Source organism: Sander vitreus, chromosome 6 (genome assembly GCF_031162955.1).
Source record: "Sander vitreus isolate 19-12246 chromosome 6, sanVit1, whole genome shotgun sequence".
NCBI lineage: Eukaryota > Metazoa > Chordata > Actinopteri > Perciformes > Percidae > Sander > Sander vitreus.
This window is the reverse complement of record NC_135860.1, coordinates 7895276-8038345: the sequence shown is the minus strand read 5'-3', so window position 1 is coordinate 8038345 and position 143070 is coordinate 7895276. Positions and strand designations below refer to the sequence as shown.

Genomic DNA, 143070 nt, shown 5'->3' with positions numbered 1-143070 from the left:
GCTTTGCCGATCCGGCCTTCGTGGTGTATTCATCTGTGGCCTCCTTCTACGTTCCCTTCATCGTAACGTTGCTGGTTTATGCGCAGATCTGCGTGGTGCTGCGCAAGCGTGGCAGGCGCACCGCCCCGCCGCGCAGACACGGCCTGCATACACATGGCGGGGCTGATGTGGGAGAAGGTCATCGACACAGGAAGGTAGAGTCACAAATTTGAATGCCAACTGTGTTTTGATCATTCTTAAGACGTTTATTTTACAGACTGTCTGTATTTTCCCATTTTTCTCTTCCAGCTAATTTTGGCATTACAGTTTTTGCCGATTGCTTACACACTGAAATCAAAAGAATTACACAATTATCAAAACATTACACTCAAGGAGCAAAACATTGGCCCAGTTGTCAAGTTGTCAGCACAATGTCAGCCTCACACTTTTTGCAAAACAATACACACTGATTTGAAAAACACTAAACACACTTGTATTCAATTGACACAGAAGTACATCATGATGTCACTTCCTTGGGCCAATGTTTTGCTCCTTGAGTGTAAGGTTTTGATAATTGTGTAATTCTTTTGATTTCAGTGTGTAGGCAATCGGCAAAAACTGTAACTGCTGTCCTCTTCTACCGTGTATGTGCTCTATTTAGTCTAGAAAAGACCCCGATCAATGCATCGGCATGTTCACTATATTAGCTGATTTAAGTTAATCACAGATGTATTGATATTGGTGTAAATGTTGGCCTAAATGTAACAAAAACTTTTTTTTAACCCTTCAAATATTGATATCGGCATCAACTTCAAAAATCCAGTTTGAGTTGGGCTTTCCATATTTTTATATGCTTCCTCCTTCCCTTTCAGAATAAGTGTACACAACCAGAGGATGTGAAGTTGTGCACCCTGATCCTGAGGCCCGCCACTGCTGGCCCACAGCGCAAGAAAGTGGTGAGTCTCTCAGTAACACAGATGGCCTCTCTCTCTTCACTGTCCCTTTCCTGTCTTTCTTATACAATCTGTTGCCTCTGCAGTAGTTTATATCCACAACATTTCACTTCCGGGATTGCTCCAGTACCGCTGGAAATTCCGCTGGATGTCCCTCATTTCATTTGTCACCTTCCGCTTTCTTTGTGTTGGCATTCTAAACTCCACTGGATTTATGAGGACTATGGTTAATTGCTCCTCAGATCTCTGCAGGATAAATCCAGACAGCTAGCTAGACTATCTGTCTAATCTAGAGTTTTCTGTTGCACGACTAAAACAGCTTTTGAATGTACACATGCTCCACCCAGGCTCCACCAAGTTTCTTCCCGAGGCTATTTTCCAGCGGCACAGTGGCTTGTGATTGGTTTACAAAAAATGCCAATAAACCAGAGCACGTTTTTCTCCCATCCCGGAATGCTGTGTGGACTAGCCAGACCCTCCTCCGCAGCGCTGTGAAGGAAGGTCTGGCAATGCGAGACTACCTCTGCAGTGATGCTCTGCTTGCTCCCTGTTGTCCCATCTTCCATAAATGTCCCCCTTTCTTAACTTTTGTTTCATCTTCACCATCAAACATCCACATCTTTGTTTGTCCCCCAACGCGTACCTCCCTCACCACCCTCCTTCCTCTCTCTCTATGTGTCAGACCCTGGTAAAGGAGGCGATGGTTCACCCTCTCGAAGTGGAGCCGGGTCAGTTCCTGCCGCAGACCGAGCAGAACCTGGCTCCTCCTCCTGCTCCCCAAACCCCCTCCCACTCAGGCCGAGGCAGGATCTCCCTGGCCATCTCAGTTGGACCTGCCCCGGTTCTTCCCTCCACTGTGACACGATCGGCCCTGACGCCTCGTCCCGCCACCCTCGAGGACGGCATGAGGGGCCGTGAGGGATGGAGGGAGCGCAGTGGAGGGAGAGATAAATGGGGGATGACCAAGGAGAGGGTGAGAGGGAGGCTGTCACAGCAGAAGGAGAGGAAGGCGACAAAGATGCTCGCTATTGTGCTCGGTGAGCGGAGGCGGGTAGTTAATAATGAAGTATTTATCTGTAGACCATGTACACTTGTAGCGTGCGTGCGTGTGTGTGTGTGTGTGTGTGTGTGTGTGTGTGTGTGTGTGTGTGTGTGTGGACCTTTTTCACAGCAGACATTTTTGACTTGTCATAGTAGGAAAAGCACAGCTGAAATTGATAACCTTAACGATGGCTCAATTCCATCAAGTGTCCCAGTAAGCTATGTCAGTGAGTCAGCACGCACCATACCAGGGCCTCTCCTAAGTGGAATGCAGCCATCATTAATGGTTTTGAATACACCTTTTCCTACTATGACATGTCAACATGTCTGCCGTGAAAAAGGTCTATTGCAGATACACAGCTCACTACAAACAAACAAACTAGTCTACATGAATACTGTATGTAATTTATGTATGTAATCAGTCACACCAGTCTAATATTATTTGGGGATGTTGCATATTAAGTCATTCTATGCAAATATAATGAATTAACTGCAATTTGTTAAATCCCACCTCATTAACTTTCAAATGTAACGTGATTCCTTTCAATGTCTTTATCTAGATGTAGAGTTCATTATTTTAAGTTTTTATTTAAAAAAAATAAATAATCTGGTTTAGAATCTGATTTTAAAATATCTTTTGATACATAAACACTTCAGTTTTAGAGCGGTTTTTTTTAAATTTTAATTTAATTTAATTTTTAACTCACTTTCTATTACCAGAGGCATTGTGTAAGCTATGCTTATATCAAGAGCATTCAACCTTTTGGCTGAATGAGGACAGACAAGCTAGGTGAAAATCTGTTTAAAATGATCTTGTGGTGGTCTGGTAAATAACTGAAAACAATGAGCCTGTTCTAGATGGAAGGTTTTGAATGCATATTTGAAGAACGTTTTACTTATTTCAGTGAGAGACAAATTGTCAAATCTGTCAAATCATCCGTGGCACCAATTTTTATGCTCTCCATATTGCATGGCTTTTCACTTGATTATATTTTGTTTCTCGCCTACCTCATCTGTTTTGTGATTAATGTGACTGGGCTGCTGTAACACTGTGATTGGAATTGATGATGAAGCTCTAAATGTATCTATTTATGTATTGTTTCAGTAGTTTTATGGTTCTGTGCGAAATACAAATGCAGCAGTTGGCGGGATATTTCATTAGTTATACCCAGGGGCGTCGGACTGGGGGAAAAAGGGGACTGAGTACCCAGGGCCCTCATGTGAGGAGGGCCCAAAAAGATGCTAGAATGAATAGCTGTGGATGTGGGGAGGGACCCATAGAAAATGCCTTTCTACAGGGCCCAGAATGTTGTGCTATGCTCCTGGTTATACCACTGAAGAATTTGTACATGTGGGGCTAAAAACATGCAGGGACTCATCCTCTAATCCAGCGATAATCAACAGGGGGTCCAGGACCCCTAGGGGGTCTCCAGAGTTACTGCAGGGGGGCCACCAAATTATTAATGTTTTGAAAGTTTTTTTTCTAAATTTAAAATGCCTTTGTGAAAAAATAGTGATGATAGGCTAACTGGCTAGATTAAGTTAGTTAGTTAGTTAGTTATATTTTATTTCTGTTATGCCAAACATTTTGGCCCATCCCAAGACACCACAAACATACTTATTTAACAAACGTCTTCCTGTCGCATATACAAATCATTCGGAGAAATACATGAATACAAATATATACATATACACATATATATATATATATATACACACACACACACACACACACACACACACACACACACACACACACACACATTACATACAAACAACAAATCCTCATCTACAGTTCATCTCGATAAATAGCTTTTTTCCTCTTCTCCCAAGCTTTCTCAAGATAATTGGCTAATTTATATGTTTCATATGTGAACAGCCATCTCAGTCTTTGACTGACCAAATCAATCTCTGCTTTTATCTTACGAAACAAAAAATCACGCTGTTCACAATAAAAAGGACTTTTCATTTTCTATATCATTCAAACAACACATGGGACAGATTCGTTTTTCCTCTTCTAAAATAACATTGTCCTGTTTCAACAGTCAGAGGCAAAAAGTAGTCACTAAGGTAGCCATCCACAGATAAAAATTCACTGTGCCACATGTATGTTTAAAATTAGAACATTAATTATAAAATCATGCCAACAGTTATTATTTTAATAGCTTAGTATTCTATGCAATAAAATGGTATGTATAAAGGCTTTAGGCCGCCCTACACGTTATTGTAGGCCCAGTTTGTATGCAACTTAATTCTATACAATTGATTTGTAGTAGGGGGTCCCTGCTCCATCTTTCTTTAAGTTAAGGGGTCCTTGGCTTAAAAAATGTTGAAGACCCCTGGTCTAATCCACTTCCTGTCCCTGTTTCCAAGGTGTGTTCATCATCTGCTGGCTGCCTTTCTTCCTGACCCACGTGCTGAAGGCCCACTGCAGGAGCTGCTGCATCTCGCCCTCACTGTACAGTGCCGTCACCTGGCTGGGATACCTCAACAGTGCTGTCAACCCTGTCATCTACACCACTTTCAACATTGAGTTTCGCAAAGCCTTCATCAAGATCCTGCACTGCTGAGAGCAGGAGAGAGGAGAAGTGTCAACTGTCAAGCCTGTCATTGGTTTGAGATCAGAGGTGAGAGAGAGAGAGAGAGAGAGAGAGAGAGAGGAGAAGTCACTTTTGATACACAGGAACTTGGGGGGGGGGGGGACTGAAATTAAAACATGCTAGATGATCATAAAAAGAGAGTGTGACAAGTAAGAGACAGCTACAAGAACACAAACAAGGCTGGAGATATTTATGGAAAAAATGACATGCACTGCTTTGTGTACATACAGTCTGAAAGAGGAATATATGTGAGGACTGATCTCTCCACAGCATCCAGACTGAAAGACTCCCTGAGACGTGACTGTTTTTCCAAAACGTTTGCTGTTGTGTTTTTCTTGTAATCTTGACAACCGGCATCTCGTTATTTGTTCGCATGTGCTCGTCCTTCTCAGAGGACTGGAACAAGTCAAGGCAAAGAGGAAAAAAAACAAAACAGAACTGTACAAAAGTGTTTTTTGTTTTTGTTTTTTGACTCTCATGCCAAAGGCTTTACCATTTTTCATACTTTTTGAAACGTTACACCAAGGCAGAATTATTGATTTGGCGATTGAGCGCACATTCACAATCAGCTGACAGTGAAAAGAGCTTTCATTTAATTAATTGTGTACATGTTTTGCTTTGTGTGTGTGCGTACATGTAAAATTTGGTCTTGTAAATACTAATTTCACTGGTTTAGAAGAGGAATAGCAAGTATTGTACAAACCATTGATAATAATACATTTAAAAATTTTTATTTTATTGATTTTGTTAACTTTACAAATTGTAAATTGTTTTACAAGGTGCTCACTATCTTAGTAAAACAAAAGGAAATAAGTAGAATAGATTACATAAACATATCTGAAAAATACAAATAAGTGCAATGCATGAATGAAAGCACAACCAGTTGTAAAATACAAGAGATTTACAAATCCTTTCACTCTGCAGTGGCACAGAGGTAGTACAAAAGCAATAAGAGCCCCAATGACTGTGTGACACAGGTATTGCACACGTTTGAGCTGTTGGTATTCAGACAGGATTCAAGTGCACACTGAGGATTTTGGATAAGCCTTGTTAAAAGCCTCCATCCCGTCTATCAATATGATGAAAAATACTGTTTTTAATACTGAGATTGGAGGATGATGTGTTTGTGTTTTTAACCTAGTGCTTCCCAAAAGATTACGGCATGTTGTAATGCATATTTAAATGCGTTAAATGATTATATTTTGCCCTTGAAATATTCTTTTTTCCTTCTTATTGATTACCTTAAAGCTATAGTGCGTAGTTTCTGTCGCCCCCATGAGGAATTCTAAGTAATGACAACAAAATTGTCAAGGCGTCCACATGAAACAAGCCTTCCGTGATCGCGCACCACTCCCACCCCTCCTCCACGTAGTTTCTAGTATCCGAGGAGGACACGGAGGATTGACCGTGATGGACTCTTCAGAAGAGGTCATTATCTTTACTGGAGTTTCTGTGCGCGAAAGTCACCGGATGATACAATCTTCTGGACATAGCCATACTGAGAAATACAGAGAGAGTTGTGTGGAGCTGATCGTCTTGATTAGCTTTGTAGCAACTCATTTGGCAATGGCTTAAATGTAACGGACATTAATTAATATCAAAACGTTGCGCACTAAAGCTTTAAAATTCGCACCTAAAAACACATTCTGCCACTGAACATTGGTAGATGGTAGAAAGTTGGTGGAATTGTTTTGACTCCTTTCATAATTATGTTTATACTGTGATACCAATCAATATTATTAATAGAATTTCAATTAGCCAAAACACAGTCTGTGATCAAAACTAATTCCTTTAAAGTGCTCATATTATGCTTTTTGGCTTTTTCCCTTTCCTTTATTGTGTTATATATATTTTTGTTCACGTTATAGGTTTACAAAGTGAAAAAGCCCAAAGTCCACCCCAAAGGGACTTACCATCTCCAACAGAAAACACTGTTCACAAACTGCTCCAAACAGCTCTATTGTAGTCCAGCCTTTACTTCCGTGACGAACGTGCTTCACTTTGTAACACACGTTATAATGCTCGCCTAGCTGCTAGCGTGGCACGCCCTCATACTCTACTTCTGACTGGCTAGTAGTCCTTACCTAGGTACTGAGCATGTGCGACTCCCAACAAAGATGGAACAGAAGTGAGATGCCTCACTCTGTAGCTAAAACAGAGAGCTCAACACACAGGGTGAAAAGAGGAGCTGCAGCAATGTGCAGTACAACAAAAAGATGGTGTTTTTTGAAAATTAAACCTACCATCCTTCAGACAAGCCCTCAAAACTCATCTCTTCGAACTTGCCTTTTCTTGTTAACAGACTTTCCCAGTTTTTCCCTCATTTTCATTGCCCATCTCTCCTGCTTTGACTGTGCTTGTCCATGCACCTATGTGTTTCCTTTTCTTTTTGTCTGTCATGTAACCTTGTCTACGTACCTTTTCTGTTTAGTCTGTTTTGTTTGGTCTGTTTGTAACCAAAACTGTAAAGCGTCTTTGAGTGTCTAGAAAAGCGCTATAAAAAATAAATGTATTATTATTAAACCACATAAACCTATTCAGCTACAACCTCTAAATACAATTATGAAACTGGAAATGAGCATAATATGAGCACTTTAAAGGAAAAGTTTTTACATTTAGGGAAATATGCTTATTTGTCTTCTTGTCAAGAGTGAAATGAATGGATATAAAGGTTTGGTTGACTGTTTGCGACTGGAAGTTCCCTGACAGTAACACTGGTGTCCACTCAGTAAACCTTGTTGATGTGCCTGTCTGCACAGGATAAAACAAATGCTATTAAATTGCACATGCTGCTGCACCTCGAGGGCTGCTGTGGAGAAGCTGAACTAGAGGCCCTTCTTTCCTTCTTGGACTGATACCGAAGGGAGATGAAGCTGGCAGAGCTGTATGTATCTCAGGAGATCGGATTTATGCGAGTTGCCAGCCAAACGTATTGGAGTAAACAAGAACTCTGACACCAGTGTGGGAGCAAATGGAGCCTGCACGCTTTATTTATTTATTCATTCATTCAGTCAGTGTCATGTACAGATGGAGAAGGTGCAACTCCATGCTCACACTATAAACAACAACAAGCAAGCAATACTCAGTCATTTTTAAAACTTCAGCATAGACATGTTTGTGTAGCTATATTACAGATGTCAGGCACACAAAAAAACATTTAGAATTGGCATAATACAACACCAAAGCACTTCAGGAAACGGTTTAGCAAGGGTGAAAACATCGTGACTGCAAGAAAATAGAAGACTACATTTTACATAGCTAAATAAAACCACAACATTTCACCAAACACATTCACAAAACAGAAAGTGATGACATTTATCAAGAAAAGAGCAGTTTGTACATACTTTTTAGTTGTTTGTGAAATGTTTGGTTGCTGTTATTGTTTTCTTTTGCTCCAGACTAAAATATCTCAAACAGCTATCGGATGGATTGCCATATCATTTTTTTTACGGACATTCATGTTCTCCAGAGGATGAATCCTACTGACCCTGGTCAAACTTTAGTGAGCATGTTATCATGCTGACGATAGCATTTAGCTAAAAGCCTCACAGAGTCAATAGTGTGAGCACTTGTAATATTTTCCACCTTTGTTTCGTAAAATGTAAGTGTTTCTGTCTTGTGTTTTTGAAATTATTTAAGTAAAAATCAGTTCCTGTTTAGTCTGTTACATACAATGTCATATTGTTGTTTTTATTTATTTGTTTTGTGACATTTCACCTTTCTGTTTGTTGTTGTTTGGGGAATGATTCGTTTTTTCGTTTGACTTACTAATTTTATGGGAAGCTTTCAGTTCAGTTATTTGGAAAATGTTGTCAGTTTGTTTAGTAAAATGTGTTTTGCACCATGTTTCCAATGCTGCAGATGCAGTAACATACAGTACCTGCCCACAGGTGATGCAGTCATGTCTCCTCCACCATGTTTGATCTTTAAAGTGAACTCAGCAGTGTTACCTAGAAGATGCTGAGTAACACCACGACTGGGGTTACTTGTTGCGCCCAGCACCTCGCACTGTCTGAGGCAGTAACGTGATAGGACGAACAAAATACCCTGGAGTAGACTGGACACACACACACACACACACACACACACACACACACACACACACACACACACACACACACACACACACAGACTCATACACACAATAGGCCTTTTCAGATTCATATAAAGAGTATGATTATTGGATACATATCTTTCAACTATAAGAAATTCAACTCCTTGACTCTGTGAATGCGTGTCTTTCCATGCTGCCATTATGTTCCTCAGTGCTTGTGAGTGGGAGCAACTCATTCGTGTGGTGTACATTACACTCTGTTGTTAAACTCTGACCCAAGCTCCCAATTATCCCCATGCATATTTCATAGACGCCCAATGAAAAGAGTGCACATATCCGTTACTGAACTGCCTGCTACAGCCTCGCCCTGCTCTGACCAGAGGAGGAAGGTTAAGTTGGAGAGGGAAGAAGAGTAGACTGGAAGGATAAGGAGGGAGATGATGAGATGATTGAGTGGTAACTGAAGAGAGGAGCAGGAGAGTTGTAGAAAATCGCAGAAGAAGAGGTGTGCCATCTGAAGATGAGGGATTCACAGTAATGGAGCACACATCTTGGGACTGAAGATGCACCGGAGCGGGCGGCCTGTCTTCGGTGTCTTGTCAACGACGGTGCAGCAGTGTTGCATTTCTTTTCCCCACTCTGGTACAAAGCTGATTTATTAAATGGAGACACACTCGGAAGAATAATCCCTTGCATACAAATGAAGCGTACAAATCTGTATGCCTGACATTCAGGTGAGAGCGCTTGAAAACATGTTTAGAGTACACTGATGTGATGAGATGTGAAGATGTGATGAGAGTTTACTGTATTGAACAATGTGTACAATCACATATGTCTTTTCTTGCAGTTATAAGTAATCAATGTATAGGTTAAAACAGCTTTAGTAATGTAACTCATAATTCTTACGAGAGTACTTTTTGTGACCTTATTTTACATTTGCTCATGAATTACACGTTTTATTTATTTATTTATTTATTAGTATTTCCTCAAAGCAAGCTTTTTATTTGGATATTAACCGAGGCAGACCTTTAATTTCTTTCTGGAAAATCAGTTTAATTCTGTCTCATCATTTAACCAGGTTAAATTGCCAAGATCCAATCTGACATTTGCTTAAAAAGGAGCAATTCACAAAACTCTTTCTTTGACTAATGCAACATAATAAAATGCACTTTATAAGACCATATATTATGTGGGAATTGTAGCACCTAATGTCTTAAAGTTTTTCATGAGCGCTACCCGCGACTTTACAGGTATGCATTTGCACGTCCAAGCAAGCAGCACCAGCGCTTCTGATGCACAGCAGCCAGTTGTTGCATCAATCTATCCGTCCCTTGAGCAGTGGTCATCAACATCTTCAAGTCCAACTAGTCATGAAGTACTGAGTGTATCGTCTCTGGTCCCTTCTACAGTCCTCACACTCATGCCTCACTATAAACCTCCAGCTAATGGAAATGTATACCCAGAGCTATCATCCTTATATGAAGTAACATCAGAGCCTCAACTTCCAGGAACTTTATCTTCTCCCTCCGGTTCCTCGAAGGCTGAAGATCAAAAAGCCCTGGCTTCAGCACTTCCTTGTAGTGATAATTCCCAGGAAGTTCAGCAGAGGAAACCGTCAGATGGAGGCCCACTGGAGGAGGGATCAGTAGGCCTCATGTTACCCAAAGATCTCCCTGCTGAAGAGCCAGGTATAGTAATAATTAAAGCAGACCTATTAGGCTCATTTCCAGATTCATACTTGTATTTTGTGTATTTACTAGAACATGTTTACATGCTTTAATCTTCAAAAAACACTTATTTCTTTCATACTTTCCATGGCTGCTGCATCTGTATTCACCCTCTGAGAAAAGCCATTCAAAAATAATCAAGAGGGATTACCAACTGGACAAAGTGGGCAACAACTCCAACTAACCCTAACCCTTCCTGAGTTTAGGTCAGGGTTCTTTGTTTTATGACTAAATACCTGCAACACTAATGACATTCCCATCATCCTCAGCTCTTAGCTCAAAGCACTCACTATGCCTAAACAGCCTCACAGAGCTGCTAGCTTGGCTGTAGACCCTTCTCTCCTTATTATTGTTGTTACTTTTACATCATAATAATCTTGTACATCTCTAATACTCAGTTATCTGCGAGTTTCTTTATGTATAGCCAAGTGAAAGCAGCCACATTATTGATCTGCACTCAGCCTTGCACCACTGAAAATTAACCCTGTGAATAAATTATTCAATGTGTATCTTAAAATGAAAATATGTAGCCAAGAGCCCAAATATTCAGAAAGTAAAAGCTGTGAAGTGACTATGTTGCTGATGAAATGAACATTAAACACTCTCAGGTTCTTCATCTGCACAGACAGGCCTTTACTGCTCCCCTTGCTGCTCTTGTCTTTTTAAATGATGACATATTAGGTGTTTTATCCCTTCTAGTCACACAAAAAAACATCAAAGAGTTGGCCCAAAATGTCATCACCTACTATATAATAAAGTCATTATCTGCCTTGCCGGTTCTTCAAAGGTGTTGGAGACACTTCTGCTCCATCTCCTGTCAGAATCAGATTAGTCTGGCTCAACAGATATACATTGGGTAAAGCCTTACATTTGGTGCGTCTCTCATGCACAGGATGTCCCTCCCCTCTCGCTATCTCTGCTGCCAGGGCTTAGCGCCACTCTGGACGGTTGGGATTGGTTCTAAGAAATACAAACAAGACAGAGCGTTTTTTCCCCCTATTCCAAAATAGATAGGCGGTGTAACCAGACAATACTCCATCGCTGTAGAGATCGGTTTGGCAATGCCAGACTAGGATCCTATTGTGTCCCCTTTACTGTAAAAGCTTCATATCTAGTGTCTTACCAGCATTATTTTTCACCTCAAAATGGCCTTTGATACTATTGGTCATGGTATCTTTTAAAGGACTCAGATGACGGATTTCTTACACCACCCTAGATTGGATTGCATCACATCTAAAACAAATAGAAAAAAAGGATTATCTACTGTGAAAATGTTGGTTTATTCTCCGACCAATAATTATCCCCCTCAGGTGTATCATATGTTATTTTAAATTGTGCTTTTTATCAATTCCATCTATCTAATGATCACTACTTTCTAGGTAGATTAGCTTTTGTCAAGGTTGTGGATAGATGGCACAGAATTGTCTTGCAATTTTACTTTTTTTCTTCAAACTCTGCCCTACTCTGACCTGTTTATCTCTTCATGATTTAAAAAGAATTATAAAGATTGAAATGCTTTCATCTCATTTTCTCTCGTTTGTTTTAGCCAATCCACTGTCTCAGCTTTAGGCACAAAGTGGAGGATGAACCCAGCCTGTCAGTGTATCCTCCGTTTTCATGCAAGGAATAGTATTTCCTCAAAGCAAGCTTTTTTATTTGGATATTAACCGAGGCAGACCTTTAATTTCTTTCTGGAAAAATCAGTTTAATTCTGTCTCATCATTTAACCAGGTTAAATTGCCAAAGATCCAATCTGACATTTGCTTAAAAAGGGAGCAATTCACAAAACTCTTTCTTTGACTAATGCAACATAATAAAATGCACTTTATAAGACCATATATTATGTGGGAATTGTAGCACCTAATGTCTTAAAGTTTTTCATGAGCGCTACCTCGCGACTTTACAGGTATGCATTTGCACGCCCAAGCAAGCAGCACCAGCGCTTCTGATGCACAGCAGCCAGTTGTTGCATCAATCCATCCGTCCCCTTGAGCAGTGGTCATCAACATCTTCAAGTCCAACTAGTCATGAAGTACTGAGTGTATCGTCTCTGGTCCCTTCTACAGTCCTCACACTCATGCCTCACTATAAACCTCCAGCCAATGGAAATGTATACCCAGAGCTATCATCCTTATATGAAGTAACATCAGAGCCTCAACTTCCAGGAACTTTATCTTCTCCCTCCGGTTCCTCGAAGGCTGAAGATCAAAAAGCCCTGGCTTCAGCACTTCCTTGTAGTGATAATTCCCAGGAAGTTCAGCAGAGGAAACCGTCAGATGGAGGCCCACTGGAGGAGGGATCAGCAGGCCTCATGTTACCCAAAGATCTCCCTGCTGAAGAGCCAGGTATAGTAATAATTAAAGCAGACCTATTAGGCTCATTTCCAGATTCATACTTGTATTTTGTGTATTTACTAGAACATGTTTACATGCTTTAATCTTCAAAAACACTTATTTCTTTCATACTTTCCATGGCTGCTGCATCTGTATTCACCCTCTGAGAAAAGCCATTCAAAAATAATCAAGAGGGATTACCAACTGGACAAAGTGGGCAACAACTCCAACTAACCCTAACCCTTCCTGAGTTTAGGTCAGGTTCTTTGTTTTATGACTAAATACCTGCAACACTAATGACATTCCCATCATCCTCAGCTCTTAGCTCAAAGCACTCACTATGCCTAAACAGCCTCACAGAGCTGCTAGCTTGGCTGTAGACCCTTCTCTCCTTATTATTGTTGTTACTTTTACATCATAATAATCTTGTACATCTCTAATACTCAGTTATTCATGCGAGTTTCTTTATGTATAGCCAAGTGAAAGCAGCCACATTATTGATCTGCACTCAGCCTTGCACCACTGAAAATTAACCCTGTGAATAAATTATTCAATGTGTATCTTAAAATGAAAATATGTAGCCAAGAGCCCAAATATTCAGAAAGTAAAAGCTGTGAAGTGACTATGTTGCTGATGAAATGAACATTAAACACTCTCAGGTTCTTCATCTGCACAGACAGGCCTTTACTGCTCCCTTGCTGCTCTTGTCTTTTTAAATGATGACATATTAGGTGTTTTATCCCTTCTAGTCACACACAAAAAACATCAAAGAGTTGGCCCAAAATGTCATCACCTACTATATAATAAAGTCATTATCTGCCTTGCCGGTTCTTCAAAGGTGTTGGAGACACTTCTGCTCCATCTCCTGTCAGAATCAGATTAGTCTGGCTCAACAGATATACATTGGGTAAAGCCTTACATTTGGTGCGTCTCATGCACAGGATGTCCCTCCCCTCTCGCTATCTCTGCTGCCAGGCTTAGCGCCACTCTGGACGGTTGGGATTGGTTCTAAGAAATACAAACAAGACAGAGCCGTTTTTTCCCCCTATTCCAAAATAGATAGGCGGTGTAACCAGACAATACTCCATCGCTGTAGAGATCGGTTTGGCAATGCCAGACTAGGATCCTATTGTGTCCCCTTTACTGTAAAAGCTTCATATCTAGTGTCTTACCAGCATTATTTTTCACCTCAAAATGGCCTTTTGATACTATTGGTCATGGTATCTTTTAAAGGACTCAGATGACGGATTTCTTACACCACCCTAGATTGGATTGCATCACATCTAAAACAAATAGAAAAAAAGGATTATCTACTGTGAAAATGTTGGTTTATTCTCCGACCAATAATTATCCCCCTCAGGTGTATCATATGTTATTTTAAATTGTGCTTTTTATCAATTCCATCTATCTAATGATCACTACTTTCTAGGTAGATTAGCTTTTGTCAAGGTTGTGGATAGATGGCACAGAATTGTCTTGCAATTTTACTTTTTTTCTTCAAACTCTGCCCTACTCTGACCTGTTTATCTCTTCATGATTTAAAAAGAATTATAAAGATTGAAATGCTTTCATCTCATTTTCTCTCGTTTGTTTTAGCCAATCCACTGTCTCAGCTTTAGGCACAAAGTGGAGGATGAACCCAGCCTGTCAGTGTATCCTCCGTTTTCATGCAAGGAATAGTATTTGTCACACTTTTTTTTTAGTTTGGTATATATTGTTACAGCATATATACATAGTTTACAATATGTCACAGTCGGCATATGGAGCATCGAACTGATCTAAGTTATACAAGGAAACACACGGCACAGAAGCATGAATTACCTCCCAGAGTTCACGATAAACTCACCTCATAACATTTACCACAACATCACTGTCAGTCCCCCTGCCACTGCAGAATGCTGCCGTGAGGCTTTTATCAAAAACTAGTGAGAGGTTCCACGTTACACCAGCACTCGCCCGCCTCAGGTGCCTGTCAGTCAAGCATAAAATTGGTTTCAACATTTTTTACCTCCAAGGTATTGCATGCACCTCATGCTTTGCCTCACAATTCACTCAGGTCCTCTGAACGGAGCCTTTTGGTGATCATGCTTAAAAGACTGTCGGCCCAAAGACCATTAGGCAGCTTGCATCTAAAGGATAGACTGACCAGCTCAGGCTCATAACTTGCAACATGCCTTTTCTGTCAGTTGTGTTTGAATGTGATATACAAATTATTTTTTGAATGTACAGTGGGGCTCGAAAGTTTGGGCACCCCAGGTAAAAATTTGTATTAATGTGCATAAAGAAGCCAAGAAAAGATAGAAAAATCTCCAAAAGGCATCAAATGACAGATTAGACATTCTTATAATATGTCAAAAAAAGTTAGATTTATTTCCATCATTTACACTTTCAAAATAACAGAAAACAAAAAATGGCGTCTGCAAAAGTTTGGGCACCCTGCAGAGTTTATAGCATGCACCGCCCCCTTTGGAAAGCTGAGACCTGACAGTGTCATGGATTGTTCTCAATCATCGTCTGGAAAGACCAGGTGATGTCAATCTCAAAGGTTTTAAATGCCCAGACTCATCTGACCTTGCCCCAACAATCAGCACCATGGGTTCTTCTAAGCAGTTGTCTAGAAAACTGAAACTGAAAATAGTTGACGCTCACAAAGCAGGAGAAGGCTATAAGAAGATAGCAAAGCATTTTCAGATGCCAATATCCTCTGTTCGGAATGTAATTAAGAAATGGCAGTCATCAGGAACAGTGGAAGTTAAAGCAAGATCTGGAAGACCAAGAAAAAATATCAGACAGAACAGCTCACAGGATTGTGAGAAAAGCAAGTCAAAACCCACGTTTGACTGCACAATCCATCCAGAAAGATCTGGCAGACACTGGAGTTGTGGTACACCATTCCACTATAAAGAGATACTTGAACAAATATGGTCTTCATGGAAGAGTCATCAGAAGAAAACCTCTTCTACGTCCTCACCACAAAAAATCAGCGTTTGAAGTTTGCAAATGAACATATAGACAAGCCTGATGCATTGTGGAAACAAGTTCTGTGGACCGATGAGGTTAAAATAGAACTTTTTTGGCCGGAATGTGCAAAGGCACGTTTGGAGAAGAAAGGGCACAGAATTTAATGAAAAGAACCTCTGTCCAACTGTTAAGCATGGGGGGTGGATCAATCATGCTTTGGGGTTGTATTGCAGCCAGTGGCACAGGGAACATTTCACGAGTAGAAGGAAAAAATGGATTCAATAAAATTTCAGCAAATTTTGGACGCTAACTTGATGCCATCTGTGAAAAAAGCTGAAGTTAAAGAGAGGATGGCTTCTACAAATGGATAATGATCCTAAACACACCTCAAAAGCCACGGTGGATTACATCAAGAGGTGTAAACTGAAGGTTTTGCCATGGCTTTCACAGTCTCCTGACCTCAACATAATTGAAAATCTATGGATAGACCTTAAAAGAGCAGTGCGTGACAGACAGCCCAGAAATCTCAAAGAACTGGAAGACTTTTGTAAGGAAGAATGGGCGAAGATACCTCCAACAAGAATTGAAAGACTCTTGGCTGGCTACAAAAAGCGTTTACAAGCTGTGATACTTGCCAAAGGGGGCAGTACAAGGTATTAACTCTGCAGGGTGCCCAAACTTTTGCAGACGCGATTTTTTGTTTTCTGTTATTTTGAAAGTGTAAATGATGGAAATAAAATCTAACTTTTTTTGACATATTATAAGAATGTCTAATCTGTCATTTGATGCCTTTTGGAGATTTTTCCATCTTTTCTTGGCTCCTTTATGCACATTAATACAAATTTTGCAGCTCCCCTCGGCTTTATGGAGCTTTATTGATTTCTATTGTTTAGCTGTCTGGTCTGTAGATTTACAGTTTTTAGAGAAAAAGCTTTGAAACCCCACTGTACAATAGCACCAAACAGCACACAGTTAGAGACTAGCTGGTGAATATAGTGGAGAATTTAGCAGCTAAAGAGCCAGATATTTCCCTTAAGAGTTGGTAGAGACCAAAAACAGAGCTAAAAGAGAGTAAATATTGGACTAATGTTTGCTAAGTGGCCAAAAGAAATCAGTAATTACACGTTTAAGGTTTAACACAGCTGCGTGTTAGACAGCTTGACAGGCGTAGTGGCTACAATTAATGTTAAAGCTGTAGATCTGGAGCTGTTTGTAAGTACAAACTTAGCCTTGTTGTAACATTAAGTGTTTAATATTGTACTGTAAGTAGTTATCACAAAATATTTACCCAGTAACTGCCAGGTTTAACTGGTATGTAACTAGCTAACTGAGCCAACTGAAAAATGTTAGCCTTGCTAGCTTGCTGACATATGACCGGTGCCATGTTATGTCGTAACCCCATTTGTACAGGTCCTATCCCCTGACCAATCGGCTATCCTAACCGTAACCACTCAAAGGTCAAATGCCTAACCCCAACCAATCGAGCTGCTTCGTAGGGCAGGTCTTGGCGTGGCCATAGTGGGATTCGTAATTTCGCCACCAAAGGGATGTCGGACTAGTGGGCTATAGGACCAAAGGGAATTTTTTCGGGTTATTGAGAGGTCGGAACAATGGAGTGTTGGAGAAATGGGCAGTCCTCCATATGACCCCTGTAGCCTGAAAAGTAAAATAGATTTGTTAATCAACGCAACTGACCCGACACTTGATAAAACTATGTTTAATCTGTTTAAATCCACCTCTTTTTGCTTGATTTTCGTCTATTTCCCTTTCCCAAAGGGCAAAGCTTATAACAGAGGAACTGCAAGGCCAAAATGCATGTATGAAGCTTCATTTGAAACCTAAGTTCTTCTAGTTTCTGAAAATGTGCTTGATTAGCATGTGATTAAAACAGTTCAAACATGGTTCAAAATATGCGACCCGGTGGATGTTAACAGTGCTGATTTAAACTGGGAAAACTACTTAAAATGATATTCTTAAAAATAACAGCATAACTCAAATTATTGGGCTAAATGACCAAATCAGTCAAGTTAGCATACTTTTCAAATGAGTCTAAACTGCATTAATGGTACTAGGTTAACTGTCCATGTGTAAATATTAAAATAAACACTTAATAAATCATATTTTGAGCCCATACATTGCAGTGTTTGTTATGTTACAGCTGGATTTGCGAATGGCTTGCGCAGCCCAGTACTGGGCCTAGAAATTAGGAGGTTAGTCAGGTTCTCTTGAAGCTCAAGGTCTTTATTGTTTAAATATTTATTTATTTGCTTGTTTTTAATCTATTTGCAGATTCACAACCTCAAACCTGTTCATTTCGCGAGCTGCTACTGATTGTGAGCCTTTCTACCATCACCACACTGGTCATCATCTCTGCTCTCTTAGGTAACCTACTGAACCTCATTTCATATGGAATAACGAGAAAACCTAATGGGTTTTACACATTCAATATGCCAGTTAATATGGCCTCTGAAGCTTTTGAATGAATTTAAATAATTCATCAGAAAGAGGAGTCAAAAGGGAATATGGAGAGTATTTTACAGTCTTTGGAACATGTTTTGGGCTCAAAATAATGTGTTGAGGTTAAAATGTGTGACATTATTTATAGAGTCAGCAGTAATTTAAAAAAATGTGGACAGGGAATCTGTATTGGATGTTTCGATCATTTGAATTCTGTGACGACCCTGTAATATTAGTCTTTACTATTCAAGTTAACATGCGTGTGTGTCACTGTTTTTCTTCTCTCTTGAAATCAGTCAAGTTCCTGGTATTCCCCTCTGAGTTAGGTCATTCGTCTCCTCTCTGTGGTGTGATGGGGAACTGCAGTGTCCCAACTCCTTTTCTGTCTAAGAATCCATTGAACCAGACAGAAAACATCACTTCAGGTATAAAAGATATACAGAAATTACACTGATTAAGGGCTGTGGGGATTGTAATATTAATGTCATTCTAATGATCTGCTGATCTATCTTGGACATAAGATTATTACACATCCATCAGCTGTCTGGCAGTTATGGCCATATGTTTAATACCTTGGCCATATCGTAGAAAGGGCATTACGGGAATATTACCATAATCATTCACTATATTAAAGGGGTGCTTTGCCGATTTCAATCCAGCTCTGTTTTCTCTTTGTGTGGGCAGTGTGTTTAGCTGAATGGTGTTTGTTTTCCCTCCGTGGCACCAATGCAGGGAGCTCAGAGCAGCCGAGGTCTGCTGAAATCTCGGATGACCGTGTAACAAAATTCAGCGGACCTCCGTGGCATTGTTCGCATCATCCGGTGGCTCTCAGCAGACCTTGGCTGCTTTTCTCAGCTGAGAGCTCCGTGTGCTGCAGCCACGGAGGGAAGCCACACACTGTTCACATGCACACACTGCCCACACTGCCATGACACAGAGCTGGATGATTTAAATCACCGATTTATCTCTTTAAACTGCTAATATACTTTTACTCAATTCAACTTTGTGTGTATTTTGTCTTTGGCTCTTTTCACTTTGCATACATCTCTTCTTGTTCACCTTCTCACACCCAGATTGCCAAGTTCTGGTCAGTGATGGCCGGCGTATTGTTGGGGGGACGTTTGCGGCCAAGGACAAGTGGGGCTGGCAGGCTAGCATGCACTGGAGAGGGAAACACGTCTGTGGAGGTGCCATCATCTCCCCTCGCTGGGTCATCACTGCAGCTCACTGCTTTGTTGAGTAAGAGGTGGATATGGGGAATGAAAGTAAGAGAGATGGGTCATCAGTTAAGGGAGAAAACATTTAGTTAATTCAGGAAGCTCAATTTCGTTGCAACCAGGTAGTGCTTCACCCTGTCTGCATAGCCACAAGTCCAAGTTAATTCTATGTTCTTATAATCAAGTCAAGATCAGGTAAATTGAGGGCAATTCAATTCTCCAATCAGTGCGCTTTTTGCACCTAGAACAACAGAGTTTGTTTAACAGCACAGATGTAGATCTGGCTGCAGGGGCTCTTTACTGCCTATTTAATTTGGATTTTGGGAAATCATCACACTACCACTACAAATTATAAGAAGAAGAAGCTTATTTCTATAGTTTGTAGCACTGAAGCAAAAATAATTCATTGTTGACCCAAACTGCGTGCAGTGACTGGACAGTAAGCTGTGATTTACTTGCATGTACTGTATTAAGCAGTTATATAAAGTAATTGCAATGACTTCATATATATATATTGTAATATTCATTTTTTTAGACTATTTCTTGGGGCATTTTTAGGCCTTTATTTCCACGGGACAGATGAAGACATGAAAGGGGAGAGAGAGGGAATGACATGCAGCAAAGGGTCCTGCTTCGAGGAGTAAACCTCTATATATGTGCGCCTGCTCTACCAACTGATTATAGTAATATTATTAAAGTAACATCTCCATTGGTAATCATTTTCTCCTTTGCAACACTGTTTAAACACTCCGTTTATACCTGGTACCTTATAGAGCCAATTTGGGCTGGAAACAATGTAATTTTTGAATGTAATGAGATAGATTTTTTAAAGCAGGCTTACAGGCTTAAGCAGTGTGTGCTTGGCAGGCAGAAAGTACGATTAAACAGTTTTTTGGATTCGGCACCTGGACAAGAAAGAGGTATTTGTGTATGTGTTGCACACTAATTTGTAGTGTTGTTTCAAATTATTTATGCCTAAAAACACATACAGTACAAGAGTTGATTTTAGGGATTCTAATGGCTCACTGCAGTTCTAATCTGACAATCAGCAGTTTATTTACATAGAGACTCGACTTCATTAGAGGAAAAACAGCATCACTATTTTTATACAATCTCTTACAGTAAGATAAAGACAAGCATTGAGCCGTTTACACTGGGGCCACTTAACTTGAACTCAGACCACAAATGTCTGTCTCTCACTGCGGTTTCTGCAGAAACAACATGCTTGAAGTGGCTGACTGGCTGGTGGTGGTGGACACAGTCAGCATCGCAGACAGCTCTCTGGGGAAACGTTACAGAGCACTGCAGGTCCTCTACCACCCTCTCTTCAACAGAGACAACAACGACTATGACCTGGGCCTGCTGCGCACCATCACTGACATGAACATGAAGGGTAAGAGGAGGGGGCCCCATCTGTCAGCAGGGCCGGGTAAAACACATCATGTTCCTGGTTACACTTTATAAATAGTGTAGGCTAATTGCCCTTTACATGTACTGTATAGAAACAGATTCCAAAATAGGCCTCATTGGAAAGAAATGATAAGGTCTATGTTTTGAGAAAAAAAGGCAGTTATAAAGCTAACTGATAATACCATTACTGCTGACATCCATCATTTAATTTACTGCATAATGTGGGTACTAACATGCTTACATCATTGTATTTGCCATCAATCAGCAAATCAAAATAAACATTTATTTATCATAGAAATTTGACACATCATCAATTATTTTGATATTTTGGGTATATATATTTTTTTCAGAAATTACCTAGATGCAAAATAAATTTTAATTTCCGTAAACTATCTTTATACAGATACTAGCGTTTGTAGTTTTAAATAAATTTGTCTTTCAAATACATCTGGTTAAATACTGCTGATCTGTGTTGATTATTCATTTCATTGCAACACCATTTCAGTTTTACATGTATATGTATATACAGTTCAACTAGCAATACTTCACAAAGGAAAAATCAAAAAGCCAAAATGTGCTGTAAAAATGTTACACGCTTGTAAGTAAAGCAAGATAAGTGACATTTATACATTGACAGAAACCTAGCTGGAAAACGTTGTGGCCTCATAACCATCATACATGTTATAACATGTATGTCTTTATTGCTTTGCTTAGATTATGTCTGACGATTATGTAGATCTGATAACTGTGTGCTTTGTAGGTGGGGTGCGACCGGTCTGTTTACCCAGTCCAAGCGAGTCCTTTCTTCCTGGAGCGGCCTGTTGGATCACAGGCTGGGGATATATTAATGAAGGAGGTTTGTTACACTGACACAAACTCTCTGATTTTACTGTAATGATTTACTCCTATCATTAAATTATGAGCGTAAAAGCAAGTTCTCAACTGATCGTACATCCTATGGATCTCATGGCTGACCCAAACCCTTTGGGGAACTAAAAAATAATTTGACCCCACCAGCCACCCTTAACAATTTAAGCTGGAACTCATCAAATCATTTCACACTGACCGTCATGTTATTGTCATTGCTTCCCCCCCTTTGAGAAGTTCTGATACAAGGATGCCTGAGAAGAAACATAATTTAAATGATGACACAAATTGAAAAGCAGACTCCTTCCTTGTAATTTATTGGCAGCTATACAAGGCCTGAGGCAGCTGTTTTGTTTATAAGGGGTGCTGTAAGGATTGTTGGCTGCAGTCTGTCTCAGTGATTTTTCACAAATTAAAAGGTTTTTTTTCTCCTTTTTTTACCTCCCTTTGAGTAATACTATACACTCATATCACAATTAGTGCCTTGTCTTTTTTTTTTTACTCATTTCTCTTCTTTCTGCTCTCTGTCAGGCTTTGTGTCAGATAATCTAAGGCAGGCTCAGGTCAAGGTAATAGCTCAACCGGTCTGCTCCCAGCCAAGTGTCTACGGCATATACCTGACTCCTCGAATGATTTGTGCTGGCACCATGGACGGAGGAGTGGACGCCTGCCAGGTATACACACCCGGTGATATAAAATCTCCATATAAACCTGATATAGGTTCATGAACAATATAGACAATAGATGTAACACAAACTTGTATCACTTCAGTCACCATTAAGTGTGCAAACAGTGTTTAAAACTTGTGTGTATAATGTTTGATATATGAGTTGGTCCTGTTTTCAGGGAGACAGTGGTGGACCCCTGGTGTGTGAGACAGCCAGAGGGGACTGGAGGCTGGCAGGGGTGGTGAGCTGGGGAGAGGGCTGTGGACGGCGCAATAAACCAGGCGTCTACAGCCGAGTAACCCAACTGATCCCCTGGGTTATGGGATATATTGAGGTACTGTATAAAGTGATGTTCCTCTCTATCATTATATGAATGTTTCATTAATCATCACAGTCAGTCAAGCTTTGATAAGTGATTTAATAGTTTAGTTATAGCTGTGTCAAATACATGCAGTGCTCTTACATTTTAAATGGAAATGATATCAGCCTGGGAAACGACGATTGGCAAGCTGTGCCCAAAATGTATTGTTGTTATTTTGAACCATGGGCTCGAGAGGGAGAGCAATTTGACTATGTATCGTTCTCCCATAAAGCAGGTTATAGGGATAAAACTGGATTACCTCATAACTTTTGGGACTGTCATAGAAACATAAAGCACTATCTTTTGTGTGCTCGTCCTTCCCAATATCCACTGTTCAACCCAGATTAAATTTGATAAATGTTATACTCAAATGGAGGCAGAAAACAGGTTCCTTAGTAACAAAAAATGGGGATACAAATGAATAAACAGAAGGGACATTATATACCCTTACTGTATTGTCTCACTAAGACATGCTGGATGAGAGCATTAAATGCCATGTGTTATACAGATGGAGGCTACTATTCATGCCTTGCTGGATTTTTTTGTTGGCAGGTGGTACGCAATACATTTATATTTAATACATTTTCCTCATTGAAATATATAAGATAAGATAAGATAGACTTTATTAATCCCACACTGGGTAAATTCCTGTGCTACAGCAGCTCAAAAGAAAAATGTACACACATCACAATAACACAAATACACAATTAATTAGACATAGGAGAAAAAAAATATACATAAACTATAGGAAATGGAAAAATAGAATATAATTAGTTATAATAATAATAGTAATAAAAACCGTATTTACACAATAAACAACCTTATATAAACAGACAGTATATAAACAAAGATATACAGATGAGTAAGGTGCGAATGAATAGAGATGACATATAAAACTATATTTTAGATTGATGCAGGCATTTTCACTTTTCTATATTTTGCCACAGGACAAACCAAAGGAATTGGAGGAGACCACAGCAGCCATGACCGACACCTCACAAGAACCGGAGATTTATGATTACTGACAATAAAGAAGCAAATCACCTTTTTCTGCTTTTTTGTTACATACATTATTCTAATTATATTTTGGTAAAAGGCTTTTACTGGTGTCCCAGTCAGCAGGGGCGGGGCTAAAAGGGGGGCACGGGGTGGCACCCGCCCCCCTGAAATATGATTCTCCCCCCCGGTGCCCCCCCACCAATCCATTGGGCTAGAGTACTGTCAATCTGACAATTGTGATTTCCATTGGATCAGAGTACTGTCTGCTCTGCCAATTTCCCAGCCATTGTCACATGACCAATTAATATTTCCATGAAGACTATCCAAAATTCGGATACCGTGGAACCAGCACTGGGATTATTTTTATTTTAAAAGGCAGACTGAGCCTATGAAAAATGTGTAATGTATTCGGAAATTTAAATTAAAGTCAAATTAATTAGTGATGAATTAATTACTTAAATTAATGATGAATGTTATGTTTTATTTAGAAGAATTACATTGTGTTGTTCTATCCTATCCAATATTTCCTATATTTCTAAGCAGATTTTCAATGCTGTATTCTGATAAAATGACCCCCCCACCCCCAGGCCCCCCCTGACTGATTATTGGTGCCACCCCACTTAGAAAATCCTGGAATCGCCCCTGCAAGTCAGTACATGTATATCTTTGTCACAGTTCTTAATAAAATGTTTAACAGATTTAAGGGGTCCTTATTCAAAATGTCTGTCTATGTCATGTGTTTATAAAATAAACATCAGGCTGTATTTAGGAAGACTTGAAACTAGCGACTTGGCACTTGGGTCCGTGTAACGCTTATCATTTCAATTTTCTAAGCACAAACGGACATTTGGCATTGGCTTCACTTTTCAGCCCCTGAAGATACCGCTTATCGACGACTTCTGATAGCTACATGTCAACAGTCACGTAACCAATATTGAAGCAGCCTTGTTTATGTGGTGTGTGAGTCCGTTTATAAGCGCGCACGGATGAGGATCGTGGAGCCGACAGACAGTAATGATCCATATGATCCATATATGGTCCCATGTAACCATAAACCATAGACTGTATAATGATAACCGCTCTGACCCGTTTAGACATGACTGTTAACCCACATTTGATTTCTCAATAACACAAACACTGGTTATGGCAGTTACAACCGCTGTAAAAGTGTTTCATATTGTGACACAACTATTGTCGCTGGGTTCATCCAAGGTGAGAGTTACGCTTTCAAACGACTAGGCTACTTCACCATAAGCTCGAGGGAAACGCGGCTACATATCGTTACCAGCCGCCGCTTCTTAGGTGCCACAAGACATTGTCACACTTGAGATAATTATCTGGTACTGCAGTCAGGAAATAGCAGGCGAATGTCAATGTGCTCGGTAGTAAGCAGAGCGAAACCAGTTCAACGGGCTCTGGCTCTCACGCTTGTCAGAGCAAACACCGAGGGCTCCAGTTATGCATTAGCCGAGAGCAGGCGCTTCTGTCCCGGTGTAAGTACTAGCATTTACCCGCTACGAGCTACCAGCAGATCGTATTGCTCCAGGATGGCGCTGACCGAAGGACTGCTCTTCAGACAAGTAGGTTCATATTAATACACGTTGTTTTGCTTCGGTTGACTTTATGTTGTCCGTTTTGAAAAATGTTTTTAATGCAATGTTTGTAACTAGCTAGCTATGCTTCTAACTAGCTAAAGTTAGTAGGGAGTGAGCTAGGAGGAGTAACGTTAAGCTAGCGTTAGCTTAATTATCTTGCTGTTAAATTAGCTCAAAGTTGTAATTTATTTAAATTAAGCCAAACTAAGTTATTGGATGGATCTCAGTGGATTGTGGTAAAGTTAGTGTTTAGTTTGCCCTGCCTGTAATAACGTTGCAAACCTGATGACTGTAACGTTATAAGTTACTGTACGTAAACTGTACTGCAACTGTACTGTTTAGCTGTATCATGATGACACTGGACATGAAGGTAACATTATGCGTCTTGTCCAGCCTGATGTAGCATAGATGTTGACAAAACAATCTTAACTCAAGGTCCAATTCATCCGTATCACTGGGTTCTCATCGTAAAAAGTTTGCTATTTTGTTACGGCAACTAGCTAACGGTTAAGCAAACTCAATTAAGCGAGTAAGAGGACCTTGAGTTGAGATTGTCAGAACATTATACATGTTTGCTTGATGCCCTTTATCAAACAACAGCACATTAACAGATCTAAAAGAAACCATCACAATTTGACTAATAATGGTGGACGAAATGCGTACAGGTAAACATGGCTTTTTCAGCTTGAGTTTTTTTTATGTCATTCAATCATTTAGATATCTTGCAATGTGCATACTATTATCACAAATGTACAAATACAATCATATTCTTGGAAAGATCACCAATTCAGATCCAGGCACGCATACATTATTACATTTTTCTTCAAATATCCACAGATCATGAAAGAACAAATCGATTGCTCTTGATTTTGTCCTATTGTGTTTAGTTGTCTAGAGATCCCTGAACAGATTACCTTCTCTTCTCTCTCCTCCTGTCATGTTTTTCCTTTTTTGTTTGTTTAAGGTTTACTCCTAAAGTAGGTATTAACGGTTATAAACACAAAATGTATATTTATCTCTAATACCGTAAACTTTTCAAATACTTCAGAAGCACACATTTTGCATCGAAGAGATGTAGATCAACATCATACTCTGTTCTTTCTTTTTTTCTTTCTTTCTCACTCGCTATCTCACACACGTACAAACACACACTATCAAAAGTACAACGAGAAGGATGTCAAACATTACCACCAATCCAATTTATTGCTGAGTCACTCCTGTGCCCTCACCTATTTTTTTCTTTTCAGCTGTTTGAGTTAGAGAGCAGCACCTACACCTACCTGCTGGGAGACACAGAGACCAAGGAGGCAATCCTTATCGATCCTGTACTGGAAACCATTGAACGGGACCTAAAGCTCATACATGAACTGGGGCTCAATCTAAAAGTGGCAGGTATCCTAACTTCATGTGGCTGGGCTAAGAGATATAGTAGTATTCCATAGATTTAGAAAACTCATCTTTGTCATCGTCCAATACAAACCTCTGTTATTTTTAATTTATGTACATGTCCACCACATATTATCCTATGAACCATAATGTGTAGGTTATGATCATTTGGCCCTTAGCTTCTGCAAAGTAAGGGGGTATTATAGCCCTGGAATAAAGTCACCTATATTCTGGGTGCTTATTCAAAACTTAAGCTAGTTTTTATTAGAATTATTATTAAATTAGCTTGGACTCCTTGATTTGGACAACAGAATTTGTGAACTAGTCCACCAACTTATTTATGGTAATATTGAGTTATTGCCAAACCCTTTGGTGAACCATACTATTTTCTGATAGTAAACACTCATTGCCATGCGGACCACATCACAAGTACTGGGCTGATGAAGAAAAGATTGGTTGGGCTGAAGAGTGCAATCTCCAAATTCAGCGGTGCCTCTGCAGACATCCTCCTGTCAGAGGGAGACAAGATCTACTTTGGAAAACATGTAAGAAGAACATATGACTTATGTCATTGCAGAAAAGTTATCTACACAACCCTCGTTTTAGAAATAACTAAATTGAGGGTTAACTGCAAAGTAGTATTATAAGTCTTGTATCTTGATTTGACTGTTTTTCACCTTAGTAATGGATATGGACACACCCATACATGCTTTTCATTTTGAATCTGCATCAGTGTTCTAGATATTTTATCTTGGATCTGTATCATGTGTTGCTCTGTAAAGAACTGGAACATTACATGCCTTTGTCTCTTCTCCCCTGCAGTATCTGACAGCGAGAGAGACACCGGGACACACTGATGGGTGTATGGTGCTGGTGACAGGGGATCAGAGCATGGCTTTTACTGGGGACGCTCTGCTCATCAGAGGCTGTGGCAGGACAGACTTCCAGCAGGGTAGACACACTCTTTTACTTTTTCCTAATAATCTCATATCAAATGCAGTTGTTTTCCCCTAACACACTGGCTGAAAGAGAAAGCATTTGTTTTTGTAATGCTGCTAGAAGAACACAAGAGGGCAATATTGCATCTGTTTTCTTTTGGAATTGGTCTAATTTTTGCAAAAATGTTTCTAATCCAGGTTGCGCCAAGAAGCTTTATGAGTCAGTCCATCAGAAGATCTTTACTCTGCCAGACCAGTGCCTTGTCTACCCAGCACATGACTACTTAGGTTGGCTGAAAACCCACACATCTGAATGTTTATTTCATATCTCATGGAGTCATTGTGTGAAAACTGGTTATGCAAATAGACAGATTTTAAGCACCAGTATAGTGTAAAAAAGCCATTGCCAGTATATTCCCACCAATACCAACCAATACTGATGTGATACACATGTTCTTACACGAGTGTTTTCACATATGCAAGTGCAAGCAGGTCAAGCTTTTCAGACATGCCTCTCTTAATAATACATCATGATCTTTTACTTCAGTAAAAATAGAAATTCTACAGTTTAAAAAGACTCTGTTACAAATAAAAAAAAAAACTTTCTTACGTAAAAGTACAAAAGTATAAGCATCAAGCGTCACTTAAAGTACCAAAAGTACTTATTATGCAAAAAGGCCCATTTTTAAATTAATATATATTATTGGATTAAATGTATGTATGCATTAATATGTACATCACTTTAATGTTGCAGCTGGTAAAGGTGAGAGTAAAATGTAGTTTAGTAGAAGTATAAAGTAGCATTATATTGAAATGTTCAAGTGCCTTGCCTTGCCTAGAATGACCCTAAAATTGGACTCAAGTAACTTGATACTTTGATTGATTGAAAGTTACTTGAGTCCAATTTTAGGGTTCTTCTACTTTACTTGAACATTTCCGTGTAATGTTACTTTATACTTCTACTAAACTACATTTCACTCTAGTACTTGAGTTAATGTACTTAGTTTCTTCCCACCAGTGCATTATACTGGTTTTATTTATTTTATATTGGATACCTATATAGTGAAAATAGATAAGAAAAATGCCATTCCACAATCTGTTAAATATCCGTAAGAAATTATATTTGATGCACACTGATTTTGATCTGATACAATTGAGTGTGCTAATTTATCAGTGTATTTCTGCCAATAAGTATTTACAGTCTGCCAGCACTATGTGGTTTCTCTGCATTTACCAAATATTCTATTTCCTTCTGATTGATCAGTGGGGTTCAACATCTGGTAAACATTAGGGCCACAGATGACATATTGGGCTTTATCTGTCTTTGTTTATCAGGTCAGACGGTGTCTACGGTTGGTGAGGAACGCAAGTTTAACCCGCGCTTGACCAAGAGCCTGGAAGAGTTTGAGAACATCATGAGTAACCTGAATCTCCCCAAGCCTAAGAAAATAGGTATCAAAATCTATTTTTCTATAGTCTAACCTCCCCCCATTCTCTGTTAGTCAACATAATTCCTGGGCTAAAAAAAACAACTACATTTTCAAGTTTGTAATGCCTCAGTACACACTCACATAGAGATACTTGAAATATCTTGCTTGTCACCATATTTATATTTCTTTATATTTCTTATTCCAGATATTGCAGTGCCTGCAAATCTGGTTTGTGGAGTACACAATGTCTGAATTTCCTGCAAAAGAGAGACTTTTAATCAAATCAACTACATCATAGAATCAGAATCAGCTTTATTGGCCAGGTATGTGTACACACACATAGAGTTTCGTGATTAACATTTACATGTTTGTATCTGAGCAGGATTTACCAAAATGTGCTTACCATTAAGTGCTTTATTGTGTTTATGCATGTAAGATGTAATGTAAGATATATAATTGAATAGCTGTTGCCACCGGCGATAATGTGATAATGCTTAAAATAAAAATGCAATCAGTTCTAGTTTAACCATTAGAAATGAGTGCTTAAGATCTGTACATGAGGAAAAACCACTATTAATAATTGTTTTGTATTTTGATTAAATTTAAATGTGACTTACTCTATTCAGCTGTGTCGTTATGAATTGGGGAGGAAATGTTACGAGAAGGAAAGCTCCAATAGAAATGTTCCAAACAAGGTTTGGTTTAGTATTAATGAATTCTTAACTGGGACAATTGAGTTCTTCCACATGGACTTTCCAGTGATTCTGGACTCTTTTAGCCATGGTCACACACACACACACACACACACACACACACACACACACACACACACCCCCCACTGACTGCTGCCAGCCATGGCCTTTTTGCATAGCAGGAAAATGAAACTGCTATTTGCATTCAGAATTTCTGAGGGCCAAATTTCCATTGACAACGTGCTATGTGTTTGTGTGCTCTCATCTGTTCCTCTAGACATTTCGTAGACTATTGTCTATTGAAATGTGTATCATTCTCTCAGTAAGATATGAAAAAGAGCATCCATGCCAAGTATCAACACATTGAAGTCTGCTCCTGGGTTTCCAGATGTGCTGTACGTGCTGCTCTCAGCCTGCGTTTAATGGCTCATCAGCCAGTAAGACAGGTTTGTCTGGGAGTTTCGGCTTCTGACTCAGCCACATGCCTCTGCCAGAGAAACATGCTAATGTGATAGTATGCTGTATGGTAGTACTGGTCTTATTATGAGCTTTTAAGGGCCAGTATCAAAATGTTACTATTAAATCTAAATATTTATCCTTGCCAGGATTTAAAGGAGCATCTCACTGATTGTACATAGTTTAGTTTCCTCATCTTAGAGAATACCAGTCGCAATGTGAAAACAATTGGAAAACTGGAGGTGTGGAGTATGAACTTAGGATATGGGTGTTAACTAACCATGAATGGGCCTAACAAAAGCTTTGAGTTTCATTATGTGAAATGTAGGTTCCAACAACATCTTCACTCCTACGAGGGACTAAAAGTCAGGATATTGCTGCCTCTGCTGTGTAGATTTTGACCATTATTTTTCTTACAGTCTCATGCAAGTCCCCCACCTTTATAGAAGTGCAGTATAAAATCGCTGGAGTACCCCTTTCACTTTCAGACCATTACAGGAAACTAAAAAAATGTAATTCTTCTGAATGGATTAAGAGTTCTTGGGTTTACCATAAGTGCAACTTGAACAATAGCTTTAATTACATCTTTATTAATACTATTTAAGTACTTATATTCCTAACTTGTATATATTTTAAATATTTGTTCTTGTATTCCTTCCTATTTATTATTTCATGTATATTGTATCCTATTATTTCATGTATATTCTGTATGTGTGCTGTGTGTTTGATATTTTGCTGCTGTAACAGTGTAATTTCCATTTTTGGGATGAACAAAAATCTATCTATAACCTACCATGCATGTTAGAGAGAATATTTCATCACAGCAATGGACTTGAAATGATTATAATAAACAGAGGTGCGCCGATCTGACACGCTGAACCACACTGATATGGTATCAGCCATGATGTGACCAATCCTCATTAGTTACTTTGTCAGTGTCATAAAAGAAGTCACTGTGTCCTCAGTATCAGTTACATTCATTCAATCAGAGTCTTTAGAGCAACAATCTCAAACATCTTGTTACCTTCCATGAAAATTATTCTAATGAGTTTTACACAGTGTGGTAGAGAGATTTAAAATTTGGGAAAAAGAGCGCACTGTTTTCAGGATCGATATTTGTTATCTGCAGATGATGGTATTGGTTTCAGGAGAAAAAAAAGATGGTTGGATTGGTGCTTCCCTATTAATGGAATGCCAATATTCACCTAATAAACAGTACAGTATACAGGTCTGCTGTATTGAAGCCGATCCAGTTCCTTATAGCTGCACTTGTTATTATTTTGGGGGGTCATTACATATATCTTTATATCTTTGATGTTTTGGTTGTGAAATGTCTGCAAGGTTTTAAGGCCCTGACACATAAAGCTGACGGCCAAGAACTTGGACCGATGGCTGACGTTCGCCTTGGCAGACTGATCTCACTAAGTGGCGTATGTATGACACGCCAATTCGTATGCCATTTTTGCGTGTTATGAAGATGCATAATCATTTTTTAGCGTGTTTATTAACGCCGTTTGGTCTCCATTGACCTACATTACATGTGAATTATCGCCGTAGCGAATAGTATGAAAGGAGGGATGTTGGTTGAGGTGGCGGGTGGGTAAAACACAGGACTTACGCCCAGGAGAGCCGGGATCACGTGTGGCGTTTATCAATGGTTTTTTTTTTTTTTTTTTTAAATAAAGCCTTCCCCAATGTTGCTTTTCCTAAACCCAACCGTTTATTGTTTTCCTAAGCGTGGGACGTTGGTCACCGTCGTGTTTTTGTCGTTTTTTTTAGTGTTATTAAAGCCTTTCCCAATGTTCTTTCCCTAAACCCAACTTTTACTCTACACGTGTGTGATGTTCTAGCAATAGCACGGCATGTTCTCGAGATAACACGGCACGTGGCGACACCAAGTGGTGTGTGTGGTTACATCCGCTGTATACAGCATAGACATACGCGTGGATAGCTCAAAACGCGTACAGATAACACGCCATTTGGCTTTAGGAAAGTGCCGCGTATGTTTACACAAAGTCATGATGCCGTGTTGGCCTTGGTGTGTCAGGGCCTTTAAGCTCTTCAAAAAATGTGCAGACACTTTGTTATAAAGAAGAAGACTTGGTAAGAATAAAACATAATGTAGGCTGGATAAAAGTGTGTTGGCTGATCACATGCAAGTTAATAATGTAAACACACACACACACACACACACCATCTACCAGCTGTCTCTGTCAGCACTTGAAATAAACAGCATGATTTAGACAGCCTCTGCCTCACCTAGTGTCCTCGCCGAGAGACACCTGCATTTGTTTTTTGTTTTCAAAACAGGAGGTGTGTGTGACCGTTGTTGCCATCAAGCTGAAGATATGTTGCTTTAGAGACACAGTGGTTTTCATGTTAAATGGTCCTATTCTCTTGATCCTGTTTTGCTGCTGGGAAGCTAAGGTGCCAGCTGTCCTTTCACCCAGACTATGTCACCCATCTGCCAGCCCTCTTTCAGCCTCTCCCTCAGCCCACTTACACTGTGCCACCATGAACCTGCTGCCCATTCTCTCTCACACCGTCCACGTCACTGGGGAGAATCTATTACACTATCAGCTCATTCAGAAAGTGCTGTAAAGAGGCCAGTCAGGGTGATAAAGCCCTCAGAGTGAAGAGCACATTCTGCCCAACAGACCCTAAAGAAAATACTCCTATAGGGACTTGGTATACCTCAATACTTAGCATTGAGTTTAGAGTGGTCTTATACTTGTTGAAAATGTTTTATCTTCTACAATGTCACTAACAAATATAGAGTTTTTGGTTATTTTTAATATCTCGAAGTATCACTAACATTTGAATGGTTGGAATTCACATTGCTCTGGTGCTCAATAGTAAGTTTACAGTGACTGTGTAATACTTTATGGTATTTTAATCTCTACTGGGATCAATATAAGACTGCTGTAGGGACTTACACTGTTACTCATACTGTATGTGTACATACTTTCAGTCATCCAGGTCATGGGATTTCTAATGGTAGTAAGTCACACTGCCTTGATGGTTAAGGGATTTCTAATAGTATATTTTACGATATTTATATTACCACTCTAATATCCTGAACACACTTGTAAGGAGTGTGTAGAATTTGAAAAATTCCAATGTTGGTGCCCCCCAGTGGTAGTATCAAAAACATGCAGAATTGAGCTACAATTATTCAAATCCATAATCTTGTCAATAATGTTAACGAAGTTTTTTTTTTCGTCCAGCATGTTTCCTTGGCTTAGGGTGGCACCTAAATCATGGTTGCAGCTGTCCCGGTGGTCCTGCTCCGCGCCCTGCTATGCCCTGTTACACCCTGCTACGCTCTGCAGTGCCCTGCTATGTCCTGCTGCGTCCTGCTACCCCCTGCTATGCTCTGCAGTGCCCTGCTACGTCCTGCTGCGTCCTGCTATGCTCTGCTACGTCCTGCTATGCCCTGCTATGCTGTGCCCTGCTACGCCCTGTAGTGCCCTGCTATGCCATGAACTACTACAACTACTATTTCTGGTCACTGTTCCATTATCTTTATTGTGACTATTATTGCCACTGTTCATCACACCCCCAACTGGCACCATCAGACACCACCTACCAAAAGCCTGGGTCTGTCTGAGGTTTCTCCCTAAAAGAAAGTTTTTCTCATCACCGAGGTTTCTTCCTAAAATGATTTATTTCTCGCCACTGTCGCACTAAATGCTTGCTCTTGGGGGAATTACTGAAATTGTTGGGTCTTTGTAAATTATAGAGTGTGGTCTCAACCTACTCTATCTGTAAAGTGTCCTGAGATAACTCTTGTTATGATTTGATACTATAAATAAAATGTAATTGAATTGAATAGAGGGTTTGTACTATATTTCTCACTGCAGAGTAAAATGGCAAAATGTGCTGAAAAACAAGGAAAATTCTAAATATTCACTTTGGGGTTATTGTCACAACAAAGAACCCACTGTGGCACCTTCAAGGGGACTGTTAGGGTTTCTCTATAGGGCATTCTGTGCTATTTCTATTAAACATGTTTGGAAAGTACCCAAGTAGCCTACATTTACTCAAGTACTTTTTAAAGTAATTGTACTTTGAGTATGTCCATTCTATTTAGGCTATAGTAGCCTATATTATATACTACCCAGCAGTATACAAAGTAACTCAAAGTATAGCACCACCTTTAACAGCATTAAACAGTAAAAGGATGTCTGCATCAATAATTCTAATAACATATTTGTTCACTGTTGTATTGATATATTGCTGCATTTACTTATGTAAAAGATTGGAGTACTTCCACTAAACCATGTAATATGGGCCTTCTGACTTCACGTGTGGTCACTTTTTTAGCCCAGGATTTGACCAAATGACTTTTGTTCTCTAACAAATGTGAAATATAAAAAATGTTGCAACTGACCCCAAGCCCTTTTTCTCTATTATGACCTTATAAGCTTAATCTCCCACTATATTACTATATTATTAAAACATTCCCAAGGGACCTTGTCATGAAAAGTATGTAAGTGGCCGTTTCACAGTGCACTGGCAATATGCCTGGATGACTCTTTAGTTGAGCCACTCCACAATGAGAAAGCCCTGTCAGTTCCCAGAATAGAAATCCCATTTCGGTACAGGACTTGAACGGGACTCTCACTGTTTGTCTGAGCGCAGACACCCGCAGTGAAGTTTGTTCGAACTAAAAGGGGGATATGGATCTTTTCATGTATGCCTTTGACACATAACACTTTTATTAGTCGGCCCCCGCCTCTGTCGTCGCCCTCCTCCGCTTGCGTTCAGTTCAATCTCACCTGTTGACGCCGCCAGCAGATCAACACCGCCTGTCACTTTTTTCCTGGGAGTGATTGAATCAAACCAGGTGAAGATTAAAGAAAGACAAAAAAACTGAGATAACGTGGCTTTCAGCGCCACAGCAAACGGTCGGTGAGCTCGAGGTAACTGAACACCAGCCTGACTTGAGTGTCTGAAAGTGAAAGCGCTTTAACAGTTTGCTGAAGTGACGTTTCGCTACAGTTTTTTTCCGCGTTTCCTCTCTTTGATTTCGTAAAGGCTTTGCCACAATGTTATGAATTGGAGGACCCACCACGCTCGTCGTTTAGGTTGGAGCACGTTTCCAAGGTAAGAGCTGTTATTTCCTTTAAATCTTGTTCTTTTTTTTAAGGAGAAAAAGTCAGCAGAAAATGCTTCTTACACCTCCAAACAACTTACAAAGCTCGTGCAGCTCCTGTTGTAAATAATACTTTCCACACCAGACAAAATGTTAATGAGGCTACTGTAGGCTATGATATGCCTAATAGCCCTGACAATAATGTGTTCCTAACGTGGGAAAGTTAGTAGTCCCTCTCTTGTCACATCTACTTTTTAATCCCTCTAGTCTGCACCCATAACAAAAAAGGAATTAATACAGCTTCCTGATGTTGAAAGCATTCACAAAGCAAAGCCTTCTTGCATGGATCTAATTATTTGGCTGTGATTGTAAAATAGTTCATTGATTCATACTTCATTGTTTTTTTTTTCCTGCCCTTTGGCCTAAATACAATCCTGACTAGTTAACAGTTTTCATTCCTTATCTGTGAAAATACAGTAACTTTATCTGACCTAAACTGCTGTTTCTCTGTTAAACCTTGTCCCATGACATTAACTCCAGTGTACACAAATTCCCCTTTTGTTTACAATGACCCTGAGGTATCTTGCCTTTTATCCTTCCATCAGCACGCACAGGATAAACAGAGTGGGTGGGAGTGTAGGCTACTGTAGTTTCAGGGAGGGTTGTGTGGAGAGATTGCCTTGGGTTAGGAGGGTTTCACTGTCTGGGCAGTTCTGCCTTTAGTTATTGTCCGTCTCACTCCCTCACTAACACACACATACCTTGTTTTTTAGACTGGCTTTGGACAAATCTGTGTCTGAACCCTGCGTCCTAGGCTGTCATTACTGGAGCACTCTTTTCTTGCATCACAATTCCCAGAGATTTACTCACGCCAAAGGAATCTGTCAGTGCAGTTGAACCAGTACTGATGCAAGGAGTTGCACACAGTATCAGGATAGAGATTTGATAAGTGCCCTAAGAGATTTTACCACAATATAGGCTACCTTAATATCTGCATGTGTTATTTTCATCAATGAGATGTTCTAATGTGAAGGCCTAAAGCCTGCTGGTAGATGTATACAAGGCTTAAAGCAACACTTTTCTGTGATATTCAATGCATTTCAGTAGGGCTGAAACTAATTATGGGTCCTTTTCACAGCAGATATTTTCCCTTGTCATAGTAAGAAAACAACAAGTCTTACTAATAACTTAAGCAATGGCTCTGTTATATTCAAGTCTTCCAGTAAGCATTGAGCCAGTATGCACAATAACAGGACCCTGAAACTGCTTTTCATTATTGATTAATGTAAGCTATTTATCCAACCAAAAGTCCAAAACAAACAAAACTATTTTCAATTATATAAACAGAGGGCAGCAGCAAATCCTCACATTAGAGAAGATGGAATCAACAAATGTTTGGTACTTTTACTTATTTGTGTTACTTTTGATGAATTACTATTCAACTTATAAGTTATCAATAATATTTCAGCTGTACATTGCAGAAGTTACTTTGTGATGAAGCAGTGACATTTTTTTGATGTACTTTTAGCTGGTTTCCTGCATGTCCCAGAGTGCCTTTCATGTTTGTTTTCAGAGAAATGACCTGAACTTGTTTGCATATAGCCTTCAGTGAGAATAAAAATGTTGACAGCTGAAGTGGGACAACTTAGTGCAACATGTGCTAAGGCAGCATTGCATTAGGGTCATTTGAGGCTGTAATCATAGGGATGGATATCGAATCTCAATGTTTAAAAAAAACTTTGACCTACTTTTTTTACTACTTTTGATTTTATTCAAGAAAAGTTCTTGTATGGCTGCCAGTGTTAAGGCACCATTTACCATTTGAAAAAGTTTTTAAATAATAAAAATAGTTTATATCCCGCAAAGCATGCTATTGTAACAAAACTTGGGTTTCATGTTGGCTCTATTTTTAACATTTTCAAACAATGTCCAGGCCATTCTACTTGTGGTGCTGGAGCCGATATATCCCGATGTGTATACTGATGATTGAAATTGATGAAAAATCTTCTGCACATTAATCTGCCATCAGCTCGTCAGCCAATTTTACACAGGAATGTAGAAAAATACACCACAACGGAATGAGCCCAGAAATGCAATGTCCGATCCTCCCATCATTTTTCTTTTCTTTTTTTTTACAGCGCTGAAGTGTCTTTGTTTGTTTTCTTCTTAATAGTCAGCTTATTTTCAGTAAGTAAATTGCTTAATTCAGAATGGTTACGCGTGTGTTGTATTGTATTGTATTTATTTATTTATTTTTCTACCTGTGACACTAAGCTTAACTAGCTGCATCAGTGGTTTTTGTCATATGCGTTGCCACCCAGGTGTCAGGCAGGGTTTGTCCCTTTTTCTCAGTGTCAGCTGGGTGACAGCCAAAACTCGCTCCTCTCACCTGCTTTTCCTGCTCACAAACTTGTACTGTGACGACAGCTTCCTGGTCCTTGGCGCCGAGCCAGCAGGAGCCACATGCAGCAGGTCCAGAGGTCGCTGCTGTGTAGCCCACAGCATTTAATCTGTGAAATGACAGCATGCTCTTTGACCGAATGTAAGAACAGGTCCATAAAATGACAGTTTGTCTGTCTGTTTAAGGAAGCAGAATTAGTACAACATTGAAACAGGTTGACGTACAAATGCACACATAAAGAGGTAGCTGTTGCAGCCATTATGTTTACCCTTTCATGCAATCTAGCAGACACCAAGTAGTGTGCTGCAACACAAAGCACAAGGCTTTCCAACCAAACCAAATTTTTCTAAAATAAGAGGAATACTTTATGTGTTTTGTCTTTGGTTTGAGCCTCTGGACCAGAGCAAGGATCTTGGCAAAAAAGGACCTTCTGTGTCTCCATTTTGACAATAAAAATGGGAAAATTACTTATGCTCTCTGGAAACATTTTGTGCACAATATACTAATGTGATGTCAAGCCTGCTATTGAACAGAGAGTTTTAAAGAATGGAGATTTGGTCTGTTTGATTGAAGCCACAGCCTGTAATTGTGGCCAATAAAAAGAAAATGTGACTTCCTAGTAGTTCACAAGGCTTAATAGCTGGTTTGGTCTTATGCCTTCTGCAGATGAGAGGCTACCACTTACAGTAACTCAAGAAGCAGTTTATCATCTGGATTGTAGATGCCTCTCTGGTCTGTGTCATGTCACTGCAGGCATTGCAGCACTTGTACAGTACAATGCAGTGAATGTATGTTGTGCATGACTGATTTCACAATTTTACTAATCCTCTAAACATAAAACTGACAGACAGGTTAAGTAGAGTTGTAGGCTTTTACTTTTCAGTCTTTTTTATGGTCTGCAACCAGGAGAGCATCTGCTTTTGGCCAGTGCAAGATTTATTCAATTCCAATACGTCGACAAAGCTTAAACGTGGGATCATACATTTAGACTGTGATACCACTAACCTGCACACTGTTGACCACTTGTACTCACTTTATTTGCAAAGTTTCTGTCCTCTGACCTTCGTCAGGTAAAATCCATATAGATGTTGTTTGCCTGTATCACTTTTACAAGACAAAATATCGTAAATAAAGTAGGGATGCTCTGATATCGGGCCGATACGGACTCAAATAGCTGGAGCGGGTATCAGTGACAATGGGGCAGATCTTTTCAATTCTATGTTTATATATTATATACTGGAATTTTAATTCCTGTTTTGACCAATTTGTTGCTACATTGAAAAGGTTGTCACTTGAATTGTTATTCCAGTTAGTTGGAAGATTTATTACCAAGTTGCTGATGCACAAATTATTATTGTAATGATTAATACCAATTTAGTACATTTATATCTATGTATTTATACATTTTGCTTTAGAAAGTTAGAAAAACAATGTTTTTTATTCAAGCCTGATGTTACACATGAAAGAATTATCCCGGTCACCTCCACACAGCTTAATAGTTAAACACTGGTATCGACTCAGTACTCTGCATCGGCCAATACCCAAAGATAAAGTATCGGTATCAGGACTGAAAAAGTCAGATTGGTGCATCCCTAAGATAAAGCGAGTACGGTGTGCAGGATTTAATGGAAAACAATATGTGGCGTTTGAGTTTGTGGTGAAATCAATCTTTCTTGTATTGTGCCAAATTGAAAATGTTGCTTCTGCCCCCAGAGCTCACCTCTCTACTGTTCACACTGCATAATATTATATTCTACAAATTTCTACAAAAATTCCCAGTAATATGCAATAATTTATAAGTTTAGTCATTTGATTTAAGTGAACTGAGAGCGGCTTGACCCCCCCATCTTTACAGGGCAGTTTTGCTCACATGCTCCATGTGTGACATGTTTTCCCTATACTGCCCTGGCATTGAACGCATAGTGACAGACTGTAGTCGGCCTTCACACCCACACCTAGCATGCCACGGTCAGAGCTCTTTTGTCCTGTGTGTTGCTGGTGGAATATAGCTGTTGTTGTCAGTGTTGACTTTATGGTTTTGTGTACACAATGCTTAGCCCCACTTTTCCTTTCAGCCACTCATCAACGAGGGTTCCTGACAGGGTCAGGGTCATTTCAGAGTGCAACTGTGTGTTATTTTCCTCATTTGGGAGCCACAGTATCAGATTAGTCATACTTTATATATGCTTAGGACTAGGTCTTAGTGCTAACGTACTAACTTGTTGCAAAGATGGTAGTACAGTTGTACAGAGGGACACTACAAAACATATTCACATAGAGATGTTCCAATACCATTGTTTTCCTTCCTGATCCTAATCCCGCTGCCTAAACTTACAACCCTACAATATATTGCTTTCCTGCTGAAGAAAAGGTTTCAATATTCTCTCTTTAGAACAAGATATTTTCATATTGGACATATTTTTACCCTTCTGCCTTGTTTTTATGACATGCCAACTGACCTCACTGGCATATGTCACATCGAAAATGATGGTGACATTTTCTCACTAGAACATTTCTTGATAACATTTGGGAGAACAAATGCCGTCATCTTGTTTTTGATCGTGTCATACTTTAATTTATGTACTTCCAGAGTTAATATGTTTAGTTGAGATGGTTATTGAAAAGTCTAATGCCCCTCATGTAGTAACATGGCAGATAATGAAATGTTCTGGATCAAATCCATCAGTGTGTCTGTATGTGACCACTGTCTCTGTAGAAAGTGGGATATCTATCTTTGCTATCCACAAAGTGTTATATTTACTGGATTTAGTCACTTTCTCTTTTTATTGGCTGACTTCCCCCTGGATTGTTTGAGATGAAACACACAGGTGATATGAATGGAGATGCCTTCAGTGGAGCCTCAGAATGAAAGAGAGTTAAAAGACTTTTCTGATTTGAGCCCATGGTGAGACAATATGACAACAGAAGCACTCAACTGTGTTGAACATTCATAACTCTCTCATGCTGGTGTGCGCGTGTGTGTGTGTGTGTGTGTTTGTTTGTGTTTGTTATGGTGAGTCAGCTGTTGCCAGTTATTGCTCCTCTATGGTTGATAATTAGTATTGCAGACTGATACACAAGACAAGAGTCCTGAACTCTTCTAGGTTTCAGTTTGAGAGTTGAGGGTTATGTCTTGTGCTACATCTGGGAAGTCATTACATAACTCATACACATAAATATACTCAGACTCACAAACACACACACTGTTCACTCCCTCTCTGCTATCTTATTCTCTAGAGGCGCTCTCCTACCAGCAATCAAGTCCCAAATATTTTGAGCACAAATCTGTGTTCTGTTCTTTGATCTAACTCTCAGGCTAAACTTTGCCCTCTTTTTTTCTGCTTGTGCTTATTTTTTATCCATAACTAGGGCCGTTCTTTCTCTCTTCTACTGTCTCAATGTCTTGTTTTGTCACAGCATTGTGTTTGTTTAGCCTTTTGTTTGTTGCATTTGACAAACCACTGTGTTAACATGAAACAGGAAAGCATGGACTTTACTCCTGAATCTCTCTCTCTCTCTCTCTCTCTCTCTCTCTCTCTCTCTCTCTCTCTCTCTCTCTCTCTCTCTCTCTCTTGGCTCCACAGTGTTTCTGAGTGGACTTTAGCTGGTGGTCTGATAGCGAATGCTTGCACTGATGTTTGTTTGGATAATAATGCGACTCGGCGGCTCTCTCTGCCTCGTTTTCTTTTACTGGACATCGGAAGGTTGGAGACCACAGTGGAAATTAGGGCTGCACAATATATCGTTTTTTTTTTTTTTATTCGTCATCGTGACTGCCGCAGTAAACAGAGGCTGCGACATATCGCGGAAGACACTCCAAGATTTTTAGTTAGTTGAAAAAAAAATCAATTCAATGTTCAGTTTGTTAAAGAATGTTGGAAATTATTTATTTTCATTTGCTTTCAATTCAACAAGCACTTTATTGTATTTTAGCAGAATACTGAAAGCAGCAGAAATGCAGAACTGAGTCAACTTTAATATCTGTTTATTTATGGAAAGTAATATCGTTATCGCGATATTCAACAATGTTATCTCATATCGCATATTTTCCTCATATCGTGCTGCTCTAGTAGAAATGAATAGTAGCGGGACAAATGATCAATACAGTAATATATAGCAGTATGTTCCACTGATAGTACAGACATGGACCTGTGAACTCTTCTGCTTCTGCCAGTTCAACATTTGACACATGAACATGTTGCTGTGTGTGTCTGTAAACTTTGTTTTAACATTCATCAGTGAAACTTGAAGAACTTAGTTATGCAGTAAATAATAAGCATTAGCTAAGTATTGCTTTTTGTGCAGTTTTTTTTTTTTACTTTAGGATTGTGTTTTCTCTTACAGTGACACTGATATATGATGTATCTTGCAATAAATAGTACAATTATTGTGGAATCATTTGTATTATGATGCCATTGTTACCATGGGCCCTTTACATCTACGTAAGAACAACATGATGACAACACAAACAGGACAACCTGCCAGCAAATATGAAATTACCCCTATGTAAAGAAAAAATACTTCTTTAAAGTGCTCATATTATGCTCATTTTCAGGTTCATACTTGTATTTAGAGGTTGTACCAGAATAGGTTTATGTGGTTTAATTTTCAGAAAACACCTTATATTTGTTGTACTGCACATTGCTGCAGCTCCTCTTTTCACCCTGTGTGTTGAGCTCTCTGTTTTAGCTACAGAGTGAGGCATCTCACTTCTGTACCATCTTTGTTGGGAGTCGCACATGCGCAGTAGCTAGGTAAGGACTACTAGCCAGTCAGAAGTAGAGTATGAGGGCGTGCCATGCTAGCAGCTAGGCGAGCATTATAACGTGTGTTACAAAGTGACGCACGTTCGTCACGGAAGTAAAGGCTGGACTACAATAGAGCAGTTTGTGAACAGTGTTTTCTCTGGACGATGGTAAGTCCCTTTGGGATGGACTTTGGGCTTTTTCACTTTGTAAACCTGTAATGTGCACAAAAAGATATATAACACAATAAAGGAAAGGGAAAAAGCCAAAAAGCACAATATGAGTACTTTAAAATACTGTTATTGAATGGCTGCATGTCTTTTAAAATCATATTTATATTTTTTCTCTTACTGCAAGCATTTGCTGAGCTGTGAAATTGGACTGTAAACTACAGTAGTCCATGCCTAACCTGCTACAGAAAATGCAGCTCTACATTTTTATTCAGTTTAAACAGAACTGCTCCTTTATACTGTAGTCTGGGTATTCTTTTGTGGAAAACTGTAAAACCAGAAATGATGACAAGTGTTAACAATTCTACATGTTGGCCACATCAGGCACTTCTCTTTATATTGTGTTTTAGTGTTTTTCCCATTAAGATATATTTTTTATTTTCCATGGAAGAAGCCACTATTATTTGCTTCCATGTCATTAGACCATGTGTATCAGTATCATTTACTCTTACTGCATAGACCATGGAAAAAAGTCATGGATCATTAAGTAGTTTTTTTTTTCCCCCTTTCATGTCACATCAGTGACATTTATCTTAGGTGATCGCCATGTCAGTCCTGAAAGTGAAAGTGCAATTTCAGTTTTAATATTTCCGTAAACACTTTGTCTTGGTTTGTTTCATCAGTCATAGGAAAACGGAAAACATCAGATAAACTGTTTATTCTTATTGTCCCACCAGACAGGCTATTATGTCATTATGAAGGAAGATATTTCACAATCGTCTCGTGCTAATTCAAGTACAGATTTTTCTTTTCTTCACCTGGACCCAGGTTTATGGATATAAAGTGATCAACCAGTAAACATGATTCTTCACCAGTGATTACAGACTGGTGGAGTTGGAATTACACCCATAGAAATATCCTCATGATGAGTAATATTTATAGTTTTCCTCTGTGAACATTATTGTAAACTATATCCATGGACACCTCTGTAAAGCAGCATGTTGCACATTTGGTGCATCACTAGAAACTGAACTTTGACAATTTACACTCCACTTCCTGCCGTTCTCTTTCCCCTGTCTGTCTGTCTGTCCTTCCTCCCTCTCTCCCTTCCCCTCTCCAGTCTCTCACTTCATGTCAGTGTGCCAGTCGTTGTTTGGAAGCCCTCACTCATATCTCAGCTGTATATTTATCTCTGTGCTTCCACTCCGCCTGCAGCCTAATAAGGTCTGGATACAAGGAGAGAGGGAGGGCACACAGGGCAAGTGAAGATGATGGGAAAAGGTTGGACAATAGGAATCAAAAGTATTTTCCCACAAATTGGTTGTGAATGGTCTGTGCATGTTTTTGTGTAAAGAGAGACCACACAGTAGAGGACTAAAGGGCAAAATATAATAAAGTGACCTGGATAATAAAGGTCTTTAGGTTGACATATTCCCAAATGTTGGGAAGCACTTTGATGTAGAACAGTGTAAACACTATACAATGATATTTGTTTTGGTAAATGCACATGAATGTGACAGACAACAAATAAAACTACAACATAAGAGTACTTCAAAGTCTTTTTTTTTTTTCTTCCCCAATCTCTTTGTTTTTTCCAAGTTAGTGACATTCGCATGAACAAAGTATTGTACATATAGGTGATAACAAAAGGAGCTTTAAACCCATATACTGGACCTTCCACACACCTGTCTTCAGGTCCCTATAGCCCACCCACAAAAAACAAACAAAAACCCAGCACTCATACTCACACACACACACACACACACACACACACACACACACACACACACACACACACACACACACACACACACACACACACACACACACACACCAGGACAGAAGAGACAGAATAGACAAATCCCCCCAAAAAACAAAAAAACATACAAGAAGGGAGGGAGGGGATTAGCTTAGGGCTCATTTACCTGCTTTGCGGGAGAGATTCCGAAGAGGGCAGAGAGGGGGTCAAGGTGTACAGGTTTGTCTAGGACTGTGCTAATTGTACCAAATACTGCAGACCAGAAAGCTGATAACTTGGGACAGAGCAGAAACATGTGCATGTAGTTGGCAGGCGATTGATTACACCTGTTGCACTTATCAGTTCTATCGGGGTATATTCTAGCTAATCTTGCGTTTGTAAGGTGGGCTCTGTGTAGAATCTTGCACTGTATAAGGCTGTGTCTTGCACATATCGAAGAGGAGTGTACACGGTCTAATATCTGTTCCTATTGCTCATCTGCTAAAGTGACACCGAGATCCTGGCTCCAAGTAGTCCTTAGGGCGTCCAAACAGTTTGACTTTATTTTTGAAATGAGATACGAGGCCCCGTTGACTTGAGTTTTGTGATTGGAATTTATCAATCATAGAACCTGGAGGTTGGTTAGGAAAGTTAGGCGATTGAGATCTTAAGTGTTGAATTTGAAAGTAGCGGAACAGATGGCCATTTGCAAGGTCAAACTTTGCTGATAAATCTGAGAAAGAATAGAAACTGCCATCAGCATAGAGGTCGTTGATAGCAGGCCCTTGTTTGACCAGATCTGAAAAGCTGGGTCTGAGCAAGAAGGAAGAAATTAATGGTTATGAAGGACTGGAGCCAAACCTGAAGAAGTATTTAGGCCAAACTGTCTCCTAAACTGATTCCAGACGTTAAGTGTATTTCTCACTATCGGATTCGAAGAAAATTGATTAATTGGAAGTGGCAATTGGGAGTAGACCACCGACCAAAGCAAGAGATGCGAGGAGGAAGTTTCTATATAGGCCCACTGAGGCTGATTGCTCTGTACTTTATTTGTGTTCCAGAATGGAAGTAGACTACTAGTAGACTAGACTACCGCACGCTATCGCCCACATCCTGAACTCTCCCCTCTCTTTCACTATTGCTTCCTCTTGAGTGAGGTGTTTTCTCCATCCGAGACAATTTTCTGGAAGCCGGGGGGGGGATTTCTGTATTTAAAAGTGCTTATGCAGCACCACTCAGTTGTGAAATCCCCTCTGTGAACGGTCACCTGATCCCTGACACGCCTTCAACTGTGCAGCAGATTAGATTTCCACAATATTTAACAAAGTGAGTAGCTCTCATTACCTGCCTCCCCTGTATCTGCCTTTAGAAATGCCCCAACATAACATGGAGAGCCCCATGAGCCCATGGCAGCAGGGGCTACGGCCGCCGTGGATCACCAGATTGACTGGAGGCCAGAGCCCCGCCTCCTCTGGGGCGGAGTCAGATACAGAGAGCAGCAGCACGGAGAGTGAGAGGGTAAGATGAAGCTGTTGATAATGGTGATGCAGTAATCTCTCATGGGGCTCTTTCATGCCAAACAACATGGTGGTGGCCCATGAAATCCTCTGTTGCTGAAAAAAGAAACATCTCGTTCCATGCAGTTAAACCAATCATCATTGTCTACTTTTTTTTTTTTTTACCCCTTTCTGTCAGTCCTGCATTAAAATGCTGGAGATGGGCTCACTGAGGGTTGTGTCGTCACCTTCCATGCTCCGACAGCGAATCACAGAGATCGACCAACAGAAGGAGGAACTGAAGATTGAAGTGAGTGTGTTGGGCGATTGTGGCCCAATCATAGACGGGCACAAAAACATCTAATTGTCTCATCATGTATGGAAAACAACTGATTTATTTTAAATTCAAAAGGTTAATCGATGGAAGGTTGATTGAGAGATTGAGAAGAAATAATTGGCAAATATTTTCAAAATTGATTAAATAGTATTAGAGTCATATTTCAAACCAAAAATGCCAAACATTTGCAGGTTCCAGCTTGTCAAATGCAAGTTGTTAGCATACATGATAGTTCATCAAATACAGTATCTGTGTGATTTGGACAGTTGGTTGGGCAAAACAAGCTGTGTAAAGATCTTATCTTGGGCTCTGAGAAAGTGAGATGTCTTTTTTCAGTTTTTTCAAGGATTAATTGTGAAAATAATCAGGTGAATCAATATGAAATACTTGTAAATTGCAATCTTAGAATGAATTAAAGAATACGCAAGGGTTCTTTTAACTCACTATGACTGCATGGCTGCAACAAATTAACAACCCAGACAGAGAGTTTGATGGTGTCTCTGCTGAAGTCTGCACATTTGTATCTCCAAGACGTCTCCAAACATCGACACAGTCACGGTAAAGGAATGCTTATCTGTGACTAGGTCGAGGTCTGGTCAATATGATTCAGCTCCTGTTCTTTCAGCTGCAGCTGGAGATCGCCCTGCTGCAGGGAGAGCTGCAGACGGAGAAGAGCCAGCTGCACAGACACACACATAAGCTGCAGGCTCTACAGCAGGAGGCCAGACAGAAGAAGAAGCACAGACACACCGACAGACAAAAGGTATCATGTTATACAATTAATATCATTGTTTTTTTTTTATTGTTCACAGACATATGTTGCATTTGTGATTATGTCTTTCTGTTGATTCGTGATCAACAGACTAATAGTGTTGATTGTAACATTTAGAAAGACTTGAAAAAAAGTTGGATTAAGGAGTTTTTACAGGTAGAAACGTGTGGGCTCCGTAATGCTCCTCTAACATCACACAAGTTGTCAAAGATAAGCTGATTCCCATGCAATGATTGTTGGAGTGGAGCTGGTTTAAAGTTCGATCTCAGAACAAACTCTGTAAACATGGTTGAGAAATGGACTTGTTATTGTGTTATTTTCTTCGCTTTTTAAAAGTTAGGTGATGACTGGCTCTTGCTTCACTTTTTGTAACTGTAGGAGCGAGAGAGTCTGGAAGAGGAAAGACGCAGGTTGGAGGAACTGAAGGGGAGGTGTGAGGCGAAGGAGAAACTGATCCCCAGTCAGCCAGCGAGCCAGAGAGAACAGCTAACACTGCAGCTGCAGCAGGCGAGTGGCTGAGCGGCACACAGCCTCTTCATGAATGAAGCAACGGAAAATACATTTTCTGATAACTTGATGATGTTTTAAACACATCCAAAAGTTTAGCTCTTTCTTTTTCAGTTTAACAAAACATCCACAAAACTTACACCCTGTCATGTTAATGTAAATGCAGTTTAACATGTTAGCAAGATTATATGTCCTAATAATCTTAATAGGACCAAGTAACATTCCTATATCACTTTCAACCCGGCACAGGTCTGAACTGAATCAATGTAAAGGCTGCAGCAGCACATTGTAGAGAGAGAGAGAGAGAAATGCATGTCTTGCTGTAAACAGCTTAATCTCTTTTGCGCAGATACAATTTAATTCAATTTAACTATGAAACTGTGTGGAATTAAGTTGTTGAGGAGATTCATCTCACATCAGATGAGTCTATTGGCGCTTACTGCTAGTACCAGCTCAGCTTGGCTCGACTTGAGTTGGCCGCGGTGCCCCGTCCTCCATTTTCCATTGCAGATTTATCAATCTATCTATCTATCTATCTATCGATCTATCAGTATCTAATCTTGTTGAACGTGTTTATTGAAAAAGAAATGAAATAAATGATGTTGTTGGCAGCAATCCAAAAGAAATCTAAAACTGATACTTGGTGCGCTGTTTTGGCTCACGACAGTCTGTGTCTCAGATGCAGGGTGTGTTAGCATCGGTGCTGACTCCTATATAAATGTTGTTTTTGGATTGCACAAAGTGTGATTGTTCAGTACCTGTTCAACCTGATGTGTCAATGTTTCAGACACACACACACACACACACAGTACACAGGATGTGTAGTTTTCTTTGTGAATGTGACGGAACAAAATAGGAGACCTTGTTTTAAAAGCAGCGTTTAATGACAGGTTTAGTGCAGTCCTGCAGCAGGTTGTTACTTTATGTTGTGAAATGCCAGATGTATTAGGAAAGACTTTTTAGACATTGGTTTCACACAAATTGCGTCACAGAGAAAACCTCATGCATGCACACAAACAGAGGACTTAAGTACACACTGCACAAGAACAAGAGGGCAGGTATTTCGGTTTTTACTTTCACCCGCACCTGATTACTGAAGATGTTTTGATAGCCTGGTTGACACCAGACCCTTCTCAGTTGTAACTGAGAGTGGGTCTGGGGAAGCTTCATTCACAGCTCATTTCCAAAGGGGCGTCACCAACGGACGCCGCTCAAATGCCTCTGGGCGCGATTGGATAGTGCTTCAACCAATCACACCAACGATCCGGGTGACGTAGCAGCGACAGCGGTATCAACGGGTTGCTGCGCTTTGGTGGCCGTCATGTTGAATGTAAACAAAAAGCTGCTCGCCGGCGCTGCGCTATCGTCATCGTGTAAAGCCCAGTTGTGATTGATGCCTCGATTTGGAAAAATTGGAAATGGGCTTGAATGGGCTCTTGGCCAGACTGACTTGCAGAGCAAATCTCAAATTTGCCAGAAGTTTGTCAGGGTTTTCCCAGGCTAATGTTTTGACTCTGTTTGAAATTTTTCTTTAGCTTCATTTCAGCATTGAAGCATTGACACCAGTGCTTATACTGACAAAGTATCAAGAAATACAAATCACCACAAGTTGTAATAATCAAAGCTGAATAATCAAAATTCTATCTCTGTACTGATATGCATATTGCTGCACACAAACTCATCTGGCAAAGTAAAACAAAATCTGGAGATTTTCTTTAAATTATTAGCTATCTTAATATGAATATAATATTATAATTTTTGGAAGGCATTAGCTTTGTTGTTACAATATTGGTAGATGAAGGAACCAGCTCCTCAAATGGAGGTGTAGAATATTGGAATAAGTGTTATTTTCATACTAAATTGCCTACCATTGAAAGAACTTTATTGTTTATAAAATGATTTTAGTAGCTGAAGTCTCTCTTTGAGAAAACAATATATTCACAGATTAGTTTGGAAAAAGGTTAAATAACTTAGAACTTGTTACAAGTGTTGCTCATTCAAATCTGAGCACAGTTTATTGCAGTTCATTTTAATTTGTTATCCAGCATTTAAAAAATGAAAACAAAGGCTGTTACAAACTGGTTATATTAGACTAATTGTCTTGAATGCAGGAGAAAGAAATGATGGAAGCGGCAGTTCGGGCCTTTGAGGACTGGGAGTTTCGGGTTCTGGAGCGAGAGAGCGGCATTGACGAGGACGAGAGTGCAGCGGAAGAAGAGAAGGAGGGAGAAAGTGCAGGATACATGGAGAAGGAAATTTCGCGTCAGCAGCATGGGATCAACATTGCCCAGGTAAACAACCAGAGGAACAGGAGGAATTCATCCCAGAATTTCACAGCTGCTCCTGACGTATTATACGGGTTCGCAGCTTATCTGCGTGTCATGTGCTTCATGTCAGTGTTTACCCCCACAGGCTGACATGGGATTAACCTTCACACAGACTGGTGAAGTCAGGCTTGTGCATGGAGCAGGTGGACAAAATAACAGTACACTCCACAATCTAATAGTCCCTTCAAGCTCTACATACATACAGTTTGTAACTTGTTTAAAAGTTATGTGGTGCGTTTGTTTTGAATTATTGTATATATATTGTAAATTGTTCCTGTTATTTTACCGACCCCCTGGATACACATGTACGGAAGAGAATTATGGCCACGTGTGAAAAAATGTATTTGAGTTCTGAGTTTAAAGTCAGAATTCAGAGAAAAAAGTCAGAATTCAGAGAAAAAACTCAGAATCCTGACTTTAAACTCAGAATTTTGAATTTAAGAACTCAAATAAATTTTTTCACATGTGGCCCCAATCCTCTTCTGTACACATGCAATGCTATAAACTATTTTATTCTGTTTGAATTGTAGTGTGAATGTTTACCTCATCTAAAACTCACTTGTGTTCATGTGTTGTGTGAAAGTTTTCTGTTTTTTGAGAAACAACTAATAATATTGTAGCATCAATAATCCGCAGCCACCCATCTCCTCCCATCTGTTATTTGTGACCTAAAGTATATTCACGACTGTGAAAAGTAAGACCATCAGAGCACATGTCTGAAATGGCTTTTTTCTTTTTCCTTTGTGACTTAAGAAAAAAAAGTACCTTTTCTTGCTAAAAGGTTTTGCACCATCCCCGAGTTGTGAGGTTAATCTTCTTCTTTTCAGAGTTAAAATAAGCCAAGGGCAGACCAAAGAGTGAACTTTAGAGCCACAAATCTGAGCTCTTCCTACAATAATCACAGAGTTGTTGGCATTGATCAACAAAACTATAAATCTAGCTTAGATTCTATTTTCGCACTGTAAAAACATCATTATTGGCTTATTTGCCCTGAAAGACTCACTTCCACATAAGAGGGCTTTTTTGGAATTACAGCACCCACCCACACACACACACACACACACACACACACACACACACACACACACACACACACACACACACACACACACACACACACACGCACACACACGTACACACAGTCCATTGTTGTAATTGCAGGTTAAGACTTGCCCTCCTTCTTCTCCCCCACCCCCGTTCAATTGTGACACGAGGATAAACTCTTTACCTCACTCTCGCCAGCGTCACCCTGACACTGTTACATGACTCTGTACAGCAAGCTTAATTACATCAGAGGCCACCATGAGAGAGAAATCAAAAGAGCAAGACAGAAGGAAAACAGAGCAGCAACGACAGTGGAGACGATGGAAAGATAAAACTCATGAGGGAATTTGGAAGATTTTGGAGCAAGGCTACATTGTCATGGCTAAAATCATAATCAGGAATTAGTTTTGTTCAACATTGAGATCATGATTATTTATTTATGTTAAGAATGCAATATATGTACCGCACTTGATTATTTACAGCATCATTTCAAATGTTAAAAATGAAAAGACATATTCTTGACATAAAATTGTGCCTTTCAAAATATAAATAACATACAAAACAATTAAAGATGATAACAACAGAAATTCTATCATATAATGCAACCAAATAAAAAGGATGTATCCAAAGCATTCACCTTAAGCTTAAAACCTGTTTTTGGTGAATGCAGCATTCATGAATAAGGTCTGTGATTAGCCAGACAGTTTTGAATAGAGCGGGCTTGATTGGACGCACCAGAACAGACACTCTAAATGCAGAGGGACAATATAGTACCCAATTATTCTGATTTACTGTGGAAGCCAAGATAATGATTGTCATTGTTAAACAATTCATTGTGCAGCTTTGTGATGGAAAAAGTCAAGAAATAGAACAAACTGAAAGACAGTAAAACTCGTCAGATTCACATGGTAATTTGAAGAGGCCTGGAACATGTTGGCACTTGTGTGATAAATCCTAAATGTATAACTGTAGTGAGGCGCCAACTGTTTGAGACTTTGGTACCTGGGTGTGTACTTTGTTAAGATAGTGATTTATTGAACATGTTTTTTTTTTTAAATATCTAATTAAGTGACTAAGATTTAGAAACATGTGTAGAGACTTTCACATGCTCGTCCCAACAGTCTCTGTGTTGTCGGCTTATATTTACACGGTCAGGTGCTTCTGATTCTGAAATGTTGAGGAAGTGAGAAGATGCACAAGTTGTTTGTTTTGTGGAATATTTCTTTGACGGCATTATCAATCTTTTGCCGTATAAAAAGGACTCAGTCTGCAGCCATGGTAACGGCTTGGTAGAGCTGTACGTAAACACGGTGGTGCTTTGAGCTGAATGCTAACATCGGCATACACGTATAGTGTTCACTATGCTTCCCATCTTAACTTGCAGTGTTGGCATGCTAACATTTGCTAATTAGCACAAAAAACAAAGTACATTGCTGGAGCTGTTCCCCCCGCGACCTGATACCGGATAAGCGGACGGAGATGGATGGATGGACATCTGAGGAAGTACATTTGAGGCTGATAGGAATGTTATTAGTTTTGCAGGTATTTGGTCATAAATCAAAGTATTGGACAAATGAAAAACTTTGACCTGATGATGGCGCAAGATGAAAAGTCAGAAGATCACCAAAAGTTTTTACGATTCATCCTAGGATGGACATGAATGTTTGTACCGAATTCGATGGCAATTCATCCAATAGTTGTCAAGACATTTCACTCAAAATCACATACAGTATGTGAACGTCATGGTGATGCTACAGTGACAGTCAGGGTTCCGAAAGCCAGAGGGATTCATCCTCTGGGGACTATGAATGTTTGTATAAAATGTAATGGCATGGGTTATGAATGCCAAAAAAAGCTTTATTGGCAAACTTTCTATGGTCATTCTTTCGTGTGATGAGTCCAAAAGTCAGTCAAAATCTTTTGAATCATGTATCTAAATTATTTCCAGGTGTTTCTGATAGCAAGTGAGAGCATCTGTAAAATCTTTTAACATGTGATCATTGTTTACATTACGAAATGGGAAGTTCCCAAAAGGTAGTTTTTCCATTCACGTGTCAGGTTCCACAAAAACATATACATACAGACAATAGATTAGATTGTGAAAATAATATTGAATTGTTTCTCAATTAGCTGGAGTATGTAAGCGGAGGAGTGAGAGAAGAAGAGGGGGATTGTGTGAGAGGGATGGTAGTTGACTCAGCTGCAGTGTGACCAAATGACAGCTCATCTCTATACTGTCTGTCTGTCTGTCTGTCTGTCTATCTTTCACTGTGTCACATTTGCTGTCCTAAGGTGCTGATTTAATATCAGTCCATCATTTCTTTTGAGTCACACTCAGCCCCATTGTCACCTGTTCCTCTCGTGCCTCTCATTAACTTGCAAAATGGATGTTTGATTTGCATTGTCTCGAGCTGAGCAGATCAGCTCGGCTCGGAGCCCCACATTTGCTCACACTTGATCAACATGATGTTTACCCAACATTACACCACAACATAATGAAAAGATTTAGTCAACTCGGGCCAGCCAGATGAATCGGATACAGCACATGCCATTTCTTTTGAGGAGAAGAAAGCATATGTCCGTCCACGCTGAAGGGAATTATGTTGTGAATTTTCAGGATCGAGTCCAGCACTTGGAGCGACAGCTGAGGGAGATGGAGAGGGAGAAGGAGAGGGAGCTGAACGCCTTGAGGAAAGAGAGGAGAGATCTGGTCCTCACAAGTCAAACTGTAAGAGGAATTTATGATATTGTGGACTATTGCTGTGACTACTGCTGCTTAATAACAAAGAGCAATATTTAATTCTGGCGGTTCATTCGTCTGTCTTTGATATTTCATTGGAAACAGCATTTTAATTTTGATAAAAGAAGGGAACCAGTACATATTATTGAAGATGGTGACTGTGTAGGAAATTGACTCCTATTGTCTCCCTAGTTTGCCCGTTATTTATTTAAGTGTCCGAATTCTAAGTATAAAATAATTCGATTTTCAAATGCAGTGTTCAGAATTTGCTCTATAGTACACTATATTTCATTTCTGCCATTTTATTTGAATGCCTAAAATCTGAGTTTGAAATGTCCACCATATATTGTCATAAGTGAATGGGCTCGAGGTAGGTTTAGTGTAGTAACTCTAAAGTAAACTAGTTCTGTGTTATATAGAAGTATTGAATGTGTGAAAGAGGGAGTGACAGAGCTAAACATTTCTAAAGGTGTAAATCATCTTATTGGTTGAGTTAGGTAACATTTAAGAACCCCTTTTTAGGAGTGCAGGTTTTCTTTTACCTGTGACCAAGTTATTCTGGTGCAGTTTGGTCACACGGTCGGCTAATTAGCTTTCCTATAACCAGCTGTGTTAAAGCTGCAAATATTGCATTGTTAGAACCTCAGGCTGTGTGAAATTGTTCACTGTTCTGTTTTCCATTTTGTAACGTTGTCCAAATGTCTTGTGGGAATTATTAGACCCACTTGAAAATGTTCACTGTTTACAGAATAAGCCTTTTGAGATTCATTCTGTCATTGTGAATAGGGTCCTGTTTAAAATGTTCACATTGTTTTATAAAAATTTAGTGTACAATTAATTGCCCCTACGCGAGATATACGTATTTACTGTGATGCAATGTGCAGACACAATAAAAAAAGGGTACATCTGTACGCCTCCTGGATGAGAGGAATGACCAACATTTTTGAGCATCAGTTGGCAATTAGTGATTAGTTTATTATTGATTTCAGACTCAGCCTCAGGCTGCTAAGCTTTAAAACACAATGTAACTTTGGACAGCCCACACTGCCATGTGTTATCTGTGATTATTAGGAATTCTTGCTGCTCCAAAGTATGTGATTTACTCAGTCCCTAATTAAACTGAGCTGTGTGCGAGTGCTTGGCCTTTGATCAGACTCATGAAGGCACCGGTTACATGAGGAGGAGACAAGATGTGGAAGAGGAAAAAGCAAATCAGATATGGAAAGGGAGAGGGAGACAGGGAGCGAGAGTGATTGCGAGAGAGAGAGGGAAGGGAAGGAAAGGAAAGGGATAGAGGGAGGAGTAAGCAATGTGAGGGAGGGTGCTGCTTTTGTGAATGTGTGTGGACATGTGAGTGTGTGTGGATGTGTGAGAGGGGAGAGAAGGCAAGCTTGGAGAAGTTCCATATCCTTTCAACAAGCGGTAAGCCAATAAAAAAGCCCTCGAATGAATCTGCGCGTTAAAAATGGTGTTTTTCAGAAAACAATTTTAATTTAAGTTTAATTTATCTGCTCTTCTAAAGGAGAAAATGAGAACAGCGGGAGGGAGGGAAGAAGGGAGTGGCAGTACAGAGGAGGAGAGAGGGACAAGACGGTGTCAGACAACATGACCAAGTGTGTATGACTAAAATATGACCGCGTGCAGGATGGGGTTTACTTCTGACATGTGTAGGGAACTTTAACAGTGAGAGCTTGTTGTGTCTGAGAGAAAATGACTTGTGCATTACTTTCTGATTCAATCTCATTGTTGTAACAAGGGATGGAGAACGCAGAGGTAGAAGGAAACAATACCCAAGGATCAGTAACTCTTGTATAAATCTTCACTGGGCATGTACTGGTGTAGAGTAATGATTGAGACAGATAAGGGTTAAACAGTGGACTGCATGTGGTGACTGAATTGCTCATGTGTTTGTGAGTCAAGCAGGAAGGGAGGGCTAGAGGGAAAGATAGAGAGGCAATGATATTTTTTTTAACTCATTACGATCCCTCTTGGAAGAAGAGTTTTCATTCTCAGTCAGATGTGGTATGTCGAACGCAGCAGCATTCATCTGTTACTGTTTGCCATATTCCCTGCCGCTTCAGTTCATTTAAACTGTCAGTATTTGGGACTTGCAGCCAGTTTTTCATCACGGATACGTTACTGAATTTCAAGTTAACTTTAATCTGGTCCTACAGGTTCTCAAAGAGAAGAAGCCGCTCAACGATTGGTCGAATATCACCGGCTCGGCCCCCTGCATGATGTCACTCTCCCCTCCCCTTCACAAGCCTCCTCAGGTATACATCATGTCGCCATGGATACAGCATGTGTTCACAACTATCAGTAATTTTCCTTGTGGATTGATCTGCCTTTTTCTTTTCTCAACAAAGTTATCAATCCTTCCAAAATGTCAATTTCCCAGAGACCTCTTTAAAATCTTTTGTTTAGTCAGAACAGTCCAAACCTTAAAGATACTCAGTTTAATGTCACAAAGGCCAAGCAAATATTCACATTTTAGAGGCTGTAATCTGTGCATTTTTGGTATTTACAAAAAAGACTTGATCATGATTAATCAATAACCAAAATAATTGCAGGTAAAATTTCTGACAAAAGACCAGTTGTTTTTTCACCTAATTGTTTAAGCTCTGTTTATCACACAGCTCATGCTTACACTGTTTTCTTTTATTTTGTAGGACCCATGCAAAGAATCTACCAGTTTGCCCAGAAGACGGAGCTCACATCGCAGTCGAGGCAATGACAGGCCACTGTCAGCACAGGGTGAGCTATTACCAGTCCTCATTTTTCTGTTTTCTATTGTGGGTCTGATTGCTTAAGCTGAGAGCACCATGATATAGTACAATAAGCACGCTCTCTTTGCGCTCATGTCCTCATTTTGTCCAACTGTTTGTTCAGTTCCCTCCCTTTTAGTCAAATCAAAGGTGTGTCAGTTGAGTAGGCAGGTTCTTATTACGCCGGCAGAAAGCAGGATTTTCCTGTACTGACCGGATGAGCCAGATAACAGCCTATATAGTTATTCTCTTCGATAGTATCTATTTTTCACACACCTACATCTATCTGTCACCAAACATCCCAGCAGCCTGATCTACAAGGTCATGTCAAGTCTTGTCCGGTGTCCTTCTCCTTGCTTTGTCTGTTCCTGAAAGCTGTAACTGTAATTTCTACAGTATATGATTCATTGTCTTGATACACGGCCACCACTTGCGCAAATTCTCTCGCCACATCTTACATAAAGCAATTTGCGCTGACTCATGCATGTTGTTCTCGTGTGTCTTTCTCTATCTCCTTCTTTTCTCAGTGTTGGTGAGGACGCTTCCAGACAGCCAGAGCCCAGAGGCTTTCACTTCCCCCCTCCCCTCCCATAGGCTCAGCAACGGGCACAGAAATGGGACCAGCAACGGCGGTGGGCTGCTCACTCCGTGCAACAGTGCAACAAGTTCCCGCGCTGCCAGGTCAGCTCCTCCACTGCTCGTTTGATGAGCATTTCCTTTAAAGAGAGAAATGAAGAGTGGCTTTTTAATGTGCTTTTAGAAGTTGATATACTTCTTTAGCATTTCAATGAAACGTTAGGGGCATTTTTATAATCCATACCTTTGCTCACAGGAGCGAGAAATCTGGAGTGTGTGAAGGGTTTTATTTCAGAACAACATTTTATATAAGGTGTGATTACCATAAGAGATCATTGCAGTTAATTTAATATTGGGTCTTGTTTTTGTTTTAGTTAAAATTGTTTTTAAAAAAACCTCTATGATATGTGACTGGTCATGGTCCTCGCCCCATCGGATGTCTTTTCAGCAGGATTTACACATTCCCAGATCTTATCTTTGTAAGTAAAATGTTATAATTACACATAAGAATGAGGGCCTAAACTACAAATACAGACCAACCAGAATAATCCTTTTGCATGAAGAATGTTAAGTGCATGAATGAATTATACTATACAATATATATCCACAACTAGCATACGGCAGTAGCAACAGTTAATAATGTATTGTCTTTTGTTAATAGGGGTAAACGGGTGTTATGCACACCAAGAAATACTGTACATTTGTTTGTTCATTTTGACATGAACATTACATTGCAAACAAAGAAATGTGTCTTCTGTCCCAGGCTTTACAAACAAAATCTGCCATAAAAAAGGCTTCCTTCAAAAAACACAACTCAAGTTCTATATAATCCAGAGGAATAGTATACATTTTACAATGAAAGCAATATAAGTTTAGTGCAAATAAAGTGTAAATAAATATCCTTGCAAAAAACGTAAACAAATAAAACAAGTGATGATACGTAAAGCTGTACATGTCTTGCAACATGAACCAGAACGTTAGATTTTAAGTACTGTATAGTTGGCATTACAGTGTCATGTGATACTGTCAAAATATGTTGATATAATATGAGTTTTTGCAGGATTTAATGATCTCGGACACATGCTTTGGTCTCCTTGGAGCAGTGTTAGTTGTCTCATGTTGCTTTGAAAAGTCGCATATCGATAAGCCTCCTCGCTAGCTGACAAATAACTTCTGAATGGGGATTTAACGTAATTCAAACATTTACTTTGTTTTGATATTTTGCCTACATTGTACTTTGTCTGATTAGTAATAGTGTTTACTGTAATACCAGCTTTATTTGGAATTTTGGACAGATCTCATTGGCATGTTTACATCTTAGGAGCCGGATGGCACTCCAATTGCATCAATAGGTTTAATTGCAGTGCTGCTCCTGGTTATGCTTTTTGTTTTTGAAGATGTTACACCCTTCTACACATACCAGGGTTGTTTGTATCTTAGCTTTTAGTGTATTTGGCCGATGAATGTATATATAGCTCCTCTTCCCTTCACAGCCCGTCTCTGTTGGATCTCGTGGAGATCGAGAAGAAACTGAGGGAAGCCAAGGCAGAGAGAGAGAGGCTGCTCAGAGAAAGGGTGAGTCACCTGCCGTGGGAAACACTTGCTGACACCTCTAATCTCCCGCTTAGACACTGCATTAGACACGGCTGTCTGATCCCTGACACCCACTCAGCTCACACATCATGGTCCAAGAAAACAGCTAGCAGATGTGTGGATGTTTGTTATGCATGTTTGTAGCATTGGTAAATGCCAAGACTGAAAAATGTGTAGCTATATGATTGTGAGTTTATGTGGAGTTTAAAACCTTAAAGGGGAACTTCAGTGGTATGTTTCGATGTCAGGTTGCCTTTTTTTGGAAGCACATATCAAGGAATGCGTTGTAAATACAACTCTACAGTATCATCATTGTCTTTCTAAATTGGAGAATTCACATTATTTAGAAGATGGCTAATAATTTTCAATGATACATGTGTGCACCCAGGAAGAGCGACAGCAGTTGTTGTTGGAGGAGAGAAGGCAGAAAGAGCTAAACTCTCCCAAAACAGAACCTCCGGAGCCAGAGACCCCACAAAGGCCAGAGGCAGAACCAAATGAGCAACAAAACACCAGCTCTCCTCCAAACACCCCAGAGGTAAGAATGAAATGACAACCAGAAGGTAGCATTAAAAGCCCTGAAAAACATATTTTTTCAGTCACCTTCTTACTCTGAGCGATGGACAGGTAAAAAGAGAAAAGATAATAACGGATGCAGCAGAAGCAGAGTTATGCAAGTAGCAGCTAATGTAGCCTTGAGCCTCTAGCCTCAAGCAGAAATGAGGAGCGAGCAGCAGAGGTCCATTAAGCTCACTCCTTTTGAACTCCAATTTTCTTTTCATTTTTAAACTTGTAGTCTTCAGACCCAACCAACGCACACTCGAGTGAAATCACCTAAGGCAATTTGTCAGACTTCATGTAGCTCCCTCTGGAGGAACAAGTTAATCAGACGCACATTTACATACAAAAAAACAACTTAATTGTGCCGTTCGGACAATTTAGAAATCTGGTTTTAAACCTCCAAACTTCTACTTGTAACTGCTTTACATCTGATCCGTATTATTCTAATGTATTTATTAAATAATTTTCCAATTCTGAATGTTTTATTGTCTGCATTTCTTGTGATTGTACTTTCTGTGTTGTTCTGTATTTGTCTTTGTAATCTGACGCGATGACATTGAAAATGAGGGTTGCCCCTCAATGATCTCTCGAGGATAAATAAAGGTTGAACATGTACAAGAAAAGCACAACAAATCTTTTCGGACCAAACAGACATGCCCAGTATTATGATCTTATACAATCAATCATCTAATCGCAGAAGGCCCTCCAGCAGCGCAGCCTGCCCCTCTTCCTCGCTCCCAACTTTGACCTCCGAGCCCACGTGGAGTCCCTGGGTCACGGAGTGACCAGCTGCACGGACCTGCGTCTGACGCCTCGACGCTGCGCAGGCTTCCTGACCAAACGAGGGGGGAGGGTGAAAACCTGGAAGAAGAGATGGTTCCTGTTTGACATGGACCACAGACGACTAGCCTACTATACAGGTTAGACTGGCTGGGAGAGTGATGTGTGCTATGCACATACTGGCTGCTTGTTTGCATGAATGAAAGCCTTCTGTGTGTCCCACTAGCTCACTAAAAGGAAGTCAAACATGTTGTAAAAGAATATTCATCAATTAACATAATTTCCCAGCCTTTATTCTCCACTTATTCCTCTGTACATTCATTTGTGTTTCCACCAAAAAATGGTTTGCATTAAAAAAAGTTTTGTCAAATTCAGCAAATATCTATGATTTTTTTCTCCTCTCTTTGCTGCAGACTGTGATGAGAGGAAGCTAAAGGGAGTCATTTACTTCCAGGCCATAGAAGAAGTTTACCTTGACCATCTACGAACAGCTACTTCTGTGAGTTCTCATACACCAACTCACCAACTGACTCTAAATAAATCTATCAAAGGGTCTGTGCCAAATCTCTGGACTTTGAATCTGCATGGGAACAATTTGATAAATGCAGGAAATGGATTTCTGGAGTCTCATATACTGTATGATGCACAGTTTAGCTGAGTCATAAATCCCCAAGATCTATAAAAAATAGTAATTGATTGGTGCCTTTTTTTTTTGCACAATGTGTTTCAGATTCAGCAGATCAGCATGGCCATCAGAAGACATATTGTTAAAGATATTGTTATAACTCCAGGCACTTATTTGGTCGAGGTCACCACTCGTTATTAATCTTTTTAATGTTATGTTAGTTAAAGCACTGTATCAACTGAAACAGAAGAACCTTGGGATCTCGTGTTATTTGGAAATGTACTCCCCATATATATATAGTTTGAGTTGTGTTTTTAATAATTTGAGGTTTCTTCTTCTCCAAATGGGGCGTTAGATTATAGACGTGGCAGATTTGGGATTTAAAGACAGACGATCTCTGTAATTACTGTATTAGAAATCAAAGGCGAGTGTCAGGTGACAGTAGGACTGCTGAGTAAAGCCTTTTTTTTGCTGCTAGCAAGTCTAAGGTCTTGGGAAAAAGTGTCACATAATCATTGGAAAACCTGCCATTTATATTTTCACATCAATCAACATGAATTACATCACCATTTGCCCGCAGGACAATTGCAGTTGTGAAAAGTAATTAGTTCAAAAGTTCAAGGTATCTTACAGGGAAATTGGTTTGCAGACATGATTCATGCATAACACAACAACAGGACATATTTTACAGAGTTGTTCAGCAGGAGGTCAGCATCCAGGTTAAAATACAAGTAAACAATCTCAGCAACCTATGCAAATGAGAAATCTACAGACAACTAGGAAGTACATTTACTGAAGTGCTGTACTATGGACTAAGTTTGAGGTACTTTTACTGAGTATTTCAATGTTATGCTCCTTTCAACTTCTACTCACCTACATTTCAGAGTGCAATATTGTACATTTTACTCCACTACATTTAATAGACAACTATAGTAACTTAAAGAAAAGACATGAGGTTATGAAATAGTATGACTAAACCAATGTTTCACCACAGAGACATTTCCACTCTTTTATCAGATGGTTTCATTGAGGCTTAAAGAGGTAAAAATATCCAATGTTAAAAACAAAGAATTCATTCAAACTAAAGAAACAACAACCTGTTCTTCTGCTTCTGAGAAAAGTCAAGAGCAGTGCTAAAAAGCTTCAAATGAACTATTGTAGCAAAAGATTTGTCTTATCTATCTGATCAAAGTTATGTAATTGTTATAGCTTTTGGGTTTCACCTGGAAGAATGCAAGGTCCTGTCCAAAAGCCTCTTCATCATGACCTATCACATTATCCCTGTGTGTCCCTTCCTTCCAGTCTCCGCGGCCCAGTCTGACGTTCTGCGTGAAGACATACGACCGTCTCTTCTTTCTGGTGGCTACCAATCCAGTATCAATGCGTATTTGGATGGATGTCATCGTCACGGCAACAGACGAGCACAGCCGTTATTGACCTCTTGCATACGTGACTGTGCAACCCTTGAGTAAAGCTCCTGAGTGGCCAATGCAGTGAGTCATTTCCCCCTGTCTGTAGGGCTGGTTTGGCTGAGATCCACCTCAGGGGCTGATTCTGTACCTGGACTCATGAATCTGTGGACAAAGTGCGTGAGATGCAGAGGTGCAGTGGCTCCAGGCACTCAAACACAGCGGAGGAGACTGTTACTTGATGCTTGAGTGGTGGCGGAGGTTCACCGCTGAACCAGCTGCAAACCACGAGCAGCCTAACACAGGAGTCTGTTACTGGGAGGTTTCACTCTTTGAGCCTGACCTCCCCCAGCTGGTCACAGTGCAGCATTACAGGACTGGTACTACACCACAACACACTACAAACAGGGGGTGGACACACTAATAGCAACACCTGCACAATATAATGCAATCCAAAATAACAACCCTGACTGACTGTTCATGATTTGGGCTGTGATCATTTTTTTGTATTTTTTGTTGGATTGTTTTATATTTGTTTTAGGTGTTTCCACTAATTTGTCCATCTCCTGTATCTTTGTTTTGATAAATTACATTTTCATGAATTAAGTTATTATTTGGAAATGTATATGGTTTTGATATGCAAATGAATGAATCCACTATTAAATGTTTATTCATAAAAAGTTTGCTCTAATTTGCCTTTTTTTTGTACTTAAATCTTTATTAAATAATAATAGCAAAAAAAAGTGATTGGGAAATATACTTAAATTTTTTCCATCATAGGCAGTCGTTTTGAGTTTTGTATAATGTCATTTTTTCCAATTTGTTTTCCAGTTGTGCTTCTTGTAGTCCCAAGATGTATTAGTTTAAAAAATATACAAACAATTAAAATTAATTTGTTCTGTGTCGAGGGCCCTATTCTTCTTTGTAATTGCTTCTTAATAGTGTTTTAACAAAATATTTTAATACACTTTCTTTAGAGAAATTACGGTATTTACATACAATTTATAGGGACCTTAATTCCTACGGGAGTATTTGTTTTGGCACTTTACATACCATTTCCCAAAACACTATTATTAGCTCTATTTACTTATTTCCAAAAAACGTGCGCAATCTACAGCAAATGATCAACCCACGATCCAACATACCTGACATTATTTTAAGTATCTTAACACACTTCCTTGTAAGGCAGTGTGCCCATTGCAACACCAGCTGTTGGAATTTTTTTTTGGAAGATTTCTTCCTGCCAGAAAGTTGATGTTTGTTGATCTGTTGTTCACTTGAAAGATTGTGTGGTTTTAATATGATAAAACTGACACCAAATGCAATGTAATTTTGTAGTAAGGTAATATACTGTACATTTATCTGCACCCATGGTAAAGCCTGTGGTCTAATTTCCTGCTCTTTTGAGACGCTAACTGAAAAATCTGTCTGTATTAGACTTTAACCTCTGGCCTTAGACACTTAACTCAAAGTATACAGACATTTCAACTCCTGTCAGTGCTGTTTGAAAGTCAGCTTACAGTGTTGGAACCATGATTGAAACATTTCCTGCTTGGTGCACTTAAGTGCATGTGAAACAAATCCAACCATAGAAACTTGCATAGCTGTTAAACACCAATCTCTTTTTATTATAAGAAGCACCCAGATGATCTTCTTCATAATGTTCATGTTTGCTTACATGTGTCCATTGACTCAACATAGCTCATGAATGTGGTGGTTGAAGAGCGTTCAGAAATCCAGCTTGTTCAAAAACACTACACAGAAAGCCCACTGGCAACTATTCTGGTTAAAGCATTTATACTACAGTATTTATTTTCAATTGATTTGAATTGAATATTAGTACTGCTATACTGTACTATATATCCTCAACTTGACTGTCTATTTTTTTTATTAGAATACTTCTATGCAAATACCATAGTCACATGTTTGTGTGTGTCATTCCTCCTGCAGTATTAACATTCATTTTGTTTCTCAAATAACATATTGTTGTAATTTCCAAAAAAACAAATGTTGTGATGAGACTCTATGAGTGCTGTACTTGTGTGTGGTAACATTTGGCATCTTAGACTGTTTTTTTTAAATGGGCAAATCAACAGCTTGAAATCACATTCATATTTTGTTATAATATTCTGATTAGAGAATATTTTACATTTACACATGTTGTGTGATCCCCTCAGAAAACCACTGAGGAGACTTGCATTACTGAGAGAGAATCAAAACCCTGTTGTGCTGGACGCCACTCCCCGGACAAATCTTTATAGAGCTGAGTGTGCCACCCAGACATGCCACCAGTCATGATTCAGTTGTTGGATTATAACCACTGTGCCTTCAATGCTGGTTAAACCTTTATTTGCTTCTTTATCAATTTCTAAAACATTGAATCAGGTATATCAGATATACGTTATCAAAATATCAAAATCAATTAAGGACTTGTGTATTTAAATCTCAAATATGTTGTATTTTCTCAGAAACAAAGGACATTGTATGCTGAACATTGTTGGCTCTAAGGTAAGACTGAATTTCTAGAAAACTCAACTGATTGCAGGCTGTAAAATGTCTGACTTATCTTGGTAGTTCATGCAGTAGTTTGGCAGAGAAATACATTCTTATTTTTTTTCTCACAGACTCACTTAAGTACATCCACTTAGACGTTTACAGATACTGGTACATTAGTTAAGTCTTTATCATTTGCATCCCTGTATTTCACTTGCTTACTTCTACTCTGGTAAATTTCATCTATTCTATTCACGTTATTCTTCATCTCTACTACATTGTTCTGAGGGTTGTAGCTGTTTGTTACTTCCCAGAATACAATTTTTTGCTAAACATATGCAAAACATTTCATATGGTTATTCATAGTTTACAGAATCAGCGGCTAACGTCTTGATGATCTCTAATTATCAGTAGAGAGAAAAAAAGCACATTACTTCCATCTACAGTAATATAATACTGCACTACATGTAATGCAATAATGAATAATGTTACAAGAACAACCATTCTGTTTTACTCCAAATCATTTAACTAGAATACACGTCTGAATGTTGAATAACATTGAATAACAATAATAAAGTTGTACAATCTTTTACTTTGTAATTTGTGTAAATATAATTTCCTTGATAAAAAACTTGATTTGTCCTCCTATGTTTTCATAACAGTTAACCAGGTAATAAAATCAATAGATTGTGTGTGTGGTGTGTGTGTGTGTGTGTGTGTGTGTGTGTGTGTGTGTGTGTGTGTGTGTGTGTGTGTGTGTGTGTGTGTGTGTGTGTGTGTGTGTGTCCTCTGTAGGCTCAACAACCTCACAGAAAAGAATGACAGGGGCTGTAAAGGTTTTCCTCATATGCGTCCTACTTCAAGGTAGACATTTCCACATTCAAATGCTGTTTGGATGTTTTACAAATTTTAACCATTACTCACAAATATTGCAAAATGAACTTTTAGTGGTTGTCTGCTGTTATTTTTGTATGATTTAGTTTCCCCTTTAAGATTAGATAGAACTTGCTTAATCACGAAGGAAATTCTTGTGCCAGAGATTGCTCAAATATTAACAACATAAGAATAAAAATAATAGAGTGATACATGTAAAGTGGAAAAGGAGTAATGCATACAACAGTCCCTAATAGAATAACAAAAAGGTAAGAATAAAAAAAGTAAACTGAAGTGATATTGGCAATGATTTAGAAAAATAAAAAAGTAATATGATATTTTACTTCTTGTTGGAGTAATTATTTCTGTGGTAATCTTGGCTGATATATATTTTGTTGCTATTGTTTCACCAGGTAGCGTATGCCAACAGTGGGCAGCCTTGATGCCTCAGACAGTCGACGGACTAAGTGGATCTTGTGTGATGGTCCCCTGCACGTTCAGCGTGCTCCCCGCTTGGGATAACCACCTGGATGATTCGTGTAAAGCCATTTGGAAGAGAGGCTGGAGTCGAACGCAGGTGTTTGATTCCAGCCTCACTGGGGAACATGCAAGCTCAAACATCCTGCAAGGAAACCTAACGGGGATCCTGCGTGAGAAGGACTGCACCATCATTTTCAACAACCTGCCATCGGACCATTATGACAGCTATTACTTCAGACTGCAGTGTGACAATGATCTGAAGTTCAACTTTCCAATGGGCGTCCTTATCACCACTCAAAGTTTGTGTTATGTCCTGTTACTCTTACACATGTAATCCTACATCTTTTTGTTACTTCTCGCTATTTTCTCGTTGTTTGTACTCCTCAGATTCCCTGCCCAAACCCACCATAACTCCATCCAGGCTGGAGGTAGAAGAAGGGACTCCAGTGAGGTTGAACTGCACAGCAGTAGCTCCCTGTCCCATTCTCCCTCCAGCACTGACTTGGACACCTAGTATCGGTGACATTGAGGAAAACATAGAAAATAAATTCTTGACCTCTGTGTTAAACTTCACCGCTTCTTACCTCCACAACGGACAGAAGTTCTCGTGCGCCGCTCTCTACAACCGACAAGCTGGCAACAGTGACCTTCTGTATGAAAAAAGTTTGACCCTCCGTGTTCTTTGTGAGTAGGTTTTTCTATGTTTTGTTGTTGTGTTGGGTGTTGTTTCAGATCACAACATATTATGTCATCTCATTTTATATAATGTGATGTTATAACATGTTGACAAGAAATTTTTGTGGATGTTTATCCTCCTTCAGGATAGCTTTTGCCATTATCAGAAAGACAACTATCCCTGTAGGGAATTCCTGCAGAGTATTTGGATCAAAATGTATTTATTAATAACTTAACAACTGCAGACTTGATTGCTTATTAAAAAGTAGTTGGCAACCTAACCCATTATTAATCACTCACTAACATTTATAACTGCTGACAGCAGATTTTTCACAATCTGGCAACCCAGAAGTTGTTCTTAGTAAGGCTTACTACTGATTCATGAAGCCTTAATAAATGCTTTATTAGCATTCATTTCCCTGACTGTTTCTCTTACACTGACTGTGACTATAAATCATACATTATTACAAAGTGGTTAGCATGTTCCTTAATAGGTTGTGTTATATTGGCATGGCATGTCTTAAAGGGATAGTTTGACATTGCAGAAAGGTGGATAAGAAGATCGATCTCATATTTGTCCATCAGATATAAAGCTACAACCAATAACCAATTAGCTTAGCAAAGCATAGCTTAGCATAAAGCTGGGAAACAGTTTTTTTTTTTTTTTTTTTTGGACAGAGCCAGGCTAGCTGTTTCCCTGTTTACAGTGTTTATGCTATACGATGCTGGCTCTAGCTTAAGATTTAGCATGAATATATCAATTTATGGATTATTTAATATGAAGCTACAGCCAGCAGATAGTTAGCTTAGCTTAGCACAAAGACTGACCACCGGGGTAAAAAGCTAGCTTGGCTCTGTAGCAAGATCTGCCTACCAGCATCTCTAAATGTCACTAGATTTTCAAAATTCTCTTCCAGATCCTCCAAATAACACATCAGTCAGCTATTCTGGTCCTGTAAAAGAGGGCGGCTGGGTGACTCTGACCTGCAATGCCAACGCAAATCCAGCTGTGGACAGTTACACCTGGTACAAAGTGGATGGAGATCAGGTGACAGCAGTGGGTTCGAAAAACCGACTTTCAACTACGGTCTCAGAAGTGGACAGTAGATTTTACTGCAAAGTCAGTAATGGATATGGAACCCAGAACTCATCCATCACTCAGATAGATGTACACTGTAAGTCTGAGTGAAACAGACACACAGATGACAAATATTTACTAGCAACATCAACTCAAACCATACTTGTGTATTTCTTTTCAGTTCCTCCCAAGGAAACCACAGTAATCATCGACCCTAATGGTCCAATACTGGAGGGCAGCTCTGTTTCTCTGCTCTGTAAGAGCCGTGCCAACCCACCTGTGACCAACTACACCTGGTACAAAGACGACAAAGAGGTTATGGAGCTTGGATCAAGCTTGGTTATGATCGGTGTCGACCCTAGCCACAGTGGTGAATACCACTGTGCAGCAAAAAGTGAGCTGGGAGAGGAAGTTTCAGCGCAGATTCAGCTGGACATTCAGTGTAAGTTCATTTTCCACAGTAAAGACTCTGATTTACACTGACAACAAACAACCCAACTGTATGTTTCCAGTTTGTATGCTGAATATGGCTTTACTGTATATCCAGCTGTGGTCACCCAAACAGGATCTGAAGCCAAGACTCAGTCACAGGGCAACACCACAGTGTCTGGACTGTGCACAGTAACGCATTGTCGTGTTGCGTGACAACCTCAAAATCCTTTCTATGTCAGTGGTCCATCATGACTGATCTCTGTTGTACGTTCACATGTGTGCCAGTGTGTTAATTATTCTGTAGATGTTTTGTTTGGTTTCTGTCTTTATTAAGACTTTTCCAATCACAGAAAGTGATGAGGTTGTCTCAGTTTACTGAAAAGGCAACTCAAAAGTTTAACTTATATAGAACATGAAAGTAATTATAATCCTTCATAGTATCTACTGTATGCACAAACCTGTAGTTTTCTCTGCATACTTGCTAATTTACATACCTTATTTTTTTCCTACTTTAAACTGTAATGTACTGTAGCCTCCATAAATCATTTACCACTAGTATATTTAATCATATCACATGATATTCATCAGCAAAAACAGTTGTTCCGGAATTATAGATGTTTTTAAATTTTCATTATTTCTGAGCGCTTCAGGGCCTTCTTATCCGTCTTGGCTTATACGTTATTTTGTGACCTTAGAATAGAAATTGCGCTGTAGTTGTTGAGATGTGATGTGCGAATATCTGGTGGGTTTTGTTATATTGTACTCCAACCCCTCTTTATTTTGTAAGGTATCACAATGTGTGACTGATACCAACTTAAAGTACCAAATCAAACCGTGAAGTTAAAAAATCTCTACAGCCAGAAAACCTGCCCTGAATCAACCTAAAAATCATTTGTTGGGAAAATTCATTGTACATTCCCAACAAATAAGCAATAACCTTGGACCACGATTAACAGAAACACTATATCTTTCAGATCCCCCTCAGAACACAACCGTGTCAGTTGACCCTTCTAGTCCGATGCTGGACGGCAGCTCTATCACTCTGACCTGCTCAAGCATTGCCAATCCAGCCGTGATAAACGTCACCTGGTTCAGAGTGGCTGGAGGACAAAAGGAGGTGATGGGCTCTGAGAAAGACTTCACCTTCAATGTGACCAAACTCTCAGAGGATCAGTATTACTGTGAGGCTCTGAATGTCCACGGAGCTGAATACTCTGAGCCTGCCAGTATTGATGTCACATGTGAGATATTTTTTTTTTATATTAATTGTAAGCCTTTATTTTTCCCAACAAGTTTGATCAAGAATGTACTCTGTCTCAGTTGCTCCAGAGATCCTTCCTTCTTCCCGCTGCATCAAGATTTTATCCCTGATCCGATGTTCCTGCGACAGCCAGGGGAACCCGCGTCCCTACCTGCTTTGGGAATTGGCCGGGGAACCTGTCAATCACTCTGCTGCCATCCCGATCAGGGAAGTTCCCCTGGGGAGCGTGAGCATGAGGAGCCTCATCACCCTGTACCATTTGGATGATGACATGCCCTCTGTAGTCTGCCTCAGCATGAACTCGTTGGGCTCTGATAGTTTTGCATTCAACGTGTCCTCAAGCGAAACTCAGCTAGGTAGAGGTATCTGCAGAATGCTGCATTTTTATTTGGCTTTTCTTTTGCATAATCTGCCTCTCTCTGGTTTTTCTGACTAATATGGTTTGTGGGGACTTTTCAGGCCTCCACGCTTTGTCTCTTTTGATTGGCTCTGCAGTAGGCGCACTAGGGATGCTGCTGGTGTGTGTCCCGCTGCTGCTTTTCTTTTGCAGGTGAGAAACATGAAAACACAGCTGACATGACAGCAGCTAACACACTGTACTGTTGACAGGACATTTTGGGAACTGGTTTTCAAAGCAAGACAGAAACACATTCTGAGGTTGTTGTCTAAGGTGTGACTTGGATGGTGACCAGGCTGGCAGTCAGTTTCAGTGGGCAACGATGGCTGCCCCAAAACATTGCTAAATATGACCATGAAAAAATAATGAATTACTGTACATATAAAAATTGCTTTTCTGTGTTGGTTATAGGAAAAGGAAAGGCAGTCTTACACCCAACAAGGGATTGGTGGACTCTTCTGACTTTTTAGTTACTAATGGGGTGAGTTTATGTCCTTGCACACGTCTATGAATTAAAAATAAAATTCATAATATAGTGTCATAAAAATGTTTTTTAAAAACTCATAGTATAGTATAGTAAAATGTAAAAAAAATGACATAGTATGTCTTAAAAATGTAAAAAAGTCATAATATAGTATGTCATGAAAATGTCTAAAAAGACATAATATAGTATGTCATAAAAATTCGAGAAACAGTCATAGTATAGTTAGAGTTATAGTATAGTCCGTGGAAAAAAAGTCATAGTATCATATGTTGAAACAATAAAAAAAAAGTCATAGTATAGTATGTTGAATTTAAAAAAAAATATCACAGCGTATGTCGAAAAAAGTTTTTAAAAAGTCATAGTATAGTATGTCGAAAAAGTAAAAAACATTATAGTAAAGTAGGTGGGAAAAAAAGTAAGTCTGTTATAGTCCGATATAGTTTGTCAGAAAAAAAATGCCAAAACATCATATAGTATGTCATAAAAATGTTTTAAAAAAGCACAATATAGTATGTCTTAAAAAAAATAGAGAAAACGTCATAGTAATGTCATGAAAATTTCAAAAAAGACATTGTATAATATACCATTAAAATGTTTAAAAAATTGCCATAGAATAGTATGTCATAAAAATGTTGAAAAAGTTGTCAGAAAAAAGTCATAGTATAGTATGTTGAAAAAAAGTCATAGTATAGTATGTCGAAAAAGTTAAAAAAAGTTATAGTATATTATGTCGAAATAAAAGACATATGTTGAAAAAAAGTCATAAAAATGCCAGTATAATGGGTTGAAATAAAATGTCGAAAAAAAAGTCATAGTATGTCGACAAAAGTAAAAAAGTCATAGTATAGTATGTCGAAAAAGTTTTAAAAGTTATAGTATAGTATGTCGAAAAAAGTCAGTATAATAGCCTTAATGTGTAACAAGAAATACTATCTCTTCTCCATGACTAAAGCAAATCTTTTGTTTTCCTGTAGACCCACTCTTCCAAAGTGGATGTGATTTACGCCAATAAAACCATTCTGGAAGAGGAAAGAGAAGTTAAGGAAGACTATCTTAACTACGCCAATGTGGACTTTGCTAAACTCCAGGCCAAATCAGAGCTTGTTGAAGGGGAGATCAGAGGCCTGGACTCCAAGACGACCGAGTATACTAAGATCTGTCTGCACTCCAGAGGAAGCAATGGAGAGGACACTCATGGTCTCATAGGACAATGAAAAGGTTATGGTTTAACTTTGGAGGAAATTAAACAGGATTTTGGGCTTCTAACGGCTACAGGACATTACCATATCCCACTTCAGTTTTCCACACTCAGCTGAACTCAAAAATTCTGCAGCAGTGGAGAAAGAAAGTGCAGCTCTCAATATTTGTCACTGTAACATGTCCTTGTGTCTCTTTACTGAAAAGTGCATTTCAAAACAAAATCCCAATAAAAATGATTTTGAATACATATACTAGGTACTTACACCACAATAGACCATAACAGTAAACGTTAAACTATGTGGTTCACTATTATAGATAAATACTGTCACACTTATATTTAATATTTCAATGCTAACGTTTCTCTTACACTTTTGTCAATTTTATTGTTTGAAACCTTTGTTCATAGGGCAAGAAACAGTTACACAGTTTGTCACACATTTTTATTGATCATTTTGTATTTGTTTTTTGTTAAAATGCATACATATTTGTAATTGTTAAAAAACAAAACAAAGAAAGACATTCTTATCATCTTATACAAGAATTGAAATTAAGCATTGCACATATGGCACATTGTACTATTCACAAATGTCAAGGTAATGTCAATACATTTTACAAATATGTACATTTGCCCACGAATACTTTCCTTAACAAAATTAGTTTTTCTTTATGTGTTAGGTGGCATGGGTTTGGTCACTTTTCTCCCTTCTGTTTAGTACTTGTTACTGCACACTCTGAAAAGCATAGGCACTAAGGAAAAATAAATGTTAACATTGAAATGAACAATACAGCGATGAAACCCCTATTGAACAATTGGCTGTACCTATAAGAGTAAGAGTATCTAAACTCAGATTTTGACCTCAGAGTACTGTGTCACCTCTTCATCAGAGCTGCTGGACTCTCTGCCGGCTCTCTGAAGTCCAGGCTTTGCCTTGAAGCTCACCTGTGAATAATTGATCTCCATTTCATCCTCACTGGTGTCTGTGTCATAGTTCAATGCATTTTGAGATTTGGCTGTGGGTACTGTGCTGACGTTCTCGTAGTCATTCAGCCTTTCATCATTCTAGGAGGATAACAGGGATGGTCAGATAAAGTGTGTCATTACTTCTGACAGTATCTAGATTTCATGCACAGAGAAATTCATATTAACAGATAGTTGGTACTTGTGCGGACTTGAAGATTATGTTTTCCCTGATTAAATTATTTGTTACAGGTAAATTATTTCTGAAGAGGAAACGTCCTCTTTGCTATTGTATTGTCAGCACACAGATGTACTATACAAAACATACTTATTTTCTATGTTTTAGTAGTAGCTTTACTGTAACCACAAACACGATATAGATCATCCACTAAAGTTATTTAGACAAACAAAATTGCCTTTAATGCTATAAAGTAATAAACTGAAAATTACACATCTAAAAAAACAAATCTTGTTTATAGGTTTCTGACCTTTTTAAGTGGCTTTAGCTTGGACACCATAGAATACTCATCTTCCGCTTTTGTAGGATTGTGCCTAGGAAATAAATAACATATACCATCATAAATTTCCCATGTAATAAAACCTTTCTTGTTATTATATACAGTAACATCACAAAACATATATTCTCACTTTTGCGTATTTCCAAAGTGTAAAGAAGCGTAGTTGAGAGAATCATCCTGTGTGTGTCCACCTTGCTGTCTGATTGGCTTTTGTGCAGAAGGACCCTGAGCAGATGCAGACAGAAGACATCAGTGAATATATAGTAGCAACTGAATCAGGTTATTCATGCCTTTAAATGGAAACTGTAGGCCATCTGGTCATTCATTGCTCCACAATAGTGACTACTGAATGATTACTGTTCTGCCAAACAGTGAGGACAGAGCTACAGCACAGTGGGCAAAGCAAAAGCTTGATCATCGAAAGACACATCCGCCTGTTTAAAGAGGAGCTACACAAATGACTGAAGCCAACGCAGATGTTTGCATAGTGGTTTTGCGAACACTAATGTGTTAAACTGAAATTGTATGGATGCCATAAAAAATGTCATAATATAGTCTGACAGAAAAAGTCATAATATAATAGGTCGAAAAAGGTTATAGTATAGCATGTCGAAAAAAGTGTGAAAAAGGTTATAGTACAGAATGTGGAAAAAAGTTGAAAAATGTCATAGTATATAATATGTCGACATAAGTTAAAAAGTCCATCCATCCATCCATCTTCGTCCTCTTATGCGGTATCGAGGCGCGGGGGGGAGCAGCTCCAGCAGGGGACCCCAAACTTCCCACTTCAGTGTCAAAAAAACTTATAGTATAGTATGTGTTTATATAGTATAGTATAGTATGGAAAAAAGTTAAAAAGTCATAGTATAGTATGTCGAAAAAACGTTTTAAGAACGTCAAAGTATAGTATATCGAAAAAAAGGCATAGCATAGTATGTTGAAAAAATGTTTAAAAAGTCCTAGTATAGTATGTTGAAAAAAAGTTTAAAAAGTCTAGTATAGTATGTTGAAAAAAAGTTTAAAAAGCCTGAGTATAGTATGTTGAAAAAAAGTGGATGAAAAAATGTCATAGTATAGTATGTCGAATAAAAAGCTAAAAGGTCATAGTTTGTATTTTATGTTGAAAAAGTGTCTAAAAAAAGTCTTGGGATAGTATGTTGAAAAAAGTAAAAAAAAAAGTTGTAGTATATTATGTCGCAAAAAAGTAAAACAAAAAGTCAGAGTATAGGGTGTCGAAAAAAGTTTTAAAAAAAAGTCAGAGTATAGTATGTTGAAAAAAAGTTTAAAAAGTCATAGTACAGTATGTCGAAAAAAAGTTAAAAAGTCATAGTAAAAGTGTGTCGAAAAAAAATTTAAAAGTCATAGTAAAAGTGTGTCGAAAAAAAGTCATGTCAACTGTCTTGGACATGTTTGGATATCAAGACATTTTTGGATACCAACACATTTTTGTTGAAAAAACTTTTTAAAAAGTCATATATAGTATGTCAAAAAAAATGGTTTGAAATAAAGTCATAGTATGTCGAAAAAGTGTTGAGATAGTCATAGTATTATGTTTTCGAAAAAAGTTTAAAAAAAAGTCATAGTATAGTATGTCGAAAAAAGTTTAAAAAAGTCTTGGTATAGTATGTCAAAAAAAAAAAGCATAGTATATAGTATTTTCAAAAAAAGTAAAACATAGTCTTAGTAAAGTAGGTCGAAAAAGTGTCGAAAAAAAGTCATAGTATAGTATGTAGAAATAAAGTCTAAAAAGTCATAGTATATATAGTATTTTGAAAAAGTGTCTAAAAATAGCATGTCGAATAAAAGTCATCTCGTCAAGTTTTAAAACGTCTCGGTATAGTATGTTGAAAAAAGTTTAAAAATGCATTTTATAGTATGTCGAAAAAAAATAAACAGTCATAGTGTAGTAATCATAGTATAGTATGTTGAAAAAAAGTCTAAAAGTCATAGTATAGTATGTTGAAAAAGTGTTGAAAAGAAGTCACAGTATACTATGTCGAAAAAGTTTAAAGATTCATAGTGTAGTATGTCGAAAAAAGTCTAAAAAGTCATATTATATATAGTATGTTGAAAAAGTGTCAAAAATGTCATTAGTATGTCGAAAAAAGTAAAAAAAAGTCATAGTGTAGTAATAGTATGTCAAAAAAAAATGGAAAAAAGTCAGTACTTCAAAAAAAAACTAAGTCATAGTATAGTATGTTAAAAAAGTCCAAAAAGTTATAGTATAGTAGGCGTATTTCCAAATAAAAGTCATAGTATAGTTTGTCAGAAAAGCTTAAAAAAAGTTATAGAATAGTATGTTGAAAAAAGTAAAGTAGTCATAGTATAGAATGTCGAAAAGAGTAAAAAAGTCATAGTATAGTATGTCGATAAAAGTTTTAAAGTCAGTATAATATGTCTAAAACAGTAAAAAAAAAGTCATAGTATGTCATTGAAGTAAAAAAGTCATAGTATAGTATGTTGAAAAAAAATTGTTGGAAAAAAGTCATAGTATAGTACAGTATGTTGAAAAAAGTTAAAAAGTCATAGAACAATATGTCAGAAAAAAATTATAGTATAGTATGTCAAGAAAAGTTTTTAAAAAAGTAATTATATAGTATGTCAAAAAAGTAACAAAAAGAAGTCTACTTTAGTATGTCGAAAAAAGTTTTAAAAAGTTATATTACGGTACACTGTAGTATATTATAAAAAATTGTCAAAAAAGTCATAGTGTAGTATGTCGAAAAAAGTAAACAAAAAGTCATAGTATAGAATGTTGAAAACTGTGAAAACTGTAAAAAAAAAAAAGTCATAGTATAATATATTGGGAAGAAAATGCATGACCCACTTGTTTTCCGGAGGGTAGATTCACAGTACAGTAAACACTGTTGATTAGGGCTGTGGATGTAGGGCTGTGGAATGACAATGACAACAAGAACAAAAACATGCATACTCAGTGACTGACTATAGTAAATGACAAGACTCATTGTGCCATTCGTGTCTGAAGGATCTTAAATGGATGCTTTGACTCCAGCATGAGGAGCAGCATCCAGCTCTCTGTCCTACAGAGTGTGCCTTGTCCTGGGTGGGGACAGTGTGTGTGGCTGCTGTCTTACGTGCTGTCTGGACGAGGCTGGCATCGTTGGTCATTTGGATGGCACGGCTGGTCTGACAAGAGGTCATCTCTGCTCCTGAAAGGTCCTGCCATACCGGGGTCGTTCATCCGATTTCTCCTCCTGGCGACATTCCACCGAGCCTGAATTGGTTTACACACACATACACACACACACATGAAAGAGTCATTTTTGTCTAAATATGTTCAATAAAGAAGCAGAAAGAGTTGCACAAAGGAGTCATCACCAGAAAACCCAAACCGGTCGCTGTGTTCATAGTTCCTTGTTGAATTGATTTCTTCCTCCTCCATCTGAAAACATAATAGGGACATAACAGTGGTTATGCATGCCAATTAAACACGCCAAATGGTATGTGAAATGTATTTGTTTTACTTTACCTGTAGACAGTGGTAATCAAAATGATTATGAACAGGATAATTAAAAAAAGCAAGATGTACAGGACCTTCATCAATGTCCCTGTGGTTAAAAGAGACAGAACATCAGTATATAGACACAAATGTGTAAACAAGGAAGGAGGAAAAGTGAGGAAAAGTGTTTTGGCAATTCTGATTGCACAATACCTCTAACATGTTTCCCTTTCGAAATCAAATGAAAGCAAACAAGGCCTTGAAATCCACTCACGGTCAAACAGATGTACTGGGTCAGACTTTCTTTGATTTATTTCATTTTTTGCAATGCAGTAGTAGCTTCCCGGCTCGTTTGAATACACTGTGTAGGTCTGATAGTCGGACACTTTTTCATCCCCTTCCTCAGCCTTTATCTTGTACCATGAATATTGTGTGACTGGGGGATAGCTGTGACTGCTGCAGCTCAGCTTGACAAATCTCGTTCCGTCAGGCTGCTGCTGCTCTGCTGCTCTCGTGATACTGGTGTGTTTTGGAGCATCTAAGCAGGGACATTTGAAATAAAGTAAAGCAAGACAAAATTATTTGCTTGACATCTTAGTGTTCAAAGATCATACAGGAATGACAGCAGAAATGAACATATACTTAAAAGCCACAGTGTGTAGAATTTTAAGTTTTCCTTTTGGCATCCCCCAGTGGTCGTTTTATAAAAGACACTGTGGCACAGCAATGCACTGCTCACACCCTTGCCCACAATATGCCACAAGAACAACTGAAAGATGCTATAATCATATTAAAATTCTACACAGTGACTTCAGATATTTAAATTTGTTCTAAATTATGGGCAGAAATGTGATTCAGACATTTCTATCATGCTTCTGTATAAGGGATTTGTCGACCAACAGTTATTGTCTACATCACATTTAAAGGTACCCTTGGAAGTTTTTGACATCAACTAGCACTGAAACAACGTTTTTGCAATGCACATTCCTGACAGGTTACAAGTTACTTTAGTTATTGACAGTTAGTAAGAGTAACGCACCATGAAATAAAGCATTTCATCAAATTTAAATTGTTCCAAAAACCAACTTTGCAAATGACGAAGGATTCAACATTCAATGCGTTGACTTGTGGATACACAAGCGTTTTGGTGAGAAACAAAACACAGTTTTATGCAAGAATACCTCACTGCTCTCGGACAACCCAATCTGTATTTACAATATTTACAATAATCTGTAATGTATTATCTCCTAGTTAATGTGTACACCACCCTGAGTGCATCAGTCTACTCACACTTGACTTTGACCTCAGCCTTCTGTGAGTTTCCAGTTCCAATAACATTACTGGCTGCACAGCTGTACAGTCCGCTGTCAGAAGGACTGACCGACTTCAAAATGAAAGTCAGGCCATTCCGGACGATTTTACTCTTCCCATCAATCATCTTCATCCAGGTGACGGAGGTCACTGGTGGGTGGGACTGGGCACTGCAACGTAACGTCAACGACTTGTTTTCATTCACAACGAAAGCAGGCTCAGCTTTTACAGTCACGTCTTTGGGACGATCTGCATTTATCAAAAAGAGAAGAGTCAGATCTAAACATAGTGAGTTATAATACAATATATATGTATTAAACTGTTGTGAATAATAATATCATTGCATACATTTAAATTTAGAGGAGGGCCATTCCAGGTAAGTCTTTGTCTATATAGGTGGTGGACTTTATAAACATGAGAACAACTTAACATGCACACCTGGAAATATAATACATTCCAAAGCACAATTGCCTTACAGATGGGAGAAAAGCTGATTTAAATGATCATCTTTGAGGCCATAGTTTGTGGTGGTGGTGCATTATATCTCAAGGTGTTGTCAAAACAAAAAATAAACATGTACAACTTAAAGTTATGACAGGTTTATTTAATGTATTATATTTTACTCCGTGGTGGATGAATGATAGCGATTGAAGTAAAAGTAGAATACTACACAATATAAATGAACCATTCTAAGTAAGTAAGTCATGTATTCGTAATTTTAGGCAGAACAATAGTTTTAGCAGGAAAATACACTTCAAAGTCAAAATAATTAAAATTATAAGTATTCAGTAGGTGTTATATTACTGTGTCATTACTACGGATGCATTACTTTGTAAGCGGTACCATATTTTATTGTCTAATGTGTAGTTTGAACTACTTTATTACTTTATACTGTTCAGTAGTTTATCTATAATACTGCATCATATTTTTTGAAGTTGTTTTGTATGCAAAAATCTAGCTCTTCAAAGTAACTAGTAAGTTAGTAACAATATTGTGTGTCAAATAAATGTAGTGGAATTGAAGTATAAAGTGGCAGAAAATGGAAGTAAAGCACAAGTACCTCAAAACTGTACTTTAACTAAACTATTGTACCAAGAACTAGACAGGTAATCAAAATGATTTCATAATAAATAAGATCTACTTTTTGGAAAGTTTTGGTTCTGATGATTTGTTTGAAAAGTCAATGCACTGCTGAATCACTCACATTTAACCACCAGTGTTTTTGGTTTGCTTGTCTTTGAACCTTCGCTGTTTGTGGCGATGCAGGTGTAAACTCCTGCGTGAGCTGAAGTTACATTGAATTCGTGGTGAAGAGTGTTATAAGGCCAATGTTGAGTGAAAAGCAATTCTGAGGACTGAGGTTTGGATTCGGAAGTCCTTGTCAATTTGAGCTTTGACAGTGGGAAGCTTTCAACAGTGCAGTTGATGGTGATGAGCTGATCTTCCCTGAACTCAGTATCCATAGTCAGCATGGGTTCAGTTGGAGGATCTGTAGTTTGTGAGAGGAAGCATCTGTGTGATTTTCAGGAGAATTCATTCATTTTCCAACATGTTGCATGATAATTCAGGAGCAGTCTATGAATAGGAAGTCAACTTCTGTCCTGAAAGCTTAAACACTTTCACTCTCACACTCTCACGTATGTCTGATGAATACAGGGCTACAACCAGCAGCATGTTAGCTTAGCATAAATCAGATGGAAACTGCTAGCCTGGCTCTGTCCAAAGGTAGCTTAGTTTGCCAACTAGCATCTCTAAACCTCATTAATTTACACATTATATCTCATTTGTTTAATCCGTATAGAAACTGAAGTCTAAAAATGACAAGTTAACATTTTGCATGTGGTTTTGTGTTAGACTATTTCTTGGCTGGGAGCAATAACTTGCGTGGCAACTATACTTGCTGTAAAAAAGCAAATTGATGTCTCTTTCCACTTCCGTTTTTGTATGGATTAAACAAATAAGATACGTCTTCATTTGTGAGTTTTAGTTAAAAAATTAGTAACTGTTGGACAGAGCCAGGCTACCTCTTTCCAGTCATATGCTAGGCTAAGCTTATCGGCTGCTGGCTCCAGCCTCATATTTACTGTACAGATATGAGAATTGATTCCATATTTTCATCCAACTAGCAAATGATTTACCTTTGAACGACATGAATAAATCAGAGTCAATCAGATGTAAATAATGATTTTTGTAATACTCAAACTTGATGTAAAAGTTGAGAGGAACTTAAATATCACAGAACATTTTCAGCATACCACAATTACTTACAGAGTACTTCTATGCACACCGGCTCACTATTGTGTCCTGTATTGATCTTGTTGGTTGCGTTGCACATGTAACATGCTTCATCGGCTCTCTCTACTCTTTCCAAATGTATCATTTTTTCTTTAGAATTCTTGGACCTCCACTTTGAGGAGTCAGTCGGTTTCTTCATGTTGTAACGGTACCAAGAGTAACTCAACGGGGCAGGGTTGGCGTCAGTGAAACAAGAAAATGTAAGGAAGCTATCAACTTTCACTTTTTTATCAACATTACGGATGGTTGTGTTCCACGGGCCATCTGTAAGGAAGAAATAAATAAATATTATTAATATGCTTTCAATGTTAATGCAGTCTATGGATTTTATGGATTTCATCAACTTAGAGCCATCATCAAGGAGCTTACATTCAACTGTAATTAGAAGTGACGCTGATGTTCCAGTACCCACAGTGTTTGTGGCACTACATGTGTACGAGCCCCTGTCCTTAGGCTGGATTCTTTCAACAACATATTGGTGTGTTTGTTTCTGATGAACAGCTTTCCCATCTTTAAACCAAGAGTAGGTGCTAGGTGGTGGGTTGCTTCTCATCACGTTACATGTCAAAGTCATTTTTTCCCCTTCTATAACTACAGAAGCAGAGGAATTCACCTCAACTTCGGGCCGATCTGAAACAGAAGATATTATTTCTTTAAGCTGATTAACAATTACTATCCACTAAGAATGCTATAGTATGTATATTAAATGAAAACAGATTGTTTAAAATCTTACAAAGGTTTTTGTTTTGCTAATACCATAGCAAAATGTAAAAACGTACAGCAGTATTACAGGATTTAACTACAGAGAATCACAAACACACCAAATTAAAGAATTCAAGTAAAAACATAGGAATTACTCACACTGAACTTCAATAGTGACTATGTTTGATGGTGTTGTCCCATGTTTGTTTTTAGCTTTACAATGGTATTCTCCATCCTGTGACTCCGTAATTGATGTGATCATCCATTCTGCCCCTGTTTCCACTACAGCCTCTTGTTTATTTTTAAACCAGGTAAAGGTGGGGGCAGGACTTCCTTTAGTGGAGCAAGTGAGAGTTACAGATTGTCCTTCCTCAACATTTTGAGTGCTTATTTCAGCCAAGGTGTTTTTGGGAGCATCTGTGTCAACAAATTAAATAAAGTCGGGGGATATCAGTCAACTCACAGCAATAGATGGATTATTTACAGCAAACAATTATGCATACTGTATCTGATTATAGTCCCATTTTATTTAAAGTGGAACCTTAAGTGATTTAACAAATAGCCAAAGTATGAGTTTAGCAAAAGTAATCTACATGAATATAGGCTAGATGAGTATAATTTAATACAACAGACAACAGAAGTGTAGTTAACACATTAAAGTGTTATTTTTCAATGAAACATAAGGTTACACTAATGTACATCACCACTTGCTACAGCATAGAAGCAAGCTCAAGACCAGGAGAGACTAAACCAACCCCCTATTTATTTTTCTTTCCCTAAGTTATGTCAATGTCATTTTATTTATCTATTTTTGTTTTCTTTTTCTTTTTGTCTCGTTGTTATTGTTTTGTCTGTTTGTTTTAACATTGTTGTTTCTTCTTGGTTTGTTGATTAGTTTTCTGGAATTACCTGATAAGTTGCCTGTAAAAGACACTTCTATGTGGAAAACCTTTTTTTATTTCAATCTGTGTTGTTGACCGCATACATTAGAGGCATATAGTTTGAGTTATAAACAGAGAAAAAATACTAACGTGCAATTCTCAACTGATCAACATCAAAATATATAGGCCTATTTCTACCGCTGTGATAATACATCTTACTGATGTCAAAAGATTAAAGGTACAGCTAGTTTCCTAGTTTTAGCTGTTTTATACCTATAAATCAATTGGGGGGGGTGTTAAGGGTTAATTTGGTTCAGGTGCAACCCTTAATTTACATTTGGATTACAGATTGTTTGATTTCATATCAGTAGTAGGCTAAATATGACCCCTTTAAGACACAACATCAACGTTATGAACTTACATTCAACAGTTACACTGATATTTTTAATCAAATATTTGTCTTCATTATCTTGTGTTTTGCACGAAAACTCCTTCCCATCGTCATTCCAGTTGACTGTCAGAGTGACGGTGGTGATGTTCGGTTTTTCATTGTTCCTTTGTTGAGGCGTTGGGGACAGTTGTCTCAAACCTCCAATTTGTAGCTTTGAAGTACATGAACTTGAAGTGGAGCATGTGAGTGTTATCATGCCAGATTCGATAACAGTTGCTGGTTTCTCAAAAGTGATCGGGCATGGATTTTCTGCAAATGTGAAAATGAGATGATTTTAAGAAAAATAAAATGAATATACTGAATACCCAGTGATAGTAAATTAGTAATAATATTGTATCAGTAACACAGTATGTCACACATATTTTCAATATATATTAATTCTTACTTTTTCTACCTTAAACATGCCTGTATGAATATAGTAGGCTACTACTAACTGTGATAATATGAAAGACTTAGCTAGTCCTTGACAAATGTATTATGGGTATGATCATAACCCTACAACTTTTTCTCAAATAATTCTTAAAATGTGTTATAATAATCATGTTGAATTTTAATTCAACCAATCTGATCATTTCTGCCCCCAGACGAGCTTATCTCTTAATGTTTGCCTAACTAATTTTATTGGTATATATTTTATGAAAATATCTTTTAGCACTCTTGATTTATGTACTTACCTGTAACTTTGAGCTCCACTTTTTCAGTAAACCATTTATTTGGTCCTTTTCCTACAAATCTGAAAGCATAGTCTCCATTGTCAGTTTTGTTTAGGTTGCAGATTAAAATACTGCACAGCTCTGGTGGAGATTGAGGACGATTGTTCCAACTTGAAGCTAGAGAGCCGGTATATTTAACTCTATCTGCAAAGTCTGAACTGACAGGCCGCATTGTTTCATTTGAGCTGTAAATGACAGTGCCAGTGAAAAAATTATTAGACCAAATTGGATTCTTTATCCAAAACCAGTATGCATCCTCAACTTTAACATTATTTGGGAGTGTGACAGTGCATTCCATTTCAATGCAGGACCCTTCTGTGGCTGTCAGGAGACGCTTGTTTAGTGTGAAGAAGGCTTTGGCACAAGAAAAATCTGTGGTGGTGAAAATACAGATGTAAAAGTCAGGTAATATATGTGACTTTAATGCAAATGTTGTTAAAAGCAAACATTGTTATCATAGTGGAATATGAAAATTCCTACTTTTTATTAGGGCCAGAAATACCAACCACCCGACTGCCAGAGCATTCATTTTGGCACTAAAGCTTGATATCTGAAACAAAGAGATGAATGAAATGTGTGTGTTCAATATTGGATGTCATATAATATTCTTTTTATTTACTATAAACTAGCTTTGTCAGTAGGAAGGCTTTTATGTATTTTATTCAATGCAAATGCAGGTACAAAATTTGCAGGTACAAAATTTGAGTTGTTTGAGTAGTCTGCTTTTTCTTTCTCACTTCAAGATTGTTGGGAATTCTCCAGCATTGCACAATATATCTTTTCTGAAAGAAATAGCAGTAACTTAGTGTTTCAGTAGAAAAAGATTGAAAGAAAAAGACTAAGACAAAATGTTGAGATTAAATGTTTTGTTGCAGTGTAGTTGTAATTATTGTGTCTTGATACAGCAGAGCCCAAACATTACATTTTTAGGCTTCCAATTACAGGTTTAGTTTCTATTTCCTTACAGTACCTAAAATATGACGTGGAGGTCATTGTCTCCATCAACTTTTTGTTTAAATCACTTTGCTCTGCTTGTCATTCAAAGAAGACCGATAATACACCACACAGAATATTTAGAGTGCAAATATTACAGTGCCTTTAGTTTTTAGATTTGATCATTTATCCCCGCAAAATGTATACATAATATTGTCAAAAATAATAGCGTTTTTAAAAGCTCAATATACAGCGTATACTTCACTTACAAATGCCACTGTATACTTATTTAGAAACCTAAAATTTCTCTAGACACTAGAACATAGAACATAACTAGTACATTGTACCTCGTCAATGATTGACACAGAACCTTCACGGACAGAGATTACTTTTTCAGTTAAATTAGGCAGTCAAATAGACGGACTTTTTAAGACTGAAAGATTTCAAAAAAAATAAGCTTGTTCTTACCTCAGAAGATTCACTTACAGCAGTCCATAGCACACACAATCCTTCATTAAGTAAGAGTAAGATTTCAGTTCAACTAAAATCTTGTAAAATTTGCATGGCCAATGATGCAAGCCAGAGAACATAATCTTTGCTTGTACTGATGAAGGTGATACGATTTTCTCCTTCAACTTGCTCACTACAGTACGCATGCAACATTCCTCTCACTTCCTCTATTCAATGCTTTTGTTCATAGTGAACGACTCTGTTCTGGGTTTTTTTTTCACGGGCACTGAGCAGCTTAGAGTATTTGACATCTGTTTGCAGAATGTATGCTTACACAGTATTTACATGGTCTTGGCTAGTACTTCTAGCTCATTAAAAAGTGTGAACACGTATCAAAAGATTTCTGAAGTATTGTATAAATAGTGTTTCTTATATCCCAAAACGTAAAGGTAAATAACACATAAACAGGAAACCTTACACAAAGAAAAAAACATTTGATTTTACTTCCCCTCCCCAAGAGCAACAGCCACTATCTTCTCAGCATCAGCTGCCATTTCATCCATGGCGCCATTTAATGCTTGCAGCATGGCAGAGAAAGAGCGGCTGGCAGAACGGGCATGAACAGGCATCGCCATCTCCACCAGTTTAGATGAAACCGTGGCCAAGTCTTTTTCTGCTGCTGCCAGCCGCTTTTTCACTTCACCTTTAGTAACCTCCATTGACAATACACAAGTCCGCAGCCCTTTAAGTCTTGTTGGTTCCACGCCCCGCTGTCGGGCCAGTCGCTCGACCGAATCATCGTCCAGGCACAGAGATAATTGTGCTTTGGTTAGAATCCGCACTGCGACACTTGAGTCCACCATTGAGGCCACAAAGGGAACAGGAATAGCCGACACCCCACCAGATAGCGAGGCAGCTGCCCACACTAGTGCTTTGAATGCTTCCTTTTTCTGAGTGACCAGGGTGGAGGTAAGTGTTGGGAGAGCCAAGAGAAGGGCGTGGGCTCGGATCTCTGGAAGGTCTCCTCCCATGTCCTCCAACAGGCCAGGGAAGTCAAAATTCTCCAGGGTGGAGGGTCTCACCAGGTAGACTTTAGGCAGTGTCACACCCTGAGATGTCAGCACTTCCAGACTGGCTTTCCTCTTTTCTTCTAGGCTTTTTTCTGTGTCTTTAGCTGAAGCTAAGAGAATAAAGTACACTGTTTGCCGCTGCTGTGACCGGGCCTCCAAGAACACGTCCACACTGTTGGGTTGGGGCGTTTGTGTGAATGTCATTAAGACAGCATTATAGCGGGGGAATTTAACTCTGTCCATGTATCCCTCGGGTTCAAATGGAGAGGCGGATGGGACAGGTGGCAGATCCCACAGGCGAAAGTCAGGGTGTTTAGGGTTTGGGTAAACTGCCAATTCCTCTGGGGCAACAGATGATGGGGACGGAGCTGCTCCGTCATCCCCAGGACCGAGGCCACGGAGGGAGTTTATAAAGGCAAATTTTTCATCCCCACGGCCCCCCATCACAGCTAAGTTGATCCTGCTGATCAGGAGATCTTCCACTGCATCCTTGACATCTGATAACTTATTGAGCTCTATGGACTCTTTGAGGGTCTCTAGGAGGTTCAGGCTTCTGAAAACATCAGCCATTTCTGTAAAAAGATAAAGATTGCAATACTTTATTATAGCAAAAGGCCAAAAAGACCATATAAATACTAGAGGATTAATGAAGGACAACGCATTAAAACCAATCTACTTTATCATACTGGAAAGTGTAACAATAGACATGATGGCGCATGAACGCATTAATAAAAACAAACAAAATTGTAATTGTACAAGTAAACTTGTAACATAATCCGAGAAGAAACCCAAAATCAAATCATATATTTGGTGTCAAGAAACCTGCTCATTCACCACTCGTGTACATCATGTTTGAACCTGAGCTGAAGGTTTAAGTGGTCCATTTTAAACCAATCAAATATAGATTTTCTGGCAAGGCAATGTTTCAATTCAACAAAATCCTGCACACACTCACCTACAGATCTGGAAGAGAAGCAGCCCTGTGGTTGAAATATGTGTTCCAAGTTGTCAAACGTTGCTTCTTCTGCAGCTCTGAATGACCAGCAGCGTCAGGTTGATCTATTTAAAGTGTCTGTGTCTGTCTAGCTAGTGGAACATCTAATCCTGTTAGCTCAGTCTTAATCCAAAATCACTTTAAGCACATTCATGCACACCGTGTGTGTATGTAAAGCTATTTTCTTTCATGCATACCCTGTACTTTCATGCACAAGCACATACATAAAGATGCAAACACGTTTAAATAAAGAGATGAAAACAAAAAAATACATTTATTTTTACAGCTTACATTATTCTCATTAAACAGCAAATATTCACTAATAACTTGTTATCCAAGAAAGGATTACAAAAACTCATGTCCCTCTACACTTTCAATGGTCAAGAACTCAAATACATAAGTATTTTTACTTTACTTTTATCTTTGATTTGACTATAAACTCTGTGTGTGAATTAAAGGACAGACCACCTATTTTGTAATTTAGGTATGAACACTTGTTGGGTAATGTTGATACACAGAACCTGCAAAGAGCTTGTTTATTGAATGTGGGTATATCCCTTCTTTAATGTTGATACACACAAAATCAGAAATATGCCTATATGTTTCATTTTCTTTTCCTTTATTAAATGTGTATTATGAATTTTCAGTTTCCCCACATATGCCTTGTAAAAGCATTAATAAAGAGAAACAATGTAGTAATAATAAAGTTGAGGGATGAGTGTGGGCTAGGGATCTCATCGCTGCTTTTTGCAGATGATGTGGTCCTGATGGCATCATCGGCCTGTGACCTTCAGCACTCACTGGATCGGTTCGCAGCCGAGTGTGAAGCGGCTGGGATGAGGATCAGCACCTCTAAATCGGAGGCCATGGTTCTCAGCAGGAAACCGATGGAGTGCCTTCTCCAGGTAGGGAATGAGTCCTTACCCCAAGTGAAGGAGTTCAAGTACCTTGGGGTATTGTTCGCGAGTGAGGGGACAATGGAGCGGGAGATTGGTCGGAAAATCGGCGCAGCGAGTGCGGTATTACATTCAATTTATCGCACCGTTGTGACGAAAAGAGAGCTGAGCCAGAAGGCAAAGCTACCGGATAAGCGGACGAAGATGGATGGATGGGATGAGTGTATACTGTACAGTATGTGACTATAAGAGCCAAGCTGCAGAGTCTTGCTTTCTTTTCTTTTAAAGAGGAACCCATTATGCAAAACGCCCAACACCTTGTTTCAGATGCTATTTTAGGCTCACATCCTCTCACACAATGATTTCCTGTTTTTGTGACAGCACTGTGAATGTGCATGTGAATGTGCTGTGAATGTTTTTTACACCAATATACATGAGTTTATTTTAAATGCAAAAGTAATTGTTAGATTTGTTGGTCTTGTCTTGCTGATAGTAACTAAGTCAAAGGTGTCAAGAAAGTAGTAATGCTTATATATATATACACACATACACACACACACACACATATATATACTCTCAGCTACAAACTGTTTTAACTGCTCAAATAAATGCTCAAATAAAAAATAAATGCTTTATACAAAATACATGTAAAAAAGGTATTTCCTTCACTCAACACCCATTCATATTATCATATTATTTCACTCTCTCAACTGTAACTGTAACAGCTGACTGCAGTGACTTCCTGAGATTGCCAGGCAACCAGCTGGCTGCACAGAGTTACACCACAGTACAGTAGACAGTTGTCTGGAAACAACAAATTGTACTTTTCACATTTCTGTTTTCATTTGTGAGTTTTAAATTGTGAGCTTTTGTACACGTAATATGTATTTATATGTCATCTGATGTTGTCTTTTGAATGACTGCCACTCTTGAATAAAGAAGAATAAAAATGATCGTTTCTATACTAATACCACCTTTTATAAACTGCTGTGCAGTGGTCAGCGCTGCTATGCAGAACTGACTCACCATATAACTTGTACTTGATTATGACAGTTACAAGATGTCTTCAATCATTTGAGGTGTACCACATGCTTAGTTTGGCTTTTAAAAAAATCACAGTGCAATTGCAGGAAAATAATACACAGCAAGAAGCCATTTCATCAGAGCAAATTACATTAGTAACTTTGTCCTCAAACAACTAAGCAACACGATCCTCAAATCTGACTCATTATATCCTTCACATTTGAATACAATGCCACGTCCTCACCTTCCTTATCTTCTGGTACACATTGTTTTGTCTCTTCATCCTCCCTAATCATTTCCTCTTCACCCTCTTCCTCTTTTGTCTCCTCTGCTTCTTCTTTCATTTTCTTTGATTCTTTAATGTCAGCATACTCTGTCTCTGTGGTCCCTTGTGCCATCTGTGCCTCTGCTGGGGTCTTTATTTTAATCTGGGAGAAATCAATCTTGGAGTACTCCACATCTGATTTGTCCGCCACCACAGCTCCGCCCGCTTCAGCTGCCACTTGGTCGATGGCCTGATAATCTTCCACTGCTTGACCAACATCTATCTGTCAGGAGCAACACAGAAATGGTAGAAGTCGTTTTTCAGCTTCTACAACACCAACAAATTGGCAATCCTCAAAAGAATATGAAGAAGAACATGAAGAAGCTACTGACACTACTTGATTCTACTAGGTGTCACATGCATGATTCATGCATGAAAAAGCATGAATTCATTCATGTAGTACTTAATGAACTATCAGTAATGTACAAGGATTAACAGTATCTAATACATGACTTGCAGGAACAATACATTCATTAATTCATCAATTAAGGTATTTAAAATCATGATTTCTGATTTATTAATGATGTGCATGTTGTCTTCATAGATAAATCTGTAGTTAAAGTGACAGGCTAAAGAAACTGAATTGTAGTGTTGTAATTATGATAAACTAAACATAACTTACTAATGGTGGCATATGCAGCAATCATCTTTGTGACCCCTCAAATAAATAAAAAATGTCAAGACATTTCTGGTTTTCAGACACTTAGAATTGAGTAATAATTAATAAATATCCTATTTGGGGGAACATTGTTCTCAGGAATTACTGTTATACATTTAATTTTATGCCTCCATTCATCATATCTTATTTATCAATGTTAAAGATGGAACCAGGTCAGCACTTTATTTGAAGGGCCACAAACATGATGAAGTAATGAAGAAGTAATGTTTAGTTAACAATGATTACAACATCACGATTCTTTAGAATATATGTACACTGCTGTGACTGGTCAGTGTTTTTTTAAGAAGACATGAACATCAATAATAAATCCAAAATCCTGATGATTCAAATACCTTAATTGATGCATTAACGTATTGTTCCTGCATTTAGTCATGCATGAGATACTATTTATCCTTCTACATTACTGATAGTTCATGAAGTACTACATTAATGAATTCATGCACAAAGTCATGCATGAATTCATGATAATTCATATACCATTATAGTAAAGTGTTACCCAAAATACAGTATATAACCAACTGTGAATATAAATACCAGAGGATCCCCGTTAAATGTCATCATCTCCAGAGTCTCAGCCATATTTCCATAGACCCTCTGTTTTCTTCTGAGGAGAAACGTTTTAAAAGAGCACAAACATTAACATACAAATAATGTGCAAAGCTTATTAATGCCTCATTAGAACAAACGTTAAAAGACCATTCCAGTAGTTTAGCATGTTTTGGCCTGCCTGCTTCAATAACAATTATTTCCCATTGTGTTGTGGTTATGGATATTTCTGTTGGGGTTGTTTATATTTCTGTTCCCTGTGTGCATATTTCTGTATGTTTCATGTTTTGTATATTGATTCTGTATATTTCTGTTCCCTGTTGTGTGTATTTTGATTATGTATTATTCTAGTATTGTATGTTTCTGTTTCCTGTTTTATTTTGAAGTTCCTGTTTTCTCCCTCGTGTTGTCTAGTTTTACTTCCTGTCTAGTGTTTTCCCGCCTCTGTGATTGTCTAATGTGCTCCACCTGTTCCCCAGCCCTGGTGTCATGTGTTCCATGTTTGCTCGTTACCTAGTTTATTTAGCCTCTGTGTTCCCTTTGTCGCTTGTCAGATCGTTCATGTTTGTATCCTGTCAGTTTGTTGCAGTCAGTGTGCCTGTTTTTGGAATCTTCCCCGTGGACTTTTCTTCCTTTTTTGCCTTTTTCCTTTGGACTCACTGGCCCTCATTTATGAAACGTGCGTACGACCAAAAACAAGTGTAGGACGGGCGTACGCCGATTCCTACGCAATGCAAGGGATTTATCAATTTGAACGTGAGCGTAGGCAGCGATTAAAATCTCACGTCTGGTCTGAACTCCTGTACGCAAGTTTTCGAGTCAGTGGTGACTTGCGGTGCAGCATATAATAAGTTTAACAGGAGGAGAAGTCATCAGTTGATCACTTATCAGCAATGGCAGATCTGGCTCTTTTAAAAGACTTCTATTTGCCGGTACAACAGTGCACACGTATGTGCAAGGGCCACGGTGGAGCGCTCCATTGGATTGATTAAGGGCAGATGACTCATGGTCTTGCATCAGCGGGGGGACCCTACTATACACAGCAGAAAAATTCTGCAACATTGTTTCAGCCTGTGGGGCTCTGGAGCCAGATGACCCGATGCCCAGGGAGCAGTGTCCATCACAGCCCCAACTGGGGCTATACGAATGACACAGGATATTATTCCTCACTTTTAAAAGGTATAATGTTATGTTTGGCAATGATAGCCTACTCAATACAGGAAACATGACGATGCACAAAATTTTTATTTGTTCTTCAGGTTTTCATTTCTCTTTTAAAGTGTTAATGGCCACAAGTGAACGATTTATTTCTGCCATTGACCGAGCTATTTCGGCTCATTTTTCCAGCCCCTCTGCTGTCAGGAGACAGGGTCGGGGTGGTGGTCCAGCATGGGGGACGGAGGACACGCGCTCTCCCTCCACAGTTGTTGCCTGGCTCTGACTCATGAAAAAAACACAAGTAAACTAATAGACACTGCATAAACTCCACTACTGTGTGTTTGTTTATTTAGGTAAACCATATAGGCCTAAGAGATTGCAATATAAGCCTGTATATTACTATTAGGACTATAGCATACATATGTCAAGGATGTATAAATTAAATAAATTTCAGCTGGAGTCTGATTTACCACGGCAACACTGTTCACTGCATCACTGACCTCGTTCCAGTCCCCATTCTTTCTACAGCCTTTAATATCAGTTTTCAGGCTGCCAAATCTACAAACGTAAGTGCAAGTGAACCTGAGATATCAGGGTTTCAATCTCCACCTCTGAAAAGTGCCGCTTCTTAGCCGGATTACATATCTCCATGTCGTAAATTGTAGGGGCGAGGCCTCAAAACTGAGAATATATTGGGGCGTGATATTTAAATTCCGATTGTTTCCAGCCGCTGCATTTATCAATGTACGACCATTCTTACGCTATAATTGGTGTGATACGAACGTTTCATGAATCACACATGAAGCCTGTCGTAAGATGATTTCTGCGCTCATATCTGCGCTGGTTTCTACGTTAGGTTGATAAATGAGGGCCCTTGTGTTTGCCGCCTTCTTTTTGGATCCCTTTTGTTGGGTTGAACTCTGCCTTTATGTCAATAAATCATCGAGCTCAAACCTTCTCCTGCCTGCCTGTCTCTGCATTTGGGTCCTCTAATTCCCTGCACTGTGTCACACATTGATCATTTCCAAAGCATGGTGTCAACATTTCAGATATGTTCTAGCTAGCATTTTTTATGAATTAACATTATACATCAAACAAAGCCTGGAATATTCAATATTCTCAGCAAAGAAAGTAAAAATAACAAGACGTGAATTAGAACTTCAGAATGTACCTGTGACATTTTCTCACCAAACAGCAAATGATTGCAGAAAGAAGAGCGCCAATCAAAAAGGCAATGATCGTTTCCAGCTGTGTAATCATTGTTAACACGTTGACACTCATGTTTTGATCTGCAATCAAGAGGAACAAATTGTTAAATAAAGAAAAGAAAAAGACATTCAAAATGAAGGCCACTGCTGCTTCTTGGTTGTCCAAATACAAAAGAAGATTAGAGAAAACATTTAAAGACTGAGCAGTTACCTTTCTTTTCTACTTTGTTCAGGATGAGGTTTGCTTTTACTTCTCCATTTTGACTGCTGCTGACACACTCAACAGAAGTGTTGCTGTGGTCTTTTACAGTTAGGGTGACGGTGCTGTTGACTGTGTGGTGTGACACCGTGGTGATGACAGAGTACCTAGTGTGATTCTCCAATAGCGGCCATTTGATGGTGGGTAAAGGAACCCCCTCACTGATGCACACACAGGTCAGAACCTCTGAGTGATTTATGCATCCAGAACTGTTTAGGATCTTTGGATAAACTGCAAAAAATAATATCAATTAAAGCACACAGTAAGCTGATATGAGTAGGGCTGGGTATCGTTCAAATGACTTCGATACAGGTTCCTAAACAACACTTTTTTCAATACCAATTTTATAAAACAAAACAAAAATTACAACATTACACATTATGGCACAAACATGTTTATTTATTTTTCAGCTTCTACTACGTGAGCTCCGTAATGACTCTCTCTAACGACTTCTCTGTGAGTAACGTAGAGTTTTTCCTGCCTGCCTCTACGATGTGTAATGTTAGACAGCCAATCACCAGCATTATTAGATCTTGGTAGAAGCATGCTGCATCTTGGCTCACTGACGCTAATTATATTTACTCCTTAGGTATTTAAATTGGGTATTGAATAAAGAGTCATTTTTCGATACTTGATACTTTAGAGGCAATTCGGTCGGTGCCTAAAAGTCTTGAGTTCGGTACCCAGCCCTAGATATGAGTGATCATTTTTCTTTATAAGGTGATCTACTTAGGAGTCTACTTACAAGTCACAGTGACCTTGGCATGCATAGTTAGAGTTGTGTCCAGGTGTTTCGCTGTACAGATGTATTGTCCAGTATGTTCAGCTGTCACATTAGGGATGACAAGAGTGGCTGATCCAGTGTTGTTCTGCAGGTGAGTATCGGCTCCATTGTTCGGGTTTTCGTTGGACGGGACTTCAGTCCACATGACATGAGACGGAGGGACACTTTCAACATTGCAGGTCAGATTCAAAGCATCACCCTCCTTTACAGTCGTCTTTCCAGTTATTTCAGATTTCTTCACATCTTTGAGACAAAGAAATTTTAACAGATTTGAATTGATCAGATAACGCAATTATGTAGTTATTCAGGACCTATAGCTATAGTCTGAGGCTGAAAACAAAAGTTAAACAGTTAAATAAGCTGATTTTGCTGGTCAGAGCACAAGATCTTAAAACGTAATTATTCTCTAACTTAATTTCTAAATTCAGTATACAGTAGCCCACCATGACATTAACCCACATTTAACATTAGCACTTTTAGACTTCACTGTACATTTAAAGACATGGTGCTGTGAAAGTTAATCAGCATGTATTTTAGGTAGATTAGGAAAAGGTGCTTCTCTGCTCTTGAATTCATAGCTTTTCAAGTTTTGGTTACCTGGTAATACAACTGCAAATCTGTGTAAAAACTGTTTTACTGCGTACTTACATATCACCGTTATGTTTACTTCTTTCGTCAGGGTGTTGTCCTGATTTTTTGCTGTGCATATGTACTGTCCAGAATATTCTGCTGTCACGTTAAGGATGACAAGAGTGGCTGTTCCAGTGTCATTGTTCAGGGTTCTGTTCAAGCCGAGGTTAGTCCAGGTGATGAGAGATGGAGGGAAACTTTCAACACTACAGGTCAGATTCAGAGTCTCACCCTCCTTCACACTTGAATTCCCAGTGATTTTAACTTCCTTCACATCTATGACAAAAAAAGGATATACTGTATTATATACAATATTTACAACGTCCCTGAATTCCCAATTTTCCACCAAGAATACCGTTGATGTTGTAAAAGTCAACAGAGTTGAGAAACCATAGAAATGACATGACAGAACATCCAACACCAAGGACTTTTTAAAATGTATTTCCATTATTAACTAAAAAGGTGCAGAGCTGTGAAAGTTATTCAGGATGAATTTGGACAGCTATTTAAGGTTGTTCTCTGCTCTAAACAGAGTTAATAGGTTCAGTACCCTAGTTAGAAGAAAGAGTAAAATACTACAGGAAATGTACAGTTGTTTAATGTACTTACATGTCACTGTTACATCAACTTTTTTCACCAGGGTGTTGTTCAGATGATTTGCAATGCAGATGTACGGTCCAGAATTTGTAGTTGTCATGTTAGAGATGACCAAAGTGTCCATTTTATTTTTTTCCTGCAGGAAGGTCTCAGTTTCATTCCGCGGGTCAGTTAAAGTGTTGTTTTGCAGGTTTGTTTCTGTTCCGTTTTGCATGTTTCTGTCAGAAGATGTATACCACTTGATGAGAGATGGAGGGAAACTGTCAACACTGCAGGTCAGAATCAGAGTCTCACCCTCCTTCACTCTTGTTTTCCCAGTGACTGTAACTTCCTTTACATCTATGAAACAAATTCAAAGACTGTATTATATACATTAGAGTTTAGCGCCCCTAAATTCCAAACCTTCCTGCAAGAACATGCTGTTAAATCCTACACAGTTTAGAAAAAAACATCAGAAATTACATGAGAGCATACATTTCTCCAAACAAACATTTTAGATGAAGTGAGAATAAAGTACAGTATGTTTTACTCACAGGTCACATTCAGAGTCACAGTCTCCTCTGTAGTGATGTTGTTGGTGAAGCTGACCTTACAGCTGACATTGGTGCCGTGGTGTTCAGCTGAAGAGTTAAAGGTCAGGGTTGAGCTGTGTCTCTGAGTGACAGTAGTCAGATTCTCAGTCCTGAAAGCAGTGATGTTTCCTGTGATGTGAGAGTCCTTCTCTCCTGCTCCTCTCCACGTCCAGCTGATTTCAGGATCAGATCCAGAGCAGAAACCAGGAGCAGTGCAGCTCAGTGTGCTCTGCTGTCCCTCTGTCAGAAGAGGAATCATCACTGTGGGCTTCTGGGTCAGATCTAAAGTGGCACAAAATATACAGTAAAAAGAAAATCAGGGTGATGTAGTCCATTAGTAAGATCAAGTGAGCAGATATGAATGTTATTATTCACTTCAAGTATAGTCTTGCATTGCCAGACCCTCCTCCTCAATGCTATGGAGGAGGGTCTGACGAGTCCACACAACATTCTGGGATGGGAGAAAAACGTGCTCTGGTTTATTGGCATTTCTTTAAAACAAACACAATCGTCTTGGGCGGTGCTAAGCACCGGACAGGGCCACGGTGCCGCTGCAAAATTAGCCTCGGGAAGGAACGTGTTTTGGTGGAACATGTACATGTACGTTCAAAAGTCGTGCAACAGAAAACTCAGATTGGACAGATAGTCTAGCTAGCTGTCTGGATTTATCCTGCAGAGATCTGAGGAGCAGTTAACCATAGTCCTCATAAATCGACCGGAGTGTAAAATGCCAACACAAAGAAAGCATAAGGTAACGGACATCTGTCCGAAAAGAGTGACATTCCAAAGCAATCCCTGAAGTGGAAAATGTATATAATAATCTACTCTGCTTTATATTTCAAAAGGGCAATTTGTATGGCAGGTGTAAAATAAAACTTGCTCTATCACTGGTGTTACCGTTCCTACTGGCCGCCCACACAGGCCAGACATTATTTTTATAGCACGAGGGCTTTCATAGCTTTACGTAGTTCCAAGAGTATGTTTTAGTTACAACAAATAAACATGTTTCACACTTCAGTTAACATAAAGCATTTGCCTTTCTTCATACCTGTTACAGTGATAGTTACACTAGGAGATGTGTGTCCTTCCGTGGTTTCATTCAGGAAACCATCGGCGAGGTGATATGATCCAGAGTCTGATTTGGTGACGTCATTGATGATGATGCTGCAGTTATTATGACTCAGATCAGGCTCCAACAGTGACACCTTTCCTCTAGACTCAGGCCGAGCATTTGAGTTGTTCAAGCGGAGTGTTATGTCTAAATCAGTACAGTTATGTTTAGAAGGATCACATTTGTACCAAACTGCATTTTCCAAAGTGAAGCCAGCATCAGTGGTGAAAGAACACGGTATCACAACACAGAGTCCAGCCTCTGCTGTTATTTCTGCTTCACTAAGGGTGACACAGAATCCATTTCGAGAGCACTCGCTTCCTTCTGGAGATGCAACTGTAAATACACACACAAGGAGACAATTAGGAACACATGTATAAGGACATTTATTATCAGTAAGAAGAATTTTTTTTTTTATATTGAAGATGCCTTCAGCAGCTTCAACAAATAAATATTAACATTAGATTTGTATGTGTCAAAACAAGATTGCAATAAAGCTGCACACCATACCTGCATTAGCATTGTTGCTTCTCACAGCGAAGAGCAAAGAAGCCCAGATGAGAACAAACATCCCGATTCGATGATTGAGACACTCAAGTCTCTCCCTCCACAGGACAAACTCTTATAAAAGCACAAAGACTTCATACAAAAAAGTGCAATAAACATACAGGAAGTTTGGTTGATCAATCTGGACCAGAAACAACTCCACAGCTGACAGCACTTATGTTAATACAGGATGTTGTGTGTTCACCTATTCTGTGCTGATGAAAATACATTTGACCACTACTTTCCCCAGAGCCTAATTTTATGCCTCTGACAACAGCTCTGGTCATATCTGTGGTTTCTGCGATGTATAGGCCAAAGACAATAATTTAAATAAGTAATGTATTAAAACGTGGCATAATTATTCACTTCAATAGATTTAATGTAGAGATACACACAAAATCAAATGAGCTATATGTTGTTTTACCTGTTTTCTTGTTGTCCTGCTCTCTTCACTCCAGTGCTCTCAGCTGTGTGAATCTGCTCTAACACGACTCTTCCTCTTAGCACTTCTCTACCTCTTCCCTCTTTGTGCAAAAAACATCTAACGCAAATTATTGTTGCTCCTCTCGTCCGAATACCACAATTTAATGCAATTTTAATCACATATGCATCACATATCATTTGGGGAATTTGTACCTTCTGCACTGAATAGTAAAAGAAAAGGAAACTATTTTTGTTCTTTGTACAACTTTCATGAACTGATACAAAACCTTTACCAAAGAGGAAGTTTGTGGCAATTGCACAAATGAGAAAAAAAAAAATTCTGGTCATCTTGTGAAACAACCAATGAACGGTATCTTTTCTTTGTGCAGATGTTACATAGACTCATTACGTTTGAACTGAATATGTGTTGGTCCAATATAGTTTATTTCAATTTCCTTTGCATAGTATAATGCACAATACATACTGTACTGTGCAAAATGTGATGTACATGACAGTGAAAGGTCAATATTACTGGGTAATATTTGCAGGGCCAGTTGAGAAATAATGGTGTGTGGGGAAAAAATGGTTCCTTCTTTTTTTGTATTTTCAGTCTGATAACTTCCTGTTTTCATGTTGTGCTACATGACTATACCTATATTCAGCTAATAAGCTAATGCCAGTCGCTATACATGTCTGCATTTTGACCATGTCATAGAGGTTGAGACACCTTTGTATTCACTGAAAGCTCAAAGTTTGTACCTAATGGACCTTTTTCACAGCATGGACAGTATTTTTGCAGTTTGATTTTCTATTTCATTTTGTTTGTGCGCTTGATTGATCATAGCAGAAGCTTGTTTGGAACAACTCAATCTAATTACAGTATAAAAAAAAAAAAAGACAAGTAAATCCTGTATATTACAACAGGATGTCTTCACAGTAATGCCAATTTTAGCTGTTACTTTAAATTGTATTGTACACCATTTTAAACTGTATGTGTCTAATGTATTTTTATCTCTTAGCCTTCCTTCCCTTTTGTCTCCTCAGGCTACTATTGTAGTTAACTTGTTCTTAATGACTTGCCTGTTAAAAATAAAATGTGAAAAAAGATGACACATTAGATCTTAGTTTATTTAAATGCAATTTCAATGCTGTGTAAGACACCAAAGCTTGTTTGCTTCCTTGTTTGCTTCCATTCTTTTGCTTCCATTCTTTTACTGGACTTATGTTTTGAGTGGCTTGATAGGGAATTGGCCATGTGAAGCTGCGATGTGTGTGGATTAAATACTTTGTACATAAAATAGTTGTCACCCGATACTGTGGTTAGAATGGAATAATGGTAGTTGAATATATGAAATAGCACAAACCCTAACATGTGGAGGTGTTGATACTGTATGTCTGACAACTGCTCTCTCACTTAAAGTGCAGTGGTAAAAAACCACACAGGATTGTCATTTACAATAAACATTCAAATGAGAAGCCGTCACATCAGAAAATATAGAACTCACCCACATAAATCAATCCCCTCCGCCATCCCACCTCATTTCTGCATAGACCCCTTTATTAAATGCACCTCTGCCTAACATCTGTCCATTAACTGTTTAAATCTCTCCCATTATTTCTTTCACATTGGAGTAAACTATCACATCCCCTCCTCCCTCCTTCACTGCAGACACACACTCTTGTGTCTCCTTATCTTCCCCAATCATCACCACCTCCTCATTGCCCTCAAACATTTCACCGCCCTCTCCACCATCGTCTTGTCTCTCCTCCATTTCTTTCTTAATTTCAGCATACTCTGTCTCTGTGGTCTCTTGTGTATCATTTGCCCCTGTGGGACTCCTCCTATTCAACAAGTTGAAGTCAATGTCAGAGTATTCCACCTCTTTCGGTTCCACGTCAACGCCAGTGGCTGATTGGTCAGCAGCCTCGGCTCCTCTTTCAGCTGCCTCTTGGTCATTGGCTACTTCATTTTCCACTGCGTGACCAGCATCGATCTGTCAGGTACAATTCAGAAATATATAATTTGCCAGCTGATACAAGCCAGACAACTGTATGTACACTAGGCATTAACTATGTGCATCAGGGACATGTAATATTGTCAGTCATCACTCAATTTATAACCAGCTGTGTTAATATAAATACCAATGGCCCCGCTTCAGTCGTCACCATCTCCAGAGTCTCAATCTCATTCCCAGAGCTCTTCTGTTTTTTCCTGGTGAGAAATTGAATCACATTCTTTTTAAATGTAATGGACTGCACCTGTGATTTTGAATGTTTCAGCCCACAATTGATTAACTACATAACATGTGTTACAGTAGGTAACCTTTATTTAATCAGCTAATACTGACTGCTAACAATTTTCTTTTGATTTTTACAACTTATCAGGTAACAATTGATTGGTATTTATTGCTTGAATTTAAGACAGCTCAATAGGCGGCATACTGGCTCACTATTATAACAATGAATACAAAACAAATGTATTACCTGTGATAATCAATTCCAGTTTATAGTCCCTTTAAGGATTATTTTGTATACGATATGTATATACTACATGTAAGAACACATTTAAAAATGTTTGAGGCATACCTTGAAAAACGGTTATTTTAAGTATTTCAAGTATTTAAGATTTGCTGTGAAATGTATAAAGAATGCTAGTGTGGTCCTATGATTTATTAATATACATGTCAAAAAGAAGTACAGTTATACAAAGAATATAGATTTTGTTTTAATGTACCTGTGGCATTTTTTGGTCAAGCAGCAGATGGTTGCTGTTAGAAGTATCCCGATCAAAAATGCCGTGATGCCTTGCGGAAGTTTATAAAAACCTATGAAAAATGTCATGAGTGGATCTGGAATCAAAAGAACGAGAAACAAATTGTTTAAAAAAAAAAAAAGTAATTGTGATCACTGCTGCCTACTATTAAAAGATTTTTTTTTTTTTTTTTTAAATGAGGCAATGATGTCTTAAAGCAGTGGTCTAAAGTTGGGGAGGTATTTCAGTTGTTAACACTTACCCTCTTTTATTGTAAGGTTCTTTTTTTCTTCCCTGATGCCACTGCTGCCACACTCAACAGTGGTGTAGTTGTGATCTTTGACAGATGCAGTGAAGCTGATGTTCACTGTGTGGTGTGACACATTGGTCATAACAGAGTACTCAGCATGGTTCTTCAGAGGCCATTTGATGGGGAGTAAAGGAAACCGCTCACTGATGCACACAGAGATCAGAACCCCCGACTGAACCTCATGTCCAGAGCTGTTTAGGATCTTCGGAAAAACTACAGACGCAAAAGGAGAATCTCAACAACACAGCAAACATACAGTAAGAAAAAAAAAAAAAAAAAGTACTCTGGTCTATTCGCATTTCTTTAAACCAATCACAACCGTCTTGGGCGGTGCTAAGCACCGAACGGAGTCCCGTTACCGCTGCAAAATAGCCTCGGGAAGGAACTTGTTTTGGTGGAACGTGTACATTCAAAAGCTGTTTTAGTCGTGCAACAGAAAACACTTAGATAGTCTAGCTAGCTGGCTGGATTTACCCTGCAGAGATCTGAGGAGCAATTAACCATAGTCCTCATAAATCCACCAGAGTTAAAAAAAATTCAAACGCAAAGAAAGCGGAAGGTAACGGACATCCGGCAGAATTTGCGGCGGCACCAGAGCACTCCCGAAAGGGGAACATCATGGATATAGACTAATGGTTTATTAACAAAAAGGGACAACAGAAAAAAATGGGGCTCAACGGGAAGCTGGGCGTAGTAGCAGGTTGTTGGCAGCCTGGGTTTGTGAGCGAAGATCTGAGTGTAGGCTGAGAAAAACAGGAATGAGGATGGGCAAACCAAACAGGCAGGTAAAGCACGGCAGGCCTGAAGAGGCAAAACAGAGCACAAGGTCAGGCAAAGTAACAAAGTAAGTAACAGTAGTAAGTAACAAAAAAAAAGGCAGTGAGCAAAAATGCAAGCAAACAGGGAAAAGGTTGAAAAAATTGGCCGAGAGTTTACCACTATAGGTACAACGACAAACTGGCGAGGAAAGGAGTGTGAGACTGCGTAAAATACTGCAGCAGGAGTACTGCAATCAGTGCTGAGGGCTGGCAGGTGGTTGATTGAACTGGCAGGTGAGTGGAAGCAGATTGGCCACACCCTGCCTCTCACAGAAACACAGACACGGAAGATAGAAAACAGAACAACAGGAGGGGGGAAATAAGGGGAAGAACACAGGGAAAGCAGATCCTAATTATATAGGACCCAACATTTTTTGTTTTGTTTCAGGATATCTACATTGAGCTATGAGGGCATTTTCTACATTTTGCAAAGTTAACAATACATGTGAACGTTAATCAGCATGCATTTAGGGAGATTTAGGAAAGGGTGTTCTCTGTATAAGTTTCAGTTACCCCATAATGAAAAATACAACAACAAATCTTCTGTGTAAGAACAGTTTTACTGTGTACTTACATATCACTGTTATGTTTACTTCTTTCGTCAAGGGGTTGACCTGATGTTTTGCTGTGCACGTGTACTGTCCAGAATATTCCGTTGGCTTGTTAGAGATGTCAAGTGTGGCTGTTCCAGTGTTATTGTTCAGATTTTTGTTCAAGCCGAGTTTAGTGCAGGTGATGAGAGATGGAGGAACACTACAGGTCAAATTCAGAGTATCAACCTCCTTCACACTTGTATCCCCATTGATTTTAACTTCCTTCACACCTATGAGACAAAATAATACACTGTATTCAATGTTATAACACCCCTAAATGTTCCTGCTAGAATGCAGATGATGTTATAAAATGTAATACAGCTAAGAAAATCATCAGACATTACACAAGGTCACATCTCGTCACAAACATTTTGGAGGAAGTGAGAATAAAGTACGGTATGGTATGTATGGTATGTTTTACTCACAGGTCACATTCAGAGTCACAGTCTCCTCTGTAGTGATGTTGAGTCCAGCCTCTGTTGTTATTTCTGGTTCACTAGATCGTGTTCCCCCCACTAATGCACCTGTTGAATGTAAACAGTGAAAGAAAGGGACAGAGGATATTTACATTTTGACAATAGGAATAGAAGAAGGGCTACTTCTATCTTTGTTATATCTCTGCTGTTGTCAGCAGCGTGAACATACAACAGAAGTTAAGCATCAACATTTTTCTTTCATTTATACTATTGTTGGTAAACAAGAGTCAATTACTTAACTATAGTTATTACTATTTATCCCAGATTCCAAGTGAGTCAATAGATGCTAAAGGGAATGCTATAATGAGGACATTGATTATGGCAAATTACTGCTAACAATTTTATTTATACTTTATGTTTAATGTTGGCTTCATGACAAGATTATAATAAAGATGCATACCTGTGTCTCTCACAGAGAAGAGTAGAGTTGCCCAGATGAGAACAAACATCCTGATTCAATGATTGGCACAGTCTGTCTCTATTCCTTTTAGAGGCACAAACATATAAAAATGTAAATGTTTCAGGTTATGAAACTGGACAAGAAACATCCCTGTGGTTGACAGCACAGATTTAAATACAGGATGTTGCATGATCACCTTTTCTGTAGTCACACTAAAAAATGTGGTTAACATGTTCTTGTGACTCTCGCGAAATGTTTACAAGCGAGGAATTCTAAAAATTACATTTATTCCCGTTTACATTATACATCTAAAAATACATTTTAAAAACAAGGTAAAGGTTTTATTACCTCTTTTTGTCTTGTTCTGCTGCTCTCTTCTCTCCACAGTGGTCTCTGCTGAATGTCTCTGCTCTGACTCTTCCTTTTGTACTTCCCTCGTTGCGCTACAGCAAGTTTCCAGGAAGTTTCTCCACACACTGCTGGCTCTCCTTAGACTGCCACAGTAAGAGCTAAGAGTTCTAAAATATATGTACAGGTATATGAAATATATCACGTTGTTAATGTTCAACTTTGACACTGAATAAGTCTTTTTTTTTAGACCATCTTCAAGATGGGGGAAGTACCATATATGTGTGCATTTAGAAAATGTTGTCATCTTAACAAACCAACAATACTATTTACCAATTATCCTTCTACATTGTAATGCATAATACATGATGTGCATAGTGAAATGTGCGTGCATGTGAGTGGTCTGTATAACTGGTTAATATCTGGCCAGTTGACAAAGCTAGTCATTATTTTAATCATTAGTTTATTCATGTATGAAAAAAAGACAACTCCAGTCATTGTTTAAGTGTATTAAATACCTGCATGAAAAGCATTTTTTTCTAAATCATAGCTCTTAATTCAAACTGCATGCAGCCTTTTTGCAAGCACGTCTATATTTGTAACATTATGTTTTTTTGGTTTAATGGTTTATTGTGCAACATCTTTAAGTTGTTTTCTCAGAAAAGATTAGTATAAGTCATTATTCTTTTAAATATCGCCTTATAAGGCATCACTGTGTTCTCTAATTACTTCCTGTTGACACGTTAGGTGCAATAGTATAACTGTTTTAGCAAGGAACTGGCAACAATTTTGTCCTTATCAGTTACTATATGCCTGCATATTGAACACTTAATATAGAACCTGAAAACATTGCAAAAAAGTATGAAAGGCTTTGTTCTAACTGACAATTCAATTATTACATCCTAAATATAAGCAAGTGGGCTTTCGGTTAAAAAGATGTGCCAGATAATGCTCACTCTTAGTACTGTGAGTCAAGTTAATTCCTGTAACACATTAAAAAAGGGAAGTAGTCTATGACTTCTTAAACAAGAACACTAACAGGTCTATAGAAACAAATCAGGCCAAGCGTTTTATCGGTTTTAAAAAGCAGATCAAATAAAAAACTAAAGACGGCATAACGACCTATAATTGTAATTTAACAATCCTTAAGATTTTACATTAAAAATATGCACAACGTCACCCCAGTTTTAAGGAGACCATATTTTTTTCAGTCTGTCTTGAAACAATACTAACATCCCCATATGTAGATCAAAATGTCTGCAATTAAGAAGACACTTTGTCTAACTCAGTTCTACTAAAGCCTCATATTAGCTTTGGTTGATATTTGGAATGCATTTTGGGCTGTAGATTTTGTCCTACTTTCACATGGGAATTGCTTTATGAAGGGATCTAACTCTTTCAATATACATATGTGCATGTGAGTACTGTATTGAGATAGACTTGAAAAATGTCAATATATCCTTTGAGTTTCTTTGCTGCAGACACTCTCAATGAAAATGAAACAAGACTAAGAGACTACAGCCACACAGATGTCAAGGCAATCCATCCAATAGTTGCTTAGACATTTCACTTAAAACCACATGCAAGCCTGGTGACAGAGCTACAGGAAAAGTCACAACATGAACAAAGTAATTGGAATACATCCTCTTGTATTCCAGTACAACTTTTAATGGGAATCCATCCAATAGTTGTTGTGATATTTCACTCTAAACCAAAGTGGTCCGACACACCGCCAAGCAGACGAGACCAACGTTCCCATCTCTTGAGCCACGCTAAAAAAGAGACACCTCTTCTCTGCACAAGGTGAAAGTGAGGGTAAATTGTTGCCCTAGGCAGAGAAATGTGGACCATTCAGAAAGGATTTGGACTGAGGGACACTTAAGGCACATAATTATCTTCATTAAATAATAACTAACAAACACTTCGGCTCTCAGAGCAGAGAGGATGCAGGTAAACTTATCTGGAAAGTTGATGAAAAGTTAACACAATAACACTTTCTAAAAATTCTGTCTAACTTTCTGTGCAACCTTTAGATGAATGAATGGATTTGCACAGCCCCTAACAGGTAGAGGAGTGAAGTGTCTTGGTCACTTCCGGCTACCACAGGCTGAATTTGGCGTTTAATAATCACACCGCTGTGGTAGATACCGCTTACAGGACCTTGATTTGTTGCAATAACAATCCATCATCAGTCCATTAGATCAATCCATCACAACTGATGAGAGCAAAGAGACTTGATGCAAGCGTCCTCAAATCTCACCCATAATATCCTTCACATTGGAGTACACAGCCATGTCCTCCCCTTCCTCCTCTTCAGGAACAAACTGTTCTATCTCCTCATCATCCCCGATCGTCACCTCTTCATCTTTGCCTTCCAACACATCACCTTCCTCTCCGCCATTGTCTTCTATTTCCTCTTTAACTTCTTTCTTAATTTCAGCGTACTCTGTCTCCGTGGTCTCTTGGTTCTTTGCTGCCTTCCTGGGATTCTTTGTTTTCAACAAGGAGAAATCAATGCTGGCGTACTCCACATCTTGAGGTCCACCATTGAGATCAGGGGCTGCTTGATCTGCTTGCTCTTCTGCCACAGCTTCTTCTTCTCCTTCAGATGCCTCTTGGTAGTAGGTCTGATCATCTTCCACTGCTTGACCAGCAGCTATCTGTCAGGTAAAACGTAAATTATGCGACTATTTCTGCAGCTACAACATGCGTCAAAATTATGTGCAATGTGTGTAAAATCTGTATCTGGAATATATACACATTAATGCCAACATTTTTTGTTTTCAAATCATACCATAACCTTTCACATTTTACTGTTTTGGTATCCATTTCTGTACTGATAAAAAAAGACTTAAAACCTGTTGGAGATACTGTAATCCATCACAATGTGTGTTTCCTTTTATCATTGTAAGATTACTGTTTTACAGATCAGTCTGTACATACAACTGCACTGCAAAGCGACAAAAAAGTGCCTGGCTATTAAAACAGCCATGGTGTTGACTTTGATAGAATATACAGCATCTCAAGTCACACATTTAATATTGGGGACAATTCAGAAGAAAACTAATGTGTGTGTGTGTGTGTGTGTGTGTGTGTGTGTGTGTGTGTGTGTGTGTGTGTGTGTGTGTGTGTGTATATATATATATATACATACACACATATATATATATATATAGCTGAATAAATATATATATACATATATATATATATATATATATATACATACACACATATATATATATATATATAGCTGAATAAATATATATATACATATATATATATATATATATACCAGTGGATCGTCTTGACTGGTCACCATCTCTAGAGTCTCATCCAGATTTCGAAAGCTCTTTTGTTTTTTTCTGGAGAAAAAATTAAAACAGTGACACATTATTTACATTTATTTATGAAGATAATGCACAAACAAAACCAGGAATTAATTATTGGATTTAATGGTGTACCTGTGGCATTTTTTTGCCAAACAGCAAAGGACTGTTGAAAAAAGTACCCCAATCAAAAAGGCAATGATGACCTCCAGCCATGAAACAATGTTTAATACCATTTTGGATTTAGCTGCAAACAAGAGAAACAAAAGAAAAGAAATGTTTGTCTATGTTGTTCTGAACGCTAACATACATGCTATAGTAACAGTTCATTTCTTAGACAGCTTGCTCAATGGTTGTTCAAATACAAAAGGTCAACAAGAAGAAATGAGATACTAAAGATGATATCAACTAGTGGTCTACAGTAGCTCAAGTGCTGTAGTTATAATCACATACCCGGTTGTTCTGGTGTCTTTAATCGGATGATGAGGTTTGCTTTTACTTCTCCATTTTGACTGCTGCTGACACACTCAACAGAAGTGTTGCTGTGGTCTTTTACAGTTAGGGTGACGGTGCTGTTGACTGTGTGGTGTGACACCGTGGTGATGACAGAGTACTCAGTATGGTTCTTCAACAGCGGCCATGTGATGGTGGGTAAAGGAACCCCCTCACTGATGCACACACAAGTCAGAACCTCTGACTGAACCTCACATCCAGAGTTTTTTAAGACCGTTGAAATCCCTGTAAACACACAAGCAGAATCACAACATCCCAACTAAATGCTGATGGTGTGAAATGTGAACGTACATTTTCATTTCAGAAAGATTAGTAGTCTACTTACAAGTCACAGTTACATCAGCATATGTAGCCACAGTTGTGTTCAGGTGTTGTGCTGTACAGATGTACTGTCCAGAATGTTCCGCCGTCACATTAGGGATGACAAGTGTGGCCGATCCAGTGTTGTTCTGCAGGTGAGTATCAGGTCCAGTGTGTAGGTTTGTGTTGGAACCCAGTACAGTCCATGTGATGTGAGACGGAGGGAAACTTTCAACACTGCAGGTCAGATTCAGAGCATCTCCCTCCTCAACAGTTGTGTCCCCAGTGATTACACATTTCCTCATATCTGTGAAGAAAATGTTAAACAAGTTATTTGAAGTTAAGATACCTTTAAGGGTTCGGAAACCGATAAAAGTTTTTTTTCAAATTAAATGTATGACAGAATACATTTATGTAATTTAGAAAATTTGGAAGACCAAGTCCTTACATACATTACAATATATACAATACTATAGACCATATACATAAAGTGTGGGAATATCTGTCATAAACATACATGCAGGTTAGTGTAGTGCAAATACAACACGAAAACAATTCTTGAGGTATTATCGTGTCATTTTAGAAGTGCTACAAATAAATGCATGCACGCATTGTCTACCAGTGCCAGGGGCGTTTCCAGGACTTGAGGAGGTTTGGGGCTTAGCTCGGACCCATTTTAATAAACTGAATGCAATGCAAAACAGCGATTGGCTTTCCCAGCTTGTTAATAGCCGGTGTATGTTCATTTTAGCTTCCAGTTTGTAGATGTAAGTTAGATAGCACCAACATTTGGCCTAATCATTACTGTCCTGGCAACCCAAAGGCCAAGGTTTTGTTTCCAGATTTGTGTGGTGACTTATGATGTGGGGGGGTCTAGGAGTCCACCCCATGAAAATGTTGAGCATTAAACACTTCATTTCCTGCATTCAGGTGAATTTCTATGCACCTATTTCTACCTTTTTCTGAATCAATATGCTGGAAATATCTTTATGTAAAGGGAAACATAGATTACAATCCAAATATAAAAACATAATGGAATATATTGCAGTAAGGCTCTCGGGTATTCTGTATTGCTTTCAACTATTTATTCTTCTTTGGATCGACTTTTCTAATTATATCTGGGTCAGCACACATGTAGCCTAGGCATCATTTACTCTTCCCTTCTCTTTTGCATCTTTTGTTGGGAAAGTAACCTCCTTAAATGTGCATTAAGACTTATTATTATTCACCTCAATGATACATTATTCATTTTCATTTATTAATAAACCCCTGGACTGTAATATTTCAGATGTTTGAGCAAGATTTCTACTCATGTCCAAGACTTTGTGCACATTCAAAATATAACTCATCCCATCTGTGTTCTCTGAGATTTGGAAGTCGTGATATTTTGAGAAAAATAAAGTTATAATAGGCTATTTCAGAAAATAATCTACCTGCACCATAGCCTGCTGTGCAATACGTGATTGCTCTGCTGATACGGTAGATCTCAGACCTCCTGACAGACACAGAGCCCCGTTTGAGACTCTGGTCTCTGAATGACACAAAGTTTAGGGAAGTGGATGAACGCTGCTCTACATCGGAGGTGGGAAACCGAAACTACGGCAGAAATACACAGAGACTGATTTGGCTATGATTACTCCTAAAATTACACCTTTCACAGCTTCCTTCGCGTGGAGACGGTTGTTAGGTGATAGCAACAAATACAGCACGGTCAGACCCCGCACGTAGCTGCCCATTCTATTCGCCTCGGAAAAATAAACTGGACAAAGTTACAGTTCTACCATGAGTTCTACAAAAAAAAATGTAAGAACTGCGAGTGCGTTGGAAAATACTTTTCTTCTTAATTAGCATGTGCCATTCTGGTGCTTTTTATTCTATTATACTTATTTTTGTAAAAAGAGAGAGAGAGATATCCGGGGCCATTCATAAAACATTCGGGGCTGTAGCTTGGGACGCCAAGGCCAAACGACGCCTCTGGCCAGTGCCACTGGAGAGCACAAAATTCTTTAATTATTTAAAACACACAACTAGTGAGGCTAAGAACTATCTGCACGCCTTCCCAATGCCTCCATAGGTCCAAGGACTTTTTAAAATGTATTTCCATTATTAACTAAAAAGGTGCAGAGCTGTGAAAGTTATTCAGGATGAATTTGGACAGCTATTTAAGGTTGTTCTCTGCTCTAAACAGAGTTAATAGGTTCAGTACCCTAGTTAGAAGAAAGAGTAAAATACTACAGGAAATGTACAGTTGTTTAATGTACTTACATGTCACTGTTACATCAACTTTTTTCACCAGGGTGTTGTTCAGATGATTTGCAATGCAGATGTACAGTCCAGAATTTGTAGTTGTCATGTTAGAGATGACCAAAGTGTCCATTTTATTTTTTTCCTGCAGGAAGGTCTCAGTTTCGTTCCGCGGGTCAGTTAAAGTGTCGTTTTGCAGGTTTGTTTCTGTTCCGTTTTGCATGTTTCTGTCAGAAGATGTATACCACTTGATGAGAGATGGAGGGAAACTGTCAACACTGCAGGTCAGAATCAGAGTCTCACCCTCCTTCACTCTTGTTTTCCCAGTGACTGTAACTTCCTTTACATCTATGAAACAAATTCAAAGACTGTATTATATACATTAGAGTTTAGCGCCCCTAAATTCCAAACCTTCCTGCAAGAACATGCTGTTAAATCCTACACAGTTTAGAAAAAAAACATCAGAAATTACATGAGAGCATACATTTCTCCAAACAAACATTTTAGATGAAGTGAGAATAAAGTACAGTATGTTTTACTCACAGGTCACATTCAGAGTCACAGTCTCCTCTGTAGTGATGTTGTTGGTGAAGCTGACCTTACAGCTGACATTGGTGCCGTGGTGTTCAGCTGAAGAGTTAAAGGTCAGGGTTGAGCTGTGTCTCTGAGTGACAGTAGTCAGATTCTCAGTCCTGAAAGCAGTGATGTTTCCTGTGATGTGAGAGTCCTTCTCTCCTGCTCCTCTCCACGTCCAGCTGATTTCAGGATCAGATCCAGAGCAGAAACCAGGAGCAGTGCAGCTCAGTGTGCTCTGCTGTCCCTCTGTCAGAAGAGGAATCATCACTGTGGGCTTCTGGGTCAGATCTAAAGGGAGAGCAGTCCATGAGTGGAATCAGGAGATTAGCCTGGAGGTCATTATCAACTTAAATTTGGGCTAAAATAATCATATTATTTGTAAAACAATTCAGTGGGGGCAGTGGTGGACTGTAACTAAGTACATTCACTCAAGTATTGTACTTAAGTACAAATTTGAGGTACTTGTACTTTTACTTGAGTATTTGCTTTTCATGCATGCCACTTTCTACTTCCACTCCATTACATCTCACAGAGAAATATTGTACTTTTTACTCCACTACATTAATCTGAAAGCTTTAGTAGTTACTTTACAAATTAAGATTTTTACACACAAAACATATGGAGTTTTTAAAATACAATGTTTTATTATAAATAATACTATACACCAACAATATATAGGCCTACAAGTACATATGAAATGATTAGATGATTAAACATTTAGTTGATTGATATAACAGTTTTGATCGTTTCCACTTTCTAAAATGTGTTTTTTTTAATTGAGTACTTTTACTTTTAATACTTAAACATTTCAATGGAGCAAAAAGTAACTGTTAAATCAAGGACTGCTGCACTTCCTACTGGTTGCCCTAAGAGGTGGACACATGCCAAACATTACTTCATGCTCCATTAAGACTGTAAATAGACCAATCATAATGGTGCAGTTCATAAGCAGAAAAATGAACATTGTCAATGTTTATAGTTGTTTTAGCTCTTCATACCTTTAACAGAGACAGTTGCTCTAGGAGAGAATGTAAATCCTTCTGTTTTCCAATTCAGGTAACCATTAACTCTGAGCTGATATAATCCAGAGTCTGACTCAGTGAGGTCATTGACGATGATGCTGCAGTTCTTCCATTTCACATCAGGCTCCAACAGTGACACTCTTCCTTTGAACCCAGACTGAGTTTTGTTGTTGTTCTTGTTAGTGTGGAATATGATGTCTGAATCACCACATTTTTGTTTGGATGGTTCACATTTGTACCAAACTATATGTTGGGGTGTAAAGGTATATGTAGTGTTGAAAGAACACGGTATCACAACACAGAGTCCAGCCTCTGCCAATATTTCTCCTTCACTAAGAGTGATACAGAATCTTTCATCAGAGAATGGTGTTCTCCCCACTGATGCACCTATTCATAAAAACAGTGACAGGGGATATTTAGATTTTGACAATGCACTATAATATTTGATGAGTCATAAAGAAAGACTACTACTGTGTTTCCAAGTTAATGGATGCTGCGAGGAGTGCTACTAATGAGCTGGTGGGAAAAACTAAATACTTGTAATTTGGAAGTATGTCAGGAAAACATTTACAAAAAAGGATATTATCATGGCTAAATATTGTTATCTGATTTGTTCAAATCTTTAATGTTGCCATCATAACAAGATTATAATAAAGATGCATACCTGTGTCTCTCACAGAGAACAGCAGAGTCGCCCAGATGAGAACAAACATCCTGATTTGATGATTGAGTCAGTCAGTGTCTCCCTCCACAGGACAAATCATACACTGAAAATGCAGTAAACACAGGGACTGAATCAGAGGAAGCTCCACAGCTGACATCACAGATCTTAAAACAGGATCTTGCAAGTTCAGTTATTCCGTAGTTGTGAGATTAAACTTGTTTACCCAGGGGTGGGACTGTCCTGACATTTGTTATGGTAAAGCTCTTTGTGACAATTGTTCTTGAAAGGTCCTATATACTGCAAGTGAACTTTTCTACGATACTCTTTACAGCTAACTGCAGCTTTGGGCACCCAGAATCATTTACTGAATGCAACAAATACAAACATCATCACTCTTACTCCAACACAATCCACCTTTACTTCCAGAAAATCCAGAAAAGTCAATGTTTAAAGAAAAATTAGTTAGGGAATAATTTATCAGTCAACAACTTCTAATTACAGTCCAAAAAGACATTTTAAACATAAATATAAATGTTGCGTTTTACCTCTCTGTCTCCCTCTCCAGCTAACTTCTCTCCACAGTGGTTTCGGCTGAGTGTTTCTGCTTTGCACTGCCTCTTCCTCTCCTCACTTTTCTATTTCTTCCCTTTTTGTGCAACAATAAGGTTTCAGGATATTTCCCCACACACCGCTCAGCAACATTTCTCCTCTCCTGAGACTGACAGGCTTTTATGAATTAATAAACTCATAATATCACAGCATGTGTGTCATATATCTAATTACAAAGTTGCGCCTGTGAATGATCAAAAGAGTTTGTTTGTTTGCTGGTTTAGGTTTTTTGATCCTATCCATGACTGTGAAGTAATATGAAAGTTTTTGAATAAGGGAAGTGATGTGTGGGGGTTTTTTTCCCCCAAGGAATCCTGTTATCTTGAGAAACCGGCAACCTACTACAAGTACTGAACACTTCTCATGTGCTTTTTATGTGACTTTCCAAGTATTAATATGGAACAACGTATGTTATATGCATAACACATAGCCTACAGCTGTAATGGTCTGTTTTACAAGCTAATATGTGCTAATCTGTGTGAGAGTTGCGTGATGGCAGTACACTAAGAACCAAAAGATTCAACTAGAAAACTGCTTACGGCATTTCCCCATTTCAGCTGCATGCAGCCTCTGTGGAAGCACTTCTGCATATTTGTTTTTTCTGGGATTTCTTTCTAGTTGATATTGTGCAATCTCTGTAGGCACTGTTCTCAACAAACTGTTTATTCATTTAAACATTGCCTTATATGGCACTACTGTGATCTCGGTATTATTCTCAGTATGTACTTCCTGTTTGCACCTAAATGTGGTGGATTCTAACTGTTTCTACTAAAAAGAAGGGTAACTCTTTGGTCCCAATCATTTACTATATGCCTGGATATTGACTAGGGCTGTGCCGAATAGAGCAAAGCTTCATTCATAATGTTGACAACCAAATTCTAAATCAACTTTCGATTGCTGCACACTTTTTTTCTGCTCTCGATTCATCATGTTCAAACATTAGGCTACACTAAGATTATTATTATTATTAAGAGTATTTGTAGGATTAGAATTTAGTGGTGGATGCATGGGATTGTTTCCAACTCGTGTGACCCAGACAGTGGCAGCGTGGTGTGTTTTCTCCACTGTGCGAGGCTAAGGCCCCATAGGTAGCTCTGTGTAGTTTGTTACATTAGTATTTTTTTTCTTTAGTAGAAGAAGAGTTATTTCTCATGTGAAAGAAAACCCAGAGTGAATCTTGTGTTTTCGATGTTGTTACAGACCTTTATCACAACATCAACTAAGCCCTAAATTCATTTTTTTCAGTATCGCTAAACTATCACTTCCCCATAGCTGAAGAATAAAATCTGTTTTATGTCTGTGGTACAATCCGAAAGAGACTCGCACCAATAACACGAAAGCTGATTGGCTGCAATATAAGTTACATGTTGGTCTAATTTGTAGTCGTAAATTATATTTGGACTCGCGATCGAAAGAACTACAACACCACGGAATTTAAAAAAAACGGAGCATTAAAGGTAGCATTGCATGGACGTAGTAAATTAAGACCTGTTTCAAATTATTTAAGACCTAGAACACAATACTTTAGCGAATTTAAGACTTTTTAAGGCCTAAACATTTTTATTTTAAAATGTTAGACTTTTTAAGACCCCGCGGAAACCCTGTATTATTATATAGTCAGTAGTCTATATCGACGACGTTTCGTTTCTGGGATAATCCGCCGGATGTCCCTCATTTTCGGTCGGATGTCCCTTACCTTCCGCTTCCTTTGTGTTGGCATTCTAAACTCCGGTGGATTTATGAGGACTATGTAACTGCTCCTCAGATCTCTGCCGGGTAAATCCAGACAGCTAGCTAGACTATCTGACCAATCTGAGTTTCCTGTTGCACGACTAAAACAACTTTTGAACATACACATGTTCCACCAAAACAAGTTCCTTCCCGAGGCTATTTCGCAGAGGCACCGTCATCGGGTTCGGCCCCTTAGCCCCACCCAAGACGATTGTGATTGGTTTAAAGAAATGCCAATAAACCAGAGCACGTTTTTCAATGTGGTGTGGACTAGCCAGACCTTCCTCCGGATCACTGTGAAGGAAGGTTCGGCAATGCGAGACTAGACTGTCAGTAGTGTGTCTGTGTTTTTGTTCCAGGTCTCTGCACAGATCTGACACCAGCCCGCCTGCTCTCATCCCCGGCTCTCTGAAGCTCTGTGCCGGTTGCATGGCAAAGTCAGAGGTATCGGCTGCCAAGGGCGGACTGGCCATTTGGCATACCAGGCCCTTTGCCGACATGCTTTTTGGGCCGACACTGTCCGGCCCATTAACCAGCCCATAAAAGTGGTAGGCCTAGATCGGCGACCCATTGTTTTTTTTCAATTGACACTGGGCTGGCCCAAATCACCTTAGTCAAAAATATCACATAGGCTAGGTTTTTCCATGCACCCCCTACTTTCACAATGAAATGGACTAGTCCATAACGGTGCGCGGCGCGAAAGATAAACACACAATGTGACAGGATCTGGGAAGTACACAAACAGAGACGAAGCAAGACCAGTCTAAACGCGAAAATGAAACAAAGTTACCCAAGCGACTCAAATAAAAGAGAAAAGAAAAAAGACGCAGATAAGTATTTGGATACGCTGCCAAAGATGATAAACTTTTTTACGGCTACTGTTGGGGATACAGACAGGAACAACAACGTCCAAAGCGTTGAACATACCTCTACAGCAGCAGCAGCTAGCTGTGAAGTGGCGCTAGGTGAGGATAACGTTAACCAAGACAATGAAGAGCACATCATATCTTTAAACAGCACCCTCTTTGGGATTTCTGCCTACATGCAGTTTCAGTGTGCATCTGCCAGGCTAGAATAGTGATAGAGATCATGGAGAAGAAACCCAAAGGAGGTGCAGAGAAGCTGCGTGAGAAAAAGAAACAGGCCCTTCAGGCAGATGCTGCCAAATGTGTCAAATTGACAGACATGTTTTCAGCAGTAGCAGGACCTTCTTCAGCTCCCGTGGCTGATGATAGTGGTGGTGTCGGTGTCGGCGGCAGTGGCAGTGGCATGCACAGTGAGGAGGAGACTCAGGAGGAGAGGGACAGCGATGAGGGAGTGAGGGTAGAACCTGCAGTAAGCAGAACTCCCCTTAAAACACTTTGCCCCTTGATAAAACTGAGCCAAAAACAAGTGGTGGACAAACAGTTGATGATAACACTATAACAATAAAAGAAATAGGCATGCTATACTGTATGATTGCATTAGTTTGGTGCGCGGATATCTGAGTCTTGACTGATGATGTCCTCACCGGTTTATTATCATTAGGCTATATTAGCTTTCATTCAACAAAGTAGCCTACATCTTAATAATAATAACACCACATTAAGGTTCATCAAACCTTAAGCTTGTGCATTTGTGTCCTTAAAGTAGCCTAGATAAACGTTGCACATCATGCGAACTTTCTTAACGAGAATTGTAGCTTTTCTTTCTGCATTGGGAGAAAAAAACTCATGATAGACCTCTTCAAATTAAAGCACAGGGCCTCTTCAGTCGTGAAATGATTTAAAAAAAGAAAAGAAAAAAGAAATATATATATATATATATATATATATATATATATATATATATATACTGCGTGTGGCGGTCTGTCCCGTTGTTGTCGCCGGCGTGTGGCGTTTCATTTCCCCCAGAGCAGCCCAGAGCAGCCCAGTGTCATGGCAGTTCGTGAAATGGTCACGTTCGAAAATTGTGACCTGTACACGAAATAAACGAGAAAATCGTGACCTGTACACAAATCAATAAATCAAAGTAATGTGACCATTTCACAAACTGGCGTAAGACCGGGTTGTCTATACAGCGTGTAGGATTTATGTGGAAAAGAATATGGAGAAGTCAGACATGCTTAATAGGGAAAAATGTGACTGTCAAACCATATAGGCTATCAGACTTGTCAACATGACATTTAAAATCATCATATATTAAATACATGACTTACACACCTAATCTTTGGCATAATAAAAATAGCCAAAGTTATTTGAGCAAGAATGGGAGTAAAATCAGCACCTCAAGTAGCCTAACGTTACTGTATACTTCACAATTTTAAGGTACCTGTCCTTGTGTTTTTTTATATGCCTTCTTTATTACATTTTAGAGGTAAATATTGTACTTTTCACTTGTTATAGGCCTATAGATTACAATATATTTAAATAAATAAAATAGTTTACAGATTAGCTCATGACGTTTTACACACTTCCAAAGTACATCATTCCGAATGTTGTTGATAAAGTGGATTGTGGATAAATGTTACTTCATATGAATTCACTTGCCACAGACCAAAGTATTTCCAATCCATCAAAACGTTGCTGAAATATTTGAAATATCTCCCTTGACTGTATGCCTCCATGTCCCCCCGATTGCCTACAAGCTTCTCCTGACTATACAGTAATTTCTCTACTGTGCGACAGAAAGTTGCGTGGTGATGACACAATCATTAGCCCATTTGTATAAAAACGACTGCTACGGGGCCATAACGTGAGATACAAGGTAATGGAGGCTTTTATACATTGTCGTGTTTCTTTAGAAATAAACAATGGACAAATAGAGTCTTTAAACGCTTCAGATGTAAAGTTATTTGCTGTGAAAGTGACGCCAAAATGAATGGGAGTCAATGGAATGCTAGCGGAAGGTGATGGCATGTTAGCCTCAGAATCTCCTCATAGGAGGTACGCTCTCCGGATTACCCCCTTGGAAACACCTTCACCATTTTTGACAACACGCAGCATTATTATTATTTTATTTTTTAGAAAGAAACCGTTTGTACTATTTATCCCAGCTTTTTACAGTAAAATCCATGGTGGAAAAACTGAATAATGTAATTTTGAAGCACCTCAGAAGGGATATGCATGATGTATGACAATTATTGATAGGCTAACTATTTTGTTAATGATTAACTTTATTTTGTCATCATAACAAGATTAAACATGCATATCTGTGTCAGCATTGCTGCCTCTCACAGAGAAAAGTAAGTGTTGTCCGGATGAGAACAAACATCCAGATTTGATGTCATTAACTCCACAGGACAAACTTTACACTAAAAGTGCAGTAAAAATGCAGTATTGCAAAATTCAGTTGATGAAACTGAACAAAGGGAACTCCACAGTTGGCATCACATAACTTTATGCAGGATGTTGCACATTCCACTTTTCCATAGTTGCATAGTTAAATTTGGTTACCTCATTACCCAGCAGGCTACTTTTACTGTGAAACAGTTTGTTCAAATCTGTTCTGGGAAGATGCTTCATACATAAACATAGTTATAACCGTTTAACACAATCTCTGCAATATTCTATGAGGGCCGCTGTCATGGAAGTGTCTCTGCTTAGTGTATGACATTATTTCTTCTGTCCTGAAACTGACACTGACATGAATCATGTGACATGTACATAATATCGCATTCCATCATGTATCATATTTTATTGGGAATAAAAGAAAACTATTTTTGTATGTTTGCTTTTCTGTTGTAGTTGTTATTATGTTAACATTTGTGTCTCTGAGTGACAGCAGTCAGATTCTCAGTCCTGAAAGCAGTGATGCTTCCTGTGATGTGAGAGTCCTTCTCTCCTGCTCTTCTCCACGTCCAGCTGATTTCAGGATCAGATCCAGAGCACAGGACAGATTTAAATACAGGATCTTGCATATTCACATTTTCTGTCATCACAATAATAAACATGGTTTAATCGTCCTCAAGGTTGTGAGTCCCTTGGCAGTTGTATTTATAAAGCACTTTGTAATATATGTTCCATATAGCTGCTAAATACTAATTGTAGCAGCTCTACATGCAAATCTCCCCTAACCCAATCCTAATTAAATGCACACTTTAATTAACAAGCAAAGAATTCATAAAGGGATTTAAAGGAAAAATTACTTTGACTACAGTTTTAATTTAAAATGTAAAAACATATTTAAAAAATAAGGTATATGTGTTTTGCTTCTCTCTTCTCTCCACAGTGGTCTCTGCTGAGGAGTGGCTCTGCTCTGAACTGACTCTTCCTCTTTCTTTTGTTTTTCCCCTCCCTTTGCGCAATATATATATATATATATATATAGAGAGAGAGAGAGAGAGAGAGAGAGAGAGAGAGAGAGAGAGAGAGAGACTTCACGACTGTGAAGGGGTGAGACACTTTGAGAAAGGGGAAGTACCGTTTATGTGCTTAAGAAAAGCTTGTCATCTTAACAAAACAAACATACTTATCTACCAACTATCCTTCTATATTGTAATGCATTATACATTACTGTATGTGCATAGTAGGATGTGCATGAATGGTCTGTATAACTGTTAATATCTGCAGTGCCAGTTAAATAATGATGGTCAATTGGCAAAGATAGTCATTAGTTGATTCATTAGTTAGCTCCCATCACTGTTTAAAGGCATTACATTCCTGCAGATAAAAAGTATGTGTTGTTAAATCCTAGTTCTTAATTCAAACTGCATGATTCTTTTTTAATACTGCCACTAGAGGGCCCCAAAGTCTAACAATGTTCCAACTGTATAGTGTACAGAGTTTTAATTATTTCATTATTCTAAACATAGTCTGGATCGACAGCAATTAATTTACCAGATGATCGCCGGAACATCCGACACCGCTGGATCTTCCACTGGATGTCCCTGGAAACAAACTTGGTGCTGGCAAGCTATTCGCTGAAAATGGCAAGTTTTGAAGAAAATGTGCATTGTGCAACAAGGCAGCCCTGCTTGGTTCTTTTGGGGAATGGTTGTAAAGTTTTACAAAAAAAATATGTTTACAGCATTTACTATCTAACAGTGACCTTACAGCGCTGTGGAGATAGGTCAGGCAAGCGAGACTATACTAAACATGTGGCTCTAGTGAGGCTGAGAACCACCTAGAAGCCTTCCCAATGCCTCCATAGGCCCAAGGACTTTGAAATGTCCATTATAAACTAAAGGTGCAGAGCTGTGGAAGTTATTCAGGATCAATTTAGAAGGTTTAGAAAAAAGAAAAAAAGAGGAAAATTCTACAGGAAATGTTCTGTATTATAACAGTTGTATAACGTACTTACATATCACTGTTACATCAACTGTTTCCATCAGGGTGTTGTTCAGATGTTTACAGTCCAGAATCGTCTGTTGTCATGTTAGAGATGACCAAAGTGTCCATTCTACATTCTTGCTGCAGGAAGGTGCCAGGGTCGTTCTGCAGATTCATTTTGGTTCCATTTTATATGTTTTTGTCGGAGGATTTCGTCCACATGATGAGCGAGTCTCACTCTCCTTCACACTTGTGTTCCCAATAATTTTAACTTCCTTCACATCTATGAGACAAAACGATTTACTGTACTATACATAATATTGTAACACAAGTTGCTATATGAACAGCTCAACAACAGCATGGATCCATTAAATAATTATTATTCCACTCAAAAATACATTTATAAGATACGAGTTGTTTTACCCCTCTCTGCCTTATTTATTTTTCTCTCCACAGTGGTATCTGCTGAGGGACTCTGCTCTTAAGTGACTCTTTCTCTTTTCCTCCCCCTTCTCTGCTTTTAATCAAGAAAGCAGCCTCACCTTATCTAAGAGATGTATTCAACCATTTTTGTGATTTAGCTTTGTTCACTTAACCAAAGAAGTACAACTAAAAAGTAAAAAGGGCACGGCACACAGGTTCATTATGTTGCTTTTCAAAAGAAAGAAAAGAGACAGCATGAGAAACAGACAGTTCAGTTGTTTTCTATCAATAATCAACTGTTTCCAGTTTGTATTGTTTTTATTTTATTTATGTTTGCGTGGAACTGAAGACAGATGAATTTGCTTGAGGCATGAAAGACTTGTTTAAAATAAAAGAGCAAGCAAACTACATCATTGCAGAAATCCTACTGTCATTAAGTAACAGTGCAAAACCCTGATCTTGATTATTGTGTCAATCATACAGTATGTGTAGAAGAAAAAAAATCTCCATAATGATAATTATGATCACAACAAAGTATAGGACAAATTTGCTTTACAACACACTGTGACAAAAGATTAGGTAAGACATATTTGATATTTCTACTTTTTCAAAAAAATTTAATAAAAAATAAATAAAAACTGTGAGGCATTCAAAGACAGGAAGTGGTTATTGACTTTGTGCATACAGGCAATTTAAGAATGCTGGCCAGCATATCCATCATTAAGTCAACAGAACAATGTCTTAATAAAAGGCAAATCTGAGTCAGAATAGCTGGATGACAAAAGCTTTGTTTACATGCACAGAGAACTGCATTTTTAACCTGTTTTGGCTTGGAGTGTGTTTTTCTGCTCAAAACCCCCTATACCTAGCTTATTGTATTACATACCACTACATTTTGTAGTGGAATGTAATAGATTTGCTCAGGTTTAAAAATAATCTCCAGTATTTAATTCTGACTTCTTCAGTCAAATGGCTCATTTGTGTGCACTAATACATGTTCAATTTTAATACTTCATACATGACTTGAGGCTGGATAAGACAAAGGAATGCTTCCCAAAGATATTGTGTCAATAAAGAGGTAAAATGAAAACCTGCAGCAACTCGTATGTTACAACAGTAACTGTAATGTGACTATTAAAGTAGTGACGGTGATGCCTTCACTCAGCTGCAGGTGAACAATTGTAACAATGCATGGCTTTGTAATACATTACCACCAACACTGGTGAGCAAGATCTCACTTCTTTCATGTGTAGTTTACACACTGCACAGCATAATGGGTATGAAAAATGACCCTATACATCTTTTCCTCATTGTATTTCTTTGCCCTGCTTCATAGAGAACCCGAGGCTTCATAAACATGGTTTATTCAAACTGGGCTTTTGGCAGAGAGAGATTTATTATTTTTTATTTATTAGGTTCATTTGAGCAGCTTAAACTGAAGTACTCCTCATAGTGTAATTTTGTTTTCATATTGCCATCGCTGCCCATGAACAGTCTACCCACATATGGAGTTGCCACAGTGAGAGCCCTTTGCTGTGTTTTGTACTCCTGCTACACACTGCTGCCTCGATGAACTTAATCCATCATTTTAAATGAGACTGCCAAAGTGCAGTGTTGTTTTATAACATACATTTATAAAGCCTTAGTCAGAGTATGTGTATCAAAAGTAATTTAAGTCTTCAAGAAGAGATCATTGCACATCTCTAGCTAGCTTTTAGTGTCCACTTGAGCACTCTATCAAAATCAATACATACAGAGTAAAAATGTCTGTTTAGGAGGAGAAAATCAGTGGACAAGTTGCATAATTTATGTTTAAAATCAAACTGCAGCCGCTACCTTCAGTATTTTAAAAATCGTTTCTTGCAGAGAAAAGGTAATTGTTTTGCATGATTCATTTAGACGCCAAAAGTGTTAAAACAATCCAACATACAATACATAGTAAATATCTATTTGCATTTTCCCTACATTGACTGAAAGTGAGTAGACCCATTTAAAATATCAATCAAACGATTAAATGTTGTCTTATTTAAAATGGCAGACCATGTTAGTAAGTAAAGGCTGCAGTGTGTCAATGAGTTGTGAGAGAAACAGAGACGTGGGACATGCAAGATGTGATTCAAAGTGGAAGAAGCAGAGGAAGCACAGTGATGGCTTCATTGGTGGGTTGAGACTATTCACATAAATGAAAGGGATACTCCACTGACTTACTGATGTAAAGGTCAGGTATTTGTCATGGGCAGTACAGCTCAGAATGTGAAAACAGTTGCATAATGTCCTCCTATAATGCAACTCTGCTTTGTAAAGTCTGAGAAAATACAGACTTACAAAAAAGGCGCATGGGGTTTAGAAAGACATGGGCCAATACCAGGCATGGAGGGCCTAAAAAAAAGATACTATTGGTTGCTCTGTGGGTAAAGTGGAATACAGTGGGTTGGGAGAAGTCTGGATATCTCGGCCCCTGTATCTTTGCTTTTGCTGTAATTCCCTTTCAAGGGTTAATAGAAAAGTACACAGGTGGTATTGTACTTTAAATCAGCCTCAATTATAGTCAATAAGAAGGTCACTGCCTGCATGTAAACACAGCCTCGGATTTGACTTTGACTATAGTGCACAGTAGGTTGATGTTGGTACTATTCACCAAGCTCATATTAAGACAATGTTCAGTCAAATGTATTTGAATGATGTGTGACAAAATAGAATGTATGTACTTCTCACACTGGCTTGTATCCATAATTTAAGCGCCTGTTGGCAAAACAGTCATGTTGGGTATTTACTGTACATACTGACATCCATTCCCTATCAATATACGTCTTATTAATATATATATATATTATTGACACCATCATTATCAAGTTAGACAATTAGTGTGCTTTGATATTACATCACAGGTTCATCAAATGTCTTTGAATAGCACAACCAGCTGGCTAGTCAGCATCACTTTTTGTCATTCAAACATCTGATGCAACCATGTGAGAAAAAAGCATCAACTTGGTGAAGTGATGCTTGGACTTCCCAAAGACCCCAGTGATCAATGATCTTTCAGCACAATTCGAACACACACACGCATACAAACACGCACATTGTCTAAATGAGATAACACTTCTGCCACTCACGCTCAAATAAGTTGTGCTGTACTTTTCAGATCAATCAGAGAGCTAGAACCCATGCTTTAAGGAGAAGAAGTAGAAGATGAGACAGACATTTTGGCCACAGTGAAGGAAATTCACCCAAAATCTCTACAAATTCTACAGTTAACTGGAAAATACTGGAAAGAAGTTGTGGCATTTTTCAGAACTGGACAGTGTACCACTTGAATTTACAAAACCTCTTCAATTATTATCAAAAGTGATAATGACATTTCTTCATTTTTTTGAGAGGCTACCGAGTCACAGCACACATTAAATACAATTACGTGTAAATAAGATGCTAAGATGCGTTTCCATCTCTAGCCTCAGTCACTCATCTTTTCGGGATGTAATTAACTAAAGGAAGGAGAGAAGAGAGGTTTGCTCTCTGCTGATAGACACACATAAATATAAGGGAACAAAAAGTGCAGTTACTCCTTGCCCTGATGCTTCGACTGGCAGTAGACACAGTGACAGTTACAAGACACAGATGTAGAGCAAATAGTGAGACGGATGCGAGCACTCAGATGTCTGTCTTTTGACAATAACATTGACAATCACAATGGAGAACATGGAGAAAGCAACAAAAAACATGGTCGCTGTTTAACACTGCATGTTTTAGAGCCCATGTACTACAACTGAGGCTAACATACTTCCTTTTACATTGTCCAGTTGGTCATGCTCCGACCCAAAAAAGTACCAGTTTTCCCAAATGATGGCATGTGAATGGGCGTCCAATAGAGAAGGGGCAGCTTGAGGCTGGGAGGGAGTAGTGGCATCAACATTATATGTGACAAATCTGAAGAAATGAGAAAAAAAGAGTCATATGCAGGATGGAATCCAGTAGAGGAAGGAGGGTTATTACACAGTTTATGAGACAGGACATGTGTTGGGGCTGCCACTGTGTCTCGCATTGCCGAGGGATCAGGGAAGGATCGCGATTCATTTGGCTTTGATTTCCGTGTAGTTGCTGCCATCATCCCCCCTCCCTGAGGCCCCCTCCCTGGACCTGGCCCCGATAAACTCCAGAGCAGCGTAATTCAGCTCTTGCTTCTCCAGTCCTGCCATAGAGCCCACAGGTTGATAATCCCCGTCTTCTCCCTGCAGACAGAAGGACCGATCAGCGGCACAAATGACTGGCAAGGTGCCGGTGGCACCTCAGATGACAGAAGAATGCGACAGACAACATAAAGAAAAAGTGTTAGTGGTTACTGGTCGACAACTGACAGGGAGACTGAGATGTTTCCTGTTAGTTTGGCAATTTGTGTTAGCAATGAGGCAGCCATGCAGAAGGCAGTTTCGGAAACAAACGGCAGTGTACAGAACACAGAAGCTGAAATGCAAGGAGATGCATCTGTCACTGAGGCTTGTGGTTTTTAATGGGGATTTGTTTAGGAACCTTACCGTAGTCTCCTCTAGAATGGAGTTAAACTTTGAGCCCAACAGCTCTGTCTTAAGCTGTGCGAGAGTTAGGGGAGAGAAAAACAGACAGAAAAACGCAGAGAAGCGATGAAAGCAAGAGAAAACAGTGTCTGGAAAGGTCATGGTTGGAGCCACTGGACTGCTAGTGGGAGAGACTCCTATTCCCTCATTGTCAGAGGTCAAAATGGGGTCTCATAATTTACAACTTGTTGCATTACACAAAACTGTAACCCCAAACAATCTGAGAATGGTCACCCAACCCATCCATCATAATCATAATCATTGACATCAGTATGTCTCACCACTTTCTTCCTCAGATTTTGTTTGTCCTTCTTGACTGCGCTGTAGTACAAAGCTGGGTTCTCCAGGACCACGTCCTGCCTAGGGTTGCCATTCTCTCTGGGGGACGGAGTCACATAATCAGACTCGGTCTCGACTGCCACTAACGCAGGGCGACACGCCAAGCCTGGGCATCCATTTTAAAACAACAAGCTCTGTAAGGTTAAGCTGGAGGCCAACTGTGGGTGTGAGGTGATGTGGTTATTTTATGGGTTTAGTCGCTGAGCTCACACCCACTTCAGGGGTGATTTGTCAGAGAAAGCGTGCAAATTGGTGGGGTCCAAATATGCCTTGAGGCTAAAATAAAGCACCTTTGTTAAGAGGACTACCTGGGTTTTTAATTTAGCATAGCAGGTCAAGGATACAGAAGCAGTGTCAGAGCAGGGACTCGAAATATAAGGTTAGTCCAGCTTGCTGACCCACTCCCCAAGGCATCCAATGTGGATCTCCAGGGATTTCAACGGGGGACTTGTCGTGGCAAAGAAACTGCTAAATTGCTCTGGATAAATGATTATCACGTCCACATCAATCCCACATTCACTCATATACAATGTGCATCAATGTGTTTTAGAATGGATGACTAGGCTCAAGTGTTTCCTTGGATTTTAGAAAATGCTTAGTGAGGAAAACGACTACTTCTGCCTCGCATCGGCCTCTCCATTAGTTTGCCATTTATACTCACTTCTTGTTGTTATGACCAACGTATCTCACTGCTGCAATGATGAAGGCTATGACCGCCACTCCTCCAATGGTGCCAACTATTACTGCCATCATGTACTTTTCTGAAAACAAAGGTGATCAAAATCTTTTTTTAAAACTGGGTATACGAGTCAATTATTGATCAACATAATGAACTACACATAGAAAAACTGTGCACCTAGCCGACAAGAAGGCACACTTAAGGAAAAGAAGAGCATAGGGAAGAGGAAGACACCATTTTAAAACTCCAATATGTAGCCTACCAAACATTAAGGGATTGACTTAATCACAACAGGATTGCATCTATTTAGGGAGAGAAGCTCTTTGTTTTTCCAATGAGAAGACAATAGGTAAGAAAAGAAGAAAATAATTCTAATTCTAATGTTAGTTTCTAAAAACACAAACATCCATTTATAATGTCCATCATGTACTTTTATGACGAGATAATTTAAAGGATAATTTAAAGGATAATTAAAGGATAAGGCTGAAATAATCCTTATTTTCTTCCTGTCATGATCCCATGAATCCCATAACCAAATGTGTTATGCAGGTTTCAGACCAATCCCACAGGACCAACCGTTGCATGAGGTAATGTTAAAAGTGAAAAGTAGCACATTCCTATGATGTTTTTGACATTTTTGATGTTGCATTTTTTACTTGAGTTACTTTTAGTCTTAATTTAGTTACTTTGGTAGCAAAACCAGGCAAAAAAATCAGCATTTTGCTCACTGCTATAGCTTGCCGAGAGAGACACTCTGTCCATTGGAAACAGTGACCTTTTTCTGCATAATGTCAACTAGTGCATTTTGGTGTGAAAGCCCTTTTCGTCTGTTTCTAAATACTCCTACACCCAAGTACATCCATCCCTACTTAAGAGACATTTTTAAATACAAACTTCAAATATGTAGTTTAATTTCTTAATACAGAAATAGAAAACTAGTAGAAACTAATAGAAAATATGAATGATTTACACTATAGTCCATTTGGATAATATACCAATGTGATAAAATAAGTGAATGCTCTGTAATTGATGACTGGAGGACATGCTCTACCTTTACCTGCCTTTGGTAATGTAAATGAAAGTACATTCCACATATTTATATATAGAAATATGTACATACTGTATGCATTGAGAACTTTATAAATCTTAATACAGTATTCCCCTTAAACAGCTGGACACTGGAGTTTTTCGTAAACTTTACTTAAACAGAAGGAAATAGTACATTTGTTGGGGACTATTTTCTGCTGTGGATCAATACACAATTAATTTAACTTATGGCAGCAGGACAGTGTATATGGGATTGGCTCAAAACAAACTAGAGTGCCCATAATTATATTCATGGTAATAAAGGAAATATGTTACCCAGTGCAACGTAGTCTCTTTGGTGTTTTTTTTTAATAGTTTTTGGGCAACAATGGAGCTCTATGGCACAGAAAACTACGTTTTACAGACAAAACTTGTTAATAGGATCAATTTACAGTTGGTTTTGGTCTTTTCATAGGGCTCTGTTGACATAAAGAAAAACATAGAATATCACCAGACTTACTGCATAACACATAGGAATGCTATTAGATAGATGGTGAGGAGGAGGCAGAGGCAGACGGAGGACATTCTGATATGGTTTTATCAAACATTACAACAAAAATCACAAGTAAGTCATCTGTTTTGGTGTACAGTTAGTCTCAACTCACTCTCCTGCTGTAGCTCCAGGTGTATGCTCTCTCTCCCATACATGTTGTAGATGCTGCAGTGGACGTTGACGGCAGGGCCGCCGTTGTCGACCCGTTCGCCTTTCTCCCGCAACTTGATCATACCCGTGGAAGTGTGTCCGTCTGTGTGCGTGTAGAAGTTGTACCGGCCGTCTGTTTCGTTGATGGTGATGTTCAGGTCAGGCAGGTAGAACTCAATGGTGGGTTCTGGGTTTCCTGTGGCGATACAGACACACTGGACACCCTCCCTCACCACTGTGCACTTTGACTCCTCCAGAAGGACAGGGGCATCTATTGAAGAAGGAGGCAACAGAGTAAAAGAGCTACAATAACAGCATTGAATATGAATATGAAAAATAGTTATCTCACAAAACATGCTTAAACAACCACTTTGTATATATTTGTCTCCGTTTCGGTATTTATTGTTTATTATTATTCATGTTTAATATGTTTGTTTGTTTGTTTGTTTGTTTGTTTGTTTGTATGTATGCACCCAATCACCAAGGCAAATTCCATGTAGTTCCACTACTGTGGCAATAAACTGCTTTCTGATTCTGATATTTTGGTCTGGGCCAAAATGTTTATTTTCTTAATGGAAGTAGGAATATGTAAATAAAAAAAGTTTTTTTACTTCAAAAAAGTTTAAACAAGATCTTTAGAAATGCTCATTACAGATGATCCAAGTATTGCTATGATCCTTTTGATCTGCAGATCAAATCATTCATCATATCATTCTATGTCCTAGCTACTTTTTACACTACTGCCATGAAGGACAGTGAAGCACTCACACTCAACAGTGATGTTGAAGGAGCTACTGGCTCTTCCGTGCTCGTTCTCGGCCAGGCAGCGGTACTGCCCATCTCCCTGCGGTGTGATCTCTACGATCTCCAACACTGACAGCTCGTCGGCGGTGATGGTGCCCACCAGCTCCCCGTCTTTCAGCCAGGTGAGGGTTGGGGCCGGGCTGCCCTGGGTGCTACAGTGCAGGGCCAGTGAGGATCCCTCTAGTACCATCATAGAGTCGTTCACAAGGGGCTCGCGGGGAGGGTCTGCAAAACATTTAGATTTTGGAAAATACTTTGTTATCAAGTACACTGTAAGAAAATCCAAAATGTAACATTCTTTAATATCAATTGATTGAAGTCCTTTTAAGTTGATATGGCAAACTTGTGAGTAAAAACTTGTTTATTTACTGTACACATGCAGCAGTTACAGAGAAACATTATCATTCCTTTTGGAGTTCTGTTTCTACCAATGTTTTTGAAGCTTTATCCATTGAAGAGGCTTTTGTGTTTAAACCCATTGTAACTGAATCCAGGCCGAGAAAAGTTTCCGTACTTCACCCAGACACAATCTGCAAACTTTTAAGAGCCACATTATAAGCCTACAGAGGATGAGTATTTGATACTCAAAACATGTTCAGTAGACTATTCCTTAATTGTGTTGATGGGAGAATTCAAGCTAATTGTACAATCCAAACTCATTGTAAATAATCCCCTAAACTTTTAAATGCAGTGTAACTTGCAGAGTCCTGATTCCCTGCTACATACAAATTGAATGTACAATATGTTGGAATCAGGACACACAACAACTTTCTCAGAGACTTACACTTGACAGCCAGGTACAGTGAAGTGTTCATGGTGCCGTAGCCATTGTCCCCAACGCAGGTGTAGATTCCCTCCTGTGCAGGCGTCACATCGTCCAGGGAGAGGGAGACATTGGACGCCGTGTCCCATAGCAGCTCCTGGTCTCCGAACATCCAGGAAATCCTGGGAGGAGGGTTACTGTCCACCTCGCAGTGCAGCATCACAGAGCTGCCCTCCATCACCTCAGAGGAAACGTTCACCCAAACAGAACGTGGAGCATCTGGGACGGAAGGTAACACAAAGAATTTAATGTCCCAGGACATTGTGTCTGAACAACACTCATTTTAAATAATTAAACCGAATTTGCAACATATAACTCAATGTAGGACAGTGATGTATGCGTGCATGACAAAAACACTAAACAGGATATGTTTGAGTTTTTGGAAACTTATTAACCTTTTCCTGGAAGACACTCAAGAATGAAATTAGCTTGATAGGAATCATAATTGCTGTTGGGACTCTAGTATGGCATGTCACACACAACAGTCCCTTTAAGACTATAGACAGAGGTGGAAAAGCATCGTTATTACTCAATGGCCCTATAGTGCGAGGTGCCTTTTAACTTACACTTGACGTCCAGAGAGATGAGCCTCTCATAGACCAGTGTGGTGTTGGGGTAGTAGACCCTGCAACCCAGGAGCTGCCCGTTGTGCATGGGTCTGGGTGTGAAGGTGAGGGTGCTGGAGAGTACCGCCGTGTTGCTCTCCTCCAGGTAGTCAGTGCTGAACTCTGGGTCAGGCAGGTAGTCGGTGTACATCCACTGGATCTCTGGAGTCATGTCGGGGCAGTTGTCTGGAGCGTAGCATGTGAGCTCCAAACTCTCATCGCTGACAATCTCCTCTGGGACATCGATGTTGGGTTGATCTGGTGGACAGGAATACAAAGACTTTACTGGATGTCTTAATAATAATAAGAGGAACTTCATTAGTAAAGCAGTATTTTATCTCCATGCAGAGATCATAAGCCCTGTTTTCACCTGGTTTTAACATCTGTTCTGAGTGACCTGATCACAGATGGACAGCTCTACAGTTCAGGTGAGAATGCACCCAGGACAGGAGGCATTTTAGTATGAATTAAGATCTAATCACTTAGACCACATTCGGAGGTCGTCTGGGACGCACAAGTCCACATTCTTTTAAAAGTGTGTACGGGAATGTTAAGTTAAAACTAGAGCAAAATATACTGTACCAATCATGAAAATATAACAGTACCGTACAAAATCTAAAACAATAATACAAAATAAGTAGAATAAAAGAATGGAAATGACAAATAAAGATTAAATGGAAAGGTCTTTTGAAAGAATAGTTTCAGCCTTTGTGTTGAAATGATTAAAAGACAAAACTTTACTATTACGGATTTCATATTTCTGGTTTATTGGTTACAGATCTGATAGTCTGATCAGTGACTTACCCAGAACTTTGAGCTCAGAGAAGTCTGGGTACGTATACATGTTGGCTCCACCAAGGTCAGCACGAAAGTAGTATCTCCCTGAGTGCTCTGTGCCAATGTTGTTGATGAGCAGAGTGCAGTTCCTCTGGTGCAGGTCACCCAGGAGCTTGGTGCGGCCCTTGTAGCTCTCGTGCACAACGTCTGTGCGTGATTTGAAGACAACGGGAGGGAAGAGTTGAGGGTACGGCTGGCCGAAGTACCAGATACCGTGAGTGCCACGGTACGGCCTGATACCAGACGGATACATGAAGGTGCACGGAATGACCACACAGGAGTTGGTCATGGCCGAGATGTCCCGAGGTACCCAAACGTTCCACTGGCAGCTGGCATCTGAGAGAAGATCAGAAATAGACAGTGGTGGAATGTAACTAAGTACATTTACTCAAGTACTGTATGCAAGTACAAATGCAAGTGCAAAGTACTTGTACTTTACTTGATTCTTTTCGTTTCATGCCACGTTCTACTTCTACTCCAGTACATTTCAGAGAGAAATATTGTACTTTCTACTCCACTACATTAATCTGACATTTTACTAGTTACTTTACAAATTAAGATTTTTGCACAGAAAACACATGTAGTTTATAAAATACGATATTTTATTATAGATTATTTAAAATACCCAACAATATAGTCCTTATGTTTTTGTTTTTTTCGGCCAGTATATTTCCTTGGATTAGGATGGCACCAAGATCTTGGTTGCAGCTGTCGCCGTGGTCCTGCTGCACTCCCTGCTACACCCTGCTATGCTCTGCGGTGCCCTGCAGTGTCCTGCTACGTCCTGCTATGCTCTGCTGTACCACGCTACATCCTGTAACGCCCTGCAGTGCCCTGCTATGACATGAACTACTACGACTACCATTTGTAGTCACTGTTCCATTATCTTTATTGTGAATATTATTGCCACTGTTCAGCACATCCCCAACCGGTATCGTCAGACACCGCCTACTAAGAGCCTGGGTCTGCCGAGGTTTCTTCCTAAAAGGGAGTTTTTCCTCGCCACTGTCGCACTAAATGCTTGCTCTTGGGGGAATTACTAGAATTGTTGGGGCTTTGTAAACTATAGAGTGTGGTCTAGACCTACTCTAGATAAGATAAGTCTAGATAACTCCTGTTATGATTTGATACTATAAATACAATTTAATTGAAATTGAATATAGGCCTACAAGTACAACACTTAGTTGACTGACAGAACTGTTTGGATCGTTTCCAGTTTCTAAAATGTGAGGATTTTTCTGCAGAGTACTTTTACTTTTATTATTGTAAGTACATTTTTTTGATGATACTTACATACTTCTACTTAAGTAACATTTTCAATGCAGGACTTTTACTTGTAACAGAGTATTTTTACAGTGTGGTATTAGTACTTTTACTGACGTAAAGGATCTGAACAGTTCTTCCACCACTGGAGACAGAGTGTAAAATCACTGCATGCATAGTGACTAGTGTGAGGCACAATAGAAGAATATGTCTACCATCAAACAAGGAAGAGGAACAGGAATGTATTACCATTAATGATCAACAGCAGTGGTAAGAGCAGCTCCAAACACCACATGGTCTCTGCTCAACGTTGGACCATAGACGTCTGGAACAAATAAGATCCTGTCAGTCACAACACATTCTTCATCAAGAGAGAAAAAAACATGAAATGTCTTGTTTACAGCTCTGGTGCTGCTGTGTGACTCAGACACTACATCTACCTCCAAGAATCACATAAATACTCACAATGTTTCTGAGATTTAACAGTTTGGTTTCTGGGTTTTGAGTATAGCATCAGGTACCAAAAATGCCATCAAAAAGTAGTAGAACGTGTTTGATAAACAGCTTTTGAAAACCACAAAGAAAAACAAAGTAGTTTTGATCTTTAGGACTATGCATTTTAAAATTGTTTAAAAGTCCCAAAGGTTGTACAATTTGCTCAGCCCACAGAGGAAAATCTTTTCACTGAATCACTTATCACCAAAATTGGAGTTAGGCGATGTTCGCATCACAATATGTTCCTCTGCAAAATTAAACATTTGGAAACATTTGCCAACAAGCAATTCCACTTTCATATTTTTTTGTACTCATCACAGATGGCCCTGTATCAGTTTTCGTCTAAACACAAAAGCTTATTTCATGCCCCAGATGAAACAAAATATTGATGATAAAACACAGCAGCCAAGAGTCAAAGACATACATTATTTATCTACAAAAGCACCATGAAGTACATTTTTGTTAGCAAACTGTGCTTTGACTTGAACTGTGGTTCTACCTTGAAATGCTGATGGTTAGAAACAAACAGAAGCTCTGCAGGACAGCGTGTCAGCAGCTCCACTAGAGGGTGCTCACTCACATCCAGACAGCTTGACAGCCTTCTTCTCTGTAAAAGAAACAAAAAAAATAGTGACATCAGCATCATCAGGGCATGACATCACTCACAGCCCCCTTGCTCTCACAGAGCCGTAGTAAGTGACACAATTAAATACACAAACTCAGCTTCAGCCAACACCTGCTTCTCCCCTCCCCCACCCCTCTCCCTCAGTGGAGTCACTCATTACGGCCGCCATACGTAAGCCCATCCAATGAATGATACTCACTGTTGACCGTGCTCTTACACAACACCAAACCCCAGTCACCACACATCATGTCATCAGCATCTGATACTATCTGCGCTATAGTTAAAATAAATCAGGACGTAAGGGGAGACCAATAACGGAATTCAGTAATTATATAACAAATGCCACTGCATTTATTAAAGAAATAGCACCAGTTAAGGCACTTAAAACATTTATTATCACAGCCAAATTAAATTATTTTCTTTTTTTAAAATCCCACTACAGATTGTTGCTCACTTGATATCTTTATGTTTTTGTGTCTGGTTGTTTTTTGTTGCTTTTCTCTTCTCTTGTCTCTCTGTTCATAGTCTGGAATATCAACTCGGTTCTGGATCCACAAAGAGGCATGTATAGACATTGTATGTTGTTGTTACTTTTTATATACATCTAAATACTGTATGTACACCTATTTTCACCTAGCCTACTTGTATGCACATAATAGTCCTATGTTTATGTTTTACCATTATTTGTTCAGCTCTGTTGTCCTTGTTTTTAGCTCTATTCCTATTGCTGTCTTAATTGTTCTTGGTCATGTGTGTAGGTACATTGGGAGCAACTTAAAACCAGAGTCATATTCCTTGTATGTGGACACATACCAATAAAGCTGATTCTGTTCTGTTGTCAATCAAGCTATTATATATCAACCTCACTTTCAACTGCCATTTATCGATAATCATATCACTTATTGATTCAACACTACTTTACTGTATGTAAAAAGGTTTGTAATTTTATGTTGAGGCACTATGATATCTCTGTCTGTGTCACATGCACATGTAATAGGTGTGAGGGTGAGTGAAGCGTCATGTGAGAGACGGAAGTCTTTGGGTCTTTGAATTACCAAAATAATTTAAACTCCCAAAACCTAACCTGTGCATGTAAACTAAGAAAATCATGTCCCTTAAATTGAATGAAAGTACACATCATTACAATAACTTTAAAGAACCTCCATAGTTAGCTTCAACAGGTAGTACAATTAATCAACTTTTACTTCATAAATGCTATATATATAAATATAGCATGCCGGCTCTATGCAGTGAGTTTAATAGCTACAGTATACATGGTCATCAGCCAGAGAAAACATATAGCAGTGCTTATTGAATCAAAATAAAATGGAAAACAATTGTAACGCCATCGTTGAATACCCAAAGGTAGAAAAGGTAGCACACAGACAGATATTTAGGACAAAGTGGACTAATCCGTTTTTAGCCTATGGCCTTCATCAGAGCATGCTCTTTGTGACCATGTCCACCTTGTCCTGAAGATCTGTGTGTGTGTGTGTGTGTGTGTGTGTGTGTGTGTGTGTGTGTGTGTGTGTGTGTGTGTGTGTGTGTGTGTTACCTTTTTACCTTTGAGTATTCAACGAACTGAACTTTGGTTTAGCATCACAAACAAATACTGGGAAGGCACATCCTCTCAAAGTAAAATAGTTCTTTTAAGGAAATTCCAGCCAATGATGATAATAATAACAACACAGGAATAATCTGTACCTCTGCAGTTAAATCAAACTGATGTGCTGACTAATAAATGATAATAACACTAAATACTTCATCACTCTCTCCAATAATGTTTCCTTATTCCTTTTAATTACTAACTTAGCATTGACTGCTCACAATGTAATATTTAAGGTTGTTAATTTATACACTTTAATGTGTTCAACAGATTTCACACAATGATTTTTGCTGTAATGTGTACTAAACATCTGCAATCTGATGCAGGTAACAATGATCCATATCAGACAATATTATTTACACTCAATGAGTGCAATGTTGCTTTACCTATTATTTTTGAGTGTTTAGTTTATAGTTACATTTTCAACATGCTAACTGCCGTTAACGTTGTTTTAAAGACATTTGCAACTGTTTAAATGCTATGTAAATAAAATATGTACTATTATCAAGACCACTGTTACTTTTGCGGAATGATTAATACATGCAGAAGTAGAAGCAGAGGATTGAGCCTCATGCTGCAGCAGCCGGTGTGTGCAGATGGCAGGCTCAAGAGTGGATTGTGTATCAGAGCTTCGTGATTAACACATCCCAACATCCCACGGAGAATCCATGACCAATACTAGCCTTGTTTGTGAAGAAGAAGCAAAAAGGCTGTTGTACTGGAAATTGCAAGAGGCCATGGATTTGTCATGCTGTTCATTATTCACAAATGCATAGATATTTGAACACTTACATGAAGTTTACCTGGCAAATAGCTGCCTTCTACTTTCTAATTTGCCACTCTTCTTTCAATCCAGGAACCCATGAGCTATCGGTCTGACGTCAATTTAGTAATCCCTCTTTTGCTCTCCGCATGGACTGTTGACCTGCGTGCAACTAAAGCCAAAAGTGATTGGTCAACACTACTCGGACGACAAACAGAAACCAGAACGCTTCCGATACCAAAATATTGTCCTGTTTCCTACATATTCTGCATTCATATGAGGATATCTGTTTATAGAGATTATTCTTCTTTGAACTTGCAATAACAGTTTATTTGGCCACTTGGGGGCAGCAGAAACAAGTCGTTAACACAACATTGACACATCATCACATTTTAAGGTGATATGGGGAATTTGGGATTATTTAAACATCCAGCAGTTAAGGATCAGCCTTGTCATTCATTCGTTGTCGTATTTCTGGCCACCTGGCACATGTAAATCCAGTACTCACTCTCTTTGAAATCTGCTTTTGGTCTCCACCAACTCCTGAGAGAAATATCTGTCTCTTTAGCTGCTAAATGCTCCACTATGTTTACCAGCTAATCTCTAACAGTTTACTGTTTGGTGCTGCTACAGTGGTTTTTTTAGAGCTTTTTTTTGCTGTCTGCTGTGGCCAAAAACAATGAGAGTGGTGAGAGTGAACCAAAACTCACTATAAAGCTCTGTAAAGCCAAGGAAAGATGCAAATTCAGGTGATAATTCTCTGTAGGTTCATTGCTATGAGCAACCCCTTTTCACATTTGATACATTGTTGCAAATCGATTACAGACGCTTTAAAAAATGAACATGTCACATTGAAAGGGGTCACATTTCGAGACATCTTGGCAAATAAATGACAACTGTTGGCTGTGACAATCCTAACTTTTCTCCAATGTTGCGTCAAGCTCCACCATCTGTGCTGCAACAAAAGGCCAAGAGCTGGTCGAGTGTGTCCAGGCAGAGAGGCCATGCATCAGCAACTGCAGGAGAGAATGGAGCCGAGCAGCCAGGCAGGGCCACTGACACCACCACCAACATCAACAACAATGGCCTCATTGATGGGGCAGACAAACGGCTGGCACAGAGCACACAGCATACGTGTGCACACTTTTTTACACACACACACACACACACACACACACACACACACACACACACACACACAAACAAACAAACAACACATAAACAAAACACTTGCCTCATACCAGCCTCAGCACCAGGCTCCTGCTCCCTCTCAGTCCGGACTTCTACTTCTTCTTCTTCTTCTTCTTCCCGTTGTGATTGTTCTCCCTGAGTTGGTCGCCTTGCTCCAAATCCTAGATGTCTGATTCTGTGGGACAGGATAGAAAAGGGAGATAAAGAGAGATGTTAGAAGGAGACAAGGGGAAGGGGAAGAGAGGGAGTCTGTGTGAGCTCTGGTTTACATGTGTCGTGGGCAGCTCTGAATATGCCTTCAGGCATTTCTGGAGCCGTTCTTTGGCCCACTCAGCATTCCTTTCCTCAGTTCCACCATTTCCCTGATCTGCCCCGTGTGTCTTGATGCCTTCAACTCTGGGGCATGATCATACATCCCTCTGAGATCAAAGCAAAGTATGTTGACATCAGTTGAACTGTTTCGTGCTAAGGGGGCCAAAGACACAAGGGCAAACGCTGCGCGGTGAAAGAACTATGACTCAATATCACAAAGGCTGCGTTAGAGCAATATACGAAGAGTAGGAGGAACATGCAAGATGAATATGTAAATTACAGATTTACATTAGTTTAATAAATAATTTGATTTTAGAATGGTTCTTAGAATTAAACTCAGTGTTTGAATCTGAGGCCATGTCTGGATGAATTTGAATTTCAGAAATGAAAAAAGGCTTCAGGGCATGATCGTTGATCTTTCCAGCTGCATAACAGATCAAATATTTTCCCTGCTGAGGAATGTCTGTAGGCGTGGACTACAAGCATGGATCCACTCAGAGGTCCACCTAGTTTACATATAAGAGTAACAAAGGCAACTTGTCTATCCAAGTGGCACTTTTTCCCACTCTCATTGTTACATGTAGGGTCCAAAAGCCTTTAGGCCACTGTCCAAGTGATGGCATCGACCAAGCCCTGAATAACCTCAAGGGAATCCCTCAATAAACAGAGTGGAGAAGAGCTGAAGAGGAGAATGCTGCATTTACGGTCTTGAACCATGTACAAACGAATACACGGCATGCCATACCCCCCCCTACACACACATGCAGCATAAGGCAAGCCAACACACTTCTCAGTGTGGGGTGTGCAGATATGTGACCTTCCTCTGTGTCCCCTATGTGCTGTTTGTAAGCTCAGCCTGCTCCATTGTCCTGCTGGGACTATAGTCATTGTATTGACAGTATGTATACATTAAATAAGAGCAGACGGTGTGAGCGTCCCATTGAACATAATCATGTCATGTTTGTTTCTGTCACGAAAAAAGAAACAAAAAGTTCAAACGAAACTACAAGAAATAGCCAAAAGACAAAGCTCAGTTTAGTCTTGAAGATATGTCATCTAAAAGTACATCAGTTTGTCTTCATCTGATCTTTTTGCTGCAATGTGCACAACCTCCTCTTCTAATATCAAAGGCAATCAGACCTCAACATAATCACTTATTCCACATCACGCTTCAGGGATACAGATGCTATCTGAACAATCAGCTCTGCTAAATCAGGCCACGACACCTTTAATTTCACATTAATGAAATTGCTCACACAAACCAAAAGGCTCACACAACCATTTGACTGTGCCAAGAAGAACATTTTCTTTGTGAATATCGTCTGCGGCCCTTGTACAAGAGCTTCACCGTGGCTCGTGGACAGAGGGGAAAAAGAATGGGAACCTTGTATGCAGAACACTGGCCATTGTGAGAGGCAGAAACTGAGGATTTTTTTCCAGAACAGGCCCGCTCACAGCTTGCGCTTTGCTGCTTGCCTGTGACGTGCGTTGGTCCATCAAAAGCTAAGGCCCCCACTAAAATACCCAGAGGAGCAGATGGTCTTAAAACATGACTGCTCCCCCTCTCACACATGCCGCGCTGAGCTGCGATGAGCACAGAGCACAGCGCACCGCACACACACACACACACACACACCAGATACAAACATAAACACAGAGATATGCCAATATCCAGTCACACAGTCTGTTCAAGTTACTGCAGAGTGCTGGCATAAATAAAAGATTCAGGCTGGACTTTGACGTGTATGTAAGGTGCATACCTCTATTTCATTTTTCTTGCCCATCACGTATGTTGTATTTTAGTGTTTAATGGTTCTTTTTTGTCTATTGGCATCTGTTTGTGTATCTTATTTTGCTGCTGTGACAATTAAGTTCCTCTTTTATTATTTTTCAAGGAAACAGATTTATTTTGGAATTGTTATTTATATATAACACTTCCAAAAAAAGAAATACATGTATACATATATATATATATATATATATATATACATACATACAGTATATACCGTCAGAAACCACAGAAAAATGGGATGTCAAGATGGTTTTTCTTGGTATATACACGTTGCTGTAGGTGTGTCTCACGTCCTGCTTACAAGTTTGTACTGATGCTATATATATTTGTGCATTTGGTTTAAATTTAAAAGCTGCATGCATTTTTTTCTATTTTAATATAAGGACCTACAGAAATAGATCACATTTTAGGAGTATGAAGTAAACATGACAATAGAGTAAGCTTCAGTTGGCAGATCACCAACATAACAAGAGACCCCTTATTTCCATCTTTTCTACCTTGCAAAGCCGGTGACTCTGGCAATCCCCAGCCCAGTGGGCAGATGGTGAGCCACAGGCCTCCTCTCTCATCAGAGCGCTCTCCCTTCCGCTCTGAACCAAAGGGGGCGACAAACGGAGCCGTCACCTGTTCGGCCACACAGACAAATAAAGTGTGGCCCCATCCCAATGCTTGCTAAAACCATCCACTTGACTTGCTGTTCCATACCGAAACAGTGTTATCTGATTTTGGTATCATTTCAAAGGATGACACATCTTTGCGCTTAAAAGAAATAATGGTGGGAGGGATTGTCATTCTTGAAGTAATGATAAAAGATGAGGTATCTACTGTTACATTACAAAAACTCAGTGCACTATAATTGATAAGATATAAAAATCCCTTTAATCTTACACTGAAATTCTAGTTGGATAGAGCCATTTGACACACATGTCTATCGACTCTTACAAAATGCATTAATTGGCCTAAAAGGGAAGCTATAATGAAAGGTCAAAATCTGAATCTCAAATGTGTCACCACTGATGTGATTAGCCTATCCTGGAGGGATTATGCTTTTTGGCACTTGATCTAGTTCAAAATGCATCAATAGGGCCATAATTAAAAATTACAATTAGGCTACACAGCTTCACCACCACTATTCTAATTTTTATTACACATGAATGGAAACACTTGTGTTTCCCTTTTGAAAACTGCACCACCACATTTCTTCTACCTGTAGATGCAGTGAAAATCGGAGGCTTCTGACAGTCATTAAAGAAAACACATATTTCACTCGTTATCGTAATCCAGGCCACTGCTGTTAAATTACTTCTAAAACTGTTTTGGTCGGCTGTGAATAACTGGCTCTTCTACCTGGCATCAGATGTCTGTTTGGATATGGTAATACGCTCTGGTAATTACAGGAATGGCTCGTCACTAATGACAGCAAAATCTGTCCAGTAATGATTGCCTGGGCTTTTAGCAGCCCCAGCTAACTGAACACACACACACACACACACACACACACACACACACACACACACGTGTACATGCTTATACATAATCACAAAACACGTTCACTCATGCACTCACGTTCACAAATGCATTCATTTAGGCACCCACACACTTCTTCATTACCTAACTCCATCTAACTTGTGACTCATCTAACTCTCAATCGTTTCACTCGCTCACTCATCAACTCATTCTATGAATGCTTACACAAACAAGCACCTTGACTGTAGGTGTATGACCTTACAGAACAGAAATAACAGATAGATAGATAGATAGATAGATAGACCCTCCCCCCCTCTGTTGCAGCTCACGTGGTTAGGGAAAGCACAGAGAATGATTAGAAGTAATTGCTTATTTGTCACTCCATTTTGTCCTCGCCTGCTTTCCCTTCCTTCATTCTTACTTAAAAAAATCTCCATTTCCAAAACCTCCCAAGGGCATAAAAAAATAAATAAAAATCTAAACACACTGCAGCTGCTCACCTGTGTAGGTGGCCGTGGCCGATTCTCCAAGCGTTCAGCAGTTCCTGTATGAGCAGTCCCAGCAGCCTTCGCTTAGACACTCACATGCAAAGCGTCACACCAGCCTGCTGCCAGCAAGACCTCTCGCCACTCTCTGTACCAAGCCCCAACGGTGGAGAATAAACTGCCCGCCCCACCACCACTGCCGCCACCACCATCATCACCACCACCATCACTCCTCCCATATGACAATCAGTCCTTCAGTGTAGCAGCATTGTTCTGAGGCATCGCCCAGAGGCTCAGCCATTCATAAATACACACGGGGTCACAAAGGGCCACACTGTTCCCCCTCGCCCCAACAAATATGGGTGAGGCTTTGAGCTCCGAGGCCTTTCTATCCAACACGGCCAGTTTCTCTATGCTGGATGGAACTGAGCATACAGTATTTGGTCATTTTGAATTGATGGAGAGCATTTTTTTGTTGAGGTCATTGTAACAAAAGACAGGAAGTGAGTTTAGTAGGGGTGTGATGCAGATGATGAGCACCACTATGAGGGGGAAGTAGTAAGGAAGCCTTTTATTTAAATCTGTCACTGTTTTGAGTCTTAAAACCCAAGTCAGCACTTCAGATGATAGACAAACTAAAGAACCAAAACAGTGGTTTTGCATGGTTTAACCCAGTGAAGCAAATCTGCTTTTCAGAGCATGACATAGTGGTAAATATGTTTTGATGCATTCCCCCACCTTCCGTCCATCCAACAACTGGGTTTCCAACCATTTACCTACCAAAGAACAATCAATTTGCAGAAACATGACTTGCAACCTAATTGCAATGTGGTACTGCAATTGTAGGTTATCTGGACTACATTACATAGCAATAATTTAAGTTTGACTAGAAAAGAAACAAACGATGATGATGATGATGATGATGATACCTAAATCATAATCTTTCACAAGTCTCTGCAAGTCAATTGATGGAAACAAATGGAAACAAATGAAAAACTGGAGGCTATTAATACATCTTGAACACTTTGCTGTGCTATGATTTAAAGGCAGGAATACACAAAGTACACATAATTTGTAGTAAATGGGCTAAAACATGCCTAAACTCTAATATGGTTCTTTACACAAAGTCACACTTCTCGGCTCCAAGCTGCAAAGTTCAACACCTCAATACTTAGTTATACTACTAAAAGTTATATAACAGACTGAAAAAACATCACCTATAAAGAGTATCACTTGCTCTTATTTGTGATATGGGATGGATAGTAGAGATGAAAAAAAAACATAAAAACATGCATTTACAATATAACACTACAGTATAACCACTGAATTTGGGTTTATTTACACTGACTGACAAACTTTTAGCTGACATGAGGTGTTCATGTTTGTTTGGCACATCTGGATTATGGGTTATATGGGAGGTTTCATATAAATAGAATTTTCCCAGTCATAATTACAACTTAGATGTTGACGTGAGCAGTATAGTACAAATCTACTTAACTAGACTAAAATTATTGTTTTATCTTAGAGATACTTAAGACTTTTGCACTGATATCACTGGGCTTTGCTCCACCTTACTATAAGGCCGGCACACAAGAGTTAAGTATGAGAAACATCTCCACTGCCTCTGTGATCCAAGACACAACAGACTCCGTCCTTTGATTGAACAACACAGTGAACTGAGGTCACCCTGAAGCTACTTTTAAACACATTTTGTTTTTCTACAGTCTGTGTAATAGTCCCACTTTGCAACCCTCCTGCTATTCAACACATAATTCAACAAGCGACAAAATCTAAAGGTAATCTGGGTAATACATTTTATTTATGATATTGTGATTTTTCTCTACTGGTGAGGTTCGCCTAAAGCCTGTTTTAAAAAGGTCCATTTACAACTTCACCACATTGTCAATTGTTTGTTTTAAGTCAATTGTACATCAAATTGGGCAATATGCCTGTAACAACCTGCCACCTTATCCTTCCTATAACTACCATTAATAAAAACACACTATATAAGCCTAAACGTGGCATGTGGAGTATTAAAAGAGTTGCATGGTGCTGTGGCCGTATCATGAAACCCCAAGACTTGTTAATGCACCCCCTCCCTCCTCCTGACACAGTAGCCATTGTCTCCCAAAGGCCTTCTGGGATAGAACAGCTCAGCTCGAGCCTGACACCGCACAACACTGGGAAGTCGATGTGCACAGATAATTGTCTTTTAATCACAACAATCCCCTTTTTCTCTGGCCTCGCTCATCTATTTCTATCTCTTGTTCGACCTTTCTGTCTTGGTTGTAATTCTTGCAGCTTTTAGCAAGTTCGACCGGCCACATCAAGCCTGTGAACCGAAGCTTTTGTAATGGAAGCAGGGCTGGAACCAGAAATGATGGGTCCCACACAAGATTATTAAATCTATAAAAAAAAAAATATTTGTCTATAACTCAAACACACCCCAAACTATCAATTAGCAAGACAGTCGCTGATTAAATACATATGTGGCTTTTGATAACATTAGTTGACTGGCATAACCAAACTTCCACCTGTTCAATATCTGCTTAGGTAGAATTTGTTTGGTGTAGGATGCAAAGTTCTACTCTGTCCAGGGTTTCCAAGTCAAATTTAAGAATTTTTTAGAACTTGTTAAGACCATTATAAGTGAAATTTAAGACCTATATCACAACATCGAAAACAAAGTCTGATGTCAGAGTGAAACAATTCCCCGATTTCCTCATTGGCATTATAGGACTGGTGTCTAGATTGGCTGCAATTTTAAGTTGTATGTTGGCCTCATTTGTAGTCGTAATACAGCAAAATGTATTGGACAGAATAAAACACCACAGAATAAAAAAATAATAATTCTAAAGTGCTGCGGGAACATTTAAATAAGCAAAGAGGTAGCGTTACATTGACATAGGAAAATGAAGGCCTGTTTGAAATTATTTAAGCCCTAGAACACAATACTTACAATAATTTAAGACTTTTTAAGGCCTAAAATTTTTATTTTGAAATTTTAGATTTTTTTAGACTTTTTAAGACTTTTAGAAAGAGTCCCGCATACTGACCATTACGCAAGCAATAATTTATTTAGAAAATACAACATTTCGGTCTTAGACCTTCATCAGGTAAATTCCTTTTTAAGACCCCATGGAAACCCTGCTGTCTCAACACAACACTTCTACCATACATATTTCACCACAAAAGCAACATCATCAGTTGTTGGTTTAAATGCTGGAGCTCCTGTCAACCAACCTCCTTCTGTGGTCGTGTAATAATGCCTGCCCCTGCTCAGATACAAAATCAGATTGGGACATTGTTGTAAAGGGGTAAGTGTGCCACCAACAGGTGCGTTTTAGGTGGTTAAACTGTGTTTGATACCCCCTCCCCCACACCTTTACGTCAATGTAATTGACTGTTACCGACAACTTTTGTGCTTTTCTACAGTATACCGCCAATTTTATCACCCACTTCAAGCTTTGATTGTTCAGCTGTGCGCAGGTAAGAAAGTATGCAGGGTTTGAACTTCTCTTTAGCTTCCTTTTAAGCTGCGACCAGCAGCGCTATAGCTCCCTCCGTCAGTCGGTTGGTTGGCAAAAACATCCCCGGCCTTTGGCGGTCACAGTTTTCGCACTAGGAAGCAGAGATTTAGCATGGACGTCAAGTGTTTG

General features: G+C 39.0%; 9 protein-coding genes across 19 annotated transcripts in view; 4 read left to right on the top strand and 5 right to left on the bottom strand.

Moving 5' to 3' along the window:
• drd2l (dopamine receptor D2 like) overlaps nt 1–4543 on the top strand; it is a 17226-nt gene extending 12683 nt beyond the window's left edge. Inside the window, exons 4-7 of the mRNA XM_078251809.1 lie at nt 1–194; nt 852–935; nt 1615–1969; nt 4347–4543. The exon at nt 1–194 is cut by the window's left edge and continues 24 nt beyond it. Of these exons, the coding sequence (XP_078107935.1) occupies nt 1–194; nt 852–935; nt 1615–1969; nt 4347–4543 (830 nt within the window). The remainder of the gene's footprint in view (nt 195–851; nt 936–1614; nt 1970–4346) is intronic.
• Nucleotides 4544–24659: 20116 nt separating this feature from the next.
• Nucleotides 24660–29597, top strand: ethe1 (ETHE1 persulfide dioxygenase). 2 transcript variants are annotated; one of them, XM_078252341.1, is made up of 7 exons: nt 24665–25207; nt 26470–26614; nt 27005–27153; nt 27431–27560; nt 27745–27834; nt 28882–28998; nt 29182–29597. In XM_078252341.1, the coding sequence occupies exons 1-7, from the start codon at nt 24995–24997 to the stop codon at nt 29226–29228; spliced, it is 891 nt and encodes a 296-aa protein (XP_078108467.1). In that variant the 5' UTR covers nt 24665–24994; the 3' UTR covers nt 29229–29597. The 2 variants fall into 2 exon arrangements, with proteins under 2 accessions (XP_078108468.1, XP_078108467.1); XM_078252342.1 differs by lacking the exon at nt 27745–27834 and having other exon boundaries at nt 24660–25207.
• Nucleotides 29598–34730: 5133 nt separating this feature from the next.
• phldb3 (pleckstrin homology-like domain, family B, member 3) lies at nt 34731–62488 on the top strand. Of its 4 annotated transcripts, none has more exons than XM_078252339.1 (15): nt 34731–35233; nt 45646–45794; nt 45972–46082; nt 46735–46872; nt 47260–47388; nt 49500–49679; nt 53377–53487; nt 55674–55772; nt 56169–56253; nt 56792–56945; nt 58334–58415; nt 58822–58971; nt 59692–59914; nt 60188–60273; nt 60505–61688. In XM_078252339.1, the coding sequence occupies exons 2-15, from the start codon at nt 45648–45650 to the stop codon at nt 60598–60600; spliced, it is 1791 nt and encodes a 596-aa protein (XP_078108465.1). In that variant the 5' UTR covers nt 34731–35233; nt 45646–45647; the 3' UTR covers nt 60601–61688. The 4 variants fall into 4 exon arrangements, with proteins under 4 accessions (XP_078108465.1, XP_078108464.1, XP_078108463.1 ...); XM_078252338.1 differs by lacking the exon at nt 60505–61688 and adding an exon at nt 61702–62488 and having other exon boundaries at nt 34733–35233; nt 59695–59914; XM_078252337.1 differs by lacking the exon at nt 60505–61688 and adding an exon at nt 61702–62488 and having other exon boundaries at nt 34738–35233.
• Nucleotides 62489–62625: 137 nt separating this feature from the next.
• LOC144519306 (myelin-associated glycoprotein-like) lies at nt 62626–71428 on the top strand. 3 transcript variants are annotated; one of them, XM_078252335.1, is made up of 12 exons: nt 62626–64193; nt 64277–64316; nt 65097–65165; nt 65588–65953; nt 66042–66338; nt 67247–67504; nt 67589–67849; nt 68814–69080; nt 69160–69456; nt 69560–69650; nt 69909–69978; nt 70956–71428. In XM_078252335.1, the coding sequence occupies exons 3-12, from the start codon at nt 65120–65122 to the stop codon at nt 71193–71195; spliced, it is 2193 nt and encodes a 730-aa protein (XP_078108461.1). In that variant the 5' UTR covers nt 62626–64193; nt 64277–64316; nt 65097–65119; the 3' UTR covers nt 71196–71428. The 3 variants fall into 3 exon arrangements, with proteins under 3 accessions (XP_078108461.1, XP_078108460.1, XP_078108462.1); XM_078252334.1 differs by having other exon boundaries at nt 69160–69462; XM_078252336.1 differs by lacking the exon at nt 69560–69650 and having other exon boundaries at nt 70956–71046.
• A 178-nt stretch (nt 71429–71606) lies between these two features.
• Nucleotides 71607–84297, bottom strand: LOC144519303 (B-cell receptor CD22). 2 transcript variants are annotated; one of them, XM_078252328.1, is made up of 18 exons: nt 83872–84297; nt 83208–83252; nt 82951–83020; nt 82432–82842; nt 81728–82006; nt 80585–80842; nt 80093–80353; nt 79697–79987; nt 78633–78917; nt 77408–77677; nt 76392–76655; nt 76148–76226; nt 75997–76060; nt 75753–75892; nt 75485–75548; nt 72788–72882; nt 72628–72691; nt 71607–72241 (listed from the first exon to the last, which is right to left on the bottom strand). In XM_078252328.1, the coding sequence occupies exons 3-18, from the start codon at nt 82997–82999 to the stop codon at nt 72026–72028; spliced, it is 3090 nt and encodes a 1029-aa protein (XP_078108454.1). In that variant the 5' UTR covers nt 83000–83020; nt 83208–83252; nt 83872–84297; the 3' UTR covers nt 71607–72025. The 2 variants fall into 2 exon arrangements, with proteins under 2 accessions (XP_078108454.1, XP_078108453.1); XM_078252327.1 differs by lacking the exon at nt 83208–83252 and having other exon boundaries at nt 83872–84296.
• Nucleotides 84298–84353: 56 nt separating this feature from the next.
• irgq2 (immunity-related GTPase family, q2) lies at nt 84354–85493 on the bottom strand. The gene has a single exon (XM_078251777.1). The coding sequence runs from the start codon at nt 85491–85493 to the stop codon at nt 84354–84356; it is 1140 nt and encodes a 379-aa protein (XP_078107903.1).
• A 671-nt stretch (nt 85494–86164) lies between these two features.
• On the bottom strand, nt 86165–98273 carry LOC144519304 (myelin-associated glycoprotein-like). 2 transcript variants are annotated; one of them, XM_078252329.1, is made up of 11 exons: nt 96676–98273; nt 96216–96326; nt 95643–96041; nt 94556–94876; nt 94035–94361; nt 93444–93701; nt 92757–93038; nt 91964–92242; nt 91716–91833; nt 89375–89444; nt 86165–88384 (listed from the first exon to the last, which is right to left on the bottom strand). In XM_078252329.1, exons 2-11 carry the CDS (start codon nt 96274–96276, stop codon nt 88028–88030), a joined length of 2472 nt encoding a protein of 823 aa, XP_078108455.1. In that variant the 5' UTR covers nt 96277–96326; nt 96676–98273; the 3' UTR covers nt 86165–88027. The 2 variants fall into 2 exon arrangements, with proteins under 2 accessions (XP_078108455.1, XP_078108456.1); XM_078252330.1 differs by having other exon boundaries at nt 89375–89441.
• Nucleotides 98274–102584: 4311 nt separating this feature from the next.
• Nucleotides 102585–111855, bottom strand: LOC144519305 (myelin-associated glycoprotein-like). 2 transcript variants are annotated; one of them, XM_078252331.1, is made up of 10 exons: nt 111562–111855; nt 111017–111119; nt 110329–110739; nt 109298–109618; nt 108776–109102; nt 106536–106817; nt 106151–106435; nt 105833–105944; nt 105664–105733; nt 102585–105031 (listed from the first exon to the last, which is right to left on the bottom strand). In XM_078252331.1, the coding sequence occupies exons 2-10, from the start codon at nt 111063–111065 to the stop codon at nt 104621–104623; spliced, it is 2268 nt and encodes a 755-aa protein (XP_078108457.1). In that variant the 5' UTR covers nt 111066–111119; nt 111562–111855; the 3' UTR covers nt 102585–104620. The 2 variants fall into 2 exon arrangements, with proteins under 2 accessions (XP_078108457.1, XP_078108458.1); XM_078252332.1 differs by lacking the exon at nt 110329–110739.
• A 10816-nt stretch (nt 111856–122671) lies between these two features.
• On the bottom strand, nt 122672–135567 carry mag (myelin associated glycoprotein). Of its 2 annotated transcripts, XM_078252325.1 has the most exons (11): nt 135399–135567; nt 131670–131777; nt 130925–131000; nt 129380–129748; nt 128537–128833; nt 127932–128189; nt 127112–127372; nt 126306–126614; nt 124597–124696; nt 123878–123974; nt 122672–123254 (listed from the first exon to the last, which is right to left on the bottom strand). In XM_078252325.1, the coding sequence occupies exons 3-11, from the start codon at nt 130968–130970 to the stop codon at nt 123096–123098; spliced, it is 1896 nt and encodes a 631-aa protein (XP_078108451.1). In that variant the 5' UTR covers nt 130971–131000; nt 131670–131777; nt 135399–135567; the 3' UTR covers nt 122672–123095. The 2 variants fall into 2 exon arrangements, with proteins under 2 accessions (XP_078108451.1, XP_078108452.1); XM_078252326.1 differs by lacking the exon at nt 123878–123974 and having other exon boundaries at nt 123103–123254.
• Between the last annotated feature and the right edge of the window lie 7503 nt (nt 135568–143070).

Bases quoted from the DNA above. Each gene is read 5' to 3' on its own strand.
- LOC144519305 (XM_078252331.1), bottom strand. From the start codon at position 111,065: ATGTTTGTTCTCATCTGGGCGACTCTGCTGTTCTCTGTGAGAGACACA. The intron at 105,945-106,150 runs GTATGTGATTAT...TCTTGTTTGCAG, and splicing joins AAAGACACCAGAACAACCGG to CTAAATCCAAAATGGTATTA. The intron at 105,734-105,832 runs GTACACCATTAA...TTTTTTCTCCAG, and splicing joins TTGGCAAAAAAATGCCACAG to AAAAAAACAAAAGAGCTTTC.
- ethe1 (XM_078252341.1), top strand. From the start codon at position 24,995: ATGTCAATGTGCTCGGTAGTAAGCAGAGCGAAACCAGTTCAACGGGCT. The intron at 26,615-27,004 runs GTATCCTAACTT...ATTTTCTGATAG, and splicing joins GCTCAATCTAAAAGTGGCAG to TAAACACTCATTGCCATGCG. The intron at 27,154-27,430 runs GTAAGAAGAACA...TCTCCCCTGCAG, and splicing joins AGATCTACTTTGGAAAACAT to TATCTGACAGCGAGAGAGAC.
- phldb3 (XM_078252337.1), top strand. From the start codon at position 45,648: ATGCCCCAACATAACATGGAGAGCCCCATGAGCCCATGGCAGCAGGGG. The intron at 56,946-58,333 runs GTCAGCTCCTCC...TTCCCTTCACAG, and splicing joins ACAAGTTCCCGCGCTGCCAG to CCCGTCTCTGTTGGATCTCG. The intron at 60,274-61,701 runs GTGAGTTCTCAT...CCTTCCTTCCAG, and splicing joins ATCTACGAACAGCTACTTCT to TCTCCGCGGCCCAGTCTGAC.
- LOC144519303 (XM_078252328.1), bottom strand. From the start codon at position 82,999: ATGAATGCTCTGGCAGTCGGGTGGTTGGTATTTCTGGCCCTAATAAAA. The intron at 82,007-82,431 runs GTAAGTACATAA...TCACATTTGCAG, and splicing joins AGTGGAGCTCAAAGTTACAG to AAAATCCATGCCCGATCACT. The intron at 80,843-81,727 runs GTAAGTTCATAA...TTGTTGACACAG, and splicing joins TATCAGTGTAACTGTTGAAT to ATGCTCCCAAAAACACCTTG.
- LOC144519304 (XM_078252329.1), bottom strand. From the start codon at position 96,276: ATGTTTGTTCTCATCTGGGCTTCTTTGCTCTTCGCTGTGAGAAGCAAC. The intron at 96,042-96,215 runs GTATGGTGTGCA...GTGTATTTACAG, and splicing joins AAGCAACAATGCTAATGCAG to TTGCATCTCCAGAAGGAAGC. The intron at 94,362-94,555 runs GTGAGTAAAACA...TTTGTTTCATAG, and splicing joins TGTGACTCTGAATGTGACCT to ATGTAAAGGAAGTTACAGTC.
- mag (XM_078252325.1), bottom strand. From the start codon at position 130,970: ATGTGGTGTTTGGAGCTGCTCTTACCACTGCTGTTGATCATTAATG. The intron at 128,190-128,536 runs GTAAGTTAAAAG...CTTCCGTCCCAG, and splicing joins CATCTCTCTGGACGTCAAGT to ATGCTCCACGTTCTGTTTGG. The intron at 124,697-126,305 runs GTGAGTTGAGAC...CTTTGTTTTCAG, and splicing joins CCTGGAGCTACAGCAGGAGA to AAAAGTACATGATGGCAGTA.
- LOC144519306 (XM_078252334.1), top strand. From the start codon at position 65,120: ATGACAGGGGCTGTAAAGGTTTTCCTCATATGCGTCCTACTTCAAG. The intron at 69,651-69,908 runs GTGAGAAACATG...TGTTGGTTATAG, and splicing joins CTGCTGCTTTTCTTTTGCAG to GAAAAGGAAAGGCAGTCTTA. The intron at 69,979-70,955 runs GTGAGTTTATGT...GTTTTCCTGTAG, and splicing joins ACTTTTTAGTTACTAATGGG to ACCCACTCTTCCAAAGTGGA.
- irgq2 (XM_078251777.1), bottom strand. From the start codon at position 85,493: ATGGCTGATGTTTTCAGAAGCCTGAACCTCCTAGAGACCCTCAAAGAG.